The sequence below is a fragment of the Peromyscus californicus genome, unplaced genomic scaffold (assembly GCF_007827085.1).
Source record: "Peromyscus californicus insignis strain IS unplaced genomic scaffold, ASM782708v3 Scaffold_9__1_contigs__length_137607984, whole genome shotgun sequence".
Lineage (NCBI taxonomy): Eukaryota > Metazoa > Chordata > Mammalia > Rodentia > Cricetidae > Peromyscus > Peromyscus californicus.
In genome coordinates this window covers 76,495,091-76,639,269 of record NW_026294617.1, presented here as the reverse complement: position 1 = coordinate 76,639,269, position 144,179 = coordinate 76,495,091, and the positions used below count along the sequence as shown (strand labels likewise).

At 41.8% G+C, this 144,179-nt stretch overlaps 1 protein-coding gene and 3 pseudogenes across 2 annotated transcripts; all 4 read right to left on the bottom strand.

Moving 5' to 3' along the window:
- Window positions 1-56,100: 56,100 nt before the first annotated feature.
- LOC128106652 (3 beta-hydroxysteroid dehydrogenase/Delta 5-->4-isomerase type 2-like) lies at window positions 56,101-57,588 on the bottom strand (annotated as a pseudogene).
- Window positions 57,589-70,053: 12,465 nt separating this feature from the next.
- On the bottom strand, window positions 70,054-83,142 carry LOC128106137 (NADPH-dependent 3-keto-steroid reductase HSD3B3-like; annotated as a pseudogene).
- Window positions 83,143-96,925: 13,783 nt separating this feature from the next.
- On the bottom strand, window positions 96,926-98,343 carry LOC128106651 (3 beta-hydroxysteroid dehydrogenase/Delta 5-->4-isomerase type 2-like; annotated as a pseudogene).
- Window positions 98,344-106,420: 8,077 nt separating this feature from the next.
- On the bottom strand, window positions 106,421-118,830 carry LOC128106076 (NADPH-dependent 3-keto-steroid reductase HSD3B3-like). 2 transcript variants are annotated; one of them, XM_052731389.1, is made up of 3 exons: window positions 118,686-118,830; window positions 109,743-109,907; window positions 106,421-107,232 (listed from the first exon to the last, which is right to left on the bottom strand). In XM_052731389.1, exons 1-3 carry the CDS (start codon window positions 118,828-118,830, stop codon window positions 106,421-106,423), a joined length of 1,122 nt encoding a protein of 373 aa, XP_052587349.1. The 2 variants fall into 2 exon arrangements, with proteins under 2 accessions (XP_052587349.1, XP_052587350.1); XM_052731390.1 differs by lacking the exon at window positions 109,743-109,907.
- Window positions 118,831-144,179: the final 25,349 nt, after the last annotated feature.

Below are 144,179 nucleotides of genomic sequence, written 5' to 3'. Positions count from 1 at the left end.
TGAAAGAAAAAATTCACATGATCATTTCATTAGATGCTGAAAAGTCCTTGGACAAAATCCGACACCCCTTCATGATAAAAGTCTTGGAGAGATCAGGAGTACAAGGAACATACCTAAACATAATAAAGGCAATTTACAGAGAGCCAGCAGCCAACATCAAATTAAATGGAGAGAAAATCAAAGTGATTCCACTAAAATCAGGAATAAGACAAGGCTGTCCACTCTCCCCATATTTATTCAATATAGTACTTGAAGTTCTAGCTAGAGCAATAAGACAACAAAAGGAAATCAAGGGGATACAAATTGGAAAGGGAGATGTCAAGCTTTCACTATTTGCAGGTGATATGATAGTATACATAAATGACCCCAAAAATTTGACCAAGGAACTCTGACAGCTAATAAACAACTTCAGTAATGTGGCAGAATATAAGATTAATGCAAAAAAATCAGTAGACCTCCTATATACAAATGAGAAATGGGTTGAGAAAGAAATCAGAGAAACATCACCCCTTACAATAGCCACAAATAATATAAAATACCTTGTGGTAACTCTAACTAAGCAAGTTAAGGACCTGTATAACAAGAAATTTAATTCCCTGAAGAAAGAAATTGAAGAAGATGTCAGAAAATGGAAAGATTTTCCACGCTCTTGGATAGGTAGGATTAACATAGCAAAAATGGCAATCTTACCAAAAGTAATCTACAGATTCAATGCAATCCCCATCAAAATCACAACACAATTCTTCAACGACCTGGAAATAATAATACTCAACCTCATATGGAAAAATAAAAAACACAGGATAGCCAAAAGAATCCTGTACAATAAAGCAACCTCTGGATGCATCACAACCCCTGACTTCAAGCTCTACTATAGAGCTACAGTAATAAAAACAGCTTGGTACTGGCATAAAAACCTTCATGTGGACCAATGGAATCGCATTGAAGACCCTGACATTAATCTGCACAGGTATGAACACCTAATTTTTTACAAAGAAGCCAAAACTGTACAATGGAAAAAAGAAAGCATCTTCAACAAATGGTGCTGGCATAACTGGATGTCAACATGTAGAAGATTGAAAATAGATCCATATCTGTAACTGTGCACAAAACTTAAGTCCAAGTAAATCAAAGACCTCAACATAAGTCCAGTTGCTCTGAACCTGATAGAAGAGAAAGCAGGAAGTAGTCTTGAATGCATTGACACCAGAGATCACTTCCTAAATATAACACCAGTAGCACAGACACTGAGAGCAACAATTAATAAATAGGACCTCTTAAAACTGAGAAGCTTTTGTAGGGCAAAAGACATGATCAATAAGACCAAATGACAGCCTACAGAATGGGTAAAGATCTTTACCAACCCCACATCTGAGAGAGGGCTGATCTCCAAAATATATAAAGAACTCAAGAAACTAGACATCAAAATACCTGACAGTCCAATTAAAAAATGGGCTACAGAGCTTAACAGAGAATTCTCAACAGAAGAATCTCAAATGGCTGAAAGACATTTAAGGAAATGCTCAACATCCTTAGTCATCAGGGAAATGCAAATCAAAATGACTCTGAGATACCATCTTACACCTGTCAGAATGACTAAGATCAAAAATACTGAAGACAGCTTATGTTGGAGAGGATGTGGAGCAAGGGGAACATTCCTACACTGTTGGTGGGAATGAAAACTTGTACAGCCACTTTGGAAAGCAGTATGGTGGTTTCTCAGAAAATTGAGAATAAGTCTTCCTCAAGACCCAGCTATAACCACTCTTGGGCATATACCCAAGGAATGCTCAATCATACCATGAGGACACTTGCTCAACTATGTTCATAGCAGCATTATTTGTAATAGCCAGAATCTGGAAACAACCTAGATGCCCCTCAACTGAAGAACTGATAAAGAAAATGTGGTACATATATACAATAGAATACTACTCAGCAGAGAAAAACAATGACATCATGAGATTTGCAGGCAAATGGATGGAACTAAAAAATATCATTCTGAGTGAGGCAACCTAGACTCAGAAAGACAAACATGGTATGTATTCACTCATAAGTGGATACTAGATACAAAGCAAAGGATAACCAGACTGCAATCCACACCTCCAGGGAGGCTAGATAGTAGGAGGACCGTAGAAAAGACACAGGGACCACCCAGCAATAGAAAAATGGATGAGATCTACATGAGCAAACTGGGGGTGATGGGGAGTAACAGAGGGCAAGGGACAGGGGAATGAGATCTTAGGGGAGTGGGAGGTTCAAGCTAGATCAGGAACAAAGTGGGAAAACAAGCAAAGAGATACCATGATAAATGAAGGCATCATGGGAATAGGGAGAAGCAGAGTACTAGGGAGGTCCCCCGGAATCCACAAAGATGACTCCACCATAGACTTGGCAATGGTCAAGAGGGTGACTGAACTGACCTACTCTGGTGATCGGATGGCTGAATACCCTAACTGTCATCATAGAACCCTCATCCAGTGACTGAGGGAAGCAGATGCAGAGATCCACGCCAGGTTCCAGGTGGAGCCGCAGGAGTCCAATCGATGAGAGAGAGGAGGGATTATATGAGCAAGAGATATTGAGACTATGATTGGAAAAAGTACAGAGACAACTAGCCAAACTAGTGGAAACACATGAACTGTGGATCAATACCTGAGGAACCCCCATGGAACTGGAGTAGGCCCTCTGGATAAGTGAGACAGTTGTTTAGCTTGAACAGTTTAGGGGGGCCCTAGGCAGTGAGACCGGGACCTGTCCCTAGTGCATGAGATGGCTTTTTGGAACCTAGTGCCTATGGTGAGACACTTTGTGCAGCCTTGGTGCAGGGAGGAGGGGCTTGGACCTGCCTCAACTGAATGTATCAGGCTCTGCTGACTCCCCATGGGAGACCTTGCCTTGGAGGAGGTGGGAATGGGGGATGGATTTGGGGGGAAGCCTGGGGAGTGGGAGGAGGGAGGACAGGGAAATCTATGGTTGATAAGTAAAATGAATAGAAAATATTAATATTTTCTAAAAATATTAAATAGATTTAATGAAAAAATCTAAGAAAACATAATCAACAGTGGAAGGAGATGAATAAAAAGAGTTTCAATCCTGAAAGTAATAATAGAATCAATAAAGAAAACCCAAACTGAGGGAAATCTGGAAATGAAAAATCTATAAACTTGAAGAGGAAACTCAGGAGCAAGCCCCACCAACAGAATACAAGAGTTGGAAGAGAGAATCTCAGACTTTGAAAACAAGATAGATACCTTGGTCAAACAAAACATTAAATATAAAAATCTCCAGGTACAAAACATCCAGGAAATCTGTGACACTATGAAAGGACCAAAATATATGAGTAATAGGAATGGAGGAAAAAGAAGAAATCCAGGTAAAAGGTACAGAAAATATTTTCAACAAAGTTATAGGAAAAAAATGTTCCCCAACCTAAAAAAGGAGATACCTATCAAGGTACAAGAAGCATACTGAACACCAAATAGCAAAGAAATTCCTCATGGCACATAATAATCAAAATACTAAATGTGAAGAAAAAAAGAATATTTAAAAAAGAGCATTAAAAGAGTATATAAGAATTTAATATTCTTATGTAAAAGAATATAAAAGGATTAGATGTATCTTAGAATTATACCTGACTTCTCAATGGAGACTCTAAAAGCCAAAATGGCCTGGACAGATGTTCTATAGATTCTGAGACCATAGATGCCAGTTCAGACACCTATACTACCAATCTTTCCCACAATAGATGGGGATGATAAAACCAAATTTAAGCAATATCTACCTACAAACTCAGTTCTACAGAAGGTGTTAGAAGGAAAACTTCAATCTGAAGATGTTAACCACACCCAAGAAAACACAAGGAATAAATACTACCTGTCAAGTAAATCAAAAGAGGGGGAAGAAAACACACCACAGGAGCAAAATAACAAGAATCAACAAACACTGTTCATTGATGTTTCCCAACATCATCAGTGGTGTCAGTTCCCCAATAAAAAGACACAGACTAACAGAATGGATGAGACAGCAGGATCTATCATTCAGCTGCATCCAAGAAACACACCTTAATGTCAAGGTTAGACATCACCTCAGAGTAAAAAGATAGAAAAAATATTCCAGACAAATGGACCTAAAATGTAAGACAGTGTAGCCATTTTAATAGCAGACAAAATAGACTTCAAACCAAAACGGAGGAGATGGATAAGGACATTTGATACTCATCAAAGAAAAAAATCTACCAAGAGGACATTGCAATTCTTATTATCTATGCCCCAAACACAAGGGCACCCAAGCTCATAAAACAAACACTACTATAGGTTATATCACAAATTGGCCCTCACATAGTGGTAATGGTAGACTTCAGTGTGGTGGTATTTTACTTGTACTGAAATGTGATTTTAATTGTATGTTAATAAATAAAGTTGCCTGGGGGTCAGAGTTATTAGAGCCATAGCAAGTGCGTGGTGGTGGTGGCGCACGCCTTTAAGGACCTGGAGGGCAGTACATTCAGGCAGTGACGAGGCAGTCACATGTTCGGGTTTACAACCAATGAGAAGGCAGAACAGCTAGAGTATATAAAGACATACACACAGGAAGTAGGCCCCCTTTTCGGAGAGCTCTCTTGGCTGAAGAGGATCCCTGAATCAGGAAGGGTGAGGCTCTTAGCTCTGACCTCTTGGCTTTCTTCTCTGAATCGGCTCTGTGTTTCTTATTTAATAAGACCGTTGGTTACATCTACATTTGGCGCCCAATGTGACAAGAATCCATTAAAAACCGCTTAACTTGGCTTGACGGCAGGTCTGGTTTCCCGCCAGGGCGGCCGGCTCCCTAGCCCGGGCCCAGGTCGGCTTGGCCTCAGGCCAGACTAACCTTCAGCTACTTGCTTAAAGCCAGTGCTACAGACAACTCAGGCCTGCCCTGCCGAACAGGACCCCTGCCTGTAAAGCCAACGCACGTGGTTGGAGCTTAAGGTAGCCAGAGCCAAGGCTTGACTAGGCTCAAGCAGGAACACGTGGCTGGATTCAAGCTCTTAGGCAGAACTTGCGGCTACGGTTCTTGCGTGTTCTCTCTCTCTCTCTCTCTCTGTCTCTCTCTCTCTCTCTCTCTCTCTCTCTCTGTCTCTCTCTCTCTCTCTCTCTCTCTCTCTCTCTCTGGATTCATACCTCGGACACTAGGTGGCTGTTTTGAAATTCCCTCAGATTGGTACTGTTCTACGAGGACTTGGTAAGTCACTTAACATATCAGATATTTTAAAGGAAACTATTTAAAAGAGAAATTTTTTTCCACATTAAAAAAAAATGGGTTTTCTGTGTTCATTGGAAGAAAATTGGGCTTTGTTTGCAATTTTAAGCAGTCTGACAATGGAACAGCTATATGAGAAGATTAGTGTTGATCAAATTATGCATTTTATTACTATACTTATCCTCATTTTACTATTTAAAAAGATAGTCAATTTAAGTGCCAGGGTGACAGCTTTAGAAAAACTTGATAAACCTGTAAAAACTCAGACAGAAGAAACTAACAGTGAAGTTGCTTCAAGATTGGATCATAGGGTTACAGAAAGAAAGCCTGTTTTCACGCAGTCACCCTTAGTTTGTCCAGTAACTGTACAGCAGTTGCCTGATCAAATGACTACACAAAATATTTGGGCTCCAATTGAAATGTTAGATTTACGAAGGTTTAAGGAAGCAATAGTATCTTATGGCATGCATTCCCCATATGTAAAGCAAATGTTAAACTCTTGGTCAACATATAATAGGATTGTACCACAGGACTGGTGGAGAATTAACTTCACTATATGTTCAGTTACAAGATACAATCAGGAAAAGGAGTCATCCTTTATATATAACTCACATTCGATCCCATACTGGTCTGCCAGGCCCTTTAGCACAAGGCAATGATGAGATTGATAAATTATTGATAGGAAATGTGCTGGAGGCCTCAGAATTTCGTAAAAAATATCATGTCAATAGTAAAGGTTTAAAAAAGGATTTTTCCATAACCTGGCAACAAGCCAAAGAAATAGTAAAGAAATGTCCTACTTGTTCCTTCTACAATCAAACGCCATTACCAGCAGGATGTAACCCAAAGGGTACTCAAAGGAATGAAATCTGGCAGATGGACATGTTTCACTTTGCAGAATTTGGAAAACTGAAATATGTACACCACACTATCGATACTTATTCAGGATTTCAGTGGGCAACTGCTTTGAGTTCTGAAAAAGCTGATTCTGTAATCACTCATTTGCTAGAAGTTATGGCCATCATGGGTATACCTGCACAAATCTAAACTGATAATGCCCCATCATATGTCTCTGTTAAAATGAAACAGTTTTTTGCTTATTACAATATAAAGCATATTACAGGCATACCACATAATCCTACAGGTCAAGCAATTGTAGAAAGATCAAATAGAACTCTAAAGGATATGCTAAATAAACAGAAAGGGGTAACAAAAACCCCCAGAAACAGACTGCATAATGCTCTATTAACTTTGAATTTTCTTAATACCAATGAGAAAGGAACAACAGCTGCAGAGAGACATTGGATAATAGAAAAAACTACAGAATTAAATCAGCCTATATACTTTAAGGATGTGCTGACCTCAGAATGGAAACCAGGGTATGTGTTACGTTGGGGACAAGGTTTTGCTTTTGTTTCTACAGGAGAAGATAAGTTGTGGGTACCATCAAAATTGATAAAGGTTCGATTTGAACAAGAGAAACCTCTTAATTAGAGGAGGTGATAGTTCTTCAACCAGCATGAACATCCAATTAAAACTAACTTATACCAGTAACACATGTCTTTTCATTTAATCAGATAATAACTTGCCAAAAAGGAACATCCCCAAAATTAGTCTTGGGGAAAGGTTTTTGTTTTTGTCTTTTAGGAGAATGAAGGTTAAGGAATCTGAAGAACACAGGACAAATGAGGCAACTGAAGAAAAGGGACAAATCATCTATCCCAGGAAACAGAGTGAAACGGCGTATGGGTATATATTATGTAAAAAATTTTGTCTTCCTAAATGTTTGTTTCTGCTTTTCTCTAAAAATTTAACACTATTGGTCTTCTAATAGTCCCAGTTCAATTAAAATTTAAAGCTGACTTTGGAGTTGGAGAATGGCTCTCTCCTTCTTTAAACTCAAGCATGTTGTTAAAAGGAAAATGCAAACCCCCTGTATCATGCCAGAATAAAAGAGCCATCTTCTGCTATGGGACAGGAGAAAAGCCAAATTAACTAAGGGACTATTCTATTACTAATCTCAACTCTTTGATTCTATTCTGATTCTTTAAACTTTTCTTAAAGTATAAATTTTATATCAAAATTTACAAGATTAATATATATATATAGATATATATACATTTTAAACTTTGTTAAGATATGAATGGTCATATAGAGTACTAACTAATTCTAGAAAAAAGATTTCAATTAGCTGCATATATATGTCTTTGTGTTCTAGTCTCTTATCAGTTTTCTGCAGGAAATCACGGCCAGGCCTAACATCAACTGAAGTCTCCAGGAAGAAGTTGGGGCCCCACAACAACAACAATTCCACATGGACAATAATAACATCACTAAGCTGACAAACATCATCTACAGATCAGCTTTGAACTACAAGGTGCTCAGAGCAATTTTGAGATGACTAGATGAGATGATCCAGTCTCAAAGACTACTTGAATAAGGACTTGAGATAAACCCTGAACTTTGGCATTATACACAGACTGGATAATGAAGGATATAGTTACCTTTCCTAGAATTCGACAATTAACCTAAAATTTTTCTTTCAGGATAAAGATAACTTCGCCCATACCCAGCAGGAAGCAATTTTAAGAATATGACGCCCACATTCCCAAAGAGGTGGTGTGGGGTGGGTGGTTTTTTGGTCTTTTTAATGGGTTTTGGGTCTGGGATAATTTTCATTGTTTAGGGGTGTTGGTTACAAGTTGTTGTCAAGGGTTAGGAAAAAGGCTAAGCAAAGGAGATTAGATTTAAGGTTCTTGTTTAAAAAAAGAGAAAGAAAGAAAGAAGAAGAAAAAGACAATTACTAGTTTTAAATATTTTACATTGGATTGGATTGTTTTATATTGTATACAAATTATATATATTGAAATTGATATTGTTAGAAAATGCTATATGTATATTTCTAATTGTACTTATACCGTTCATTTAACAATGCAATTTTCTGATCCTTGAATGTTATTATTACCAACTATTAGGATATAAAGAAATGAAAGTTAGTAGTTAGACATTACAATAGAACTTGTAGTCATATTAGATATGTTTTAAAAATTGAGCAGATATATTTTAGATAGGTCATCTTCAAACCCTTCAGAGATCTACAGAATATGGCATTTAAAATGTTTTAATAACTTAGAAAATTTTTCTTTTTTGTTATTATTATGAGACATGTCGGCTCCTGGCAGTACCAATCTACTTCAGAGAAAATATGGGCATTGAAGAAACTGCATATGGAGTTAACTTTCATTGTGGCAAAAGTTAGCCACTAGACAACAAAGTATCCTCGAATTAACTGCTGACAAAATGGACAGACAGGACATGAAACAAAGGACTACTGATTCTTGCCAAAACAAGTGTGGTTATGGCTTTATCAAAAGGCATCTTCTGAGGCCAGGACAATATGGCACCATCCCTGAAGTGGCCTTCGCAATTCAGAAAAGGTACAGTGCCCTTTTCTTCGAAGGCAGCTGAACAGGCAGTGGGACGATGGCTTCTGATGTGCAATGGAACAGCAGCTGAAACAGTTATTCTTGAAGAGTAACTAAGCTCATACCTCTCAATAGTAGACTGGCATTTGGTAGAGGGATGTGGAGAAGAACGGGATGCTGAGATGAAGCCATATATACACAGCCAAGAAGAATGGACAGCTGAATTAAAAAACCATCAACAATTTCCAGAATTTAAAATCCTGAATCATGACATGACACTAGTGGAATTCAGGTGTTTCTGGTACATGGACTGCTCTCACCCAATGTGAGGTTGAACTGTTGACCTTGTGTACATCCTACTTCACAAATGAGTCTGTCAGATATGCTAAGCCTATAGGCTGAAGATGATGCCCCAGCATTGCGGAGAAACCTTAGGTGACTGTCTAGGCAGCTGGCTGTTTCTGTCAACTCACAAATTTTTTGGAAGTTGCTTGTATGCACTTCCTGTTTTTATTTTTGTTAGCTAATATTATTTCCTTCTTGGGTCTCTGAGGGAGTTGAAGATTAGTTAACTATAGTTGAAGATTAATTAGCTATAGTTGAAGGTTAGTTAGTTATAGTTGAAGATTAATTAGGAATGAAAGTGAATTAGATACATTTTGGACTTAACAAAATAGGATAGATAATGAAATTATTTTCTCTGAATTTGTCAAATACAAATGGACTAGACATTGTTTAGACATTTATTACTTGTATATATTGTATATAGTCATTGTACTTTTGTATATAGTTTTTCTTTTGTTAGTTATAACCTTTTTCTTTTTTTCCTTTTTATTAAAATAGAAAAGGGGAAATATGGTGGTATTTTACTTGTACTGAAATGTGATTTTAATTGTATGTTAATAAATAAAGTTGCCTGGGGGTCAGAGTTATTAGAGCCATAGCAAGTGCGTGGCGGCAGTGGCTCACGCCTTTAAGGACCTCGAGGGCAGTACATTCAGGCAGTGACGAGGCAGTCACATGTTCGGGTTTACAACCAATGAGAAGGCAGAACAGCTAGAGTATATAAAGACATACACACAGGAAGTAGGCCCCCTTTTCGGAGAGCTCTCTTGGCTGAAGAGGATCCCTGAATCAGGAAGGGTGAGGCTCTTAGCTCTTGACTTTCTTCTCTGAATCGGCTCTGTGTTTCTTATTTAATAAGACCGTTGGTTACATCTACACTTCAGTACCCCACTTTCAACAATAAACAGGTCATCCAGAAAAATACTAAATAGAAGAAATGCTTGAGCTAACTGATGTCATAAATCAAATAAACCTAGTAGATATTTACAGAACATTTCACCCAAACACAAAAGAATATACCTTCTTTTCATTATCTCATGGGACTTTTTCCGAAACTGACCACATACTTAACAAAAAAGCAAGTCTCAACAGATACAGAAAAAGTGAACTCCCATTCCCAGCTTCTCAAGCTGTGGGTTGTAGCCTGATGAAAATTGAAGTAACACCTGCATCCTATCTGACCTCCACATATTAAAACTTGATAACAGCAGAAAGCCAACAAACTCATGGAAACTGAACAACTCTCTCCTGAATGAAAAATAGGTTGAGAGAGAAATTAAAGCTGGGCAGCAGTGACTCACGCCTTTAATCACAGTACTCAGGAGGCAGAGCCAGGAGGATCTGTAGCTAGAGTTTCCTGCCTGGCCCACAGTCCCACAGCTGCTCAGACCCAACCAAGTATACACAGAGACTTATATTGCTTACATACTGTATGGCCATGGCAGGCTTCTTGCTAACTGTTCTTATAACTTAAATTAATCCATTTCTATAAATCTATACCTTGCCATGTGGCTCATGGCTTACTGGCATCTTCACATGCTGCTTGTCATGGTGGCGGCTGGCAGTGACTCCCTCTGCCTTCCTGTTCTCTCAATTCTCCTCTCTGTTAGTCCTGCCTATATTTACTGCCTGGCCACTGGCCAATCAGTGTTTTATTTATTGACCAATCAGAGCAATTTGAGATACAGACCATCCCACAGCACTTCCCCTTTTCTTTTTCTTTTTTTTTTTTTTTCAAAAAGGAAGGTTTTAACTTTTACGCATCTCCAAAGCCAGCTTGGTATATTTGGGAATTTGGGTGTAGCTTCTCTTACTACTTCCTGCTGGAGGGGGGCGCTGTATCTTATGCGGACACAAAGAAAATTTTAGGATTATGGAGTAGTCCGTGAGGGTGTATCATCTGAGCCAGTTGCCTTGAAATGGTTCTGGATATTGGATCATCTGGGCCTTGGTGTCATTGGAGACCTTTCAGAGGTTCTTGGCTGGTCAAACCTGATGTATCTTAATCTGGAACAAATCCATAGCCTCTGGCTTTCTGTGGAAACAAAAGTCTAGCCTCATTTCCAAAGCAACATATTCTTACATCCAAATTTTGAAGTCAAAGTACCTTTAAAATATACATTTTGGCATAACTCAACAGCTTTTGCAATCAAATGTTTTTCTTCAGTTATGAATATCAAAGAGAACATAATCCAGATTCTCTTTGTGGTAGCCATCTTTACGTGGCTTATTTTTTCTATTACCTTGAACCTATTGCTTTAAACTGCAGCATTCTAAGACTGAAATGGCCAGCGCTGTGGCTGCTGGCTCCGCCCACTTCAGCTTCCCAACATGGCTGTGGTATGTTTTCCGCCAGCTCTGGGAGCCCTCAGCTCTCAGAAATAGTGGGTCTATGCCTCTATCAAAGCAGCGTGTAGCCCAGAAACCTCTTTTTTTGTTTTGTACTAGCAAAGTCTAAATCTACCATGCAACTTAATGTGCCATTTGCAGAGGCCTCATTCCCGCCATACTGCAGGTTGAGCGCGCATGCCAGGAACCCACCAGTAGCTCAAACCAGCTGCTGCCGCTCACTTGAGAGAGACAATTAGGAAGCTGCTTTTAGCTCCATTTTGAATCTTTTTGTTCAGGTTTTAGGTGGAAACTCTTGCCAACATGTTGGGTGCCATTTGTAGCTAGAGTGTTCCTGCCTGGTCCACAGTCAGGACAAATCTCTGTCACCTGCCAGTCCCACAGCAGCTCAGACTGAACCAAGTAAACACAGAGATTTATATTGCTTACATACTGTATGGCCATGGCAGGCTTCTTGCTAACTGTTCTTATAGCTTAAATTAATCCATTTCTATAAATCTATACCTTGCCATGTGGCTCGTGGCATACCGGCATCTTCACATGCTGCTTGTCATGGCGGCAGCTGGCAGTGTCTCTCCCCTCAGCCTTCCACTTCCCAGAATTCTCCTCTCTCCTTGTCCCGCCTATACTTCCCACCTGGCCACTGGCCAATCAGTGTTTTATTTATACATAACGGATATCCACAGCAATAGCCAGTGTTCTAAGTACTGTTTGGATTCACTGGAGAAACTTCTTATCATTTTTATGAATCTTTATCTTCTGGCCGCTGCTCTTGTTAGAGAAGAGGCATCCAGTGTGCACACAGCAATGTTACTTGAATCTGGCTGGTATCTTCCCTTTGTGAGCTCCTGAGTATTTGCCTGACAGTCACTTCCCTGACTCTACACTAAATTCCAGCAGTGTCCTGGGATATTACTCAGATGGCTGTGCATGTTCTCTGGTAGTTTTTAATGACAACTCAAAAAACTGCTCCAGTTTCAAGTACACTGACATCTTAATGGAATTGTAGGGCTGCTAACAGAATCTTGGTACCCTGATCACCATCTTCTCTGTTTCTGAACAACAGGCTTAACCTTCTGCAGGGCACCCTTACAGGTGTGCCTAGAGCATAACTGTGGGTTCTCATTCCTGTGCTGACTCCCCCACAGGCCACATCTGCTGGAGACTGATTGTATGTATTTACCTTTTATTAAATGTGTCCTCACTGCTATTTACATAGAGCCCCAAGAGCATTGCACAGAAGCCAGGGGCCAAGCTCTGGGGACAGGGAACTGTGATCCTGTGATTCCTTCTGGAACCTGGGAAGCAACATCCTCTAGTTCTGCTTCACACGCAGCCAGAGAGAAAACTGAGTTAACTTTGTCTTTGCTTTTGCTCAGCAGAATGAAAAAAGAATTAGCACTTTTTGCAAGTAAACACAAGTCTCCTCTGGGTTTCCAAGGATCTGGTAATAATATGGGAAGAAACAGCAGATATCAGCAGGTGATGCAGTGCAGGGCTGTCCAGGAAAACTTCAATGATGTTCCTGTAGATCACAGCAACATGTGGCTACTGACACGTGAGCATGTGACCAGTGTGATGAGGAACTGAAGTTCGAACTGTATTGAATATGTTTCATTTGTGTTTTAAAAGCCATATGTGGCAAGTGACCACTGTATTGAATAGATGTATACAGGGTATGAGACAAAAGCATAAACAAACAAAAAAGCTTGCAAAGTATTAAGTCTTGTGCTAGGTGAGCATAAATACAGCTGACTTCTGATAACTGGGGATTGATATCCTGTGGTGATATTTTTTTGTGTGCTGAAATGTGGTGATATTTTATTTGTATGTTAATAAATAAGGTTTGCCTGGAGATCAGAGGAAATAGAAAGCCATGAACAGTTCCAGTCAATATAGGTAAGGGATGCTTGATAGGCAGCTTCTGAAAAGGAGTTTGTCCTTCTGAAATACAGCCACTCTTGGAGACTGCTATGTTTATGGGTCACGGTATACTTGAGACAATCAGATGTGAGGAAAGCCACCAAGTAAAGGAGTCAAGATGCCAAAGATGGCAGAGGAAAAGGAGAGATGGACCCTGAGTCTTGCCACAGTACCATGGAGGAACTGTGCTAACCCATTCTGGAGAAACTATATTGGGATACGTTGACTCAGGTCATCTCATTAGCTATAAGGAATGGGTGGGGTTATCAAAGATAGGGAGACAGATATGATGGAATTTTGCTGCCAGTGAGCATTTTTCCTCATAAAGAGTATGTAGGAAGAGTGGCCTGAGAACTTGGCCACACTTGATCAGTGAGACTTATTGTTAGGGACACAAGGACCAACATCAACTGTTATCAGCCTACCACAATAATCTGGCATTGCCTTAGTCCCCTGGGTCTTCTAACCTTGCCCATCATCATCACTCTAGTTATTAACTAATCTCCAGTGTCAGTGACTGTAGCCTGTGAGGTTTAATAAAGATCACAGACAACAGAAGTCCAGTACATGATAATCCAGTGGAGTGTCATGACCACAGAACACTGGGTCTTTCAGGAGCCTTCTAATGTCTCTGCCTTACATATCTGCAGTCACTGGAAGAATGAAGTGGTGCTCAGCAAAGTAAGCTCTGGAAGAAAGATCCTCTTCATATCAAAAGCTGATGCTACTGAAGGTGGAGGGCTTGTGCTGAGTCCTCAGTGAGCCAGTCTTAGCTGTTTGAATGTTGTCTTCACCTCTTACTGAAGTATACCATCTTTGCTAAATTAGTGAACCCTTCCATGCTTTGGTGTCCTCATCTGTAGACTGGGTTCAATAATAGCAATTACCATAAAGGGTCACTATGAAGATTAAACAGATGAAAAATGTATATAAATGATTATGAGAGTCAGGGGCCCTGAGTTGCAAATCAGTCAACATTAGCTATTGTTCTACAAAGCTGAAAACTTATGGTACCTGGATGAGGTAATTATTCTGCAGCATCAAAAAAGAACAGATAACTGAGAGCTTACCTTTCAAACACAGAAGCTTGCTTCCTTCCTTCCTTTCTTCCTTCCTTCCTTCTTCCCTCCCTCCCTCCCTCCTTCCTTCCTTGTCTTTAATCTTTTCTTTTATTGAAATACATTCTTTTTATACACACTACTTCCTGATTGTTGTTTTCCCTCCCTCTTCTCCTTCCAACTCCTCCCCACTTCCCCTCCATCCGTTTCCACTCCCTTTCTGTCTCTCATTAGGAAAGAACAGGATTCTAAGAGAGATAATAACATATAACAATAAAACACAATAAGAGAAAATGAAAACTATTACATTGGAATTGGATAGGACAAATAAGCAGAAGGAAAAGAATCCAAGAGCAGGCACAAGAATCAGAGGCCCACTCATTCACACACTCAGTAATCTCACAAAAGCTCTAAGCTGGAAGCCATAATATAAGCACAGAGGACCTGGTGCAGAACCCGCAGGCCCCTCAGTCTCTGTGAGTTCATATGAGCCCTGATCATGTTGATTCAGAGGACCTTGTTTTCTTAGTGTCCTCCATCCCTTCTGGCTCTTATGCCTCCCCTTCCATGGGGTCCCCTGAGCTCTAAGGAGAGGAATTTGATGGAGACATCCCATTTACAGTTGAGTATTCCAAGGTCTCTCACTCTCTGCATAATGCTTAATTTTATTTTTCAAAGATTTGTCTTAGATAAGTGATGTCAATAATCATGCCCATTCTTCCCATTAAACTAGGTTTTTGTTTCTACTTTTATAGTTCAAAATCACCCCTAAACCAAAGTTTGAGATGCCACTCTCATCTTGAGGTGTCAATAGCATCTAGGATACTGGGTACTATTTGTACTTACTTGGGGACTTACTTTGACATGGTTCTTGCCTCTCTGGTTACTCATTCTGAGCCTCCATCCTCATCATCTTGATTCCAAAATATCAGTGTTCCTGTATCTTTCTTCATCCCAGGCCATAGGAGATCCTTGTTTTCAGTTTCTCAGGCCCATTAGCCCAGGTTTGACATCACACCTGGTCAGAACAAGAGAGTCCTGTAACTGACTGTTCCATCATATACATTCTCAAATGCTTGGATTCTGTTCACATCATTGTTTTTTAACTGGCTACTGTGACAGATCATAAGTACTTTAGAACTATGATGATCTGTGAAGAATTTCCCAACCTACCCCAAACCAATGGCACCAATGTTATGAGACATATTTCACCTTCCCTCCTCTCATCCCTTCCTATGACTCATTTTCTTGCTGTATGTCTGCTCTGTCCTGTATGTGGAATCTTTTTGTGTGGATTGTGACTTCATTTTCCAATTTCTAAGACACCCATACTACTTCTTGTAGCAGAAAAATTAAATAAACAGATGGCTAACTTTGCTTAAAGATCCATTCTTACCTTGGAGATCCCAGCTTGAATGCTTTATTTTGATAAACACAGCGAAAGGTACTGAGATGAAATAATTGAATCACACTGGTCCTCTTCCCAGAAGCAGAATTATGAGGAGAAAAAGAGACCAGAAGGCAGACACATAGCTTCTCTTCCTGACTGTGTCTGGTTCCATGTTCGGGAAAATAACCCTAAATTTACCTGCATTTGTTTTTGTTTATTATGAAAAACAAGGCTAAGTTTGAGGTGGGTCAGGATGTCAGAGAGCAGACAAGTGAGGAAATGAGACTGAAGTGTGTGGTATTTGGGAGTGTGAGGAGTGAGTAAGTTGGTACTTGCCTTTCTTTTCCTTTTTAATTATTAAAAATCACCAAGTCAGATAGAAATCCTCACTTCCTGTTTTTTTCCCAGGGGGTAGCCACGAGACTATCCTAGTTTTTGCTTGCTGGAATTCTACAGTTTAAAATCACTTTTTTAAAACTGATACCATGTCCATAACTCCATTTGAAAACAGACTTAAAGACCACCAAAACCCTATGGGCCCCAAAGCTGCACAAAGCCCTGATGAATGAATAGGACCACATTATAAGGGTCTCCAGAGAGTAGGGCAAACGTTACCGACTGTCTTCCTGAAATATACCAGCAAGAATGTGAGCCTTCATTAACGAAGCCCAAGGTTGATTTTTCTTGCTGCCTTTTTCTCTGAAAGACAAATAATAAGAAATGAATGAGGTTGGAAGCAAATGAGAACCACATTGGGAAAGTGAGGCACAGTCAGACTTTTGACTGAGCTGGTTGCAAAGAGCTAGAGTTCTTTAATCATCTCATTGGAGATGTAGCCAAAAATATGCAATTTGAAACACACACACACACACACACACACACACACACACACACAAACACTCTCCCACACCCCATCCTCCCTCTTTTTCACTGCAGATGAATCAGGATGGTGAGATGGTGAAGACAGGATATGATGAGAACCATTCCTCCTCTCCACCTACTTTATTAAAAGCCTTGGCAATCATATTGGGGAACCCATCTATCAATTCCTACAATTAAGTAGGTGTAGCCTCACTTGGTCATGGGTTGGGCATGTGCTAAAATGGTAGCATACTGAGGATCTAACCTTTTCTGAGAGATGTGTTTCCAGAAGATGAATCTGTTTGAGAATAAAAGCACACTATTCCATCTGAAAGTGGACAAGGCCAACTATAATAGGATTCAGATAAGTCTTTATTGGAAATAAGATAGCCCCTTACTAGTGAACAAATTGATAAAACACAGAGCAGTTTTTCTTATGCCTGGCTTGGCCAGGTCAGATGTACACAAAGGCCCCTCTCCACTCCTCTGCACTGCACAGTGCTTCAGCTTAAGGGGTTAAAAGATGCTATCGCCTTTGCCAATAAAGAGAGAGAAGATACTCTGTCCTGCTTTATGGCAGTAGAGGGATGTGATGGGAAATTTTCTAATAAAGTCCCACTTAGGTGGATAGTAAATAAATACAATGTACCGCAAGAATATATTGATTCAGCTTTCAATATTTCCTTTTCTTAAAGGGAATGGTTTAGCTTCTTGATTCCTTTGTCTCCTTATTTATTACTCTCCAAGCTTCCAAATTTTCTGGGAATGCTCAGCTCAGATTCTTCTTCTTTTAGAGAGTAAGTTGCTCACAGAGAGAAACCATCTTGATCTCCTCGAGAAGGTTATTTCCCACTGTTGGAGTCCAGAGTTGCCAGGCTCACTTGAGTGAAAGGGAGTCATATCTTCCAGTCTGGCAAAAATATATTTCCAACCTCCACTTGCCAATTACCTATTTTACTTGTCAATGTGCACAGAACACAGAAGTGGGATGCTTTATTGGTCCTTCTTCAACAACCCCCTATATAGTATAAATGGCAAGATAATGAATGGAGAACTGAAAGAAAAACAACCTTAGTTCTGATCATGGCTCTCTTTCTTAGGTGTCTTCATTTAGGGGCAATATTTCTATGGTCTAGATAGGAGTCACCCAAAAGTCCATGTAGCAAAAGCTTAGTTTCTTTGACACTATTGGAAGGTGGTAGAAACTATAAAAATAAGAGATCTAATACGAGGTCTGTAGGTCATTGGAGGTGTGGCCTTGAAGGGATAGCAAGACCCTGGTCTCATGCAGGTGTGATGGTTAGTGTTATCACCAGTAGCTGGAGGTTTCTTGATCCAACCCAGGCCTATGGTCGAGACAAATCTTTCCCACCCGAGGTTCCACAGACGCTTATAAAATTATCATTCAGAGGCTTATATTAATTAGGAACTGTATGGCTTAGGCTTCAGCTTCTTGTTAGCTGACTCTTTCATCTTAAATTAGCCCATTTCTATAAATGTATACGTTGCTACATGACCGTGGCATTACTGGTCTGCTGACAACTTGTTGTTCCTTGGGCTCCCGTCTCTCAAGACTCTGCCTTTCTCTTTCTTGTCTCTCTCCTTGGATTTCCCACCTGCCTCTAATGTGCCTTGCCACAGGTCAAAAAGGCTTATTTATAAACTAATGGGAACAACATATATTCACAGTGTACATTAGGACACTCCCAGCTATCACCTTTACAGAATCCAGACCACCAGGGTGTTAGACTACCAGCCATGCCAATGTGGATTGTCTTGATTATGTTCATGTGAACTGATGTGGGAAAGCCCACCTTAACTGCAGGAAGTACCTGGGCTGTGTAAGTGGAGAAAGCACGCTGAGCAAGAACCAGCACACATCCACCCATTGCTGTCTGTCTCTTTACTGAGGATACAATGTGACCACCCCTCTCCAGGTGCTGCTGCTGTGACTTCTCTCACAATGATGGATTGTAAGCTTAAATAAGCCATTCCCTCCTGAATTTGTTCCTTTTGGAGTATTTCATTACAGGAAGGTGAAAAGAAACTAAGACATATGTTCTTGTCATGGCATGCCATCACAGGGCCCAAATAACTGGGTCAATTGATCATGGCAGGAACTCTCAAAACTATGAGAGAAAATAGTTTCTTCTTTCTAAAAGTTGGTTATCCTGGGTATTTATTACAGTACCAGAAAGTTAAATAACACAGATGTGCACATTTTGTATACTTCAATTTTCTTGAACTTAAAATTAGTTCATGAAAGCATTGACTAATAGGATACCAAATAAAGACTTACTTATTTCAATGTGTTGTCAGAGACATTTACAAATACAGAAGCCTTCAAAGGCCTGTAAAGGCCCATCCTGGAGATTCCCAGGGGTTTCATGGAATTGGCTGATCATGCTATCAGGTTCTGGGAGAGGAGTACTAGTGAGCTTTTTTATCATTAATGCTCACAGACTTGCCTATGTCTTAGAGAAGAGAATCTTTGAAAAGGGGCTGTGCAAATTTTCCAAAAGTATTTCTTTTGGAGAAAATGGGAGCGAGCTACTGAAGGTAGAACAGGGTTTCTGTTAATCAATGTCAGAGATAGGGAAGACCAGTGAAGTCTCTGAAAATCAAATTGTCTTGAGGGAAAGAGTAATCACAGCTGACAGTCTGTGTTGGAAACACAATGAATTCCAGGGAGCAACTAACTATGGTCGGATTAATGCTGAGGAACATTAACCATAAAATATTAGCATCAAAGCTAGAAGAACTAGCTTCCTATTCTGGTGGTTGACTAAGGAATAGCCAGACTATATGGAGCTCAGCTGCATGCTTTATCTGATTTCTAATAGGCATGCTCCAGCACTTACAGTTCTGTTAAAGCTCAGCTGACTAGGAAGGTTGTATCTGGTGTAGCTCAACTTAATTCCACAAGCAAAAATGCAGAAGTCTTCTTACAGCCCAGTATTAGGATAGACAACTAATTTTCTCCTTTTCTATTGGTCAAGGCCAGTCACATGGCTACATTTAAATTTAAGACATGAGAAATGTGCTCTGCTCTTTACAGTGGAAAATCTTCACCATCATATGGCAAAGCGTATGGATGTAGGGATGGCTAGAGAGCTGGGGAAGGTGATGTAGTCTGCCAGCATGGGAGAGGACATCTTAGGCACACATGGCACATTTCACAGTGAGGGCTTCTTTAGAGCACAGGCACCATGTTTTTGTGATCTGGAGAATGAGGGCAAAGCAAGGATATAGGAACTCAAAAAGTCTTACAATCTTTGCATGGAGTACTTTACTAATCCAAGGAAGACCATCATAAATAGAAGAGTAGCTATCAACTCCTGTGCGGCCCTGGGGATTATGGGGGATTCTAAATTCTCCCTCTGAAAGAACACTGAAAGCCTCCTGAAACTCTTAGACAATTATGATGTTTTGGAGGGAGAATTAAAAACTACTGAGATTCTACATTCTCTGATAATATAACACATGTGAGCAGGAAGTGACATCACAAAGTAAATAGACATATATGCATCTTGGGTTGCTGGCACAGATACCTTCATGTGAGAACTAACCGCTCAGCCAGGGGACATGGAGGACACCAGGAGAACAAGGCCTTCCCATTAACTGAGCACAGCACACATGGGGCACTCAGAGACTAAGACAGAAAGTACAGGACCTGCATGGGTCTTCACCAGGTCCTCCGTGTATATGTTACAGCTATGAGCTGAGTAGTTTTATAGGACTCCTGACTGGGAGAACAAGTGGGTCCCTAACTCATGTGCCCACTTTTTGGACTCTTCTCCTCCTGTTGGGTCACCATATCCAACTTTGGTTCCACAGTTTTCACTTCCTCTTATATTTTATTTTGTGACGTTTGGTTGTTACTTCTTAGAAGCTTGTTCTTTTCTAATGAGAAATAGAAAGGGAGTGGATCCTGAGGGAAAGGGACGTGGTAAGGGACTGGCAACTGTAATCAGGATATATTTTACGAGAAAAAAAAATCTGCTTTCAATGTTTAAAAACCCTTAAAAAATGACAGGCAGAAAGCTAACAGCTCACAAGTGACTCCGTCTAACTCTGCCACTTGCCTCTTCATTCTTTCTTTGCCTAATTTTCTAAAATTGATAGCTACAGATATCGCGGAGGGGTCATCACTCTGATTTAGAAAATGGTCAGGGTTTGGCAATGGAGGTTAGAGACATCTTCTGTTACTTCCCTCCTCCAAATTAGCTTTGGAATAAGCCCCCTCCAATGTATAAAACGAGAATTGATTCCTAGAACCATGATTTTTCTGTTTTCTGTCTCTGCTTCAGATGCAGAATCCTTTTTCCCACCAGGAAGGCATCTGCTGCCATACTGCCCTTCACAACTCCCTATATGGGGATCTCACAGATTCTTCTTCCGTGCCCCCATTCTGTGCCCAGAATGTTATAAAGAATAAGCAAATGTTCTTAATGAGAAAAGAAGGAACTATAGTTCTACAGGCTTTTAATGGACCCAAACCTTGATACTTTACTGTTTTGTTTCCATCACAGAGCAGGAGGTTACTGATGCCTATCTTGCCTGCCTTTTGTCCATGAACAGATGCAGTTTAGGGATCACTGCTCTATGGTCCTTTGTAAAGAAGAGATGGGGAAGGAATTCTGTGGTTTGTGAGTATCATTGTCCATTGGGGTGAAAAAGACATGGAGATAAAGATTGTGACACTAAAAGCTTGAGCTTTATTCTGACTGTATTTATTGTTACATGTGTGATAAAATAGTCACATGATTTAAAAGTTGAAGATACACAGGGTGACCTGGATACGTTCTTCTCAGTGTCCCGAAGAATACGCATGTTTAGCTGTATGCAGACTAGGACACAAATTCTGGATTTACTAATGATTAGCGGGTATTTGGTGTAGGAAATTCATTCTACATGGTTTTTCAAAGAGAGGAGAGTAATATGTTCCTCACATAATTAAGATTAGATGAGTTGGTATGTATGAAGTGTATGTATAAAATTGGTACTTGATAAACAATTGCCAACGTAATTACTCATTACTTTAAACAGATGCAATCAAACAAGGAGGAAAGTCCATTTTCTTTCTTCCTATGTCAGGCCCAACATTCTATCTTGAACCTTCATTTAAGCTAACAGAGACACATTAATGTAATTTCTTAAGTAAACTCACCTATTTCTAAACTGCTGTGGGAACTTTAATAAGTCACAGTGAAGATTTTTTCTCCCTCTCTCTCCTCATCTGATTGGACGATTCAGCCACAAATGTCCAGCTACTCTTACTTATACATCATAGTGTTTCTGGGTGATGAGTACAGACATACACTCCTCCTGCTTGTTTGCATTGGTGCTCTGCTAACACTGCTTCTAAGGTGCCCTGCCCTCTGTGCATCTAAGATATGCTCCTATACACCAACTATGGTCTAGAATGCACCTATGTCCTCCCAGAACTCCAGCAGTCACATGTCTGAGCTTCATCCTTCTGACCCAGGATCACCTTATGGTGGCCCCAAGGCCTCCAGTGGGATCACTCTTTCCTAGATGGTTTTTGTGTCTTACTCAATGTATTAGTTACTTTCCTCATTGTTGTGACCAAATGACAGACAATAAGCAACTTAAGGGAGAAACAGTTAGTTTAGCTCATAGTTCAAAAAATTGAGGTCCACCATGCTGTGGAAGGCGTAGCAGAAGAGGGGCTTGGACCCTGACACTGCTTAGGAAGCAGAGATGGGGAAGCCTGATTTTTATCTGGTCTTTTCCTGCTTCTCTCTATTCACCTTGGCATGTCAGGCCGTAGGGTGGGGCCACATTTGGGTAGGCCCTCACACCTCAGTCAACTATATGGAAATGTCCTCACGACACACCTAGAGTTGTGTCCCTCAGATGATTTCAAATCAAGACAAGATGAAGATAAACCATTATACTCAGCAACCTTGGGGTGTTTTCAGATGGCCATTCATACCCTATTCAAAGTGACACATTAAGGACAGTCACTGGCTGCACTGTGTCAAGCTATTGTTTCTACCTCACTTTTGATTTATAACAATAGGTCATGTTCATAACTAAGTAGATGTCATACAGAAAGTGAAAGCCATGCTCTCTCCATTCTCATATTACCCAAGTTAAAAGAACTTGGCATTCCCACAGACACATCTACACTCATGATTTTATTATTGGGAGACATACAACTTCTACTTGACATCTGGCTTTCTTCTTCACCCCTTCACTCTCTACCCCACTCGGGGGTTTTCCTACTGGCTGGGCACTGGGGAAGGACACAGGTGGAGGAAGGAAGGAAACCCCAGCCTACACCAGTTTCTTTCTGAAGTCAGAGCTTGGGTCTTTTTTCTGCAATGTTTAGATTATACACAGCTCTTCAGGGCACAAGCAAATGATGTGTCTGAGAATATGTGTACATAAATATGTGACAGACAGGTAGTACGTCTGTCAGTGTCACATATTTTCCCAGAGACAGCGTTCCATGGCTATCTATGCATTCAGCTAGTGAGTCAGCTGATTTTTGTTACACAGGGTAGTATAGCACATTATCCAGGAATCCTCAAGCAAGGAGCTTTGCTTGTTCTAAAAAATGAGGCAGGATAGAAAGATGGGAGATATTATGAGTACATGGAAGGGAACTAGTTCCTCATCCCAGAATCTGGTTGAAGGCTCTCACCAGCTTCAACTAGAATCGGGAATTCCAGCACAATTAACAATTAACTTCCTTTCTACCCAGCTGTGAACCTGCGGTCTTCTAGGCCTCTCACCAGAAACCCCATTTAAAGTAAAAGTACATGTCCTAAGTCCCCTGTGCATTCCTAATGGCTTTTGATTTTATTTTGTCAGATTGTAATCCCATCTAAGGCATCTTTGGAACCACACTATAATCGCTATTATTGAAAAGGGAAAACAAGAGAGGAGGTAAGGGTCTCTTAGAAATCTGTTGAACAGTGAAATTCCAAAAGCTTCCAAACACCATATACTTTAATCACTAGGATGCACGTATGTGCGTACATACATACACATGACACACACACAGAGACATACATATACACACAAACACACTCATACACACATACACACACACAGAGAGACATACATACACACACACACACACACACACACACACAGACATACATAAACACACACACACACACACACCCTTGGAAAAGCACACTTTAGTAAGTCTTTTTCCTCTCCTGAGCATCTCACATCCTACTAATCACTTGTCTTAAGATCTATGATAGAATGCCTGCTTCATACTGCCTTGTCCTGGAATTTTATCTAGTGAATCCAAGACTCCAGCCTAAATGGAAGTCCTTGGAAAAATTAAGAGACACCCAAGGCTGCAGGTGACTGCTCTGGACTGTCTACTGTCCTGCTATCATTGACTAAATGAATCAACAAACTGAGAAGGACAGCATTGGGCTTGGCATGCAATGGTCTGGACAGACTCCAGACAGGGCTTTATCACTCCTAGGTAACCTTGAGCACATACTCCTTAGAGACAAGGTTTTCTTATTTCAAATTATAGACAACATATCAACTGTTTTCCTCAAAGTTTTTATAAAAGTCATCATATGATGTTGTTGAAAGTGATGAAGTATAGTACCATTGTAAAGGCAACTAAAATCTCAAATATGGCTTCCTGATCCACTGTATAACTGAACTCACATTAGTATTTTTTTAGATCATTCAAATAAATTAAGAGTCATTGGATGCCCTCCCAGAAAACTTGATAGAGCTATTCAGACAATGACATGCTGCCACAAGAACTGGCAATCATGGTGTCATAAGTAGGTTATTTAGGAGAATTACATGGCTTTCTGGTGTGTGAAGCTACCGCAAGTAGGATTCAAGTAATAGTAGTGAGCTTTAGTGCTTTGATACAGCCCCTATAGGCCTGACACTATTCGGATCATTTTACACTATTAATTCACTTAACGACAGGCTACTTAAGGTACTCTTAAGTATACTTAGGTTTTTTTAATTGGTTAATTAGATTTTTCTTAAAGCCATTCTTTGACAATGCCAACCTCCCACACCCTTGTTTCTTTCCCAGATTCATGACTTCTGGTTTTGTTGTGCTACCCGTTGGTTTAATTAGGGCTGTCTGTGTGACCACTGGATTGGGAGAATACATTAGAGCCTGGTGGGATCACCAGTTGTAAACACTAAGGGAATGACTTATTTTTTCCATGAATCTGTTTGAAGTAAGCAAGTAAGTAGCGAGGGGCAGCATCCTCTGAGTCCAGCTCCATTCTTGTCTGCCTCTTGATGGGTCCAGTTCAGTCATTGGTAGATGTTGAGAGATTCTATTACAGTGTCTGAAGACACCTAGCTTTGCTCTGACATTTAACAAGATATTTTATATTGTTCCTAAGGAGTAAGGGATAGCTCCCCAATTTCAACTCTCAACATGCAACTGTTACATCGCTTTGAGTTTCAAGGAAAGGGAGAGTACAGACCTAGGGTCAGCCTTGGGAAGCAGTTCAAAGTCAACTTCTGACAATCACTCCTCCCAGTTGACCAAGAACACAGGCTCACTCTTTCTGTTGAATAAAAACCTGTACCATTATAGCAGTGTAGATTATTATCCTGTTTCCAGGGATAATAGGGCTAAAACATATCATCTTTTATAGTTATATTTTTGTTTTTAAAAATGGACCATGACACATTCAAATATGAGTAATGGCTATTGTGTATATATATATTACTGCATTATTTACTAAATTTTAGAATAGATTAATTTTATAATGACATGAGTTGTTCCTGCTTAGAGGTATATTTGAAATCTTCATAAATGAGTCAAGTCTATATTTTTGTTAGGTACTTATGGCAATTTGTTCTTATTACAAAATTTCAAAATAAAACTTTCAGAAGTTGATAGTTTGCCAGTATTCAACAATATTGACCATGGAACCTCAGAAACAAGACTAGTAATTAATGCTTTCACATCCCAGCCTCATCCTAAATTCATTTCTATATTCAAAATCTTCAAATCAGGGGTTAATGAACTATGATCTAATGGCTGAGCATTGCTTCTGCAGTATTAAAAAGTAACTAAAATGAAAGTGAAGTATAACAGAATGAATGTGTTAGAAAGTATGGCTCAGAAACCCTGAAATAGTTTTTAGTTTGTTTGTTTAACAGCTTATTTCAGAAAAGCTTTGCCAATTTGAACTTACGAGCTTTCTGACTTTTGTTCACAGAACTTGAAGTCTGACTGGCCTGTGTTTTCTTTCTAGTCTTTCACATCACACAGTTACTTAGTAGCTGTATAACTTGTGCTTTTGTATAACCCTGCAGAGGACAGTTTCTCGCTCAGAACATAGGAAATGCACCTGCCTCACGAATTTGTTGTGAATATTAAAGAGAGTTTGAAAGATCTTTAGAACATTGCTTGATTTGCAACACTCCCCCGCCCCATTACCCCTCATGTATCAGCAAGAAGGGAGCCCTGGCCTTCACCAGTTTTTAAGTAAGCCTACCTATCAGGATTTTGTGTTCCCGGAGCCTTGAGTTCCTGTCCTGCTATGTCCCCAGTCCCAGATAAGCAGCTTCATGCTGGGGCTTCTTGGGTCACACAAGGAAAAAGAGAGCAGAGATTTCTGGAATGTGAGGGCAGGATTCTGCAAGAATGTGTCCAAACCCAAGGACTTGAGGGAAACCAAACCAGAGACACCAAGCCCATGTTGTAGGGCAGGAAAAGCTGCCATTTAAACTTTGGGAGGAGTGGAAGCTGCCCAGAAAATGAGGCTAGGAGAGCCACTTGGCTGAATTGCAGAGCTAGGAATTCACATCTGAAGGACTAGTTCGTGTACAGTATGGGAGCCGAAATTTCATCTCTATATTCGTTATGCTGTTATTTCAAGGGAAATTTCTTCTCAACTTGGTAACTTTATAAAAGATCCATCAAAGCAGTACCATGTACCATGTAGGGGTTAAATCTTCATTGGCATGAATTGAAATTCATTGTCCATGGGGTAGGGATTAGCCTGGAACCTCCCTGAAAGACATATGTTAGCTTGACTTACAATCAAACAATCCATTTGTCTTAACTTCACAAGAGTGGTGCACTCATTTCTGAATGCTGGACTCTGTCTAGAGGCTCAGCATCTATATTCTCCATTAATCTCCTGTGTTTCTAACACTGCCCTGTAAAGTCATTCCCAGGTTATGACGGGTTTGTAGGTAGGGAAGAAGAAGGGTTTCTTGGTCCTATCTCCAAATCTTACTGTGGTTCCAGCCCTGTGCAAGCTGTCTCCTGACTCTGCTCTCAGTTACTCCATCTGGGAAATGGAAATAACAAACCTCCTCTTGAAAACACGAAGATACACAGGAAACAATGTTTTTAAGTGGTTTCCCAGCTAGGTAAGAGGGTGCTGCATATTTCATAGACATTCATGGGGATGAAGTCAGGCACACAAAAGTAATCTTCTTTATTTTGGAATAAAACAGGACTATAGAACTTGAGCTGGGCAATGCATTGTTCGGTGCTTGAGAGGGAGTAGCTGGTGTTCTAAGAAAATTGCTATCTATAGTTGATAGCAAGAGGCGCTAAACACTAGTGGAATCAGCAGGTTGTAAAAAAAAATTAACAGCTCACTAAACTCTAATCTTGGCTCTGGCTCAAATGACCTCACTAGGTTTCAAAGTCTAGTGGAGAGCTCTTGATATTAGATTGGGAACTATACTAACCTGGGATCCGTCTGACCTTATAAAGCTTTTTTACCCATGTGGAAGTCAGCACGAGCTCACTATTCAGGGAGGACGGCCATTGTATGCTCCTCTGATGAGCCCAGGTCTCAGCCAAGCTGGAAGCACCATGTAATATTTCACCAAAGGCTAGATGAAGGATGTGATGTGAGTATTCAGGACAGATTCATTCACATCTGTCAAGTGTATGAATGTGCTTGATCTGTGCAACTCAAGATTCAGGCAGTGCCACTTCCTTTCCCAGGCAATGAGACACAACTCCATGCCCAGTACAGAAATATTTGATGGGCACTCAAAATGGTAGAGGGGGCTGCAGTAAGAACACAGACACTAAACATTTGCTAACCACGTAAATCATGACTGTAAACACTTTACACACTTTGACTGACTTTCACACTCATCTTGGGAGGCATGCATTAGAACTTTACTCTCATCTTACAGGGAAAGTCAATACGGCCCCAAAGACTTTTGTAAGGTGCATAATGGTTTAGAATGCTGGGCGACCTCAATGTAGGCAGTTTGAATCCATACTTCTTCTACCCACTCAGCTGCACTATGGTTCAGAGGCTGATGGCTCTGATTAGGGAAGCAGACTCCTGGAAGAGTCTGCACACTGTCATTGTCCCCTCTGACCAGTTAGCATGAAAGTACTCAGATGAGTTGGGCCTGGCAGAGCAGGCAGGTATCTGACAGTTTTTAGACTTACTACCAGGGAAAGAATGGCAGGGCTTCTGCCTCCTGCTGTGCTTCTGAGGGGGGGGCCCTCAATTCAGCCACCTGCATGGGGTGTGCTCACCTCACACACTTCTCATGTCTACAAAGAGCAGGCCTGACAGTCACAGACATGCCTAGCAATCAAAGGTGCCAAACACCTGTTATATGGGAAGTAATCTGGGCTCTAGAGTAAAAAGCCAAAGACTTATTTACAGAGCACTTAATCCAAGCTTTCACTTCATGAGTACAGAAACTAAGGCAGCTTGCCAAGGGCCCAGTCTGCTTGGTAGCTGTGTGGAGAGCAGAGGCCAGGTTTCCCAATAGCACATCGCATGTGCTCCCTCTGCCCCGAATGACATACTGGAGATCTGCTTCTGACTGTTAAGTTTCCCTGGGGATCTGGGCACAGTTCCCTCACTGAGCCCAGTGGCTGTAGATGCACAGAAGGCAAGCCCTGCCATGTGAAAGAGACAGGCTCCTCAGCCTGTGTACAAAAGGGATTCTCGGAGAACCATTCATCCTGACCAACCCCCTCCCAGTCCTTGCCTGAAACTTAATTAATCATGTTTGCATCTGGGTTCAGACAAGACAATAGCGGGGATGTGTTTTTGGTTAGGAACTGAAGCTGCATTCGCAGAGGAATGTTGATTAGTTAGTGGTCCGTATCATTTTTCATGCCTTTTTAAGTTACACAAAATTTTAATATCAAAGCATTTCTCCCTGCACCCGCACGTATCTATTTCTCATAAGTGCATTCTGCTGGCATAATTTTCTTTTCCTTCCTGCAGGCTCTGTTTATGAGATGATCCATCAGGTTGTCTCAGCGTCTCCATCCAGCCCTTCAGCAGCCAGAGCCTTTCCAGGTGAGCTGTGAGCTGCAGGCTGCAGCCTCTCTCCATGTGGAAAGGGGAAGGAAAAGGGCAGCTCAGGCCAGGGTACCATCCACTGTGGATAATGGAGACAGCAACTCCCCACTGTACAGAGCACAAGCTCTCCCAATAGCAAGCCCTGGATCTCCACTGTAAACCCTTACAGGGAAGAAAATAGTCCAAACCTCCTCTAGACCTGTGGATATTAAGGTCAGCCCAAGTGGCTGAACTCAGCTTCAATTCTGCTCTAGAAAAATGCCCTAAATCTGGGGAAATTGAACACAGGAAACATGTCTTAATGTGTACAACATGCCTATATGTGTAGAACATGTCCAGTCACAGATGGTAAGTCATGGCAGATAAGCAACATTAGAAATATGTGGCAGACTTGGAAATCTGTCTGCCTGACCAACAGCCCTCAAGCTAGACTTCCCTTTCAGAGGAAGGTGATGGAAGAGCCATAGAAGACAGTTAGGTGCCCCTTCCTTCCGGTCATAGGCTGTTCAGCTCTGTTCCAAACCTGGTGCAGGTATCAATGTGTGCACCTGACGGAGAGGGGAGCAAGAACAAGACATTGCAAGATGCTCAGATGCAGGAAGGGCCTTCACTGACTCCCCAATACCAGTAGCCCAAAGGAATCGGAGGGCTTTTTACAGGAAAAAGATGTCTGGGGAAAATCAGGAAATTTGAGACCTATTCCAGTCACACCAGTTTCCAAAGATGTTCAGATCAGCTGAGGCAGTGTTTCACTTGACCTGAGACCAACACATTGGCTCTTTGCTTACTTCGCTCCTGACTTTTGGCAGAGAAGGTTTATTGAAAATAAGGTATGAAGCAGGTGATTGACCTCTAGACCCAGAGTACTCTGGAACAACCAAACAATAAATGCACATTCTTGGAAATCAATTGAGTAGTTAAACAGTTACTTATTCAGAAAATAAGGGGCTTCTCTTAGACATTGAGCTACTCAGATCTCATTCAACTTTTGGGTTGCCTCAAATCAATCTCATTCTTTTGACCTTCTGCTTCCCAGGCCTCTTACTTGTGATTGATCAAGGACCAGAGTAGATGTGAAGGTGTAACTACTCTCAGGCCAATAGAAAACTTTCAGCACCCAAAGTAGAAATGGTAAGAATCAGCAGTCTTTTGCCTGTGGACCAAATTTGGCTTATTGCCTATTTCTACATAGCTGTATCATAACAGCCTCATCTACCCGTTATATTGTTTATGGATACTCCCAGGCTATTCTAAAGAGTGGTTAAAATGAGACTGAGACTGACAAATGTTAAAATGTTTATATTTTGCATCTGTGTGAAAGAACTTTCTATAATGCCAAAGTTCATTTCCAGGTAGAGAGCCAGTGGTCAAATTGGCAGAATCCTCTACACTCTGTTCTATACCACAAGCTGACAGTTGTATTGAGAAGCTCTTTGTTTTGTTTTTAATCTTTGTGACTCCTGCCCTCTGGTGGAAAAATGTCTATTTTTAAGTGTTCTATTGCTGTGTCAGGAAGCAATGGAGAACTGTCTTGAAACTCAAGCTCTATGGGAAATTTCAGAAACCAGGGCATGGCTGCAGGCACTTGATCTTTGGAATTGATCTGAGTGCAGAATGATGACCTTCCCCAGTTACTGAGTTAAGGCCATAGTCACACTCAGGGTAGACTTGCATTGACTCTAGACAGTCACTTGGTGAACATAGAAAAAAGGAGATCATTCAGTCATTTCTTATACAATTTAAAGTTATGTATTTATTGAGGCCTAGAGAGATGGCTTAGTGGTTAAGAATACATAACTATTGTTGAGGACTTTGATTTGGTTCCTAGCACTCATGTGATGGCTTATAACCATCTGTAAGTCCAGTTCCAGGGGATTTGATGCATTCTTCTGAGCCCAGCACACACCAGATACACATATGGTACAGATATTACACATATAAGCAAAACGTTTATACACATAAAATAAAAATAAATTTAAAACATGTATATATTTTCTTATCATAGATATAGGACTTTGAAACATGAACAGATGAAACAAATTTTTAGAACATGGCAACAATATATTTTTAAAGGGCCGGAAAGAAATGAAGCAATATGCATTCAGTTTTATTATTATCTAGTTAAACCATAGGTATTTCTGTCATACTTTCACACTTTTGGTAGGTAAAGGGATGAAGGAAAAGGTTCAGAGACAAATTATGTTCCTTGCCTAAAGCCACATCATCCTTAAGTTGGGCTCCTGGGAAAGCTTGGGTTGTAGACATTCTATGTTAGCGACTTGCTGTTGAAGGAAAGAGGTTGGTACCTCTGGAAAGCTGGCCTAGAGAGCTGACTCCAGGATGCTCCTTGCTGCTAGGCTCATGACAGTGCTCCCAGGCTGACCTCAGGTACTTCTATCCTCAAGTCGTGCATTGAGCTACTCCCTTACTCCTCTCCAGGGCCCAGTTCTCCTTTACACTTGTGCTGAAATGTTGCTAATTAAGAGTCTCAGGATATACAAAATTTTCTCAGACCTAAGTGTCCCTCAGCACATCTCCTGGATGACCTTCTGCATGGATTGAACGTGGTATGTATGGTCCAGCCGAGTGAGGATGGACACTGTGTTCACACAACTGATGAAAGTCAAAGAAGAGGCCCCATCTACATGTTCTGAGTACAATTTCCAGCTCGCAGCAGGGTCTGGAATGAAGTAAAGGATCAGTGGCAATCCCCACTCTCCCAGTTCATAGCAGCTCACCACAGCAACCCTTACCAAGGCCCTGCAGGCTAAGTGACAAGCCTGTGTGCAGTGTCGGGACTTGGCATGTGGCCACTGGCATGTCCTGTAGCTAGGGGCTTCTGGGCACAGTGAGGGCACTTATGATAGGATGCTCTGAGACATGAGTATCCAGAGCAAAGGAAAAGGCCTGCTTGTTGGCACACCTGACTCTCTGTTGTCCAGTCATCCCTTACTTACTTTAAGGCCTTGGTGGACCCAGGAATCTCTTACAGTCCTTTGTATCTCACATACTTAGAATACCACCTAATCTTCAATTTTGTAAGTGAGACTATCATTAAATAAATAGGATCTAGAATATCCAGATCAGACCTCAGTGGGAATCACTCCAACAGGTACTCTGGAAAAATGATATAGACAGACCTCTGTTTCACAAAAGAAAAAAGTAACCCAGGAAGATTAACAGATAAGCCCCCAAGCACATATATTAAAAGTATCAGAGCTGGGATCCCACAGGCCTGGACTCCAGGTGTCTACATGGGGCCTAGAAGGAAGCCTTGGAGGGGAAAGCAGGTGACAGAAGAGCAACTTCTGGACTGGGCCTCCATAAGCCTGTGCAGATGGATCCCATACAAGCCACCAGTCCCAAGTTAGGGGATTCACTGAGAGGCTGACACTTAGCTAATGTTCTCCTTCTTAAGCCATGGGGCCCTAAGGAGCAACATGGCCCCTCTCATGCTCCCCTGAGTGTGCACAGAGAAGAGAGTGAATGCACCTGCTCACAGCTGTAGAGGGAGCACAATCAGATGTGATGGAAGATAATAGATATGTCCTGCATGATACAGGCAGAGTGGAGGTGATCTTGTGAACAGCAACTTGGAATTTTAACTTTGTTTGTGGCTTTGTGTGTGCATATGCTGTTGAGGTTTTTTTTAATTTGTTCAGCCACTATTCTTCACTGAGTCTTTAAATGAAATCATACAACAGAGCATCTACCCATGAAATCTTTGCCAAGACCAAGGCAGAAGGTATAAAAGAAAGGTGAAGGACAAGAGTGAAACATTTGCAAGTTGCATATTTGATATAGAGTTAGCCTATTTCTTTTTTTTTAGTATTATGAATTGTATAAATAGCATAATGTGTATTGAAGTATCCTATGTTAAACACATTGTTATCTTCAAATTAACTGAAAATTTTAATTGGCAAGATTTTTACTTTACCATATAAATAAAATATTCAGTAATTTCAGAATAATGATTACTTGTATATCTTCTTTCAAGTTAGAGTTAACTCATTTTAACAACAAATCTCTAACTCAGGAAAGCATGGCCAGTATCACTGAAAGGTGGCTCGAATGACAATGAAGCTTGCTGACATTCAGCAAATAGAATTAGGATAACATTGGCATCGTATATTTGAATACAAATGAATAAATATATGTGGCTCCAACCCCCAATCTGCGCGTACTGATGCTTTTCACCTCCTGAAAACCACTACTGTTATAACACAATCAAGGTTTAATAAGATAGTGAGATCCACTCGGACAGACACAGAAGACAGACACTTCCTTCTATGTTATCCTGAACACACAGTGAGAAACCCTTCCAATGACGTAATAAAAGCACCCACAACTCAGCAGCATTTTACAACTTAGGGTCATAGGAGTTAGCCTATTCCTTACTATCATGGTGGAGTGGTGTTCTGGGAAAGAGTAACCAAAGATAAGTCTTGACTATCACAAACAGTACTGAGTCTGTGCCACAACTCCAGACAATAATTTGAGGTAAAGACTGTGCAGTTTATTAGAATCATAAACGCTTCCTACCAACTTGGAGTGTGGGCATGCTTTAATCCCTTCTTAGTTTTCAAAGGCTTCCCTTCTCCTTTTTGCCCCTCCCCCCCATTCTCATACCTGATTGTCTCAGAATGCTGATGTCTTATAGACAGAATACGACATCTGGTCAGAAGAATGCCACCGTCATCTTGCCCCTTGACCCTGCTTCTGAACACTAATGCTTGTGGATGAGAAACTACTACTAAGGCGTGGCCTTAATATTGTTCTATGGTTACAAGGATCATAATCCCATGATTAGCATTTGCCCACACATACAACCACAGTGTCCTAAGGTGGTCTGGAGATGAGAACATCATCAGTCACATGATGCCATCTGAACACCAGACACCCTTTTATTCTTTTAGTTTTTGTGTTGAGCTGGAATTGTAAGCACAAGATTTCCCTCTCCAGCAGTTAGTTTTATTTCTGTGGATTAATTGTCCCCTGTTGTCCCTGAGGCTCCTTTCAGTTCTGTTTTCAAATCTTGAGGAGCAGCATCCTTCACATATTTTCTCCCAGGACGTTCCTGGAGTGGGTGGGCAAGCCAGAGGCCTTAGGACTTGGAGTCTCACTTTGGTGAGAGAAGGTTTTCACATCTTGCTCAGGTAGGAGGTGGTAAACCTCCATGTTGGCATAAAACCAGGACAGTTAAATTATCCCAGGAAAAAAAATATATTCATTGTCTAGAATCACTACTTTCAGACAAATAAAAAAGGTGAATTTCATCTTTGCCTGTACAGAAGCCCTACTATATGTATTGATTGAATGCCATGGTGAGTTATGTCTTGGAGTAATTCCATGTGATCAAGGCATGCACAGCACCAGAGGGGCCCAGAAACACCAGCACCAGCAGCAAAATATTGATAAAGAAGTGGGTCCAACCCCTCTTTTATGCTTTGATGGGCATAACCATAAGAGATAGGAGCAGTGCCAGCCTCTGCATAAGATAATAAAGTAAAATGTAGATTGTGAATCCCGGCTTCATCTCCAACAAGCCTTGCTTATTTTTTTGTGGTCCAGGGCAGGTCTTTCATGCTCCCTTTGCTTAGGGATTCCCTAATATGATTTTCATCATCCTTCGGGTAGGGGTAGAATTTTGCTTCCTGTGGTAAGCCTTCCTGACCCATGTTCAGTATAAATGTTCTTTTTACTTATGCTGAGGAGGCAGGTACAAAGGAATGATGTAGCTTGCTTTGGATTCCCTCATCGAATAAGAATTTCCATCCAGGTCACCTGATTGCAGGCTCTGAGCCTGTCCTCTGCTGAAGGCCAGATGTGACATGAGAGACCCCAGATGTGACATGAGAGACCCCAGATGTGGCATGAAAGACCCCAGAATGGAGTAAGGATGACAATGCCTCTGGCCTTGAAAAGCCCTTATCACTCCACAGTTCTCTGCTCTGGGAAGTGAAGAGGTGTGGCTGGGGACCTTGGGCCTGCATCATCCTCAACTAAGGAGACAGGGACATTCTCAGCCAACTCAGCTGCCAGTCACGAGAGAAAGGGTGCTGGCCACAGCCCAGAGAGGATCCCCCACAAGAAATATATCGCATGCTGACACTTTTATGACCTGGACCCACTTACAAAACACAGACCGGTGCACAGCTCTGCTTTCCACGGCCCAGCTTGACATCACATGCTCGCCCCGGGGCTGCCACTTAGAGTCAGGAAAGCCCATATATTTCCTTCCTGGGGTAGACCTAGTGGTTCTAGTCAGGTGCAGAAAGCCAATCAATCACCAGCGAAGCCTCGGTGTATCTATCAGTCAGGAGGCTTGTCATCTTCAGGCCTTGATCCACATGAAAGGCAGACGCGGGAGGGGCGGGGCACGGCGGGGCGGGGCAGCAGCCCAGGACACCTGGTGCTGGCTGGGCTCTGGGTCTGCAAATGTTCACATCTCTGAGGGGCCCCAAGCCTCCTCCCTCTCTGCATGTGCTTCCTTTTGCTTTGAAGTCCAGGGGCTGGGGGACTGGGGTTGAACTAAGCAGGTCTTACAGCCTGGGGCTTTCAGTATTCACCTCACGTCCTTCTTGTAGCTACTTTGGGAGGAATGAAAGCTATAAAGGAAGTGTGGGAATTCAGGGGGTGACTTCTTGCATGGCTGCCCTGTCTTGGATCTTTTCTCCTGACCTGGAAGTGGAAAGGAGGTGGGGACATGGGGGAGAGCCCCACAAGGCAGCAAAGGGCCTCTGCGTGGGTATTTTACTGGTCCTGTTTCTTCCAGGGAGCAGGATAGAGGGTGTCAACTCTGATGGACTTTGATCACATCCTACCTCTGCCATTTCTGCCTTTGGGGGATTTTGAGTAAATGTATTTCTCTCTGCTGCCACGCTTCGCAGGAGTAAGTGGAAATGCTAATACCAACTGCACTGTCAATGAGGCCATTAAAGGGGACAGTCATTGCTTAACCTCAAACCCTCATACCACATGCAGTAAAATCGCAAGACTATGGAAGCTGCTCTTTTATTATTGTATTTTCCTATCCAATGTAGGCTGTCCTCTAAGTGGTACATTCTAACTCTACTCTGCTCAGGCAGTGAGTGTGCTGTGACTGCTTTTCTAGTCCTGTGATAGGACATCGGTCTCAGATACCACATTCACTAGGGAGCAAAACAGAAGGTTCCTTTAATGGGCTTCTTGCCCTTTCAACTTTCTCACTCACGTGTGTGTGTGTGTGTGTGTGTGTGTGTGTCTGTTTTCTTTTGTTGTTTCTCTCTGTGTCTCTCTGTCTGTCTCTGTCTGTCTCTGTCTCTCTGTCTCTGTCTCTGTCTCTCTCTGTGCCTCTCTCTCTCTCTCTCTCTCTCTCTCTCTCTCTCTCTCTCTCTCTCTCTCTCTCTCTGTTATTGCCCTTGGGAAATCCCAAGGGAAGCTATCATTTAGCCTCTGTGGGCTTATGAATTGTAGTAGGAACAGGGATAGAGGTTGTTCAGTGGGCACTGTTGGGATCTGTGTTCAGTACTGCTGTATAGACCAAATAAGGATTCCAACAACACAAAGCTTCTAACAACCCCTGTCAGCAGAGCCCCAGGCCTGTCACAGCCAAACTGACCTTCACCCTGAGCTAAAAAACACTACATGAAGGAATCATATTAAGGAGTTCTGGTCCAGGTATCAACCAAGCACCCCTGCTGCAATGTTTTAACAAGTATCAAGCTAGTCCAGGGTCTTTAAAACAACTTTTTTATTTTCAAAAAAGATCGTGGAGGGGCTGGAGAAATATCTTAGTAATGAAGAGAACCTGTTTTTCCAGAGAACCTGGATTTGATTTCCAGCACCCATGTGGTGGCTCACATCTGTCTCTAATGCCAGTTTTAGAGGATCTAACCTCTTCTTCTGGCCTGCAAGGGTACTGGGAGTGCATGCAGCACACAGATATAAACGTAGTCAAACCCCTCTACACATAAAATAAAAATTAATTAAATTTAAAAATATTTTTAAAATTATGGAAATGGCAAACTATGCCGCAAAGCAATTGTCAAGAGATATGACAACAAAAAAGTGAATATGAAAATATACAAGTGGTTTCTCAATGCGAGGCACTATTATTGCATGAGAATAATAACCATATCTCATTAAAAGGCTCAAAGCATTACTTGCACACCCTCCCACTTGTGTATTTACGTATGTGCAGGTGTGTGTGGTCAGGAGTGTGGGGGACAGAGGTCAGCCACAGCTTTCATTCCTCCAGGGCCACTCACCTTGTTTTATAAATGAATGAATGAATCAGTTAGCACGTGGGCATGAGCACAAGTCAGAGGACAACTTTCGTGAATCTGTTCTCTCCTCCCAGGGGAACTAGGACTCAATCCGGCTGGGGTCACTAGCAATGAGCTCCGGGGACCCATCTGTCTCCACCTCTTCAGGGCTGAGATTATGAAATGTTGCCATCACCCTCAGATGTTTATATGGGTGTTAGTCCTAGAACTCCGATCCTTACGATTGCTTGTCAGCAACTGAGTGGTCTCCCCCTGTTCCCTACCTTCATTGTCTACAGAAGAGATACATAGAAAGGACAAGAGGGTTCATCAAGATCATGCAACCAGAACTCGAACCCAGATCATCTCATCACAAAATCCAAGCACCAAGTAGTGTCTTCTACTTCCTGTTCATGTGGGTCCCTAGATCAACACAGTCTCTTGGTAACCAAGCAACACCAGTCATCACCTGCCAGATACCATTGCTATGGCACAAATGCCATCTATAATCAGTCTGCATTCCTTCCTCACTCCTGGCAGCTGAATACTGAATATGGACCAAAACACCTCACCATTGGCTCACCACCTCATCGGCAGACTGAGTAAGCTGGGTGGCCGCCCTGCAGTGAGCGGCTTCCATTCATCAGCGTAGGCTGCAACAGACAGAAAGTGCTGATCCTCCTTTGAGGAAAAGCAAACTTCTTCTGCCTCTGTGAGTGAACTGAGAGTTGGCCTTTTCCTGGCCTCATACTCCAGCTGTGGCTCCCTGGGTCATCTGGTCTCCAGACTGGAGCCACACATAGGGTCACATGGATATCCAGCTTAATGACTGCACGTTTTCCTAACCTCTGTAGTTCATCTGTGGCATGAGATAAGTCTTGGTTCTAACTTACACACACACACACACACACACACACACACACACACACACACACACACACGTATGCACACACATGCACTTAATATAAATTTTTATGAAAAGCTCTGATTAATACAACTACTACACAGTGATAAGCCAACCAAGTGTCAGGGGCCCTTGTCAAACTAAACAGCCAAAAGAAGTCAAAGCTTGACCTTTTCCCATTTTCTTTATGTTCACCTATCCCCTCAGATAAGCCAGCACGTGAGGCTCAGTGCTCTCACCCCTGAAATGGTAATAATCATAATCATGCCTGCTCCTCCCGTCACACAGCAGTGCTGTGGGAATCACGGAGACAAGGGTGTGTGAGGGTGCTTTGCAAAGAACACACAAATATGACTTATTATCATTTCCATCTGGGCTCCTCTGAGACTACTTCAATGAGGGCATTATAAATGACGAATAAGACTTTATGTGGTCTTTGTGATTTAAGAGGAGAACAAGTCTCAAGTCAAAAGACTCAAACTCTGGCTATGGAATGTTGGTTTCAGGATCCCAGACACAAGGCTTTGGGTGGATGAATGAGTGTTGGGCTCAGTCCAAAGTCTCAGTCAGCTTAACTTACTACATTTCACGGTTAGAAAATGTTCTTCAATATTGATTGCTATTTAGTTGTTTATTGAGCATAATAAAGAAAATAAATTTTAGTAAATTTAGTAATTTGAATGCTAACATTTTCTAATATCAGCACTGGTAATAGGCCTTGTTCTAAGCATTTGATATATTTGTGTTATTTAATCCTTATAGCATTCCAGCAAGATGAAAACAGATATGGGCAGCATGACTTTTCCCATTTCTTTTTTTTTATTAAGGAATTTTTTTATTCATTTTACATATCAATCACAGATCCCCTTCTCCTCCCTCCTTCTGCCCCTCCCACCTTCCCCTCCAGCACCCTATATTCCCTCTTCCAACAAGGCAAGTTCTCTCTGGGGAGTCCACAGAGCCTGGTACATTCAGTTGAGGCAGATCCAAGCCCCTCCCCCTGCATCTAGGCTGTGCAAGGTGTTCCACCATAGGTAGTAGGCCCCAGAAAGCCTGCTCATGCAACAAGAATGGATCCTGATCCTACTGCCAGGGGGCCCTTTAAGCAGATCAAGCTACACAACTGTCTCACTTATGCAGAGGGCCTAGTCCAGTCTCATGGAGACTCCACAGCTGTTGATCTAAAGCTCATAAGTTTTTACTAGTTTTGGTTTGGTTGTCTTTGTGGGTTTCCCCATTATGATCTTGATGCCCCTTGTTCATAGAATCCCTCTTCTCTCTCTTCGACTGGACTCCTGGAGCTCGGCCTAGTGCTTGGCTACTGATCTCTGCATCTGCTTCCATCAGTTACTGGATGAAGGCTCTATGATGACAGTTAGGGTACTCACTGATCTGATGATTTCTGGGGTAGGCCAGCTCAGACACCCTCTCCACTATTGCTAGTACTCTAAGCTGGGGTCATCCTTGTGGATTCCTGGAAACCTCCTCAGCACCCAACCTCTTCCCATCCCCATGATGTCTCCCTCCATCATAGTATATCCCTCCTGCTTCCCTACTCCATCCCTGTTCCAGCTCGACCATCCAGTTCCCTCATGTTCTTATCCCCCATCCCCCATCCTCCATTGCCTCCCATCCCCAGTTTACTCATGGAGATGCCATTACTTACTAAAGAAAATAAGGGTCAGAGACATTAAGAAGCTTTTCTACGGTCACATTGCTAGTAAGTGGTACAGCTTGGATCTGAACTGTTCATTCTGATTCGAGAGGGAGGAACAGGAAAGGATGGAAAGAGGGTCAGAGAAGGAAGACAAGATGGCAGGACTTCTGAATGAGGGAAGGAACTAGAAAAAGACAAATCATCTTCAAATGAGACATGGCGCAGTAGAAACTGAGCAAGATTCTGGAACTCTCTTCACCTACTGTAGGCAAAGCTCTCCTCAAATCCATGGACCACAAGGCAGTCATTACCCCTGCGATAGGAATACAAACAGAATGCTGTAGAAATGCAGAGGAGAGATGAACATAAGGGTAGGAAAGGCCTTCTGGCAGAGATGATGTACAGGTGTGTCTGAGACAATCAGCAGGAGCTAGTGACAGAGCCAGGGAAGAGTGACTACAGTGTAGAAGGTGACACTGGGGACAGGAGACACTGTGGTGTTGCAAATAGGCATAGGTCACAACAGATAAACCAACAGCCCTGGGTGGGAATGGAAGTGACAGAGTTCATGACTTTCAGAATGGCTGTATTTGTAAGTTAATGATCCCTCCTGTCCAGAGTGAGGATGACGGTTTTGACAGGTGAATAAGGCAGGGGATAAGAAAAGTGGTCATACTTCATTTCTGCTTCTCTACACGGACAGTTGGAGAGCTGGTAAGGAAGCCAAGAAACAACTAGGAGGTATTTTTAGAAGCGTTTAACAACAGTTGGTTTGAGATAAGCTGAGGGTGGTGGTGCTAAGGATGTCTGTATTGGTCCCTGATTTTTTTATTCAGTGTCTGCAGAGACTGGGGTGTTATCACAGAGATGGAGAGCTCCGGAAATAAGATGCTTCTGAGTAATGGATTTTTCCATTTGTCCATTTGAGAAAAAAAATCTGTTTTATACCATGTGTCAGACTTGCATTTGTGCTGGCCTCTGCTGGTCACTACCACTTAGGAATTAAAATTGACAAGGCTGGTCTTCATCTAGAATAGGAGTGTTCCTTGTTCACTGAGTAGAGGAGAAAAGGTACTAAAGAATTACACAAGGGCCCCTGCTCCATTGCCTAGGAGTCACACATCCCTTCTCAGAGTGCCTTGGTAAAATCTGTCTTATTTGTCCTACCTAACTTCAGAAGCTGGGAAGAGCAGAGATGCAGTGCCAGTTGGGGGTGAACATTCCTGAAGCTGCAGATGTCATCAGAATATGGGGGCAATTAAATCCAGGAGAGAAAGGATGAGCTCAACCAAGGTAGAGCTCAGTGAGTCAAAAGAGAGTGGTCAAGAATTGAACCCAGGGACACACCTTCCATAGGCAAGAAGGGAAGGCAGTGGAGAGCCCAAAGACCAGACAGATATGAGAGCGATAAGAATGAGGAACCAATAGGGTCACTTGAGCCAAGGAAGCAGGTAAGTGTATACGGTGGTGAAGAATGTAGCACACAGCCTAGACGAGCTTTACCACAAAGACAGTCACTGATATTTGGCGAGCAAGAAGGGTCTAGATAAGAGTAGAAAGGGCTTATTTGTGAAGAGAAGGAGAGGGTACAAGAGAGGACAATGGGGTGAATATGATCAACGTAAATTATATATTGAGACTATGTCTTGATCAATATCTTGATTACAGTAACATATTCAGGTCATCTGCAGTTTTATCAGTATATAATCTTGTTTCAGTTATTATTTGTTTCCTGAAGTTGAGAGTGCCGATGTTCAGTCCACTTGTGTTTCATTAGTTGTACCTTCTTGGTGGACTGTTGTGTTCTAAAATATGTAGTGGAGGTGACATGGCTCAGCAGGCATAGTGGAGGCTGGGGGATGACCCAGAGGCATAGTGGAGGCTGGGGGATGACCCAGAGGCATAGTGGAGGCTGGGGAGATGGCCCAGAGGCATAGTGGAGGCTGGGGAGATGACCCAGAGGCATAGTGGAGGCTGGGGAGATGACCCAGAGGCATGGTGGAGGCTGGGGGATGACCCAGAGGCATAGTGGAGGCTGGGGGATGACCCAGAGGCATAGTGGAGGCTGGGGAGATGACCCAGAGGCGTAGTGGAGGCTGGGGAGATGGCCCAGCAGGTAAAAGCATTTGCTGCACAAGCCTGATGACCTGAGTTCAATTCCTGGAACCAACATAAAGGTAGGAGAGAACCAGTCCACAGAGTTGTCATCTGACCTCTACCTGTAGTCGCGTTTCAGATCCTTTGAAAACTTCTGGCTTAAAATCTACTTTGTAGATATAAGAGCAGCCACACTATCTTATTTTCACCCTTCCATTTGCTTTTGTTCTCTTTTTTTTTTGGTCTGTGGGCATCTTTTGCAGTGAGGTGTATTACTTGGAAACACTAATAGTTGAGTCTTATGTTTAATCCACTCATCTAGTCTTTGTCTTTTATTTTAAAGTTATTGCTCAAGGAGGTGTGCTGATCCCTGTAGTCTTGTTGGTTGTTTTTCTGGCTGCCTGGATTGTTGTTTTTCTTTTCTTCCTTCCCTATTTATATTAGGGATTTGCTGGTTTACTGTGTTGAAGATGATAGATTTGGTCTTTATCTATCCCTTGATCTTAATCTATTCCTTGTGTGACCTTTATTCTTTTCATCTGCTCTTGTGATTGAGACTGCCTTTCTTATTCTTCCATGTTTAAGATTCCATGAGGTATGTATTCTGTAACTGTCTTGGTGGTCATCAATTTCTTGACTGTGTGCTTGTCTTAGAATTTCTTCATTTCTCCAATGATTTTAAATGATGACTCTGCTGTGTCCCTTTTAGTGATGGAAATACAACATTCCATGCTTTCCTGGCATGTCATTTCTATGAGAGGTTTAGTGTTAGTCTGAATCATTTGTCTTTGTGAGTTGGCCTTTTTCACTTGTAATTTCTATTTTTTTCAGATAGCATCTCACTTTTTTCAGGCTGGTCTCAAACTAGCAGCAATCCTCCTGCCTTAGTACCCCAAGTGCTGGTATTATAGGGATACACCATATGTCTGCTTATGTTTCTTCTTCTTCTTCTTCTTCTTCTTCTTCTTCTTCTTCTTCTTCTTCTTCTTCTTCTTCTTCTCCTCCTTCTTTTCTTTTTTTTGGTACTTTTAGCAATAAACCATGATGTGTTTGGGGTTTTCTAAATGCATCTATATTTGGTACTATTTCTGATATACTTCACTGATTAGATTTTTCTATGCATTTAATTTTTATCTTAGCTCTTTCTTCTACCACATGGATTCTGAATTTTAATCTTCTGATCATACCCCAGACTTCTTAAAATTTGTACTTATAATCACCTCTTTTCTTTATTAATGCCTGAATGAAATGTTTCCTTGACATTGTCTTCCATCCCCGTTATCCTTTTTTTTCTGCTTGTTTTGATTCACTGAGTTTTTTTTCTACCATTGCTAGGTTTTCCCATAACATCAACTTCCTTGCTGACTTTCCCAGGCATGTCGATGACTTTCTAACCTATATTGCTGACTTTCTTCTCCAGATCCTGAATAGATTTTTTACATTTCAATTCTCTGCTTCAAAGTCACAGATTATTTTAACAAGTAATCTTTTAAATTCCTCATCTAGCATTTTGCCCGATTCTGTGTCTTTGAATTGGTTCTGCTACTTTGGAAGAGGTGTGCTATCTTGGATTTTTGTTTTTTGGTTTTTTGTTTTCTTTCTTCTATGTTGTGATTTTCTCAACTGATGGGTTTTCCTTAGGAGTCTCATTTGGAGTCTTCAACTAAGGGCTCAATCTCTAGTACCACAGAGGGAAGAATTAGCCACCATCCCAGCAACAGCAGAACCAAGCAGACACAGAAATGCACCATAATGGATTAGGGCTAGCCACACACCACCAGTGACAACAGAAAAGTGGCCAGACAGTGTTCAGTACAAGCTGTGAAATTCAACAGCATTCAGGATAAAAGTGGGGTGATCATTGAAATTAAAAAGTTAAGAAGTCCCACAAACAGATCATGCTACACAGCTGTCACTCATAACGTAGAGAGCCTAGGTCTGTCCCATGCAGGATCCCTAGCTGTCGGTCCAGAGTTTGTGAGCTTCTTTGAGCCCAGGTTAGTTGTTTCTGTGGGTTCCCCTGTCATGACCTTGACACCCCCTCAAGCTCATACAATCCTACTTCCCTCACTTCAACAGGATTCCCAGAGCTCAGCCCAGTGCTTGTCTATGGATCTCTGAATCTATTTCCATCAGTCACTAGATGAAGGCTCTCTGATGAAAATTGGGGTAATTACCAATTGAATTACAGGAGATGGCCAGTTCAGGCTACCTGTCCACATGTGGGACTCCTAGTGGTGGGAGCAGGGCCTGTCCCTAATGCTTTGACTGGCTTCCAGGAACCTATTCTTCATACTGGATTGCCTTGCCCAGCCTTAATACAAGGGGAGGAGCTCAGTCCCACCTCAACTAGATGGATATGCCATGCTTTGTTGACACCCATGGGAGGCCTGCCTCTTTCTGAACAGAAACAGAGGAGGGGAGGATTGTTGGTGGGGGGGGGCAAAGAGGATGTGGGGGGAGGGAATGGGAAGAGAGGAGGGAGGGGAAGCTGCTGTTGGGATGTAAAATAAATGAATAAATTTAATTAATAAAAAAGTTAAGAAGTCAAAGACAAGGGGAACAGAAAGAAGGATCCGGGTTAAATGAAAAGGGAAAACAACAGAAGACAGGAGAGGTGTTAAGAAGAGGAAAAGGAGGGATAAAAATAGTCGGCATAAGCAAAGTTACAGAAGGGGGCAACAAAGACTTAGAAACTTCTTTAAAAAATGAGTATAAGAGTCTAAAAAAGCAACAATGGACAGAAGAATGCCACCATTACCAAAGACCCTATAGGTTGGAGCATCCCTCCCTGGTAAGCTAGTAATCACTTCAGACTACCTTCATCTTTGTTACTTAGGAGCCAGGAAGTACTCACTTCCACCAGAAACTTCCCAGTCTGCACACTTTGGGGTGAATGTGGTTTTAAGCCTCATTGAGTGTTCTGGGATATGGAGGAGGCAGGTAGATCCCTGAGATCTGTAGCATTGGTTCTCAACCTTCCTAACTCTGCAACCCTTTAATACAGTTCCTCATGTTGTAGTGACTCCAACTATAAAATTATTTATGTTGCTACTTCATAAGTATAATTTTGCTACTCTTATAAATTTTAATGTAATTATCTGTTTTCTGATGCTCTTAGGCAACTGCTTTGAATGGGTTGTTAAATCTTCAAAGGGTTTGTGACACTGTGTTACTAGATGTTTGGACTCAGTGCTTTCTCATCCTGCTTAGCATTAAGTGTTCTTCTGGAAATAGGAGACTTTGGGGAGTGTCCATTCAACTTGAGCTTTATATAGTGCTCAGACCTAGGGATAGAAAACTGCATGGCAGAGATGAAGTTGAGTTCAAGCAACCCACTGACTTCTGGTTTGCAGCTCACCATCTCTGAAGTTACCCCACTCCCCATCATTGAGCATAGGGCCATTAAATCCAAGCCCATCTCTCCTTGTAGCTGAGCTTCTTAGCACATATGCATCTATCGCAGCCCCAGTCAAAGACTAACTTGTCTCTTACCAAAGCAGATTCAGTCTTTGTCTTGTGATTATTTCCTCTTCTCAGACCCCCAGGTAGCTCAGACTTAACCAATGTCTACCTGTCAAGATGGCTTCTAACCACAGCATGCTTAGACTTGGGGAATGACAGAATGGTGTAGTTGGAAGTTTTTCTGTGTCCTGCCCAGCCCACAATCACTCAGACCCAAATAAACAACAGAGGTTTGTATTAATTATGAACTGTATGGCCATTAGCTCAGGCTTACTACTGACTAGTTCTTACACTTAAACTAACCCATAATTCTTATCTATGTTTAGCCATGTGACTTGGTTCATTTTCTTTTTAGGGGTGAAAATCTGAGAGAGATCAGAGAAATAGGGAAAGCCACGGCTAACATTACCTCATCAACTCCACAGCTTCCAGAAGTGAGACTTCCTCTCTACTCATGCCTATATGCCTTGCTGTTCTGCCATCTGATTTGCTCTCTATCCAGCTATATCACTTCCTCCTTCCTGCCCAGCTCTGTCACTTCCTGTCTGTCTGTACAGACCTCCAGACCTTCAGGGTCATAATTAATATAAGCCGCCGTGTGTTTATTTGGGTCTGAGTGGCTGCAGACCAGGCAAGACACAGAAAAACTTCCAACTACAGAATGGACTTCTTTGCTATTTCTCATCATATGGGAGAAATCACTGTATCATCAACCCCTTGACTGAATGTGAGGCTTGTGAAAACTGTGGGTTCCTTCAAGTTGCAAGGTCATTCTGTTTTTACTGTGACTGCTGGGCTTACCTTGTGGATGAGGCTTCTACTAACCTAGATGCCCACTCCATCAGCTATGGTGTTGAAAATGTGCTGCTTGCTCTTTTGTCTATGTTGCCTGCTGTTTCTCTATAGATTTCTCCTGATCTATTACCCCCTCTATGATTTCTAATGCTCTACGCGGTTTATCTCCTTGAAATAGTGTATATTTATTTTGACTCTTCATATTCACAAAGCCACACACAAAGAGCCCATGATCTGTCATCTTACCACACAATTTATATCTTTTGAAGTCAGGTATTGCTCTTTTTACTGAGAATCATATTGCTCATTTGGTGACTTTTATGCTTTTTTGCCAACATTAACAATGGTTTCTTTTATTCTATCTCTGTGAAGAATGCTACTGGTATTTCTTTGGATCTGTAGACCACTTTAGGTAGTATGAGCAATTTAGAAGTATTTATTCTTTAGAGCTCATGAACATGGAATGTCTTCTGTGTATGTGTTCTCAAATTTCCCACATCTTTGTTTTTTCTTTTTTATAGTTTCACTTCTATCCTTTTTGGTTAAGTTGATTTCGAGTTTGTATTTTTTTTTTGGTAAATAGTTTTTGTAAACAGGTTTACTGACTTGATTTCTTTTTTAGGTAGCTTATTTGGGGTACTGATATTTGTATGTTAATTATGTACCCTACAACTCCACTCCTTCACAACTTGTAACTGGTTTCGGTAGACTCTTTAGGTTTTTCTGTATATGAGATCATGACATTTACACCAGAAACTGACTTCTTTGCCAATACTCTATTGGTCTTACTAATTGTTCAAAATTACTATGCTGAATAAGAGTAATGAAAGCGGATTTCAGATCGTGAAGAAACATTTGTACTTCCACATTTTTTGTAATACTGGAATCAAGACATAGGATCAATTGGCAATCAGAAGAGCAACAGACGATAATATGTGGGGGAGCAGGTGAAGTTCTGAATGAATTCTGAATGTGTGTTATTGACACATCCATTCCATCTTTCAAGTACAGATGTTAAGATACCATCAAAGACTGACCTTTAGCTAAAACCAGGGTGTACAGAAACTATCAACTGTGCACAGCTTCTTCCTCCCCTAAAAGGACAACCTGAGATTGCTCACCTACAGAGACCTCTGACAGAGATTAGCTACCTTGCCCCCTCTCCTCCAGATGAGTACAACAAACTGTCTTCTCCTCTCTCAGAGGTATGCAATCAATGAGCCAAGTTTCCAGGCTGTGGAGGGTCTCCATCAGAGCACATGGCCCACCTGATCCCATTTTTTCTGTACATGTATCTGTCCCCTTTTCATTCATGCCCTCATTTCCCAGTCTGGATAATCCTAAAGCCACACAGATTATGGCAATGATAGTGTACATAAAGGTTTTATTATGTGTCTTAGGCTGGCCTTGAACTTGTGATCCTTCTGTCTGTGCCTTATAAGTACTGGGGTTATAGGTGTGAATCACACTGTCCAACCATAGTGGCATATACTTCAGCAATAAGAAAGAATGAAACTACTTGTAACAGCACAGATAAGGCTGGAGGATGTTGTGTCAAATGAGAAAAGTCAGGCACAGAATGAGAAACATCTCCTGCTCTCACATATGGAAACTTAGGAAGTAGATCTCATAGACCCAAATACTAGAATAATTGCTCCCAGAGCCTGGGAAGGGTAGGGGTGGAGAAAAGATGGTTTATAGCTATAGGAATGGAGTTTACAAGAAATAATTTACAATGCTTTATAGAGAGATAGTCAGCAGTGGCTGATGGCAATTTATTTTTCAAAATAATTAGTTTAACAGATTTGAAATGTTTCCAAAGAAAAGAAATCATAGCTATTCAATATAAAGAATATGTGACTAATCCAGATCTTTTCACATTCTATACATGTATAGAAATATCACACTGTATCTAGAAAATATGTACATTTTTAACATATCAGAAAATCACTGGGGTATGGCCTAACTTGACCCATATAAAACTAGCTTACTTCTCCACTTAAGAGCTGAGTAAATCTCCCAGTATTCTGAGTGTTTTATTTGGTCTGTAGCTGAGTGCCAGTGAAACTTCAGTAGGTCTGCATTGATATGCTATGAAGATACTCTGTCTCAAATATCAATATAAAAATATTGGCAGTCTCTTAAGGGTCAATTCCTATTCTAAATTAATTGCACTGGAGAAAGAGAGACAGAGAGAAACAGAGAGGAGAATTTTTTAATGCTTACATCAATTCTTAGACTGATATGTTTCAAAGTAACATGCATGACAATGTTGCCCCCTCCTTACCACCCTGCCTTGGGTACTCTCTCGTGCAGACTATAGTCTATGGAATCTGGAGTTTCTTACCATCCTAACTTAGTCCTTAGTGCCCATAGAATGGCTAATGTGGATCCAAACTCTGCAAATCGCTGCTACCATTGGATGTGAAGCTTTTGGCTAATCTCAAGCTGGTCACCACACCTGCTAAGTCTTTGAACCCCACAAGAGAAATGAGCTCCAGTGTTCACACTGCACCCAGACTGCCTAAACAGAAGTTTGAGAGACACATCTGTCTGCAGAGAATGCTTTGTTAGCTCGGGTAGCTTAAGTCAGGGTGAGGCCTGTTGCTGATGACCTAGGCTGAGCATGGCTTTATGCCTGCACTGGGGCTAGGAGGTCTGTGCTGGAGTCTGTAGAGCTATAAGGTTTGTGGACTGAAGAGAAGGAGGAGGGGTCCTGGTATAAAAGAAAAAAAAAGACAATGGGGACAGAGGGAAAAGAGGAGATGGAGGAAAGGAAAGAGAAGGAAGGAGAGAGAGAGATTTTAAAACCAATAAATCAGTAAGAAGCAATGAAGGACTAGATCAATCTAAGGAAGGAAAGTCTACTATTCAAATGCCAAAATAGCCTGGCAGTCTGGAGTTGGAGTTCTCACTGTCTAAGGTCTACATTGGCTCGAAGTCCAGAGAACTAACTAACAGTGAAATGTTCATGTTTCCATCATTCTTCAAAGTAAGTCTCAGTGTCATTGTTGGTACAATAAAAATCACACTATCTCCCTCTTATGGACATTGTGTGTATTAAGGTACATGATATATGTGAAATGTGGAATATTCTACAAGTGTGCTGTGAACACTGTGTGATCTAAAATACATATCTTCAGAAATATTCTAGTTTAGCTGCTAAAGGCCAGGCTCACAACCAAAATGTCAAAACTATTCAAGTTTATGGCTGAGAAAAATTGTTTAGCAAGCCCAAGTGTTAGAATCTTAGATTTCCAACACTCACCCAGATCCCAGGTGAGCAAGGTAGCCTGTCTATAATCCCAACCCTTGGGAGAGTGCAGTGACAAGGGATCCCTAGAGAAAGCTGACTAGCTTGAACTTCAGTCAGTGAGCTCTAGGTTCAACAGAGAGACCCTGACCTGATACATAGGGACAAAGAGTGAGGGAAAGCAACAGATATCAACCTCTGACCTCCACATACACACATACATATACAGACACACACATACACGTGCAAATAGGCATATTTACACACACATATACACATGCAAAAACAAATAATATATTCTAGTTTGTGACTATGTGGTGATAGATACAGTTAACTAAACTTCAATGCTGTCTTCAGTTGTTGGGAGTTGCTATCAGAGCATAATCCTGAGAAGCCTATTGGTAAATCTTAGAACCATAGTCCAAGCCTGTAATTACAATGCATAATTCATGAAGCATTCAATAAGGTTTGATAAATTACTATTAGTGATGTCTGTACTGAGCATAGAAGAAGTTACCAGCAACATGAGTTCAGTGTATTTCCCACTTAGAATTTAGATACATCATTAAATATGTAATGCGAAAATTCTAACCCTTCTGGAATGGGCATTTTCATTTATAGTAAGTGTACCTCTGCTATTGTGGTAAACACGTAATATAGGAATTGTGTTTTTTAATAAACCAAAGATATTAATGATCACTACAATTTGCATACATATTCCTATGGGGATCTTGAAATTAGTATTCCTTAAGACTCCATTCTCCCTTTTTAAAAACTGGTGTGTATTCATTGTACATGGTACCAAATTTCACAAAGACATTTTCATACACGTGTAATGATATTCCCCACATGTCTGTTTCTCTCTCCTTCCTTCCTGCTAAGTTCCTGGTATTCTCCTTCAATCTCTATACAGTTTTGTTTCCACTTCCACGTCATACATGATTATATGTAAGCTGCTATTCACCATTTGCAAGCCTACAGGGAGACTTCTGCAGGCATGCCTCCCCCACCAACAACCCCCATTGGACCCTGCAATCTACAAGACCAACTACCTACCTCAAACTCACCCATTCCTCTGCAATTTCAGCAGCTACCAGGGACACAGAATCCTCCAGCTCTGATTGGACCAAGAGCTCTGATTGGACCAAGAGCTCTGGTTGCACCAAGAGCAGCACCCTGAGACACAGAATCTGATAGATCTGACTGGATCAAGATTGGTTCCCTGAGACACAGACACAGCAAGCACAGATTGGACCAAGAAAAGCTCTCAGACACAGAAACCTCTTGCACCTATTGAAGGAAGAGATGGGTAGACACCAGTGCAAAAAATACATACAACAATATAAAGACCAATATGGCACCACCAGAACCTAGTGGTTCTTCAACAGCAAGACCTGAGCATCACAACATAGAACAAGCAAAAGAAAGCGACCTTAAAAATAACTGTATGAGGGCTGGAGAGATGGCTCAGAGGTAAAGAACACTGGCTGCTCTTCCAGAGGTCCTGAGTTCAATTCCCAACAGCCACATGGTGGCTCACAACCATCTATAATGAGATCTGGTGCCCTCTTCTGGCGTGTAGACAGAACACTGTATGTATAATAAATAAATAAATCTTTAAAAAAAAATAACTGTATGAAGATGATAGAGGCCTTTAAAGAGGAAATGAAAAATTCTCTTAAAGAAGTTGAGGAAAAGACAAACAAAAAATGAAAGAAATCAATCAATCCCTTAAAGAAAGCCAAGAAAACCAAGAAAAAGCAATTAAACAGGTGAAAGAAGCAGTTCAAGACCTGAAAATTAAAATAGAAGCAATGAAGAAGACACAAGCTGAGGGAAGGCTGGAAATAGAAAATCTGAGTAAATGAACAGGAACTACAGATGCAAGCATAACCAACAGAATGCAAGAGATGGAAAAGAGAACCTTTGGCACTGAAGATATGATAGAGGAAATAGATTCATCAGTCAAAGAAAACACTAAAGCCAAAATAGTCATAACACAAACCATCCAGCAAATCTGGGACACCATGAAAAGACCAAACCTAAGAATAATAGGGATAGAAGAAGGAGAAGAATACCAACTCAAAGGCACAGAAAATATATTCATCAAAATCATAGAAGAAAACTTTCCCAACTTAAAGAAGGAAGTACCTATGATGATACAAGAAGCCTATAGGACACCAAACAGACTAGACCCCCCGCAAAGTCCCCTTGCCACATAATAATCAAACCACTAAACATATAGAATAAAGAAATAATATTAAGAGAAGCAAAGGAAAAAGACCAAGAGACTTATAAAGGCAGACCCATCAGAATAACACCAGATTTCTCAATGGAGACACTTAAAGCCAGAAGGTCCTGGACAGAAGTAATGTAGACACTAAGAGACCATGGATGCCAGCCCAGACTACTATGCCCAGCAAAACTTTGAATCACCATAGATAGAGTGTACAGGATATTCCAAGACAAAACCAGATTTAAACAATGCCTGTCTGTAGCTAGAGTTTTCCTGCCTGGCCCACAGTCAGGACAAATCTCTCTCACCTGCCAGTCCCACAGACGCTCAGACCCAAACAAGTAAACACAGAGACTTACATTGCTTACAAACTGTATGGCCGTGGCAGGCTTCTTGCTAACTGTTCTTACAGCTTAAATTAATCCATTTCTATAAATCTATACCTTGCCACGTGGCTCGTGGCATACCCGGCATCTTCACATGCTGCTTGTCCTGGTGGCAGCTGGCAGTGTCTCTGACTCAGCCTTCCACTTCCCAGTTTTATTCTCCTCCTTGTCCCACCTATACTTCCTCCTGCCTGACTACTGGCCAATCAGTGTTTTATTTACAAACCAATCAGAGCAACACATTTGCCATACAGAACATCCCACAGCACCTGTCCACAAATCCAGCCCTACAGAAAGCACAAGAAGGAAAACTCCAACCTAAGGAAGTTAGATGCACCCATGAAAACACAGGCAATAGATAACCCCACAGCAGTAAATCCCAAAGAAGGAAAATACACACATACTACCACCAAAAGATAACAAGAATTAACAATCCTTGGTCATTAATATCCCATTAATATCAATGGACTCAATTTATCTATAAAAAGACATATGCTAACAGAATGGATACAAAAACAGGATTCATCTTTTTGCTGCATACAAGAAACACACCTCAACTTTAAAGATAGACACTACTTCAGAGTGAAAGGCTGGGAAAAGACTTTCCAACCAAATAGACTTAAGCAAGCTGGTGTAGCCATCCTAATATCTAACAAAATAGACTTCAAACTAAAATCAATCAAAAGAGATGGGGAAGGATATTACATTCATCACAGGAAAAATCCACCAAGATGAAGTCTCAATTCTGAACATTTATGCCCCAAATACAAGGGCACCCACATATGTAAAAGAAACAATACTAAATCTTAAATTTCACATCAAACTCCATACACTAGTAGTGGGAGATGTCAAGTCTGCCAGATGGGAACTTAACAGAGAAATAAGGGATCTAACAGATGTTATGTCTCAAATGGATTTAATAGATATCTACAGAACAGTCCACCCTAATACAAAAAAATATACCTTTTTCTCAGCACCCTATGGAACTTCCTTCAAATCGTCCACATACTTGGTCACAAAGCAAATCTCATCAGATACAAAAAATTGGAATAACTTCCTGTATTTTATCAGACCACCATGACTTAAAGTTAGATATCAACAACAACAAAAATTACAGAAAGCCTACAATCTCATGGAAACTGGAAAATGCTAAACTGAATCACCAATGAGTCAAGGAAGAAATAAAGAAATTAAAGACTTCCTAGAATTCAATGAAAATGAATGTACAACATACGCAAGCATATGGGACACAATGTGAGCAGTGCTGAGGAAAATTCATAGCACTAAATGCCCACATAAATAAGCTGGAGAAGTCTCACATTAGCAACTTAACAGCACACCTGAAAGCTCTAGAAAAAAGAAAGAGGCAAACTCACCCAGGAGGAATAGATGCCAGAAGTAATCAAATTGAGGGCTGAAAACAATAAAATACAAACAAAGAGAACAATACAAAGAATTAATGAAACAAAGAGTTGGTTCTTTGAGAAAATCAACAAGATAGACAAGCCCTTATCCAGAATAACCAAAACGCAGAGAGAGAGAGAGAGAGAGAGAGAGAGAGAGAGAGAGAGAGAGAGAGAGAAAGAGAGCATCCAAATTAACAAAATCAGAAATGAAAAGGGAGACATAACACCTGACAAGGAGGAAATCCAGAGAATCATCAGGTCATACTTCACAAACCTGTACTCCACAAAACTGGAAAATCTAAAAGAAATGGACAATTTTCTGAATAGGTACCATACACCGAAATAAAATCAAGACCAGATAAACAATTTAAGTAGACCAATAACCCCTAAGGAAATAGAAGCAGTCATTAAAAGTCTCCAGGCCAAAAAAAGTCAAGGACCAGATCAGTGCAGAATTCTACCAGAATCTCAAAGAAGAGCTAATATCAATACTCCTCAAATTGTTCCACACCGTAGGAACAGAAACAACATTGCCAATCTCTTTCTATGAGGCTACAGTTAACCTGATACTCAAACCACACAAAGATGCAACAAAGAAAAAGAATTACAGACCCATCTCCCTCGTGAACATTGATGCAAAAATACTCAATGCATATTTTTTAACCACACTGTGACCCATTTAGAGGTTTTTTCCATCTGAATCTGTCTTTACTGCATATCTGTAATCTTTTCTGTCTGCATGAGCAAATGTGTTATAGAACAGGACAAAGAGGAAAGCTTGGTGTTAGATGAGACTCTTATGCTGTAAGACAGAAGAGACAATAACCAAGTTTAGAAAGTAGCATCTTTATCCCTACAAGATTGCCAACCTTATACCTGCTTTGGATTGTCACTGTCTCTGTGGACTTGACAGGGTTTTTGACTTTTGGTTCCTAGATCAGTTAAGAACCATGTCATAAGCCCCCGAAGAGAGAGAGAGAGAGAGAGAGAGAGAGAGAGAGAGAGAGAGAGAGAGAGAGAGAGAGAGAGACAGAGAGAGAGAGAGAGAGAGACAGAGACAGAGACAGAGACAGAGAGACAGAGAGAGCGCTCATGCATGCATGCTGTGGCACATATGGCTGGAGTCAGTTCTCTCCTCCCACCATGTAGGTCCCAGGACTTGAACTCAGGTGGTCAGGCTCAGTGGCAAGCGCACTTTGCTGTCTGAATCCCGCCACATGTCAAACCTGTCTCTATTCGCTTCCTCTTTTCAGGAAACTTGAGATGGACAATACAGGAAGTGACAAGAAGGGAAGAGGCTGAGGATAAAGGAGAGAAGATTGTGGGGATGGAAGGAAGCTGTGGATATGGAGGAAGAAGGAGAAACAATTAAATGTGAAGGGAAGGGCAGTGCTCCACAGCTCGGGCTCAGCGGGAGACAACTTTTGGGAGGAATCCAAATATTTTTGTCTTTATTTTGCTGTGAACTCATGTAGGAGACCAGCTCTGACCCTTCCACCCTCTGTGGAAGGGTTCTTGGAGGGAGGAGAGAGAAATGAGGAAGTACTAGATAGAAATATAGATGGAGATGGAGAGAAACACAGAGACACAGGATAGCTTCAGAAGGGCCAAGGATCAATTTCCAGCTGCCCAGAGTTTATTCATAATGGGCCTTTTATACACTAACTAGAGGGTATGGCAAAAGACCTCCCCCTTTCAAGATCAAAGCAAACATGCCAACAAGTGTAGATGCTTCCAAACACCTGGTAACCACGCCTCTAGCCAAATCATCCTATTGTGCAACCCTCCTGGGTAAAGCAAGCTCAGATTTTCCAACCTTGAGTAAGGCCTTACTAGGGAGCCTCTGTGGGCACCACAAACTCATAATTTGTGCCACTGTGTAAATGTATAGGTAGAAACTCAAGACTGGGAATAACCATACACATCCAGAGGTGTGTTCTAGAACTTTCTGTGATACAGACGCTAGAAGTTGTTGCTAAAATTCTTTCCCTTGAGGAGACATACCCAATGTCTTCCCCCTTCCCTAAGGCTCCAATAACAAACCAAGACAAGGTACTACTAAAGTTCCTCCTGCCATAGCAGTGAGTGTATTGGCCTTAATTTCAGTGCATAGGTGAGGCAGTTACTTGCAGGAGTGTGGATGCTCCATGCAGAAGGCTACACTAAAAAGTCTTTACATGGCAGTGATGATGACTTCTTATAACTGATCAGACAGAGCCCTCCTCTCTCTGGTCCTATATACACTAGCCGCTCCTCGGGACCATATGCAGTTAGAGTAGAATTGTGTATAACAGGTGGTATGGAGTATCGGGGCACTCAGGTGAGTGTCCCTCTTCTACAAGGCAATGTCAACAGTTGACTACTCCAGCTGGGATGATCCACACTTAGGCACAGTTGAGCTTCCTAAGATGGCAGTTGTTTGTCTCAGAGGAAAGGTCTGCACATCTCAAGTGGAGGTTGACAATAGCTCTGCTTCCCCATCTTCCGACTAGGATCATTTTTTAAGACAAATGTGGCATCCCAGGTGCCCCTCCAGGTTTCTCCTCATTCTGTAGAGTATCATGTTCATGGCTGGGCAAGAGGGAAGCCAGGAGCCCTAGGGATCTCTCAGGGAGCAGCAGCCTATATTCCCAGTCTCTGTTGTTCCGTTGACAAACTGGTATGACCTCCAGGATTCTGTGGGAAGATGAAGACTTTAAACCAGTTTCCCAGGTGAACTGTGTTGGCTGCTTTCCAAGGAAAGGAAGCCTAAGCCGAGGCTAGGAACTGCTTGCTACAGCAGGGGCAGAGGAAGGCTCCAGTACTTGCTCAGGGTGCAATGTAAATCATCATAGCTTTCCTGATGGGTGTTATCTGAGATGTAGTGGAACTGTCCTTGGATGTTTAGTGACATTTGTGGCCTCATTGGCCCCTGGCAGCCAAAATGTGTGCTCAGGTTCATTGCCCACATAAACTGGGTTGATTGTGGAGAGTTTTCCAGTAACATCCACGATACCACTATTTTGAGAGCTGTAAGCATTACCCCAGAAAGGAATGAGCTTCCCTCCTCATAAATGTACATGGGCCTTGAGACACAAGTATGAAAATTGCCACCATTTGTCAGGATGCACCCATTGTGGCCAGCATTGCCTTTTCACCCATCTTTATGCTGTGAGGATATGGATCAGACCATGTAGTTTCACATGGTTCTTCCTCATGGCCAGGATGATCTCCTTGTAGGTGTTGGGCCCTGAAACATGAACTGAGCTGGTGTAAATGAAGGCTGTCACACTAGCCTGGACAAAGGCTTCCAACAGGTTCTGGTACCTAACCACAGACAACACACTGCTAGTGTCAGGAAATAAACCAAAGAATCCAAATGATTCCTGTTCATTTCTACCCTGGTCCCAGCTCCCTGTGCATTCTTTCTTGTTCCTGGATCAGCAAGGCCATGGTGTGGGAACATAAGCAATAAAAATGAAAGGGGTGACAACTACTATCTGGGAACCAAGGGTTCTAGATTTTCAGCCTTTATAGATATCTCTGTGTATGTGTGTTTCTGTCTATCTGTCTCTCTGGTTTTTTTTTGGGGGGGGGGTTGTTTGTTTTCTTTGTGTGTGTGTGTGTGTGTGTGTGTGTGTGTGTGTGTGTGTGTGTGTGTGTGTAATCCTGACCAAAAATTTTGATTTGGGTAAAGAACAAAGGGTTTCTATTCCATACTTTGTCAACACAGTTTTAAAATGAGATCTTGTCATTTCATTAATAGGAAGCAATATTTAAATTAAGAAAAACATCCAGGCACATTCAAGGACAGCTGAGAATCCAGATGCTACAGTGCCACACTCAGTTGTACAGAGGCAACTGAACACTGATATGGGCATTATATCTCTGGAATTGTTCTCACCAAGTGAGATCTATAGAAATTGTCACAAGGACCATCCCTAGTGACCGAGCAAAGGTTGCTGAGCTGTGTGGAGATTTAACATTTTCTGTGTCAGAGGTATCCATTTCTTCTGCCTTGTCTGCAACACCAGAGATTCTCTCTTCCGTGTTGTGTACTCTGAGGTTTGAGTTTGACTTCCTTATCTTTTCATTTCCAGTTTTATCTCAGGTTGGGTTTGCTTAAGCCATTCCATGTCTACTTTCATGTCTTGAACTGTTTTCATCACGTCCCTCACTGTTCCTTTGTGTTTTCATAGAAGTCATTAAGGCTTTTTCCACATCCTCTGTAAGGTCCTTGAACATATTCAGAACTGCTGCTTTGAAGTCCTTGTGTTTCCATGCTGGTGTTATGGCCTCTGGGTTTGTGATGACTGAGGTGATTTTAGGTGTTGACATCTGGTCTTTGTTGTGTGGGTGCTCTGTTGTTGGTTTCTGTTGGCCTCTCTTGATCTTAGGAGAGTGTGCTGGTTGTGGGTTCCTGGGTAGACAGTGCTTCTTCAGATTAATGGGTGGCAAAGAGAAACAGAGGTGGGCTAGGTAAAAGGCCCTAGAGTTGCTCCAGAAAATAGTCAAGGGGATCCTGTCTACATCAAGTGATGGGGTCCCCAGGAAAGTAGAAGTGTGATAGAAAGTGGGCCTTTTGCAGTAGGCTGACCTAAGGCAAAGAAGAATCTGGAGAGACCAGCTTGAATGGGCTAGGGGGACCTTGAGTCTGAAGCAAGAGTTGGAGTCTCCAGTGAATGGAGCTAAGGTGGGAAAAGGGGACATGTATGCAGGTTGTTATGTATCTGAGGGTGAGAGTGAAGAGAACATAATGGAGTACAGGAAGGAGAGTGTGACTGCCCTCTCTGAGTTCCTGCCAGTTGTAGCCACTGGGGTCCCAGGTACAAAGTACTTCCTGGTTTTAGGGGCTGACAGGAAGGAATCAGGGTAAGCTGGAGTTGGGGGAGGGGAGAGGGTCCAAAAGAAAAAGAAAGCTGGTTTAGCATGATCCCCAGGTAAGAAAATAGGACTGAGGGACAGGCTACTGTAATCAGGCTGCTACAGGGCTGGGGATGAGGATGAGAGAGTGTAATGGAAAACAGGAAAGACAGTGGAAATCACCTACTGGAGTCCATTGTGGGTCCCAGGTAAACAGCTTTTCTACATATAGGCTTCAGACACAGAGGGATTGGAGGAAAGAGGAAACCTGGATGTGTGGCACAGTTCCAGGAGTGCCCAGGAATGAAAGGGGATAGGGTTGGTGGAGAGTGCCCTGCAAGCCTGTTACCTCCTTTAAAAGTGGAATCTTTAACACTTTCTGTAAATCTCTATTCCACTACAACAGCAAGAGTTCATTTATTTTCTCCTTTAATCTCCTTTGAGAATTAGATCTCTCTCTCTCTCTCTCTCTCTCTCTCTCTCTCTCTCTCTCTCTCTCTCTCTCTCTCTCTCGGTACGGTTTCCCTGTATAGCTCAGGATGTCCTGGAACTGGTTTATAGATCAGGCTAGCCTTGAACTCAGAGATGTGCCTGAGAATTACTGCCTGTGCTGAGAATTAACTCTTAAATGTTAACATGTCATTAGAGTGAGCTGAAATAAGAACCTTTCCTAATATCTGTTTCTTTCAGAGGCAGCAGAAGAAAGAGCTATGGAGTGGGGACTATCAGCCAGAGACACAGTCTCTGCACTGTGTTACAACTTCAGCTTAAGGGCTGGTAAGATGGCTAAGCAGGTAAAGGCTCCTGCCCCAAAGACTGATAATCTGAGTTCAGTTCCTGGACTAACTCCACATGTTGTCCTCTGACCTCTGCACACACCTGCTCAGATTCACAGGCAGGCACACACAAGTGCACATAGAAAGTCAGTAAGGAAGTGCATAATATAACTATAATGTTCACATGCGGATATATGGACGTTTGCAAAAGTGATTTTAGATTAGAAGCAAGAACAGCAACTTACACAGTGCATAAGGAAAACCTAAATTGAATTAAAAATGGAGCCAGAGCAGGGACACAAGTCATTTACTTTTCAGAATTCCAGGGGTAGATGAAGTTTTGCTAAATGTCTTGTTTTAGTTTATTTGATTAGAAGATCATTTCAGTGGCTGAAGCAAAAGTTAATGCTGGGGTAGTGTTGTGGGTCACTGAGGTGTGATACTTAGTGAGGGTTCCTTGCCAGAGTGTCACTGAGGGCCAGGCATCTTCTTTTCCCTGTTTCAGAAGAGCCTAACTTTAAAGTGGATGTTGCATAGCTCAAGATATGGGGTGACCAAGCCGTTATGTCCATCTCCCAGAGGAGCTGTTGGAGGTCCTTCCACTCCAGAAATGGGACATGTTCTTCTGCTATGATTCTCTGTGAGGCAGATGTATGTCTCGGGGTCAGATGCCTGACACTTCTGAAAGGGTCTTGTCGCTCATTAGTAGAGTGGGCTGGAGGGCACATTTGTCTCCTCTCTAACAGAGCTGATGCAGCTACAGTGTTTTTCCTTTATCGGGTCAGTCTTCACAGATTCAGACAAGAAGGAACAGGACAAGAGCATTCATATAGACTTAGAATGCCCAGGTAGGCTCAAAACAGACATGCTATTTAAAAAGTGAGTGCATGCTGTTACTTCCCAGATGCTCTAGGGGCAGAGCAGAGCAGTGTAGTTGTTGTTGTTGTTGTGGTGGTGGTGGTGGTGGTGCTGGTGCTGGTGGTGGTGGTGGTGGTGGTGGTGGTGGTGGTGGTGGTGGTGGTGGTGGTGTTTTGTTTTTTAACTCTTTGACTGTTTTGAGGATCCCACCACCCAGGTCCCACATAAATTCTAACAGAGGCTTTTCTTTCTTTCTTTCTTTCTTATAAATATTTAGTCTTTGTTGGAGACCGACTCCGGACAGCTGTGTCTTGAATTTTGTGTGACCTTCCTTACTTTATCAAACCTTGCAAAAACAGGTTCCTGGCCTAACCGCGGGCTGTACAACTTCCTGGAGTAGGTGCTAATCAGCCAGCTCTAGGGGCCTGGGACCAAAGCGACCTCACCCTTCCTTAGGAATTTTCCATTCTTCTCTCCTTTTGCTTCCCCTGCTCCCCCTCCCTGCCTGAAGCCCTGCTTATAAGCCTCAATACCCAGTCAATACGAGACCTTGACGCGACTCAGACTGACTCTGTCTTCCCTTATGCGCCTGGTCTCCTTTCTCTCTTGCCCCCATTGATCTTTCAGGAGGTGCCTCCTCGGGTCTCCCCAATAACCTGGCCCGCGGGACAGGTCAAGTGGCACCCAACGTGGGGCTCGAGGCACGGTGACCTGCCGGACGATGGACAACAGAAGGGGCCCCCAGAGAGGATCAGGGTAGAGACGCCCGGACTGCATCACTCATGCAACGCGGGAGAGTCTTGAGGTAAGTATGTCGTCCCATCGATCATGGGCAAAAATTTATCTAAAGAGGCTGTTTTTCTCAAGGAGATGAAAGGTAATCTTAGGGAGAGAGGAATAAGAGTTAAGAAAAAGGATTTGAGGCCAGGCGGTGGTGGTGCACGCCTTTAATCCCAGCACTCGGGAGGCAGAGCCAGGCGGATCTTTGGGAGTTTGAGGCCAGCCTGGGCTACCAAGTGAGTTCCGGGAAAGGTGCCAAAGCTACACAGAGAAACCCTGTCGCGGAAAAAAAAAAAAGAAAGAAAGAAAAAGGATTTGATAAAATTCTTCCAATATGTGGAGGAGAAATGTCCCTGGTTAGTGATTAATGGCCCAGGAATTCACCCTCTGACTTGGAACAAGGTTGGAAAAGATATTAACAAATTAATCAGAGACGGAAAAATGTCCCCGATGCCTTTTTTAGTTTTTATGGTGTGATTAGAGATGTTCTAAAGAAAGCAGAGGGAGATGGGCGTGTTTCACATTTACTAGCCCTTGCAGAGGATTTTCTCTCAAACTCCCCCTGCCTGACACCCAAGGGTCCAGAGGTTTATTGACATCTACCGGTATGAGGGCTCTCTGTCTTGTCTGTGTCTCTCTGTCTTGTTACTTTTGTTTTATACTTTGCAGGCTCGATTTGTACTTTGCAGGCTCACTGGGACAGTGAACCTGGCGGCAAAGGGAGACGTCCCAGAGCCCTAAGGCCACCTCAGAGGTGACCATTTGGTTTAGGAGCATCTTTGGGTATCTTCCCACATGGTGGGAGGAAGTGCCACTTTGTATTTTGTCCCGGGAATTTGTCAGAGCCATTTTATGGGTTTTTTTGTATGTTTTGTTGTGATCGTTGTTACTTTACTCTCTCCTTCTCTTCCAAGAAAAAAAAAAAAGGTGCATGTCTGACTGACAGGGATGTGGAAGCCCCTGATGTCTGTTTGATTAAGGACAGAGATCCTCGAGTCTGGATTGTTTTTGATGTGATTGAGCCTGGAGGGTTACCCCCCACCAGAGCACATCAGGTTGTCATTGTTCTTGGAGCTTTGTTGGTTGTTTTGTTGGGGCAAAGTTTTTTCGTATGCCCTTGGTCTTGTATGTAATGTATTAACTGTTCTCATTGTTGACTTGACTGTGACGGACACTATGGGACAGTTCACTTCTTCTCCACTAGACCTTTGCCTAGCCCACTAGAAGGATGTGTGAGCCACAATAGAGGGAACTGGGTTCCCCACCCCCACTCCCCGATTGAACTGAGATAAACAGGTAGCTCCTGCCAGGTGGAGCTTGCATACCGCAAGAGGGACTTGCTGGCTGTGAATGAGGCCGTTGTCTCAGTGCTGATGTTCCGGTTCTTGGATTGTCTGTGTAAATGTTAAATGTTTCTGTCTACTAACCTCCCTTATTTTCCTAAAGAAAGAGAAGGAAAGAGAGGCATAACAAAGGCCACCTCCGTCCCTCCCTAGCTCTCTTGCTATCAGGACTGCAGCCAGCAGGCTGCTCTCACGAGGGTGGGGGTGCGTGCTCTCCGTACAGGCGGGCAAAGACAGGAGTTCTGGACAGGGCAATGGGGACTGCCTGCAATTGACAAAAAACTGTGTGAACACTAAAGAGAGAATCTGACTTTAGTCAGAGGAGTTAACAAAAACTTTTTTTCAGGAACACTGGCAGCCAAGGACATGCTCTATGCCCACTGCTCCCCTTCCCTTCCTTTACTGTGATAACTTCAAGGTCTCTTCTGCTGGCCAGCAGCTTCTCTTGTTAACCCTTCTCTGTCCTGATATTGCTTAGAAAGAAATGTTAAATTACCAGTTCAAGATACTGGGAAAATTATGCTTTTGTTTCCACAGGAAAAATAAAAATTAACATGGGTTTTGGTCATTTGAGTTCAATGGGTTACAAATACTTGCCATCATTTAAGAGAATTGGTTTCAAATTATTGTTGGCTGAGATAAAAAAATGTTTTAAAAAAATATGTAAAATGCAAGTTATTAGAATACGTAAAAGCAAGGTATAAAGATCTGAGGATAAAAAGGCTTAAATAATGATTAAAAAAAATAACTTGAGATATATTAAAAAAAATGAAACATGTTTCAGATTTCTTTGTCTTGCTATTCTGCTGTTACATTGAGACTCCAAAGGGTCATAGTTGTAAAAATGTTTGTCTACTCTACAGGTATGAATGAAAAATGTGGCCACATGTATGTTTGGTTTTGAATGTCTGAGTTTGCATATCCTTTATGTTAAGGAACTGGTTTACAAGTTAATACTAGTCATCTGGCTATTCAGATACTAGTTTAAAGCATAAACTTTTCTATTTTAATAAAAAAAAATCAAAACTGAAAGGTATATTTAGCTAATATATCTATAAGAGAACAAATTGGCCTGATTATTGTTACCAAACTTAGAGATGTTTTCAAGATTGGGCCTAGATTTGTTTGGCTCAGGTACATTTAATAGATAATGGTCCTCAAACCTGTCAACCACCTTATGCAGTTACAAATGGCTATGACTACTGACCTAGAGGCCATAGAAAGATCCATTTCTGCTCTGGAGAAATCTTTAACCTCACTCTCTGAGGTTATGTTACAAAACATAAGAGGTCTAGATTTACTATTTTTAAAGGAGGGGGGATTAAGTGCAGCCTTGAAGGAAGAATGCTGCTTTTATGCCGACCATACTGGTATTGTCAGGGAATCAATGGAAAAATTAAGGGAAAGGCTAGCCCAAAGAAAAAGGGAGTTTAAAAATCAGCACGGGTGGTTTAAAGATTGGCTGCAAGGGTCCCCCTGGCTCTCTGCCTTGCTACCTACCATTCTAGCCCCCTTAATTGTTTTTCTCCTTCTCATTACCTTTGGTCCCTAGGCCAGATTCTGAGGAGGCCGGCCAGGAGCCCCATCAAGGACTCAGATTCAGTGTCCTTAAGGCCCTAACGTCCCCACGGTCTTGCTAGAGGGTACCCAATGACGGGAATAGTACAGGGCTCACGCCGGAGACAACAGTGTACAGAGGTCGTCGAGACCGGCTCAACATGGCACGCTGCTGAGCGTGGGAAGCTCCCTGTATAGCCTAAGACAGGGACTCTCTCAGACCCTAGCCACCCCGATCCATTTTTGAGAAAAGAGGGGGAACTGTTGGAGACCGACTCCGGACAGCTGTGTCTTGAATTTTGTGTGACCTTCCTTACTTTATCAAACCTTGCAAAAACAGGTTCCTGGCCTAACCGCGGGCTGCACAACTTCCTGGAGTAGGTGCTAATCAGCCAGCTGCAGGGGCCTGGGACCAAAGCGACCTCACCCTTTCTTAGGAATTTTCCATTCTTCTCTCCTTTTGCTTCCCCTGCTCCCCCTCCCTGCCTGAAGCCCTGCTTATAAGCCTCAATACCCAGTCAATAAACGAGACCTTGACGCGACTCAGACTGACTCTGTCTTCCCTTATGCGCCTGGTCTCCTTTCTCTCTCGCCCCCATTGATCTTTCAGGAGGTGCCTCCTCGGGTCTCCCCAATAACCTGGCACGCGGGACGGGTCAAGTCTTAGCTTGGCTCATTTCCAGCCAGCTTTTCTTAACTTCAATTATCCCATCTATCTTTTTCCTCTGGGCTTTTACCTTTCTGTATTTCTGTGTACCTTTCATGACTTTTACTCCATGACTTATTGTGAAGCTGGGTGGCTGGCCTGTGAATGTTCTACTCCTTCTTTTCTTGTTCCTTCTATCTTCTTCCAGATTTCTTCTTCTCTTTATTCTCTCTGCCTACCCAGTCTATCCTTTCTCTTGCATTGCTATTGCCTGTTCAGCTCTTTATTAGACAAATCAGGTGTTTTATTTATTTTATTTATTTATTTATTTATTTATTTATTTATTTATTTATTTATTTTGGTTTTTCGAGACAGGGTTTCTCTGTGTAGCTTTGCGCCTTTTCCTGGAACTCACTTGGTAGCCCAGGCTGGCCTCGAACTCACAGAGACCCGCCTGGCTCCGCCTCCCGAGTGTTTTCGCAGGCAAAGTAACAAAGTTTCATGGAGTTAAACAAACACAACATGAAAGATTGCAACAAATCTTTCCATCATTAAATCAAATGTTCCACAGCATAAACAAATGGAACACATGTTAAAAGATTATTTCCCAACAGAGCAGGCTTTGGCTAAAGCTCACACTTGAACACCCACAAAGCCCCTGATTCTGTATGTCATATCCTTTCTCGGGGAATTACTAACAGACTTGTAGAACATAAATTTCAAATTCCTCAGTCACATTCCTTGCACACCCAAGGGAGAGAGTGCCAGTGCTGTGTTCACCCCAGGTGTGGAATCCTAAACCCACAGGAGGAGAGAGCTTCTGCATGGAGTCTGGAGTCTGGTGCCTGTGCTGTTTTAGGTGTGGGGAAAAGAGACTCCCACGTGACAGCAATCCTAAATGCATATGTATCTTATCCAACACTCTTTACAAAATGGGTTCAAATGCACAGGGTCCACTTTCCTATTCAAGGGGTTCTTAGAAGCAAGCACTCTTCATAATTTAAAAACTGGAAAAGGAAAGTGAGAAGAATGAAGCATTCCTAAAAACAGTTTCCCAAGAACTTTCTAACCACAAACCTGGTAGCACAGCTTCCTTCCAAACAAGGTCAGGGTGGAACCCATTGCCCATTCTCTTGACCAATATCCTTCATAGGCAGTTGGTACCATAATATTTGGAAAGAGGGAAATCTCCAACCCGCCCCAATAAACTGCTGGGAATCCTTATATATCAACCCAAATCCTCTCTCTACTGGTAGGTTTGTAAAAAAACTGGTACTTGGAGTCTGGTATCTAGGGTCCACATTTCTGTGCTTTAGAAAGAGAAAAGTGGCCTGCATGGCGTTATGGAAAAGCATGGTGTGTGGAAGAAGCTTCAAGTTTCAGAAATTGATGAACCATCAAATTGAGTGATAGAGGGATCAGAGAAGGGTGTAATGGATGACTATCCAGGCAGTAAGACCTGAATGGGGGAGGAGGCAAGGGATGCTGATAACTGCAGCAAAGCTAGGCTGCCAGAGAGAAGAGAAAGCATGCAGGGTTTGGAGTTCCAGCAGAAGGGACTGAATGCTTGGATTCTGGCTTCACTTCTGTTGCTGTGACAAATTCCCTGGCCAGAAGCCAATAAGGGGGAAAGAGTTTGGTGTACTATCACAGGTTAGGGTCTGTCATTCCGGGGAAGTCAAGGCAGGGACTTGTCACATCACATACACATTCAAGAGCAGAAAGGTGCAAATGCATCCATGCTGCCTGCTTGCTGGTTCTGGTCCCCTTAGTTTTCTTCACTCTCACACCTTTTCACGTTGATTAAGAAAAGCCATGCAAGCAGCCAACCTAGTCTACATAATTCCTTATAAAGACTGCCTTCCCAGGTGATTCTAGGTCCTGTCAAGACGATGATTAAAACTAACCAGCAGAGGGCACTGTGTGACATCAGATTGTATCTGGTGTAAATGTGCCCATGGGTCTGCAGTGAGGACAATTAATCCTCCCTAGTGTCTCTTCCCAAGCTTGCCTCACTAGACCTGAGTTCAATTTGCTGCAGTCACATGCATCAGGCCTCCACTTTGCTGCAGTCACATGCATCAGGCCTCCACTTTGCTGCAGTCACATGCATCAGGCCTCCACTTTGCTGCAACCACATGCATCAGGCCTCCACTTTGCTGCAGTCACATGCATCAGGCCTCCACTTTGCTGCAGTCACATGCATCAGGCCTCCACTTTGCTGCAGTCACATGCATCAGGCCTCCACTTTGCTGCAACCACATGCATCAGGCCTCCACTTTGCTGTTAGAATATTGGGGTGTCTCCTCATCTTTTCTCATCCATCTGCCCAGGATGTTTTCCAGGAAGCAGAAGTTAAATACTTACTGGTTTCCATAGCGTATTGAGCGGGGCCTGGGGCCTGCCTGCTGACTGCCATTATTCATTGCTACAGCTGACGGTATGTACTTCCCTCATCCAGCAGGAATACCGCCTCACTTAGCACCTGACCTTCTCAGGACACTGTGCACCTTGTACCTAGATTCCTTACCAAATGTTACATTTTTCTCTCTCTACTAGACTGTAAGTCTGGATCAGGGATGGAAAATAGGGGTCAGGACCTGGGTTCACCATCAAATACATTTTTTTAGATTTCATACTTCTGTTCCATCAGATTGCATCTCTTTAAAATTAAAGCTCATATCAAACTTTCTGAGGTTCATATTTCGATGAAGTCTGTACATAGGACTCACACCAAGGGGAAACAATTGAGTCACTGTAACCTCCCACCATCTGGTTTAGAAACAGGATTCACACTCAGTTGAGGAGCAGGGGCCACTCCCCCTCTTCCTTGAGCTGTGTGGTGTCACTCTGCAGCCCAAAGCTCACACTCCAGTATTTGGAGATCAAGGAACAAGCATTGTCTCTGGATATTCTCCTGCAGGTGGCCTTTTAAACAGACCATCTACTGAACAATCTGCTGGGTCCCCAGAGGCCGCCATTGCCTAGTGTCCATTTCTGTCTGGCAACCAGGACACCCACTGTCTCTCAGCACACCCTGCTAAGTGGTGTCCAGCCTCCTTACTAACTGGCCCTCCTCCTCCCCCACCTGCACACTCCTCCTTTGCACCATCTCTCGGGCTGTCCTCCCTGCATGGACCCTCCTGACACTCTTTAGAGTCCCGCCATGTTTCTGAAGCTTTCCTGGACACCTTCTGTCCAACTCCATTCCCTTCCATCATTTGTACGTCACACTTAAACCTGTGGGTGAGCACATCTCTGAGCTTCCCTTATTCCTTGGCCACAGACTGCAGAATTCAATGGAAAAGAGGAGGAGGCTCACAGGCTGGGGCAGCTGCCAATCTTTCTGTGCCTTTACTGCCTCCTTGTGGTAGATTGCATGTAGTAAATGGCTCCAGTGCATAGGAACTGTAACTGCTACCAGCAACTCTGTACCCAGACTGAGTACATAAGGGGGTGGGGTCTTTGTTATCCAAAGGATTCTAAGGCCTTATGCTTGGCAGGCTAGATGCACAAACCAGGTCACTCTCCTTTCTTTCCACTCACCCTGGTTAGACCTTGGGATTCTGCTTTCCCCTGAGGAAATGGACCAGTGAATTCAATGAGGGATTTAAGTTGGCAGAAATCAAGATTGAAGATCCTTTCTCCTACCCCACCATAGCCTTTCCTTCTGAGCTAATGGAATTGTGGAAGGTATTCAGATTGCCCAGGGCTCATGGACACTCACTCTGGACAAACTGCCTGAGGTGTATGAGCTGCAGTCCTCAGCTGCCCACAACCTGGGGGCCAGGTGAGAGCTCTTACTTGTGTCCTTGTGGGTGGAGCCTGAGCATCTCCTCTCCCTCTTATAGAGTGAATGCTGAAGCTACATCCTTAGTGAGTGTCCTCTCAAAGAACTGATGGATGAGGAGTCAAAACAGAAACATGTAGCCTATTGTGGCTAGAAATTGTCCTTGGAATTTACTTTTATTCTCAGAAACAGGTGATTCTTCCTTATTTACCACAGAACACTGTCCAGTGAGCCGAACTGGGGCTCTCTCGGCCTGGCAGGGGTAAAAGAAGCAGAACTGGATGACAAAGGCAGAGCGTCCACTTCCAGATGACTCCTTGCTAATGTGAAACCAAGTGGGGCTTCCTGAGCTATAAATGGCCTGCTTGAAAATGGTGCTTGTTTCTGTCTCCTGATACTGCAGTAACCAGAAAAACACTCTTAGGTTTGGTTTGCTGTATAGAACTTCACAATGGTTTTGTCTCTTGATTCTAGTTCAGAAGCTCAGTCCCAATCAATGTCATCCTATGAACATTAATCAATGTGGGGTGAGAAAGAAGTTTTGATGCTGGATGAGACTTTCATGTTGTCTGTGATACCAAAAGGCAGGTGAATTACTACCCAGTTGTGACAAGAGACAGTTTTCTTTTCTCTATACTGTGTCCCCACACCTCCCTCAGGTTTATGTTGTCTGGTTGAGCAGACAGGGCTGTAGCTGAAGTTTTCCTGTTTCCTGGCCTGCAGGCAGTCAGTGCAAATCTCTCCCACTAGCACCCCCAAGTAAACACACAGGGACTTATATTACTTATAAACTGTATGGCCATGGCAGCCTTCTTGCTATCTGTTCTTTTATCTTAAATTAACCCATTTTCATAAATCTATACCTTGCCACTTAGCTTGTGACTTACCGGTGTCTTACATCATGCTTCTCCTCACGGTGGCTGGCCACATCTGCTCGCCTCAGCCTTCCACCTGCCAGAATTCTCCTCCTCCTTGTCCCACCAACACTATCCTTCCTGCCTGGCTACTGGCCAATCAGCGTTTCATTTATCAATCAATCATAGCAACATGTATTTACAGCATACAGGACATCCCACAGCACAGGGCCTCGTTCAACTGTGGGTTCTATAGTCAGCTACTGACTCTTATCTTTTAAGGCCTCAAACCTGTCCTGACTGGCTCAGGGAAGCTGAGGGATGAGAGGGAGGGAGGGGAAGGAAAGATGCTAAGGCTATAGAAGGATGTGGGCTAAAGAGATTGGGAAACTGAGGAAAAGAGAGGGAGAGGCAGCTACATTTATAGGTAGGGATAGCAGACTTTCAAATCATAGACTCAGGAGGAGGTACATTTGGAGGAATTCATTACAAGGAGACTCTCAGATCATCTCTGATGCCCACAGCTATTTGTCACAAAACTCACAGCCTCCTGGGTACCTCTCAAGGCTTGTCCTGGTTCTAGAGAACCCCATGTATAGTTGATAAGAAGGGTAAGAAGGAGGATGACTAAGGGAGGCAAGACTCTGCCCTGGAGGAACAGACTATGTTCCAAGGCTGTGCTGTACCCACTGACAACCAGTGTGAGCTCCACCATTCAGTGGGAGGAAGTGGGTTTGAATTTCCAAGACAATGAGCAAGATACTGTCTGTGACCTGGTGATGCTGAACTGAGGCACTCCAGGTCAGTCATCTAGTCCATGCTAGGGCCCACCTCTGTGAGAGTGACATTCTGTTTCTGTTCTCACTATGGCCTTAATTGGGTATAGAAAGGAAAGCTGAAATCAAGATTGACCACACCAACTTTATTGTTCTTTTCTTTGAGCTTCATGAAGCAATGGGAATTTCCTAGACAAGAAATGCTTTGGGACTGTGAGAGGGGAAGTGGAAACACTGATGAAATTCTAAGTTACAAGAGAGAGGCTCTGCGCAGTTCACCACCAGAAACTGAGCCTTTGGTCAGAGCAGCTGAGGCACAGCCTGTGTGTCTCTGGGCAAGTGCTCAGGGCAAAATTTTGGGACTGGGCCAGTGACTGGCAAGGCTTTGGTGACCTGAAGACAAGTTGGCCATTGTGTCAAAGGGAAGTGTAGGAGTTGGGTTGTGTCTTAGACCCTTTCTGGAGGACCTGACAACTTCAGGGCCATGTCCCTGCCATGGTCACATCACTGAGTCTTTGTGTTTAGTGTCCCCTTGTGCTGCTCCACTAGTGACCCGGTCAACTGCGAAGTTTTCTGTCTGGCATCCTTCCAGCTGACAGGTGGCTCATAGCCCAGATCTCGCTGAGCTTTCTTGTAGGAGAAGGTGAACACACTATTTGACAGTGTGACCAAGCAGCAGTTTAAATGAGGGGGGTAATTATAGATTGGATGCAGCAGGAAGCTCACAGTTTCCAACAGGAAGGCAAGCCAGTAGAGCATGGGCAGAGGAAGGCTCCAACTGGAATCAAGGTGGAAGCCCCAGTCCTTGCTCAGGGCATAATGTAAATCATCATAGCTTTGGTGAGGGGTTTCATCTGAGATGTAGTAGAACTGACCTTGGATATTTGGTGACTTCTTGGGGTCTCGTAGGCCCCTGGCTGCCAGAATGTGTGCCCAGGCTGCATTACTCACAAACACTGGGTTGACCACAGAGAATCTGGCAAAACTGTCAAGAATGCCATTGTTCTTGAGTGCTCTATTCACTGCATATGAGGTGTATTGGCTCCCTTCCCCATAGATGAGTGGGAGTCTTAAGGCACAAGTACGCAAAGTGCCACCATCTTTCAGGCTGCTCCCATTGGCTGCCAGCACTGCCTTCTCTGCCATCTTTTTGCTGTATGGGTAGGGATGAGACCATCTACTTTCATGATGGTCTTCCTCGCAGCCATTCTGGATGACCTCCTTGTAGGAGTTTGGTCCAGCCACAGACACTGAGCTGCTGTAGATGAAGACTGGGACACTGGCTTCCACACAAGCATCCAACAGGAGCTGAGTACCTGAGCATGGGAAGTTCACCATTACTGGTAGGAAAGAAGCTCAAGGGTCCACTGTGGAGTCAGAGTCAACCCCACCTCAACCCCAATGGAAGGGCTACTACAGATCTAAACACATTCTTACCTGATCCTGACTCAAATTGCCAATCTATAGCCACAGAATAAACCCCAAATTAAAAGAGGCGACATTTAGATTCTGAAAAACAGGGATTTCTAGGTTTCTGAGTCTATAGAGCTCTCTCTTTCCTTTTCTCTGTCTCTCCCCATCTCTCTATCTCTGTCTTTCTCTTTCTCTCTCTGTTTGAATATAATTATTTTTCTTTACAGTGTTGGGATTACACCTAGGCTCTTCCACATGGTAGATAAGGCCCCTCCCTCTGAACCTCTGTCCCAGTTAGCTTTCTGTTGCTGTGATAACCACATGACCAAAGGAATGTGGGGAGGGAACAGTTTCTATGGCTTCTATGTTCCCATTGCAGTGTGTCCCTGGAGAAAGTCACCCAGGAACAAAGGCAGAGACCATGGCGGAATGCTTTGCTTCCCGTGTGCTCAGCTTGTTTACCTGTGTAACTCAGGACCACCTGCCTAGGGGTGACACACCCCACAGTGAGCCGGGCCCTCCCATATCTATCACTGATCCAGGAAATAACCCACAGATATAACCCCTGGCCTGTCTGATGGGAGCCATTTCTTAGCTGAGGTTCCCTGTTTTCAGGTGACCACTATGAATCAAGCTGACTAAAATGAAAACCAGCATTTTTGTTCTGTAAAGGACTTCCCTAGATTTTTATTCTGGGAAATTATTCCTTTATGTTTTCTAGAAACTGACATCAAGAAATTCACATTATTTTGAGGACTTTCCTCAGTGTTTGAGTCTTTTCCTTTTGAGTAGGTTTGATCCCTGAAACAACTACAACTACAAAAATTAAAAGAGGCTCCTTCCCCAAATAAAAGCAAAGAGTTACATCTTTTTATATATTTCATTTTATTAAAGGAGGGCTGTTTTTTAATTCAAAAATTCAAGAAACCATATTCTCAGAAGTAGTTCAGAATTACAGCATGCCCACTCGGATATACTATAGAAGCATTATGTATTTTTATTTTATGTTATCTTATTTTCAGGATGGAGTCTTATTCCTATGTAGTCCAGACTGGGCTCTAAGGTATGATCTTCCTGACTCAGATTCCTGAGTGCTAGGATTACAGATGGGTACCACTCCATCTGGGCATGTAGTATAAACTCATAATTAGACATTAAAGGCTAGTATTTTTATCTCATTTAGTTAAGACTAATACAGAACTGAGAATCTGAGTATTTAAGCACCAATGTGCAGGGCAGGGTATGAGGAAAGTAGCTAGGTAGAACTAATAGGTTACTATTGGCCATTCCCAAATAATTAGTTGATTTGGAAAAGGAGCCCAAGTCACTAAATTTGGAGGTCACATGGAGGATACATGCCAGACAGGACCTTGAAAAACAGTGGTACTAAGAAGACTGACTTTTGGTGGTGGTTCTGAGTGATCATGTTATGTGGAAATGTCCTTTATTAAAGTATATTGCAAGTCTACTTTCCAAGGCACTAACCCTTTAGGGATGGGAATCTGAAAAAGAAACTCTGTGCCCTGGCTAGGACCAGTCTTCAAGAGTGGACTAACACTAATCTAAAGAGATGACCTTGTAGAAATTTGAAAACTTTTGCTGTTAAGAAAACAAGTGCTGGATCATTTTTCCTGGCAGACCCCTGTGGAGAGGCTTTGATGGCTCTCTACTGAGGAAAGGTCAGGGTCTGGTCCAGAGAGGCAGTGTGTGGGAGCCCAGCTAAAGGAGGGACAAGAAATATTAGATAGAAGGATAGAGGGGATGGAAACAGATAGAAACACAGGATAGCCTAGGTTAGGCCTGGATCATTATCCACCGTCCCTTCCTGTCTCTTCTAAGGAGCTATTTATAGGAGTACCAAGGAGTGGAGCAAAAGACCTCCTCCTAGCTCAGCCAAGTACAGACCCTTTCCAATCACCTGGTCACCACACACGGGGTCGAACAATCCTCTAATGCAGTTCTGCTGGGTAAAGCAAGCTCGGATCTCACTAGGAAACCTTGATGAGCTTCCACAACTCCCCCTTCTTTATATAATAATATGCCTCCCAGGTCCCTCAGATAGAAAGTGTCTGTCCTGGGTCATTCTTGATTAATTTTACATTCACACTCAGGAAGCTATCAAGAAGTAAGTTGCCCATCTTTGGCTATGAGCCCTGGCAGAAGGGGGTACAGAGCCTAACTTAACTCTGGCCCAGGTCCCTACTAACATCTTGCAAACATCCACAGAGATCTCCATAGCTGCCACACCTCCCAGTAAAGGAGTAGAGGATAAAAAATGGAATATCCCTTTTGGAATAGGTCTAAGTTGATTACAGCAGTCTTAGCTGCACTAAGCCTCTTTCTAAATCAATTCTCTTTCCTAACAGATGTTCACTAAAATTTTCAAGAGACTATTTTGATTCCCACAAAAAAACAGTCATTTCAAAACACTTTAAAGTATCCACTCAAGTAAACAAAATCCATGCCAATTATAAAGACACAAACTAACTCGATTGTGGGAGGCCTACCCCTTTCTAAACAAAAACAGAAGGAGTAGAAACTTCTAGGAAGAAGACAGAAAAGCTCCTCTAACTATGATACCCTTTTGCTTAAGTTTTCCAGGGGCCACTGAGACCATAAAGTTATATTTTGAGCTATCATTAAAAGTATTCAAATATATCTGAAGGCAAAAGAGTAATAAATACAATTCTAGTAGGAACATCACTACACATTTTTTACAAACTTACATTCAAAATTTACACTTTTTACATTCAACATTTATACTTTTTACATTCAATATTGACACTTCACATTCAATATTTACATTTTTACATGCTTAATTCAAAAGGGAACTCTATAGAACTATTTTACAAACTTACCTAGAAGAATCTCTTAACAGATCTCACTTATATTCAAAAATCAAACTCTATTAGCAAATATCTAGAAGAGATTTCTTCACAAAACTATTAACAAGACAGGAAGTACACAAATCATTTCTGAAGTTCAGAGTTAATAGTCAGCTTTGATATCATTCTGAAAGTTTTCCTGACAGTTTGAAGTCAGAGAATAATTCATCAGTGGCTGTAAGACTGACTGAGGGTAAAATTCCCTCTTCTTAATTTTTTAAAACTGCTTTTTAAGATTATCATGAGCCTTTCAATGATGCCAATGTTTCTCTCTTGCATTTCAAGCACAACACAAGATTCTTATTTTTTTATTTGCCCACAAGTTTTTTCTTTTTTCAGACCCAAAGCAATTTCCCAGTATATGGACCTCTTTCCCTAGTTTTCCAAGGTTTTCAAAGTGACTTGTTGACAAACAGTATTTATTAACTTTTAATTGCCCCATCACAGGCAACTGTTCATCTATTTTTAATTCTTGAGAGGCAAGCTAACAAAGCTTGTGGAAAAAATAGCATTTTGAGCTGGAAAAACACTGAAAAAAACCAGAGTTTTGGGGCAGTGCAGTACCAGTATCTCTTTTACAGACTTCATTTCCCAAACTGCCTTTCTCTATATTGTCACACTGTTACAAACCACTTTATGGACTACATCTCCCAAGCTGCCATTTTATATATATTCATCCTGTTACAAATGAACTTTGTTTCCCATGCTACCTTTCTGGTCCTCCACAGTCCGGTTTCCATTTACAGGGTTTGTGTTCATACTGAAAGCCAAGATCAGGGGAACTTTTTGACACAGGAGGTTTCTGTTCTCCCTGAGCTGCTGGCATTGACAGGTGTACTTCCTTCACCTAACATTGTCTCCAGAGTGGTCCACACCTGTCGACAGGTGCACACTCAGGCATTTCAGTAACCTTTTGCCCACACCCCACCTCACTTTACTGGATCGGTGAAAAAGTAAAGAGAGTACTTGAAAATAGAGCCTTTTTAGCAAGATTTTCCCCCCAATAGAGAAAGAAACAAAAGAGCTTTTTCAGAGATGTTCTTTTCACAGCCTTGGGTACTGCATAGCTCCACCTACTGTTGGGGCTGGTAGTCAAGCAGGCCACTCTCCTGTTCCCACTGGCCTTGTTTTTATGCAAATTTTGCCTTAGCTCTTCCCATGCTGCCTTTATAGCTGCTGAGAACTTAGACCCTGCTTTTTGATGCCAGCAGCTTTTTACCCTGGGTTCTGCTCTGCCTTTGCTGTGGCTCCATCCTTCAGTGGGGAAGCTGACCCACTCAGATCTCTGCCTGTACTCTCCCAAGAATCTACTGCTAGGCTCTAGCCACTGGGGATTTTGGCGAGGGTCTAAAGTGTCTGCTGTTTTTCTAATTTCGACTGGAAGGGGAGATCGGACTGTCAGAAAGGATTTGCCCTATTCCAAGAGGTTTTTTGTTTTTTTCTAGAGCAATTACAGGTGATTTTCCCATACTGATAGATGTAATTTCCAGGTGATTTAATTTTTACCATTACAGAAAGAGAAAAAAAAAATCTGAGAAGGAAAGACCTGAAGAGCTTCCAGTTTTTCAGAGAAAGATTAATAAGTTTTTCCCAAGAAAGCTTTCAGTTTTTGAGAGAAAGATTACTAAATTTTCCCCAAGACTTCTGTCCCTAAACTTGGCTTCATGGTCAAGGAAACTAATCCTGATGGTATCATACAGTAACAATGTCAGTGGAGTCAAGAGTTTTATTTTACCTGCATCTGTCTCAGGGAAAATTTTTTCCTCTGCCACTCAGGACATAAATCTAAGCTGTTCACAGGCCAAATCTTCCACAGGAATCTTTCCTGCCCATTTTTCTCATCTTGGATAGATTTTTCTCTGATTTTCCCCCAGGAGTTTGCATTCATAGTCCCATAGTTGGAAAAATCAAGGAGACAGTTCCTCTATCTTGTTGCTTATCTTATCCTAAGTTTTTTTCTACACAATATTCCTACATTCTACCTTATATTTTTTCCTTAATTTTTATAGATGGAAATTAAGAGAGAAAGAATAAGAAAGAAATCTAGATAGAGAGAAATATACACTGCAGCCTCACTCACTTTTAACTTTGGCATTAAGCCACCTTATTTTCACTCTCAAGAATAAAATACAGTCACCTTTATTTTTAATTCCTTATCGGGCATGCCCCTTTACACCCAAGACACCCCCTCTCTCCTTTTGCCAAGTCCCCTATCCCTGTTCCTGGCACCATTTGTGGGAGCCCAGCTGGGAGACTGGCTCCCACATTTTATGACAGGTTACTCTTGAGGAGAGAGGGATACGAGATATTAGATAGAAGGATAGAGGTGATGGAAACAGGTAGAAACACAGGATAATCTCGGGTGGGCCTGAATCACTATCCATCGCCCCCTCCTGTCCCTTCTAAAGGGCTAGGTATAGAAATCCCAAAGGGTGGAGCAAAAGACCTCCCCCTAGCTCAGCCAAGTGCAGACCCTTTTCAATCACCTGGTAACCATGCACATGGTCAAGCAATTGTCTAATGCAGTCCTGCTGGGTGAAGCAAGCTCAGATCTCACTAGGAAAACTTTGTGGGTATTCACGGCAGTGGGTGGGTGGACATCAAACATTTGAAGATGGAGTCCACTCTCTTTGTAAAGGAGGAGTCAAACTTCCTGGATGTTGAAGAGTCCTGGGTGTGGCTTTGTTTTTTCTCTCCTCTGACTACCTGTGGGGCCTCTGTTCCCTCCTCTCTCAGCACAATCTCTTCTTCTAAACATCAAGGACAACCGCCCTGAGTTCTGCTAGCTGGGCTGACAAGCAGAGGCATCTGACAGACCCAGAGCACAGCAGGTGTTCCATGGCTGGCACTTCCCTTCCTGTCCTCATGCTATTTGACCATTCTGATTTTCCACTCTCTCCATATCCTCCTGAGGCACTGTACCTTTCAGGTTGATATCCAGGACGGTCTGTCTGGGAATGGCACCCAAGATGTCAAGGCTGGCAGCGGTGTGGATGACAACAGAGACACCCTGGCAGGCTCTCCTCAGGCACTGGGCATCCAGAATGTCTCCCTTTAGCACTGTGACCTTGGCTTTTGTCTGCAGCTCTGAGGAACACAAAGCAGGTCACTGGGAAGCTTTCTGCACAGGATGGATGTTTCCTGACACAGTATCAGTGACCTAGGCCTTTAAGGGCACTCAGAGTGAGGGAATCCTGGCAAGGAGGGCTTTCTACTGAAGGAATAATAATTGCTTAACAGTCAGAATGTATCATCTGTGGGGAAGGAGGAAGCATCTGTGTCCACCCCTCCCTTTGTAGAAAATGAATCTGAGCAGTGAGATTTGATTTGTGTTTTGCACATAAAAACAGAGTTATGGGAATTCATACAGTGATTAAAGGAACCAGAGAGGTGGTGGATGTCAAATGTAAAAAGGCAGAAGTAGGATTTAATTGATAAAGAATGGGGAATCACTTGTGGATTCAGACTGAAGGAGGAACAGAGGCAGAGTTCTGCCTTCGGAAGCTGTAACAGTGCTCTCAGGTTGCAAATGGAGAGGCATGAAGACATAAGAGTAACCTGGGCAAGTAACAAGTTAATCAGATTGTGTCCTCCAGAGTTCCAGTGAGAAGTACCCAGAAGAGGGAGACACGAAGATGGAAAATTCAGCCACGCCCCGACAGGTCTTGATACTTTCTGAGTCTGTGCTGAGCACAAATGAAGAGTGAGCTCAATTACAAAGAGGAAACGGAAGCCCCAGTGAGAGAACTCAGAATGGGCTCCTATGATGGGTTTAGGTGAGCATTTCTTACTGGATAGATACATTGTAAATGAGGAGGCCACCCCCAAGGGACCATACTACATCCAGGGGAAATGGATAGCTTCAGGTTCAATTTATAGGATGATACTAGCTAGCAATCACAATGTCACCCAAATTAGTTCACAAAATTGATGGTATGGCACAGTATCTATACCCCACACTGGCTTGAGATTCATAATCTACACATGGCTTTCTCAGTTTGCTATCTCCTTTCCCAGCTGTCTCATGAAGTTAGGATTCTAGTGTCCTTGGTATAGGTTGGGGAAATTGCAGAAAGCTCCAGGGACATGTCTAAGGACACACATCTTTCTAGTGAAGGCTCTATTGTCCCTCTGCCTCCATCCAATCCATTCTCACTTCTCTATGCACTCTAAGATCAAGACTCATTCAGAATCAACTCTTTTGAGACAATCAGGTCAACTAAATTTGCAATGAATGCCAAAGAATACTTTGATAGAGGTAGAAGTAGAAATCCAGAGCTGGAGAAATCCTTCTTGGGACATAATACAATCTCTGCTGAATGTGCTACTGTAGCCCCTCCTCTCCTTTCACAGGGAACCCCAGGAAGGCCTTGACGTAGAGGATGAAGGGTAAAAGCCTTCCGGGAAGGCGGCAGGTACCAGGATGGGAGTCTCTTTCTGTGTGATTTCTCCTCCACTCTTCTTAGTGGCTGACTTTAGACAGACAGGGTCAGAAGATTTGCTGTGACAGAGCAGGAGGAGCCCAGATACAGGACCAAGTAGACTCACACATCAGTTCTTTGGGGGGTCCTGAGATACCAGGAGGTGACATCTTGAGTGCTTTCTGGTAGAGCCACATCTCTCACCTTGTCCAAGACACCATGGACTTGGCAGTTGTTCTTCACTGCCACATCATAGAGCTGATGCTGTGCTGTGAGCTGCAGTAGGAGATCCAGAGAGAAGCTACCACACTCCAGCCTTTAAAAGGACAGAGGCTCCCACCAGACCTCCTGGACCCCTACCCTACTTTGTCTTATTTTAGCTGTGGGACCTTGAGGAAGTCAGTTAACATTGTTGCACCCAAAGTCCAATGTCCCCAAAGACCATCAAGAGACCAATCTGAATACAAAAGCAAAGAGTCTTTTAAATTCACGAGTTCAAACCCAGGTCCCTTTTACAACCATCACAGCAGTAGAGTGACAGTGACCTTAAGTATTATCAAGATAAGAATTTTATAGTGGTTAGGGTTGGGGGTCTAGGGGAATTCCAGCTCTGTAGAGTCACAAGCTCAGGATTGGTGCCTACTTCAGGTTGGAGATGCTTGGTTTGAACAGATTGGAGCAATGCAGCTGCAAGGAAATTGCCATCTTCTCTAACAGTTTATGCCATGCGTCTATATCATTTGCAGACCCACTTTCTCTGACTATTAGACATTCCATTTCTTATCTGCAGGAAACTTGCTCCCTCTGACCTCTATGGTATATAATCTGTCATATCCTTTAGGTTATGGTAGGAAATGTCTGGAACTCGTTTTTTATGTGGCTTTTAATTGTCTTGGTCAAAGGGCAGCACATCATCTGATGAGTTTCCTAGGGTCTGCTGCCCCCAGCCTAATCTTCTGGTGGGTTTCCCAGGGCTTGCTGCCCCCTATCTGACCCTTCTCTGAGATGGCTGCCCTCTGTCATCCTCTCAAACATCTGTGTTGTCTCCTTGTCTATAGAGTCAGAAGACAAGATTCCCTTTGTTTTGGGATCTCATGGGGGTGGAGAAATAAGGAGTTTCCACCATTAAGATGTCTCTGACACATTAGGACACCAGAAGGAATCTCTCCTTTTACTGAGAGAAGGGCAATTCAGTTGAGAAAAGTGCCTCCATTTGATGCCCTCCTGTAGGGCATTTTCATCATTAGTGATTCATGTGGGAGGGCACAGCCCATTGTGGGTGGTGCCATCCCTATGTTCTATAAGAAAGCAGGCTGAGCAAGCCATGAGAGCAAACCAGTGAACCACACCCTTTCAATGCCCTTGCATCAGTTCCTGGTTCCAGGTTCTTGCCCTGTTTAAGTCCCTGTCCTGATTTCCTTTGGAAGATGAAGAGTGATATGGAAGCATAAGCCAAACAAATATTTTCCTCCCCAACTTGTTTTTACTCATGGTGCATCCTCACATCAATAGTAATCATTACTAAGATTCTTTATGTTATTTATTTCTTTTTTGCTTGTTTGGAGACAAGGTGTCTAGGTTATTTGTAAGGCAGTTAAAATAGTAAAACATGAGGCAGAAATTTAAGGTTTATGTATTTTAGCATTTTGTTGTATGTAACAAAGGGAAACAACTGAGTATGGAAGGGAAGTGTGACATGTTTTATAAGGATTTATGAGGATATATATAAAATAGGAAAATATGTCCAAAGAAGGCAGAGGTAGTTTTTTGAGTTTTTGTTTTTCTTTTTTCTTTTTTTGGTTTGTTTGTTTCTCTAAATATAACAATGGACCCAAATTACAAAAGAGAGATAAGACCCAGAATGAAGGAAACAGTTGGACTAGTAGTGAATGGATGGAGAAAGGTGCAAAAGGATTTCAGAAAGGCACAGGACTTCTTGTAGGAGGCACAGAGGTCCTCATGCCCACAGATGAGCACTAGCGGATCCTGGAATGTTAGCACACAGACTTGTTCCTCCAAGGGAAGGAATGCATAACCAGCTGTCTGTCCAGAAGGCTGGGAGCAGACGAGCTTTCTAGTCTAGTCAACTTTGCACTGTCTGTGTGCTTGAAAATCACACTCGATCCTCCCCAGACCCATATCCTAGGTTGATTTTCCCGATCTATAGAACCCATCTTAAGGAAGGCATCCCTTGTACTAAATGAAAGAGTTTCCATGTGATCGTGTCTGATACTTATTTAGCTTACTTTGTTCCTTAAGGTTTATGTATGTATGCTTTATTGTGCACGTGTGTTTGAGTTAATTGTCACCAGGAAGATATTTGCAAAATTGTACTGTGCTTAAATATACCAAAATTAAACCATTCAGTGTCAGACTCCAGAAACTGAAACCAACACAAGCTATTTAGATGTATTGAACTGCCTTCTTTCCTCCCAGGGACTGTTACCTATTAGCATTGGTGTTCAAAGAGCCCCCTGAAACTTCTGGGACAGATGCACATGATATCAAATAGACAATGAACAGGTATCAAGGAATATTAGCACCTGAATAGCCTTTCATTCTCCATGATCATATTGGGGAGTTTTCCCTATAAACAAAATGCATCGGGTTCAATAATCAATAAAGAGAAGAGCAAAACCAATAGGGGTTTCTTGCATCTGATCTTAATAGAGAACTGTGTTGTCTATTAAGTCATTTTGTTATAAATAATATTAAAGTTCTTTTAAGCTATTCTACTTAATTAAAAAAACAGTTGATGGAGTCGGGCATGGTTAAACATCTGTAACAAAAATTAACTTAAAACTTGTAACTCTAAATTGGAGCTGTTCTGGGAAACAACACATGATTCTCTACCATCTTAACTAAATGAAGTGTAGTCAGGAGGCTGGCAGCCATCTTTGCTAGGGTTGGAGAAGAGGGGGGTCATGTGACCTCATTACCATCTTAATAAAAGGTGACCACATGGAGTGGGCCTACCAAGGAGGCAACAACAGTTGTCCAAGATATTTTGGATTAGGATGTATTTTTGTTTGATAATTTCTGTCCTGTCTTGAGAATAAGGTTCATCAAAGATAGATGTAAAACAATGCTAATTTAATGAGGTATTAAAGCAAGGAGGTTAGATATACATTCTTAAATATGTCTATGTTGGCCTGAACAGAACTTAGATCAAGAGAGAGCCTTTGTCAGACTGCTTACATTTTTCTCTTAGTGGCATATCTTGGCAGAGCCCACTGAAATGTACCCACATCACACTTTGTGTTTGTTTGAAGACTCTCTGAATGGGCAGGGTTTGGATAGAGATACGGAATGGGCCTTCTCAGACCATGCAGGGACAAGTTGGAAGTTCCAACTGAACAAGACCCTTGCAACTATTGCTTGTTAAAACTCTGAAGGCTATTACTTTTAACACAATACTGGCCCAGTATCATAAGATGCTAATCATTCCTACAAAACAGATAAAATTTATTTTGACAATGGATTCCAAGTAAGTGTAGCCCAAGAACTACTCTTTCCAAACCTCTTTGTTGCTCAAGTGTGTCTTAAAGTGTTTGGACACTGAGTTGTGGTGGTTTGAATGAGAATGGCTCCCATAGGTTCATATAAGTGAATACTTGGTCCCCAGTTGGTGGAAAGGTTAGTGGGTGTTGCCTTTTTGGAGGAAGTACATCCCTGGGCATGGCCTTTGAGGATTCAAAAGACTTGCATCATTGTTAGTTAGTTCTCTGTCTTGGCCTCTGGGTCAAGACATGAGCTCTCAGCTATTTCTACAGTGCCATGCTGCCTGCTGCCTGCCCTGATATCAGATAAGAGATTTTATACAGACCCTATTTGACAAAGCCAAGGGATGGGTGGGTGGGATCCAGGCAAAAGGGTTAAATGAACTTGGAGAGTATGGAGAAAGAGATGTGTTCATAATGGCCTCACACTGGGAGCAAGATTCCTTTACAAGCTACATCCACTGAAGGATGTGAGACTGGAGCAGCTGGGAAATGATATAAACCCAGTGCTTGCACTTGGCCTGGAGTGGGGGAGAGATAGCAGAAAAACATAAAGTACCTCTCCAGTAAAGTCTGTAGACATTTCCTTTGAGGATGAAGGACAGAGAGGAGGAATGATGGGAAAGACATTGGAGGAATCCCCATGACACATATGAAGTCCACCTGATCCTCAGTCTGTATCTGTCCTATGTATATGCTCTCTAGTCCCCTTCTCATTCTCTCTCTCTCTCTCTCTCTCTCTCTCTCTCTCTCTCTCTCTCTCTCTCTCTCTCTCTCTCTCCCTGTCTACCTCCTTCATCAATTTACCTCTACATTGTAATCACTTCCTGCTATGAACTTCACTCTCCCCTAGTCTTAAATAAAAAGAAACTACAAAGCTGATTGGGAATGTTCAAAGGAGGCACTTTGAACTGCTCAGGTCTCTAGTTCAATAATCTTTTGCCAGTGTTGCACAATATTGCCATGTCCAGAACCTTTAAGAAACAAAGACTTCCAGCAAGGAGAAAACTGATCTACAATGTCTAAATAGGAGAGCAGCATGAAGACCCAGGGCCTGCCCATGTTCTCTAGTTCTGGGTCATCCAGAATCCACTTTTTCCAACTATGCAGTGCCTTTTAGGCTGTCTCAACTGTGATTGTTCCTGCTGAGGCTCTTCACAGATCCACCTGTTTCTTGCTTGGTGACAAAAAATCCCTTCCCATACCCAATCCATGTTCACCATCCTCCAGGTCACTTACTGGATAATTCCTCCCTGTGTTTTGGAGTGAAGGACCTGAACAAGGCCCTGATCTCCTGCAGCTCTTTCTCAAGTGGATGATTCTCTGGCCCAGAAACCCTCCTGCTCCTGTCACCAGACAGCTCCAAACAGCCATGGTCAACACAGGAAGCAGATCTCAGTGGCCTCAGGTGTGGTATAATGTCACCCTGGGGAGGGATAGAAAGAGAGTTGTAATGGTTACAGAGTCATGGAGTTCCTACTATGATGACATAGTAGAAAAAGATGTCTTCAAGATGGTTCTTGAACATTTTTCTCATAACATCGCTTCCATGATTCCAAAATGTCTGCGTCTTCTTCAACAAACAAGCAAAAGTTCAGTTCTGCAACAGACACCAGATGTGCAACTTCTAAGTCAGGTCAGCTCTGACACTGAGACCCTGTCAGACCTCACATGTCAGGCTGTGCCCCAAGGTTGTCCCTGTCACATGAGATGCCACTTCCAAGCCCCAGACTGTCTTACCTGTGCTTCTGAGAAAGCGTGCACACCCTGGGGTCCTACAACCCCTCACTGCATATGACTAATTCCTGTAGCTCCTCTTGGACTTCATGGACCAACGCTTACATCCATTAGCTTCTGCAGCACAAATCTTAAAGAATCTTATAAATCATAACAAACCCAGAGCCAGGTATTGGGGTGAATGCTGAATGATCAGAGAAGCAAAATAAGCCACAGCTAACCTCACCTCGCCAACTTCTCAGTTGATCCTGTTTTCTCAAACTAGAAGCCTCTGAGTCCTCATCTGAATGGATCTCAGCTGAACTTCTGCTAAAAGCTAAAGGCTTAAAAGATTAAAAAGAGGTCTAGTTCTTGGTCCTCATCCCTTATATACCTTTCTGCTTCCTGCCATCACTTTCTGGGATTAAAGGCATGTGTCACCATGCCTGGCTGTTTCCAGTGTGGCTTTGAACTTGCAGAAATCCAGATAGGTCTCTGCCTCAGAAATGCTACAATTAAAAGCGTGTGTGCCACCATTCTCTTGACTCTATGTCTGTCTAGTGACTGTTCTGTTATCTGACCCCAGAAAAGTTTATTAGGGTGCACAATATATTGGGGGACACAATATAACCACAAACTTTCTATTAAGGATATTACAAAGGATACGGAGGAAGAAGAGCACAGGCTGAGGAATGAGTAAGGGGAATAAGGCTTCTACATTCTTGTTTGATGTACTAACTCCAAGAATGTCTAACTGTTCAGCTACCCAGAATCTTAGGAGGCTGGGCCTTCCTGCATCAATTGATAATCAAGACAATGCCCCACATGTCAATCTCATGTTGGCAATTCTTCAGTTGAGGTTTCTTTTTTTCAGATGACTCTAGGTTACGTTGTGTACAAGCAAGGGTAATTAAACATGGCCAAAAGAGTATTTCCTCAATGTGTTAGCTGTAATACTCCTGATTTCTTTCTCAGTCTATTTGTCATTTATATACAAGAGGGTTCTTGATTTATGTGAGTTAATTTGGTATCCTGCTACTTTGTTGAAGTTATCTGTAGGAGTTATCTGGTGGAATTTTTATGATCACTTAAGACTATCCTATTATCTGCAAATAAAGATATTTTGACTTCTTCCTTTTCAAGATGTATTTCCTCCATCTTCATCAGTTGTGTTATTGCTCTAGCTAACACTTCGAGTACTGTATTGAATAGGTATGGAGAGAGTGGACAACCTTGTCTTGTTCCTGGTGTTAGTGGAAATGCTTTGAGTTTCTCTTCATTTAAGTTGATGTTGGCTATCTGTTTACTGTATATTGCCTTTATTCTGTTGAGTTATATATGTTCTTTTTATTTCTGACCTCTCTAGGACTTTTAGTGTCCCAACTTTGATGCTCAGTGGCTACTAAGGAGTTTCAGATCCACTATCGCCTGGGAAACACCTAGAATTCAATGCAGGAATGCCAGGAAGACCTATTGACATTTAGCTCTCCAGTCAAGGAGGCCACTGATAACAGGCAAAGGGCTGGTCCCAAGCTCTCATCTCCACAGTCCTTAGAGAGGTCTCCTGACCCTCCTAGAAGGTGTTGGGAGGACTAGGAAACTCACACCAGCAAATATTCCAGTGCAGGACTGTGGTAGAGGAAGCTAAGGAGCACAAATTTTGGGGAGGCACAGAAGGCACACAGGGTTACAGCTGTCAAATAGCTCTCCCACCATCCTTAAAGCCTCAAACTGCACTTCTCAGGTGAGGAAATTTGCTGAAATCTGAGGGAAAAATTGAGTGGCAGCCCAGGAATTTGGATCAAACTTGGGCAATGCTTCTGCTTGTGAAACAAGAGATTCCCCAGGAGGATAACCTGAAGCAAGAAGTAGTTGAGAAACTACATTACAGGGAGTGGGATGAGCTGCCAGAAGGAACAGTCCTGGAAGAACCTTGATATAGATGCTGGGATTTCAGTGGATGGTAAAGGATGGTTTTCTCCCCAACTATTCCTTTAAAAAAAAGTTATTTGTTTCTTTATTTTATATCCCAGCCACAGTTTCCCCCTACCCAATCCACTCCTCTTCTGTTTCTGTTTAGGAAAGGGCATCTATCCCATGAATATCAGCAGAGCATGAAATCTGGAGTTTCCCTAAGACTCAGACCCTCCCCATATATTAAGGCTGAGCAATGAGGAGTAGAGTCCCCAAAGGCAGTAAAAGAGTCAGCTTCCCTCTTTCTGTCCTTCCCTCCATATTCCCCTCTCTCCCCTTGTGTCTTATACAGCACAGTGATTAATTTTTCCACCCTAGACTCCCGGTGGCCTTCTGCTTCTTGATTCTCATCATGATTATCACTCACATTAGGCAGTACCTTCAATTCACATTTACATTTATGTTTAAAGCATTCTGCCTCTTCCTTCATCTCCCCTTCTTGTGCCGGCTATTTGATAAAATCTGTGTCTCCTGTACCTTGTTTTTTGTTTTATTCACTCAGAATTTCCTACCTGGTCAGTTACTGTTGACACTGAGGTGAAACGTGTCCCCTCAGCACAGAAACCAGGTGAATGGCACTCATTGTATTTATAAGGACAGTAAAATTAGCTATGGATAACACGTGGAGGAGGTAAAGGGAGAAGATTGTAGAGTGGGTGAGTAAGGAGTTGAGAAGATTGCCTTAGCAGAAGACGCATCTGTCATTTCTTCTGTTGGTAAATTGATACCTACTGTTTACACATATTGAGTCAAGCCTGAGAGTATGAATCCCCCAGATTCAGGCTCAAGCATTTATCTCAAAGGCCCTTTAAGAGCCTTTTCTCAGACAAATGCCCCCATCTCTCACCCCTGTGATGAGGAGAAAGGAGAACAGAAAACAGTTTAAAGCTATTCAAGACATGGAGCCCTCGAGAACAGCTAGAAGAACCATTGCCAATAGAGGTTATTGCTTGTCTCATGGTATAAAGATACTTAATGTGGGAATACCATAAGTTGAACTTACGTTTTGTTTCCTGGGGTTGGAAATCGGGATTGCAGCAGGCACAGCAGAGAGCTTCCTTCTTCATCTGGAAGCATGAAGCACAGTGTGCACTAGGAGTAGCAGCTGTTCAAAGTCCACCTCAGAGACACCTCCTGCAACAAGGCCATATATTCTAATGCTTTCCTAACATTTCTATCCAAGGGGACTAAGGATTCAAGCATGTGAGTCTACGAGGTCATTCTCATCCAAAGGCCACCAATGTTGCCAAGCTCCAGCAAGACTGTTTCAGCAGGGCCTCCCTGATCATTTATATCAGTGTTTTAAGAGCCTTATTTGAGATTACATTTGCTTTCTCTCCCACTTGGGCTACTCTAGTCATTTCTGATGGGTAGTGTAAGCCCCTGGTTTGATCATGTTTCTTTGTCTATATGCCACTTCTCCCTATCTGCTATTTTTATTTGTAATTTTACTTTTGCTAGCTGTATATTCAATAAAAACCAATCATTCACTACTAAAAGGATATGTATAATAGACCTATTTTCTTTTTTTTTAATTTATTTTAATTTATTTTGCAATACAATTCAGTTCTACATATCAACCACGGATTCCCTTGTTCTTCCCCCTCCCGTCCCCCTCACCTTCCCCCCAATCCCCCCCCAATTCCCATCTCCTCCAGGGCAAAGCCTTCCCCACAGACTGAGGTCAACCTGGTAGACTCAGTCCAGGTAGGTCTAGTCCCCTCCTCCCAGGCCGAGCCAAACAATCCTGCATAGGCCCCAGGTTTCAAACAGCCATCTCATGCAATGAGCACAAGATCTGGTCCCACTGCCTGGATGCCTCCCAAACAGATCAAGCCAATCAACTGTCTCACCCATTCGGAGGGCCTGATCCAGTGGGGATCCCTCAGCCATTGGTTCATAGTTCATGTGTTTCCATTCATTTGGCTATTTGTCCCTGTGCTTTATTCAACCTTGGTCTCAACAATTCTCGCTCATATAAACCCTCCTCATTCTCGCTAATTGGACTCCCAGAGATCCACCCGGGGCCTAGTCATGGATCTCTGCATCCAGATCCCTCAGTAGTTGGATGAGGTTTCTAGCACAACAATTAGGGGTTTGGCCATCCCATCACCAGAGTAGGTCAGTTCGGGCTGTCTCTCGACCATTGCCAGCAGTCTGTTGTGTGGGTATCTTTGTGGATTTCTGTGGGCCTCTCTAGCACTTTGCTTCTTCCTATTCTCATGTGGTCTTCATTTACCATGGTCTCCTATTCCTTGTTCTCCCTCTCTGTTGTTGATCCAGCTGGGATCTCCCGCTCCCCCAAGCTCTCTTTCCCTCAACCCTCGCCTTTCATTACCCCCACTCATGTCCAGGCTGTTCATGTAGATCTCATTCCATTTCTCTGTCATTGGGCGATCCCTGTGTCTTTCTTGGGGTCCTGTTTTCCAGGTAGCCTCCCTGGTGATGTGAGTAGCAGACAAGTCATCCTTGTTTCATGTCTAGTATCCTGCTATGAGTGAGTACATACCATGTTTGTCTTTCTGAGTCTGGGTTACCTCACTCAGGATGATTTTTTCTAGATCCATCCATTTGTCTGCAAACCTCATGATGTCATTGTTTTTCTCTGCTGAGTAGTATTCCATTGTGTATATGTACCACATTTTGTTTATCCATTCTTCAGTTGAAGGGCATCTGGGTTGTTTCCATGTTCTGGCTATTACAAACAATGCTGATATGAACATAGCTGAACAAGTGCTCTTATGGTGTGGTTGAGCATTTCTTGGGTATATGCCCAAGAGTGGTATAGCTGGATCTTGGGGGAGATGGATTCCCAATTTTCTAAGAAAGCGCCATATTGATTTCCAAAGTGGTTGTACAAGCTTGCATTCCCACCAGCAGTGGAGGAGAGTTCCCCTAGCTCCACATCCTCTCCAGCATAAGGTGTCTTCAGTGTTTTTGATCTTAGCCATTCTGACAGGCGTAAGGTGGTATCTCAGAGTTGTTTTGATTTGCATTTCCCTGATGATTAGGGATGTTGAGCAATTTCTTAAATGTCTTTCGGCCATTTGAGTTTCCTCTGTTGAGAATTCTCTGTTTAGTTCTATAGCCCATTTCTTAATTGGACTGTTGGGCATTTTGATGTCTAATTTCTTGAATTCCTTATATATTCTGGATATCAGTCCTCTGTCAGATGTGGGGTTGGTGAAGATCTTTTCCCATTCTGTAGGCTGTCGCTTTGCCTTGTTGACTGTATCCTTTGCCCTACAAAAGCTTCTCAGTTTCAAGAGGTCCCATTGATTGATTGTTTCTCTCAGAGTCTGTGCTACTGGTGTTCTATTTAGGAAGTAGTCTCCTATGCCAATGCGTTCAAGACTACTTCCTACTTTCTCTTCTAGCAGGTTCAGAGTAGCTGGATTTATGTTGAGGTCCTTGATCCACTTGGACTTAAGTTTTGTGCACGGTGATAGATATGGATCTATTTGCAGCCTTCTACATGTTGATATCCAGTTTTGCCAGCACCATTTGTTGAAGATGCTTTCTTTTTTCCATTGTGCACTTTTGGCTTCTTTGTCAAAAATTATATGTTCATAGGTGTGCGGATTAATGTCAGGGTCTTCAATTCGATTCCATTGGTCCACATGTCGGTTTTTATGCCAGTACCAAGCTGTTTTTATTACTGTAGCTCTATAGTAGAGCTTGAAGTCAGGGATCGTGATGCCTCCAGAAGTTGTGCTATTGTACAGGATTCCTTTGGCTATCCTGGGTTTTTTGTTTTTCCATATGAAGTTGAGTATTATTCTTTCCAAGTCTGTGAAGAATTGTGTTGGTATTTTGATGGGGATTGCATTGAATCTGTAGATTGCTTTTGGTAAGATTGCCATTTTTACTATGTTAGTCCTGCCTATCCATGAGCATGGGAGATCTTTCCATTTTCTGACATCTTCTTCAATTTCTTTTTTCAGGGACTTAAAGTTCTTGTCATATGACCTATTTTCTTTATGACACATAATTAATGTAGTTTTCAAAATCAAGTGGGTGCTGTTTTGAAGGTGTTATTGTAATCAAAAGGAAAAGGTGAAAATGGGAGTTAAAAATAAGAGTGTATCTGGCCATTGCCACTGTGTTGCTGAATTGGAAACTTGACAAGTGAGCTGGTGATGTGATGGGATGAGTAGAGCCTCACCCCCATTGAAACCTGGCCTCTCATTCTCAGTGGGTAGAAAAACAGTGGGAGCCAATGCCTTTTGTATTTAATACTTCAATAAAGGGTTAACATGTAAAGGTTTTTAGCTGTTTTTTGTTTGTTTGTTTGTTTTTAGTTTTTTTTCTGCTCTTTCCTGATATCAGACAGAGTTCACTGTTCATGTTTATTTTGGAGTTCCTTTGTCTTAGCTGGTACTAACTCAGTGTGACCTCTTGTAATTCTTAGACTTTTGTAAGAGAAAATCAATGTGTGAAAAAACATTTAATGAAATCTAAGCAACAATGAGATTTGCTTACCTAATTGCAATAGAGAAAACTCTTACAGTTTAACAATTTTCTGGGCCGATAATCTTAATTTCTTATGTTATGTCACACAAACAATTTAGATTCAACTCTTTTCAAAACTATTTTATTGATTCTTTGAAATTTGATAGCAAATATTTTGATCGTATTTACTTCAAATCCCTCCCCTTAACTTTGCCCAGATTCATCCCCACTCAACAGGTAAATGGATGGAACTAGAAAAAAATCATCCTGAGTGAGGTAACACAGACCCCAAAAGACTAATATGGCATGTATTTGTTTATACATTAGCCGCTAAGTCTTTGATAAGCAGTCTATGATCTATATAACCACAGAGTTTAGAAATAGATAAAGAACTAGGTGTGAGAGAGAAAGAATCCCCTGAAAAGGGGAAATAGAATAGATAGTAATGGATGAATGGGGAGGGATGGGAAAGGGAGAATAAAATGGGGAGGGGAGGAAATAGGAGGCAAGGGAGGGAATACTGGGAGGAATAGCTAAAACTAAGTGCCATTTGAAAGTTTATATGGAAACCTAATACAGTAGAAACTTCTTAAAATACAACTTCTATAAAATAATTCTAAATTGGAATCACCAATAACAGGGGAGGCAAAGCCCCAACTATACATCTGTCACCACCAAATGAAACCACCAGTGCTGGAGTGGATTACATCTTATCTAATTTGGTTGTTGGCCAAAGGGACCCCATCATAACCCCTAATTAACCCAGACTATTGCCAAGGCTGTTGGTTGCTCTCCACAAACTGATGGTAAGGTCTTACTGTTGAAGACAACACCCACATAACTCACTGAACATGGAGAAGTTGAGCTGGTGCCTATGTAGAGCCTTCATCCCTTCTGAATAGTAGTGTTAATACTGGAAAGTACTCTGTACACTGCCTGAGGAAAAAGTTAAACACCAACACACCTACAAAACCTGCTGTAGGCACGTTTCTGTCCTGCACACTGCTCCCAAGTGGTTACTCAGAGGCTTAATATTAATTACAAATGCTGGGCCAATAGCTCAGGCTTATTGAAAGCTAACTCTTACTTCTAAATTAACCCATATTTCTTGTCTGTGCTTTGCCACTTGGTAACTTTTCTCAGTAAAGCATGTTCATCTTCTTCTTCTGTATCTGTTCAAGACTCCAGTCTCTACCCTTCCTCTTCAGAGCATTGTTTCTGTCTCAGGCTGTCTCACCCAATCTCTTTCTGCCCAATTATCTGCCAATCAGCTTTTTATTAACAATGAGAACAATTCACATTTACAATGTACAAAGATTGTTCCACATCATTTCCCCCTTTTCATCTAATTAAAATGGAATGATTTAAATTTAACATAGTAAAATTATATACAACTAAAACCATTATCAAGTAAGAATTACAGTTACAAAATTCAGTCCATTTGTATTTTGCAAAGTTAGAGAAAATACTCTATTATGTATCTTATCATTGTGAGTCTAAAGTTTTATACCTAATTTACCTTTCATCAAAAGTAAGGAGAAGCCGGGCGGTGGTGGCGCACGCCTTTAATCCCAGCACTCGGGAGGCAGAGCCAGGCGGATCTCTGTGAGTTCGAGGCCAGCCTGGTCTCCAAAGCGAGTTCCAGGAAAGGCGCAAAGCTACACAGAGAAACCCTGTCTCGAAAAACCAAAAAAAAAAAAGTAAGGAGAACTGTAAGTTTAACTATTTAGTCTTTAACTCTATCAAAGACCCTAGAAGTATGAAATGTTACCTAACAACAGGAATGTCTGACTGCCTGAACAGTCACCCAAATTTCTTCTGTAACATTGGGGCTCCAACTTTGGCCTTTGGGCCTGGTATATCTAACAGACATTTCTGAGAAGCAGGTAAGTTTGAAGGAGTGTTCTACCTATTTTGGCAATTTTTGGCTGTCATTTTCTTTTCTGTATTGCTTTTGTGTTTTGTAACGGTATACCTTCAATAATTGAGGCAAGTGCTGGCATGTCTTTCTGTACACTGTTAAATGTGTTGTTCTGATTGATGGATAAATAAAAAGCTGATTGGCCAGTAGCCAGGCAGGAAATATAGTGTAGGCTGGATAAGCAGAGAGGGGAATTCTGGGAGGTGGAAGGCTGAGTCAGGAGATGCTGCCAGCTGCCACCACCATGAGAAGTAAGATGTAAAGTACCAGTAAGCCACAAGCCATATGGCAACTTAAAGATTAATAGAAATGGGTTAATTTAAGAAGTAAGATCTAGCTAGCAAGAAGCTTGCCAAGGCCATACAGTTTATAATTAATATAATAAGTCTCTGTGTATTTACCTGGGTCTGAGCGGGACTGGAGAAAACTCCAGCTACATGCAAGGGCAGTTTATGCCCAAATGAGTAGATTTTTCCATAAAGAAAAACTCTATACAGAGCTCTTTGATGTCCATCATCTTCTTTGGATGTAAATTGGGGCTGTCTTGAGCAGATGTGTCTCATTGTCATGAAAAGCCTTAGGTAATTAAACATATTCAATGCCATATTCTGTATGTCTTTGAAGTATTTGAAGACAATCTATCTAAATAAAACTGTGTATGACCTTGAAAACATACCTCATATGACTATAAGTTTGACTATTATAGATTACTAACTACTAACCTGTATTTCTTAATTATACATTATATTTTTAAATGAGCTGTATAAGCACAATACTCTAAACAAGAGCAGAAATATACATACAGCATAACAAAATTAACTTTAAATTTGTATCAATATACCAAAATCCATACCAATGTAAAATATTTAAGACTACTAGTTGCTTTTTAGTTTAAAAATAGATTTAATAATCTATCTTTTTATCCTATCATTTCTATACAGAGAGATATCATTGTATTTAACTCTTTTGTTTTTCTTTTTTAAAACTATGACCAATAACAACCAGTATCCAACCTCCTTTAAATTATAATGAACATCCATAACACATTTATGCAAATATGAGTCATTCTGTAGACTACTTCCTATTGTTTGGTGGTGCTGATATTTGTGAAGGAACCTTGAGAAAATTGGAATAATAATGAAGTCATGGCTGGAGTGTTCTGTGAGGCTGGACCAACTCAGCCAGCAGCCTTGAAGTTGTTCTGGATGCTGGGTCATCTGGGCCATCCATTTTTATTGGTGTCTGGTTCCATTCCCTTATTCTGAAAATACATGAATTTTTAAAGGTAAAATGTATTACAAGTATGGTTATGTGGTGTGCTTAAGTCAGTTAAAGATGTTTTTTGCTTTATGTTTGAGGGGGTAAAATACATGTTACCTATATTCTAGTTCATTTATTTATTTATTTATTCATTTAATACCTGTAGCCAGGATTTCAGAGAGTCTTCACCAATCAAACCTGACTTCCTTAAACCAGAAACAATCCATAGTTTCTCATCTCCTGTGGAAATAAAAGCATAACTTCTTCCCCAAAGTAACATATCTTTTGAGTTAAATTTTGAAGTAAAGACATTTTTAAAATCTATAGGTTGGTTTAATCTAGCACCTTTCATTATCAAATGTTTTTTAACAGTTGTAGTTTCTTTATCAACAATCAGAAAATCTAAAGACAACACAATAACATACAGAATCCAGTCTGTCTATTTTCCATCTTTACATGGCTTATTTTTATATTACTTTAGTCCCTTTTTAAATGCTTTATTTTATTATTGTAAGACTATATATATATATATAATACAGTCATATATAGATATAAAATATGACTCTCTATACCTTCTCTTTTCTCTCTCAAGCCTACATATATTTTTAAATACACTGTAACCCATTTAGAAGTTTTTTCCATCTGAATCTGTCTTCACTGCATATCTATAATCTTTTCTGTCTGCATGAGCAAAACCCCAAACTCCACTCTGGGCTGGCAGAGCTAGCCCTGGCAGCTCAAGCCCATGGGCAGTGTCTGAGAGATGCCTCCCTGTACCATGGCATGTGTGAGAGATTGAGAGAACCTGCCTTGTGGTTTAATTCACGGTATACTGGCATCTGCCAGGAGTCACCATTTGCATGAGAGACATGAGAATAGGAAGTCAAAGTTTGGCTCCATTTTTGTGTGTGTAAAAAAATTTTAAGCTTTCTCTCAGGTCTTTTGTGGAAATTCCGGTCCCACATTGGAACACCATTTGTTGGTGAACTTGTCTATCCTGCCCTCCAGTTTCCAAATAACCAACACAGAGACTCAATATTAATTATAAATGCTCAGTCAATATCTCAGACTTGTTACTAACTAACTCTTAGATGTAAATTAACACATATTTCTTATGTATGTTTCTCCATGTGGCTTGGTAACTTTTCTCAGTATAGCATACCCATCTTGCTGCTCTCAGCATCTGCTCTTGACTCTAGATTCTGTCCTTCCTCTTCCTATCAATTACTCTATGTCAGGCTGTCTCACCCAAACTCTTTCTGCCCAACTGTCGGGTAATCAGCTCGTTATTAACAATAAGAGCAATAAATATCTACAGTGTACAAAGATTGTTCCACAGCACCCTGCAGTCAACAATGATGACCAGCCTGCAAAGATACCCTGTGGTGATAGTGGCACAAAAGGTATGGGAGCAACCAATAACTCTCTGGTTGCAATTAAGGCCTATTCTGTGAGACAGAACTCATGCATGACACCACTCAAGTGGTCAAGAACCTGAGGCTAGATAGGCCAGAGACCTAGGGGAAACCAAATATTATTTTTCTATTAATGAAATGTAGCAATAAAATGACTCCTAATGACATCTGCTATGCTCATAAATCAGCACCTTGCTCATCTATCATCAGAGAAGCTTTTTCCTGCAGCAGATGGGAACAAATACAGACATCCACAGCTGGACATACTGCAGAGAGTGAGAGATCTTGGAACACTCAATCCTAAATGATTGTTTTCAACAAGTCCCTCCCTTTAGGACTCAGAGAACTCTGCAGAATAGGAGGCAGAAAGATTTTAAGAGCCAGAGAGGATGGAAGATATCAGAGAAACAAGGCCTTCTAGACACAACAGGATTTACACACCTATGAAGTCATAGAAACTATGCAGCAGTCACATTGCCTGCACAGATTTAAGCCAGATGGAGTTTTGGCACTTAGATGGAAGCAGACAGAAACCCTCTTCCCTAAACCGGAGGCTATCTCCACTTGATAGTGGATCACAAAGGAAAAACTGTTTTTCAGAGTCTCACTGATTATACAAAGCACACTGACAGGCAACCCTCATGCCCACCAGAGGTTGGCCAACACAAACTGAAACTCAATGGTACTTTTGGAGGTTTTTTTTTTAACTTTACAGATCCTTTGCTTACATACTATGATTTCCAATTTTGTTTTTAATCAGTGGTCTGTCTGTGCAAGTGTGCTATTGAACAGGACAAAGAAGTCTTGGTGCTAGGTGAGACTGTTGTGCTGTCTGTGGTATTTAAAGATGAGGAGACAATATCCAAGATTAGAAGGTGGCATCTTTATCCCTTCAAGATTGCCAAACACATACCTGCTTGGATTGTCACCGTCTCTGTGGGCTTGACATGGTTTTTGGCTTTTGGTTCCTAGATCAGTTAAGAACCATGTCATAAGCTCCCAAAACTTATTTCTTTTTTCTTTTACAGGGTGTGTGTGTGTGTGTGTGTGTGTGTGTGTGTGTGTGTGTGTGTGTATGTGTGTGTGTGTGTGTGTGTGTGTGTGTGTGTGTGTGTGTGTGCATATGCGTGCACTCTTGCATGCATGCTGTGGCACATATGGCTGGAGTCAGTTCTCTCCTCCCACCATGTAGGTCCCAGGACTTGAACTCAGGTGGTCAGGCTCAGTGGCAAGCGCACTTTGCTGTCTGAATCCCGCCACATGTCAAACCTGTCTCCGTTAGCTTCCTCTTTTCAGGAAACTTGAAATGGACAATACAGGAAGTGGCAAGAGGGAAGAGGCTGAGGATAAAGGAGAGAAGATTGTGGGGATGGAAGGAAGCTGTGGATATGGAGGAAGAAGGAGAAACAATTAAATGTGAAGGGAAGGGCAGTGCTCCACAGCTCGGGCTCAGCGGGAGACAACTTTTGGGAGGAATCCAAATATTTTTGTCTTTATTTTGCTGCAAATTTATAATTTGTCTCACTGTGTAAATGGAAAAGTGGAAACTCAAGACTGGGAATAACCATACACACCCAGGTGTGATCTAGAACTTTCTGTGATATAGACACTGGAAGTTGTTGCCAAAATTATTTCCCTTGAGGAGACATGAACAGTGTCTTACCAGTTCTCTAGGGCTCCTATGACAAACGAAGACAAGGTACTACTAAAGTTCCTCCTGCCATAGCAGTGAGTGTATTGGCCTTAATTTCAGTGCATAGGTGAGGCAGTTACTTGCAGGAGTGTGGATGCTCCATGCAGAAGGCTACACTAAAAAGTCTTTACATGGCAGGGATGATGGCTTTTCTCATAGCTGACCAGACAGAGCCCTCCTCTCTCTGGTCCTATATACGCCAGCCCCTCCTTAAGACCCATTTGGAGTTAGAGTAGAATTGTGTATAACAGGTGGTATGGAGTATCGGGGCACTCAGGTGAGTGTCCCTCTTCTACAAGGCGATGTCAACAGTCGACTACTCCAGCTGGGATGATCCACACTTAAGCACAGTTGTGCTTCCTAAGATGGCAGGTGTTTGGCTCAGAGGAAAGGTCTGCACATCTCAAGTGGAGGTTGACAATAGCTCTGCTTCCCCATCTTCCGACTAGGATCATTTTTTAAGGCAAATGTGGCATCCCAGGTGCCCCTCCAGGTTTCTCCTGATTCTGTAGAGTATCATGTTCATGGCTGGGCAGGAGGGAAGCCAGGAGCCCTGGGGATCTCTCAGGGAGCAGCAGCCTATATTCCCAGTCTCTGTTGTTCCGTTGACAAACTGGTATGGCCTCCAGAATTCTGTGGGAAGAGGAAGGCTTCAAACCAGTTTCCCAGGTGAACTGTGTTGGCTGCTTTCCAAAGAAAAGAAGCCTAAGCCGAGACTAGGAACTGCTACAGCAGGGGCAGAGGAAGGCTCCAGTACTTGCTCAGGGTGCAATGTAAATCATCATAGCTTTCCTGACGGGTGTTATCTGAGATGTAGTGGATCTGTCCTTGGATGCTTAGTGACATCTGTTGTCTCTTTGGACCCTGGCAGCCAAAATGTGAGCTCAGGTTTCATTGCCCACATAAATGGGTGGATTGTGGAGAATTTCGCAGTATCATCCACAATACTGTTATTTTTGAGGGCTGTACCCATTACCCCAGAAAGGAATGAGCTTCCTTCCCTATAAATATACCTGGGCCTTAAGGCACAAATATGAAAAGTGCCACCATTTGTCAGGATGCACCCATTGTAGCCATCACTGCCTTTTCACCCATAGTTGTGCTGTGAGGATATGGATCAGACCATGTAGTTACACGTGGCTCTCCCTCATGGCCCCTAAGGATGATCTTGTAGGTGTTGGGCCCTGAAACATGAACAGAGCTGGTGTAAATGAAGGCTGTCACACTAGCCTGGGCAAAGGCTTCCAACAGGTTCTGGTACCTAATCACAGACAACACACTGTTAGTGTCAGGAAATAATCCAAAGAATCTAAATGATTCCTGTTCATTTCCACCCTGAAACCAGCTCCAAAGTGATTTTTTTCCTGTTCATGTTTCAGCATGGCCATGGTGTGGGAACAATAAAAATGACAGGGGTGACATCTACTATCTGGGAGCCAAGGGTTCTAGACTTTCAGCCTTTACAGAGATCTGTGTGTGTGTGTGTGTGTGTGTGTGTGTGTGTGTGTGTGTGTGTGTGTGTGTGTGTAATTCTGACAAAGAACTCTATTTGAGTAAAGAATAAATGGTTTCTATTCCACTCTTTTTCTACACAGTTTTAAAATGACATCTTGTCATTTCATTAATGAGAAGCAATATTTAAATTAAGAAAAACATCCAGGCACATTCAAGGACAGCTGAGAATCCAGATGCTACAGTGCCACACTCAGTTGTACAGAGGCAACTGAACACTGACATGGACATTATATCTCTGGAATTGTTCTCACCAAGTGAGATCTATAGAAATTGTCACAAGGACCATCCCTAGTGACCGAGCAAAGGTTGCTGAGCTGTGCAGAGATTTAACATTTTCTGTGTCAGAGGTATCCATTTCTTCTGCCTTGTCTGCAACACCAGAGATTCTCTCTTCCGTGTTGTGTACTCTGAGGTTTGAGTTTGACTTCCTTATCTTTTCATTTCCAGTTTTATCTCAAGTTGGGTTTGCTTAAGCCATTCCACATCTACTTTCATGTCTTGAACTGTTTTCATCACGTCCCTCACTGTTCCTTTGTGTTTTCATAGAAGTCATTAAGACTTTTTCCACATCCTCTGTAAGGTCCTTGAACATATTCAAAATTTCTGCTTTGAAGTCCTTGTGTTTCCATGCTGGTGTCTTGGCTTCTGGGTTTGTGATGACTGAGGTGATTTTAGGTGTTAACATCCGGTCTTTGTTGTGTGGGTGCTCTGTTGTTTGGTTTCTGTTGCCCTCTCTAGGTCTTAGGAGAGTGTGGTGGCTGTGGTTCCCAGGCAGACAGTGCTTCTGAAGGTTGGTGGGTGGCAAAGAGGATTAGAGATTGGCTAGGTAAAAGGCCGAAAAGTTACTCCAGGAAATAACCAATGGGTTCCTGTCTACATCAAGAGATAGTGTCCTCAGGAAGTTGGAGGTATGGTAGTAAGTGGGCCTTATGCAAGTAGGATGACCTAAGGCAAAGAATAATCTGGAGAGACTGTCTTGAATGGGCTAGGGGACCCTGGGTCTGAACCAAGAGTTGGAGTCTCCAGTGAGTGGAGCTGAGGTGGGAAAAGGCAACATGTATCAGGTTTTTATGTATCTGACGGTGAGAGTGGGGAGATCATAATGGAGGATAGAAGGATGGTGTGACTCCCCTATCTGAGTCCCTGCCAGATGCAGCCACTGGGGTCCCAGGTACAAAGTGCTTCTTGGTATTGTGGGCTGACAAGAAGGAATCAGGATAACCTGGAAGTGAGAGAATGGAGAGGAGAGGGTCCACAGGAAGAGGAAAGCTGGTTCTACTGCAAGGTTTAGCATGCTCCCCAGATACTGAAGTAGGACTGATGGACAGGTTCCTGCAAGCATGCTGCTACAGGGCTGGGAGTGAGGATGAGAGAGTGTAATGGTGGACAGGAAGGACAGTGGAAATCTCCCACTGGAGTCCAGTGTGGGCTCCAGGTAGAGAGCTTTTCTACATATAGGGTTCAGACATAGAGGAATCGGGGGAAGGAGGAATCCTGGATCTGCTGTAAGGTTCAAGGAGTCCCCATGGAATGGAGGGAGTAGGGTGGAAGGAGAGGGCCCTGCAAGACTGTTACCTCCTTGGAAAGTGGTGTTGTTTATTCTTTTTGTAAATCTCTAAGCTAAAACAACAGCAATAGTTCATGTATTTTCCCTTTTATCTCCTTTGAGAATAAGTGCTCACTCTATCCATCCATCTGTCTATCAATCCATCTCTCTCTTTCTCTCTCTCTGTATCTCTCTCAACAGGGTTTCTCTGTATAGCCTTGGATGTCCTGGAATTCACTTTTTAGATCAGGCTAGCCTAGAACTCAGAGATGTGCCTGAGAATTAATTGCCTGTACTGAGAATTAATTCTTTTTTTTTTTTTTTTTTTGGTTTTTCAGGACAGGGTTTCTCTGTAGTTTTGCGCCTTTCCTGGAACTCACTTTGTAGACCAGGCTGGCCTCGAACTCACAGAGATTCGCCTGCCTCTGCCTCCCGAGTGCTGGGATTAAAGGCGTGCGCCACCACCGCCCGGCGAGAATTAATTCTTAAATGTTAACATGTCAGCTAGAGTGAGCTGAAATAAGAACCTTCCCTAATATTTTTTTTTCTTTCAGAGGCAGCAGAAGAATGAACTATGGAGTGGGGACTATCAGCCAGAGACACAGTCTCTGCATTGTGTTTCCAACTTCAGCTTAAGTGCTGGTAAGATGGCTAAGCAGGTAAAGGCTCCTGCCCCAAAGACTGATAATCTGAGTTCAGTTCCTGGACTAACTTCACATGTTGTCCTTTGACCTCTGCACGCACCTGCTGAGATTCACAGGCAGGCACACACAAGTGCACATAGAAAGTCAGTAAGGAAGTACATAATATAACGATGATGTTCACATACTTATACATGCACATTTGCAAAAGCGTTTTTAGATTAGAAACAAGAACAGCAACTTGTACTAGGCATGAAGAAAACCTAAATTGAATTAAAAACGGAGCCATAGCAGGGACACAAGTCATTTCCTTTTCAGAATTCCAGGGGTAGATGAAGTTTTGCTGAATGCTTTGTTTTAGTTTATTTGATTAGAGGAATGTTTCAGTGGCTGAAGCAAGAGTTAATGCTGGGATAGTGTTGTGGGTCATTGAGGTGTGAAGGTTAGTGAAGGTTCCTTCCCAGAGGGTCACTGAGGGCCAGGCATCTTCTTTTCCATGTTTCAGAAGGGCCAGACACTAAACTAGATGTGGCATAACTCAACATATGGGGTGACCAAACCCTTATGTCCATCTCCCAGAGGAGCTGTTGGAGGTCCTTCCACTTCAGAAATGGGATATGTTCTTCTGCTATGATTCTCCGTGAACTGGATGAATATCTTGGGGTCAGATGCCTGACACTTCTTATAGGGTTTTGTCGCTCATTAGCAGAGTGGATTGGAGGGCACATTTGTCTCCTCTCTAACAGAACCTATGTAGCTACAGTGTTTTTCCTTCATCGGGTCAGTCTTCACAGATTCAGACAAGAAGGAACAGGACAAGAGCATTCATATAGACTTAGAATGCCCAGGTAGGCTCAGAACAGACATGCTGTTTAAAAAGTGAGTGCATACTGTTACTTCCCAGAGGCTCTAGGGGCAGAGCAGAACAAAGCAGTGTAGTTGTTGTTGTGGTGGTGGTGGTGGTGGTGGTGTTTTTTTATTTTACTCTTTGTTTGGAGGGGCCCATCACCCAGCTCCCACATAAATTCTAACAGAGGCTTTTTTTCTTTTTCTTTCTTTCTTTCTCTCTTTCTTTCTCTCTCTCTTTCTCTCTTTCTTTCTTTCTTTCTTTCTTTCTTTCTTTCTTTCTTTCTTTCTTTCTTTCTCTCTTTCTTATAAATACCTAGTCTTAGCTTAGCTTGTTTCCAGCCAGCTTTTCTTAACTTCAATTATCCCATCTATCTTTTTCCTCTGGGCTTTTACCTTTCTGTATTTCTGTGTACCTTTCATGACTTTTTACTCCATGGCTTATTGTGAAGCTGGTGTCTGGCCTGTGAATGTTCTACTCCTTCTTTTCTCGTTCCTTCTATCTTCTTCCAGATTTCTTCTTCTCTTTATTCTCTCTGCCTACCCAGTCTATCCTTTCTCTTGCATTGCTATTGGCCATTCAGCTCTTTATTAGACAAATCAGGTTTTAGACAGGCAAAGTAACACAGCTCCTCGGACTTAAATGAAAGCAACATAAAGCATTGCAACATATTGTTCCATCATTAAATCAAATGTTCCACAGCATAAACAAATGTAACACATCTTAAAATAATATTTCACAACAGAGCAGGTATGGTGATATTTTATTTGTACTGAAATGTGATTTTATTTGTATGTTGATAAATAAAGTTGTGTTTCAATATTATTTCCTTCTTGGGTCTCTGAGGGAGTTGAAGATTAGTTAGTTATAGTTGAAGATTAGATAGTTATATTTAAGTTTAGATAGTTATAGTTTCCTTGTTAAAAATTTCATAAAAGAAACTCACTAAAGAGGTGTAAGTGTATAAATCTGAAAGACGTTATAAGATAGTTCTGTTAGTAATATAAGTTAGGATAGAAATAATCAGGTACATTTTGGACTTACCAAAATAGGATAGATAATGGAATTATTTTCTCTGAATTTGTCAAATGCAAATCGACTAGACATTGTTTAGGTGTTTATTGCTTATATATACGGTATATAGTTATTGTACTTTTGTATGCAGTGTTTCTTATATTAGTTATAACTTTTTTCCTTTTTTCTTTTTATTAAAATAGAAAAGGGGAAATATGGTGATATTTTATTTGTACTGAAATGTGATTTTATTTGTGTGTTAATAAATAAAGTTGCCTGGGGGTCAGAGCTAATAGCAAACCATAGCAGAAGCCAGGCGGTGGTGGCACAGGCCTTTAATCCCAGCACTTGGGAGGCAGAGCCAGGTGGATATCTGTGTATTCAAGGATACAGCCAGCATGGAGACACACGCCTTTAATCTCAATACCAACCATAGAAGACCTGGAGGTGTTATAGACAGACAGTGACAAGGAGGTCATGTGGTTGGGTTTACAACCAATGAGAAGGCAGAACAGAAAGTCAATAAAAGGACAGACACACAGGAAGTAGGTCTCTTGCTGAGGGGAAGGACAGCAGCGGCAGCGAAGGGTAAGAAAGGGTTTTTAGCTCTTAGCTACTGCTCTGACCTCTTGGGCTCTCAACTTGGCATTTGGCTCTGTGTTTCTATTTTACTAAGACGGATACATCTACAAGCAGGCTTTGGCTAATGCTCATACTTGAACACCCACAAAGTTCCTGATTCTGTTTGTCATATCCTTTCTCAGGGAATTACTAACAGATTTGTGGAACACAAATTCAGAATCCTAACTCAGATTCCTTGCACATGCAAGGGAGAGAGCGCCAGTGCTGTGTTCAGCCCCAGGTGTGGAATACTGAACCCACAGGAGGAGAGAGCTTCTGCATGGAGTCTGGAGTCTGATGCCTGTGTTGTTTTAGGTGTGGGGAGAAGAGACTCCCACGTGACCGCAATCCTAAATGCATATGTATCTTACCTAACCCTCTTTACAAAATAGGTTCAAATACACAGGGTCCACTTTCCTATTCAAGGGGTTCTTAGAAGCAAACAATCTTCATAATTTAAAAACTGGAAAAGGGAAATAAGAAGAATGAAGCATTCCTAACAACAGTTTACCAAGAACGTTCCAATCACAAACCCAGTAGCACAGTCTCCTTACAAACAAGGTCAGGCTGGAGCCCATTGCCCACTCTCTTGATCAATATCCTTCACAGGCAGTTGGTACCATCATGCTTACAAAGAGGGAAATCTCCTCCCTGCCCCCCATAAACTGCTGGGTATCCTGATATATCAACCCAAATCCTCTCTCTATTACCTAGGCTTTTAAAAAACTGGTCCCTAGAGTCTCGTATCTGAGGCCCACATCTCTGTGCTTTAGAAAGAGAAAACTCTCCTGTCACAGCCATATGGAAAAGCATGGAGTGTGCAGGAAGCTTAAAGTTTCAGAAATTGACAAACTATTAAAGTGAGTGATAGAGGGATCAGAGAAGGGTGTAATGGATGACTATCCAGGCAGTAAGACCTGAATGGGGGAGGAGGCAAGGGATGCTGATAACTGCAGCAAAGCTAGGCTGCCAGAGAGAAGAGAAAGCATGCAGGGTTTGGAGTTCCAGAATAAGGGACTGAAAGCTTGGATTCTGGCTTCACTTCTGTCGCTGTGACAAATTCCCTGGCCAGAAGCTGAATAAGGGGGAAAGAGATTGGAATACTATCACAGGTTAGGGTCTGTCATTCTGGGGAAGTCAAGGCAGGGACTTAAGAGACTGGTCACATCACATACACAGCCAGGAGCAGAAAGGTGCAAATGCATCCATGCTGCCTGCTTGCTGCTTCTAGTCCCCGTAGTTTTCTCTCACACCTTCTCATGTTGATTGAAAACAGCCTTGCAAGCAGCCAACCTAGTGTACATAATTCCTTGTAGAGACTGCCTTCCCAGGTGATTCTAGGTCCTGTCAAGACGATGATTAAAACTAACCAGCAGAGGGCACTGTGTGACATTAGATTGTATCTGGTGCAAATGTGCCCATGAGTCTGCAGTGAGGACAATTAATCCTCCCTAGTGTCTCTTCCCAAGCTTGCCTCACTAGACCTGAATTCCATTTGCTGCAGTCACATGCATCAGGCCTCCACTTTGCTGCTGCTACACTCTTGGAATGTTCCATCATCTTTTCTCATCCATCTGCCCCAGGGTGCTTTCCAGGAAGCTGAAGTTAAATACTTACTGCTTTCCATAGCATATTGAGTGGGGCCGGGGGCCTGTCCCCTGACTGCCATTATTCATTGCTAAAACTGACAGTATATACTTCCCTCATCCAGCAGGAATACTGCCTCACTTAGCACCTGACCTTCTCAGGACACTGTGCACCTTGTACCTAGAGTCACATTTTTCTCTCTACTAGACAGTAAGTCTAGATCAGGGTTGGAGCTCTGGGACAGGGCCCCAAGTTCACCATCAAATACATTTTCTTAGATTTCATACTTCTTTTCCATCAGATTGCATCTCTTTAAAATTAAAGCTCATATCCAGACTGAGTAGGAAAGGGGGGGACGGGTTGTTATCCAGACGATTCTAAGACCTTATGCTTGTCAGGCTAGATGCACAAACCAGGTCACTCTCCTTCATTTCCACTCACCCTGGTTAGACCTTGGGATTCTGCTTTCCCCTGAGGAAATGGACCAGTGAATTCAATGAGGAATTTAAGTTGGCAGAAATCAAGATTGAAGATCCTTTCTCCTACCCCACCATAGCCTTTCCTTCTGAGCTAATGGAACAGGCTTGTAGAAGGTGTTCAGTTTACCCAGGGCTCATGGACACTCACTGTGGACAAGCTGCCTGGGGTGTATGAGCTGCAGTCCTCAGCTGCCCACAACCTGGGGGCCAGGTGAGAGCTCTTACTTGTGTCCTTGTGGGTGGAGCCTGAGCATCTCCTCTCCCTCTTATAGAGTGAATGCTGAAGCTACATCCTTAGTGAGTGTCCTCTCAAAGAACTGATGGATGAGGAGTCAAAACAGAAACATGTAACCTATTGTGGCTAGAAATTGTCCTTGGAATTTACTTTTATTCTCAGAAACAGGTGACTCTTCCTTATTTACCATAGAACACTGTCCAGTGAGCCGAACTGGGGCTCTCTCGTTCTGGCAGGGGTAAAGGAAGCAGAACTGGCTGACAAAGTCAGAGCGTCCACTTCCAGATGACCCCTTGCTAATGTGAAACCAAGTGGGGCTTCCTAGGCTATAAATGGCCTGCTTGAAAATGGTGCTTGTTTCTGTCTCCTGATATTGTAGTAACCAGGAAAACACTCTTAGGTTTGGTTTGCTGTAGAGAACTTCAGCATGGTTTTATCTCCTGATCCTCGTACAGGAGCTCAGTCCCAATCAATGTCATCTTATGAACATTAATCAATGTGGGGTGAGAAAGAAGTTTTGATGCTGGATGAGACTTTCATGTTGTCTGTGATACCAAAAGGCAGGTGAATTACTACCCAGTTGTGACAAGAGACAGTTTTCTTTCCTCTATACTGTGTCCCCACAGCTCCCTCAGGTTTATGATGTCTGGTTGAGCAGACAGGGACTCTTTCAACTGTGGGGTCTGTAGTAAGCTACTGACCCTGTTATCTTGTAAGGCTTCAAACCTGTCCTGACTGGCTTCCTCTGCCTAGGGAAGCTGAGGGATGAGAGGGGAAGGAAAGATGCTAAGGCTATAGAAGGACCTGGTCATAAGAGATTGGGAAACTGAGGATGAGAGGAGAGGCAGCTACATTTAGAGGTAGGGATAGCAGACTTTCACATCATAGATTCAGGAGGAGGTACATTTGGGGGAATTCATTACAAGGAGACTCTCAGATCATCTCTGATGTCCAGGACCATTTGTCACAGAACTCACAGCCTCCTGGGTACCTAACAATGTTTGTCCTGGTTATAGAGAGCTCAATGTATATTTGGTAAGAAGGGTAAGAAGGAGGGAGACCAAGGGAGGCAAGACTCTTCCCTGGAGGAACAGACTATGTTTCAAGGCTGTGCTGTACCCACTGACAACCAGTGTGAGCTCCACCATTCAGTGGGAGGAAGTGGGTTTGAATATCCTAAGACCATGAGCAAGATGTTGTCTGTGACCTGATGATGCTGAACTGAGGCACTCCAGGTCAATCATCTAGTCCATGCTTGGGCCCACCTCCATGGGAGTGACATTCTGTTTCTGTTCTGACTATGGCCTTAATTGGATATAGAAAGGAAAGCTGGAATCAAGATTCACCAAACCAACCTTCTCTGGATTAGGCATGAAACCTTTTTATTGTTCTTTCTTTGAGCTTCATGAAGCAATGGGAATTTTCTCAGACAAGCAATGCTTTGGGACTGTGAGAGGGGAAGTGGAAACACTGATGAAATTCTAAGTTACAAGAGGCTCTGGGCAGTTCAGCCCCAGAAACTGAGCCTTTATTCATAGCAGCTGAGGCACAGCCTGTGTGTCTCTGGGCAAGTGCTCAAGGCAAAATTTTGGGACTGGGTCAGTGACTGGCAAGGCTTTGGTGACCAGAAGACAAGTTGGCCAGTGTGTCAAAGGGAAGTGTAGGAGTTGGGTTGTATCTTAGATCCTTTTTGGAGTATCTGACAACTTCAGAGCCATGTCTCTGCCATGGTCACATCACTGAGTCTTTGTGTTTAGTGTTCCCTTGTGCTGCTCCACTAGTGACCCGATCCACTGCGAAGTTTTCTGTCTGGCATCCTTCCAGCTGACAGGTGGCTCATAGCCCAGATCTCGCTGAGCTTTCTTGTGGGAGAAGGTGAACACACTATTTACCACTGTGACCATAAAGCGGTTAAAAGGAGGCTGGTAGTTGTAGATGGGACGCAGCAGGAAGCTCACAGTTTCCAACAGGAAGGCAAGCCAGTAGACCATGGGCAGAGGAAGGCTCCAACTGGAACCAAGGCGGAGGCCCCAGTCCTTGCTCAGGACATAATATAAATCATCATAGCTTTGGTGAGGGGTGTCATCTGAGATGTAGTAGAACTGACCTTGGATATTTGGTGACTTCTTGGGGTCTCGTAGGCCCCTGGCTGCCAGAATGTGTGCCCAGGCTGCATTAGTCACAAACACTGGGCTGATCACAGAGAATTTGCCCAAACTGTCAAGTATGCCATTGTTCTTGAGTGCTCTATTCACTGCATATGAAACGTGTTGACTCCCTTCCCCATAGATGAATGGGAGTCTTAAGGCACAAGTACGCAAAGTGCCACCATCTTTCAGGCTGCTCCCATTGGCTGCCAGCACTGCCTTCTCTGCCATCTTTTTGCTGTATGGGTAGGGATGAGACCATGTGCTTTCATGATGGTCTTCCTCGCAGCCATTCTGGATGATCTCCTTGTAGGAGTTTGGTCCAGCCACAGACACTGAGCTGCTGTAGATGAAGACCGGGACACTGGCTTCCACACAAGCATCCAACAGGAGCTGAGTACCTGAGCATGGGAAGTTCACCATTACTGGTAGGAAAGAAGCTCAAGGGTCCACTGTGGAGTCAGAGTCAACCCCACCTCAACCCCAATGGAAGGGCTACTACAGATCTAAACACATTCTTACCTGATCCTGACTCAAACTGCCATTCTATAGCCACAGAATAACCCCCAAATTAAAAGAGGCGACATTTAGATTCTGAAAAACAGGGATTTCTAGGTTTCTGAGTTTATAGAGCTCTCTCTTTCCTTTTCTCTGTCTCTCCCCATCTCTCTATCTCTGTCTTTCTCTTTCTCTCTCTGTTTGAATATAATTATTTTTCTTTTCAGTGTTGGGATTACACCTAGGCTCTTCCACATGGTAGACTAGGCCCATCCCACTGAACCTCTGTCCCAGTTAGCTTTCTGTTGCTGTGATAACCACATGACCAAAGGAACGTGGGGAGGTGTAGCTAGGGTTTTCCTGCCTGGCCCACAGTCAGGATAAATCTCTGTCACCGGCCAGTCCCACAACCGCTCAAACCCGACCAAGTAAACACAGAGACTTATATTGGTTTCAAACTGTATGGCCGTGGCAGGCTTCTTGCTAACTGTTCTTACAGCTTAAATTAATCCATTTTTATTAATCTATACCTTGTCACGTGGCTTGTGGCTTACCGGTACTTTACATCTTCCTTGTCCTGATGGCGGCTGGCAATGTCTCTCTCATTCAGTCTTCCACTTCCCAGCTTTATTCTCCTCCTTGTCCCGCCTATACTTCCTGCCTGGCCACTGACCAATCAGTGATTTATTTATTGACCAATCAGCAACACATTTGACATACAGACCATCCCACAGCAGGGAGGGAACAGTTTCTATGGCTTCTATGTTCCCATCGCAGTGTCTCAATAAGGAAAGTCACCCAGGAACAAAGGCAGGGACCATGGAGGAATGTTCTTTACTGCTTTGCTTCCCATGTGCTCAGCTTGTTTACCTGTATAACTCAGGACCCCCTGCCTAGGGGTAACACACCCCACATTGAGCCGGGCCCTCCCATATCCATCACTGATCCAGAAAATAACCCACAGATATAACCCCTGGCCAATCTGATGGGAGCATTTCTTAGCTGAGGTTCCCTCTTTTCAGGTTACTACTGTGAATCAGAAAAACAGCATTTTTATTCTGGAAAGTACTTCCCTTGATTTTTATTCTGGGAAATTATTCCTTTATGCTGTCTAGAAACTGACATCAATAAATTCCCATTAAATTGAGGATGTTGCTCAGTTATTGAGCCTTTGCACTGTGTGCAAGGTTTGATCCCTGAGACAATAAAAAAATTCAAAAAGGCTTCTTCCCCAAATAAAAGTGAAGAGTCACTTATTTTCATGTATTTCTTTTCATTAAGATACCATAGTCTCAGAACTAGTTCAGAATTTACAGCATGCCTGCTCAGGTATAGTACAAAGGCAATATGTCTTTATCTTATTTTATTTTATCTTATTTTTCAGATAGACTTTTATTCCTATGCAGTCCAGACTGGGCTCCAAGGTATAATAATCCTGACTCAGCCACCTGAGTGCTGGTATTACAAATGGGCACCACTATGTCTAGGCACGCAGTATACACTTATAACTAGGCATTAAAGGCTGATATTTTTTCTCCTTTAGTTAAGACTAACACGGAACTGAGAATCTGAGTATTTACACACCAATGTGCAGGGCAGGGTGTGAGAGAAGTAACCAGGTAGAAGTAATAGAGATACTTTTGAGTTGGGAATGGCCATCACCAAATAATTAGTTGATTTGGTAAAGGAGCCCAAGTCACTAAATTTGGAGGTCATGTGGAGGATACATGCCAGACAGGACCTTGGAAAACCATGATACTAAGAAGACTCACTTTTTGTGCATGTTCAGTGTGATCATATTATATAGTAAAGTCCTTTACTAAAGTATATTGCAAATCTACTTTCCGAGGACTAAGCATTTAGGTATGAGGATCTAAGGAGGAGTCTATCTGCCTTGGCTAGGATGAGTCTTCAAGAGTGGACTAACACTAATATAAAGAGATGGCCTTGTAAAAATTGGAAAACTGTTGTTAAGAAAACAAGTGCTGGATCATTCTTCCTGGTAGACCCCTGTGGAGTGGCTTTGATGGCTCTCTACAGAGGAAAGGTCAGGGTCTGGTCCAGAGAGGCAGTGGATGGATGAACATCAAGCATTTGGAGATGAAGTCCACTCACTATGGCATGGAGGAGCAGGAGAACTTTCCTGGCTTTTGGAGTGTCCTGGGTGTGGCTTTGTCTTTTCTCTCCTTATGACTACCTGTGGGGCCTCTGTTCCCTCCTCTCTCAGCACAATCTCTTCTTCTAAACATCAAGGACAACCGCCCTGAGTTCTGCTAGCTGGGCTGACAAGCAGAGGCATCTGATAGACCCAGAGCACAGCAGGTGTTCCATGGCTGGCACTTCCCTTCCTGTCCTCATGCTATTTGACCATTCTGATTTTCCACTCTCTCCATATCCTCCAGAGGCATTGTACCTTTCAGGTTGATATCCAGGACGGTCTGTCTGGGAATGGCACCAAAGATGTCAAGGGAGGCAGCGGTGTGGATGACAACAGAGACACCCTGGCAGGCTCTCCTCAGGCACTGGGCATCCAGAATGTCTCCCTTCAGCACTGTGACCTTGGATTTTGTCTGCAGCTCTGAGGAACACAAAGCAGGTCATTGGGAAGCTTTCTGCACAGGATGGATGTTTCCTGACACAGTATCAGTGACCTAGGTCTTCAAGGGCAGTCAGAGTGAGAAGATCCTGGGAATGAGGCCTTTGTACTGAAGGAACAATAAATGCTCAATAATCAGAATGTATCATTTGTAGGGAAGGAGGAAGCATCTGTGTCCACCCCTCCCTTTGTAGAAAATGAATCTGAGCAGTGAGATATGATTTGTGCTTTGCACATAAAAACAGAGTTATGGGAATTCATACAGTGATTAAAGCAACCAGAGATGGGATGGTCGTCCAATGTAAAGAGGGAGAACTAGGATTTAATTGATAGAGCATTATGGGGGACCAGGCCCCCACTTTTATGACCAGGGTAGTCTTGAGCATGGAAAAGTGGGAAATATTTAGATAGAAAGGGATACCTAGATGAAGAGAAGAAAGACAGAAACACAGGCTAGCCTCGGAAAGACCTGGGTCAAAACTCACCAGCCCAGAACATTATTCAAAAGGGATGTTTTTAACAATGACAATGGGTGAGATGAAAGACCTCCCCTTTGCTAGATACAGCCAAGTGAAGACCCTTCCAAACATTCTGTACTCAGTCCCATGGTCCAATCATCATCTTATGCAGATCTGCTGGGGAAAGCTACTAGGAAACCTCGGTGGGCTCTAACAGAGAATGGGGAATCACTTGTGGATTTTCGCTGAAGGAGAAAAAGAGGCAGAGTCTTGCCCTGGGAAGTTGTAACAGAACTCTCAGTTTGCAAATTGACAGGCATGAAGACATAAGAATAACCTGGGCAAGCAACAGGTTAATCAGATTGTGTCCTCCAGAGTTCCAGTGAGGAGGACCCAGAAGAAGGAGACACGAAGATGGAAAACTGAGCTTTGCCCCTGATAGGTCTTGATACGTTCTGAGTCTGGGCTGAGCACAAATGAAGAGTGAGCTCAATTACAAAGAGGCAACTGGAGCCCCAGGGAGAGAACTCAGAATGGGCTCCTGTGATGGGTTTAGCTGAGCATTTCTTATTGGACAGATACATTGTAAATGAGGAAACCCCCAAGGGACCATACTACATCCAGGGGCAATGGATAGCTTCAGGTTCCTCTCAAATTTATAGAATAATACTAGCTAGCAATCACAATGTCACCCAAATTAGTTCACAAAATTGATGGTGTGGCAAATGCAGCCTGTATCAATACCCCACACTGGCTCAAACTTCATAATTTACACATGACTTTCTCAGTTTGCTATCTCCTTTCCCAGCTATGTCATGAACTTAGGATTCTAGTGTCCTTGGTATAGTTTGGGGAAAGTGCAGAAAGCTCCAGGGACATGTCTAAGGACACACATCTTTCCAGTGAAGGCTCTATTGTCCCTCTGCCTCCATCCAATCCATTCTCACTTCTCTATGCACTCTAAGATCAAGACTCATTCAGAATCAACTCTTTTGAGACATCATGTCAACTAAATTTGCAATGAATGCCAAAGAATACTTTGATAGAGGCAGAAGTAGAAATCCAGAGCTGGAGAAATCCTTCTTGGGACAGATTACAACCTCCCCTGAATGTGTCTACTGTAGTCCACCTCTCCCCTGTCAGGGAACTCCAGGAAGGCCTTGACGTAGAGGATGAAGGGTAAAAGCCTTCTGGGAAGGCAGCAGGTACCAGGATGGGAGTCTCTTTCTGTGTGATTTCTCCTCCACTCTTCTTAGTAGCTGACTTTAGACAGACAGGGTCAGAAAACTTGCTGTGACAGAGCAGGAGGAGCCCAGATACAGGACCAAGTAGACTCACACATCTGTTCTTTGGGGGGTCCTGAGATACCAGGAGGTGACATCTTTGTGCTTTGTGGTAGAGCCACATCTCTCACCTTGTCCAAGACACCATGGACTTGGCAGTTGTTCTTCACTGCCACATCATAGAGCTGATGCTGTGCTGTGAGCTGCAGTAGGAGATCCAGAGAGAAGCTACCACACTCCAGCCTTTGAAAGGACAGAGGCTACCACCAGACCTCCTGGACCCCTACTCTTCTCTGTCTTATATTAGTTGCAGGATCTTCGGGAAGTCAGTTAACATCTATGTTGTCTCTTTGTCTATAGAATCAGAAGACAAAGTTCCCTTTGTTTTGAGATCTCATGGGGATGGGAAAATAAGTAGTTTCCACCATCGAGATGTCTCTGATTTATAGGACACCAGAAGGATTCTCTACTCTGAGAGGAGGGAGTCTCAGCTGAGAAATTACCTCAGTATGATCAGGTGGCAGGCAAGCCCGTTGGGCATTTTCTTTTTTTCTTTTTTTTTAAACAAAAGCCACACACCTTTACATAGATAAACAAATGCAGCATAAATCAATGAAAAACATTTTCACACAGTTAAACAAATATTGTATTCCATAACAAGAAACAGATGTGAGTTCCTCTTTTGAAAGCCTCTGCAAAATGTGCTAGGAAACCATCTGCTGGTACCTGATGGTCAGAAACTTCCTTCTCCTTACAATCTTGTGTGTCACTCAGCCTGTACAGCACCTGACAAAGAAAACGATGCTGCTTCTGCACTAAAATGTGAGGATTGGTATATGTAAATGGATTTATATAATGCTCATCGTGTGTGTGTGTGTGTGTGTGTGTGTGTGTGTGTGTGTGTGTGTGTGTGTGAATAGATAAATTATACATTTCACTTTCCTAAAAAATTACCTATTTCAGCTCCTCACATTTCTTTGAGGTAGATAATCCCAGACAAAATTTTAAAAAAAGATAGTGAAGCTTGCTGCACATGTCTTAGGAACACTGGCTCAGTTACAGAGACGGTGTTGGAAGTACAGAGTATTCTTTAACTTCCTCAAGATGGGTTTATTATCATCAAGTTCACAATGGTGATGTCTTATGAAACAATCAGGATATTTTCTTTTTTACCCTCTTGACATGTAACTTAAAACACAGAAAAGAGATGGGAGTTCCAGACGTAACAATTTATACATTACAGAATGAAGTAACATAAGAACTTAATAATTTTTAATTACATACAATGCACATCCTACCAAAATCATATAAACCAATCATTATATTAGGTATATATCCATACAGAATGACATATAATACATCAGCATATAATAATATGTGAACTAATATAATAGTGGATATATTCATGGCTATCCCAATGTATTTCTAAAACGAATATTACAGTTATGATGGGACAGTTTCTGTGGCAACAGAGTGGGCTTTTTAAATTAAAGCTGGCAAAAATGTTTACTAACATTTGATAACAGAGTTTATTAAATAGGATTCCTCCAAATATGAACATGTTCATTTATTGCATAAATATTTAGGGATCACACTTGCTGAAAATTCTACAGCTTTCCCTCTCTTGCATAGAGCTTTTTCTTTGCAGTCTTAGTATTACCCCATTAGCTGAGTTGTTAGTTTTTGTTCACCCTCTCTAGTCTGTCCTCTTAATGAAATACCACATGCTATATATTAATTGTGCATCTGCTTTAAATCATTAATTGACTCCCATTGTTATGTATTTGGTAAATACTTGGCCAGTGACCAAATGTTTTTCCTGTAGTGTGTGTACACATCCATCCCCAAAGTTGCTATGACCTTCCTTTGCACATGCACTCTGGGTTCATCCTAGTACCTTTCATTCTCCTCAAATATATGGCTAGATTTTCTAGAGACTTATTCGTCTCTACCATTAGTAACAGTGAGTATAGTTATTATAAAAGTAGGAATCCCAATTTAATTTTTTCTAAACTATTAGTACTCAAAGCATTATGACTGGCATCTTGGTGCTCAGATTCTTGGGCAACACTTGAGTCTCTGTTTAGCCATGTGATGGTAAACAGCTACTAAAGTCTCAGTTTTACTGTTTGTAAAATATGAGTATTAATTTACCTTATAACAGAATTATATGGTAACTCATGACTTCTAATAGTGTCCAGTCTAATACAGGAGACAGACAGATGGAGCAACTCGGATTTATTGTAGATGCTGTACAGCACCTTCAGATAGATCCGACTTTGGTGTTGGATAGATTTCTCTCAGATTGTATACAACCTGTGTCTGTTTCATCCGTTCATTTGTCATTTGAGAAAAAAAATGGAATGACATATATTCTTTGTAATGAGAATGTAGCTCATAGTGACAAGGCCTTCCTTGGCCTGTCTGTTTAAGCAGAACTCCTCACCCCTCCTTTCCAGTCTGTTGACTCTGTTGTCTTTACACCCCTCCTTGTTCTTCTCTCTACCTAACACAAAGGCATCTGGCATCCTTCGCATTTAGGGCATTTGTTTCTTTTATATCTTTAAATGGTAGAATGCAAGCTTCACTTGAACAGGTACTCATGAATACCAACCTCCTGTAAGGTCCTGTTGCGTATTTTCATCATTAGTGATGAATGTGGGTGGCACCATCTCAAGAAAGCAGGCTAAGAAGCCATGAGAGCAAATCAGTAAACACCTCCTTTCATGGCCCCTGTATCAGCTCCTGCCTGCAGGTTCCTGCCCTGTGTAAGTCCCTGTCCTCATTTCCTTTGGATGATGAAGAGTGATATGGAAGCTCAAGCCAAATAAACACTTTCCTCCCCAAGTTGTTTTTGGTCATGGTGCGTCCTCACATTAATAGTAATCATTACCAAGATTCTTTAGCTTATTTATTTCTTTGTTTGCTGGTTTGGAGACAGGGTGACTAGGTTATTTGTAAGGAAGTTAAAGTAGTAAAACATGAAGCAGAAATTTACGGTTTATTTTGGCATTTTGTGTATTAACAAAGGATTTCTGAGGATAAATATAAAATAGGAAAATGTGTTGAGAAGAAGGCAGAAGTAGTGTTTTTGTTTTTGTTTTTGTTTGGTTTGGTTGTTTGGTTTTGTTTGCTTAGTTGTTTCCCTAAAGATAATGATAGTCCCAAATTAGGAAAGAGAGATAAGACCCAGAATGAAGGAAACAATTGGAAGGGTGTGAATGGATGGAGAAAACTGCAAAATGATTTCAGAAAGGCACAGGACTTCTTGTAGGAGGCACAGAGGTCCTCATGCCCACAGATGAGCACTAGGGGAACCTGGAATGTTAGCATACAGAGTTGTTCCTTCAAGGAAAGGGATGCATAACCAGTTGTCTGTTCAGAACACTGGAAGCATATATGCATTCTAGCCTGGCCACCTTTATACAACCTGTGTGTCTGGAAATCACACTGGACTCTACCCTAGACTTTTCTCAATCCATAGAACCTATCTTTATGGAAGGCATCACGTGTACTTGTCATGTCTGATAGTTATTTAGCATAATTTGTTTCTTAAGGTTTATATGTGCTTTATTGTGCACATGGTATTGAGTTAATTATCACCAGGAAAGTTTTTGCTGAATTCTGCTGTGCTTAAATACAGCAAGATTAAACCATTCAGTGTCAGAATCCAGAAACTGGAACCAACACCAGCTACTTAGTGGTATTGAACTACCTTCTTGCCTCCCAGGAACTGTTACCTATTAGCATTGGTGCTCAAAGAGACCCCTGAAACTTCAGGGAAGATGCACATGAGATCAAATAGACAATGAACAGATATCAAGGAATATTAGCACCTGCATAACCTTTGATTCTCCATGTTCATATTGGGGAGTTTTCCCAATAAACAAAAAGCATAGGGTTCAATAATCAATACAGGGAAGAGCAAAACCAACATAGGTTTCTTTCATCTGATCTTAATAGAGAACTGTGGCCCCTCCCCCACCTCTTTGGTACAGGTAGGCCATCTATATTCTGACATCTCCTGCGTCTTTATTTTTTTTTTTTTGGTGATTTTTTTTGTGTTGTTTTGTAATTTTTACTAAGTACTTCAACATTTCATATATTTTACAAACTAAAAATGCAATGCTTTTCATGTACTACTCACTTTGGGATTTCAGAAGCTCCTGGAATTCCAAAGGATCTACATGTTAGACCTGTATTTTTAAATATGCATTTATATATGTCCCAAGGTTATATAAGATCTCCAGAAATCTGATATGTTTGAATGCATGTTTTGTTATCAGTGTTTTTCCTTTTATTTTCCCCTGAGCTAAGGACAGAACCCAGGGCCTTGTGCTTGCTAGGCAATCGCTCTACCACTGAGCTAAATCCCCAACCCCTGTTATCAGTGTTTTCATAGTATAACATTGCTACATGCTTAAAAATTTAAAAAAAAATAGTTTTTTTTCTTCCTTAAGGGATAAAATGGAATTGTATTAAAAATTTTGTTTTAGCTCTTAACTATAATGCAAATGGAATTTGTTTGGTTCTTATTAGGTTTGTGTGTGTGTGTGTGTGTGTGTGTGTGTGTGTGTGTGTGTGTGTGTCTTCCTTTAAAATTGCTCTCCTTCATTTTAAAAAAAAACAGCCAAGGGATTTGGGTATGGCTAAAAATCTGTTGAGTTTACTATGTTCCCTGTGTCTTGGTGCAATCTCAGCTGTTACTGTTGCAACCATCTGCCTGGGCTCTGAATTTGCCTCTGGGATTTCTGGCCACTGAATCTAGTGTAATAACAGAGATTTGTATGTCATTGCATTATAAATAATATTAAAGTTCTTTTATGCTATTCTACTTTATTAAAAAAAAAGCTGAGGGAGTCTAGCATGGTTAAAAATCTGTAACAAAAATTAACTTAAAACTTGGAACTCTAAACTGGAGCTGCTCTGGGAAACAACACATGGTTCTCCACCATCTAAACTAAACGAAGGACAGTTAGGAGGCTGGCAGCCATCTCTGCTAGGGCTGGAGAACAGGGGGGTCATGTGACTTCATTGCCATCTTAACAAAAGGTGACCACATGGAGTGGGCCTACCAAGGAGGCAACAACAGGTGTCCAAGATATTTTAGATTAGGATGTATTTTTGTATAATTCCTGTCCTATCCTGAAAATAAGGTTTAAGGAAAATAGGATGTGAAACAATGCTAATTTAATGAGGTATTAAAGCAAGGAGGTTAGATATACATTCCTAACTCTGTCTCTGTTGGCCTGAACAGGTTGAACTCTAGGTAAAGAGAGAGCCTTTGCCAGACTGCTTACATTTTTCTCTTAGTGGCATATCTTGGCAGGGCCCACTGATATACACCCACATCACCCTTTTTGTTTGTTTTAAGATGCTCTGAATGGGCAGGGTTTGGAGAGAGAGACAGGAATGGGGCTTCCAGACCATGCAGGGATGAGATGGAAGTCCCAGCTGAAAAGAAGACCCTTGCAACTGTTGCTTGTCAAAACTCTGAACACTATTACATTTAACACAACAATACTGACCCAGTATCTTTGTGTGCTAATCCTTTCTGTAATAGATAAAATTTAATTTGACAATGGATTCCAGATAAGTGTAGCCCAAGAACTACTATTTCTAAACTTATTTGTTGCTCAAGTATGTCTTAAAGTGTTTGGACACTGAGTTGTGGTGGTTTGAAAGAGAATGACTCCCATAGGTTCATGTATTTGAATACTTGGTCCCCATTGGTGGAAAGGTTAGGAAGTATTGCCTTTGAGGAGGAAGTGTGTCCCTGGGCATGGTCTTTGAGGATTCAAAAGACTTGCATCATTCCCAGTTAGTTCTCTGCCTTGGCTTGTGGGTCAAGACATGAGCTCTCAGCTATTGCTACAGTGCCATGCTGCCTGCTGCCTGCCCTGCTCCCTGCCGTGACAGTCATCAGCTCTAACTCTCTGAAAACTCTAAGTCCCCAACTATCTCTTTCTTCTATAAGTTGTTTTGGTCATGGTGTCTTATCCCAGTAATAGAAAAGTGACTAAGACAGGCCTCAATCACCTTCCTTCTTCATAGGACCGCATCACACCAGCTGCAGGTATTGGTTCACCTTGGGAAGGAAGGACAATCAAAATCAAACTATACAGTGTCTGATAAGAGGTTTTATACAGACCCTATCTGACAAAGCCAAGGGATGGGTGGGTGTGATCCAAGCAAAGGGGTTGAATAAACTCTGGAGAGTATGGAGGAAGAGATGCATTCATAATGGCCTCACAGTAGGAGCAAGGGTCCTTCACAAGCTACATCCACAGAGGATGTGAGAATGGAGCAGCAGGGAAATGCACTATCAACCCAGTGCTTAAACTTGGCCTGGGGTGGGGGAGAGATAGCATAAAAACATAAGGTACCTCTCCAGCATCTGTAAACATCCTTTGAGGATGAAGGACAGAGAGGAGGAATGATGGGAAAGACATTGAAGGAAACCCCATGACACATATGAAATCTACCTGGCCCTCAGTCTGCTTCTATCCTGTGTATATGCTCTCTAGTCCCCCTCTCCCTCTCCCTCTCTCTCCCTCCCTACCAACTTCATCAATTTACCTTTACATTATAGTCACTTCCTGCTATGAACTTCACTCTCCCCTAGTCTTAAATAAAAAGAAACTACAAAGTCGAAAGGGAATGTTCAAAGGAGGCAGGTTCACACTGCTCAGGTCTCTAGTTTAATAATCTTTTGCCAGTGTTGCACAATATTGCCATGTGGAGACAGTTTAAAACAAGAAAGCTTCTAGCAGTGAGAAAACTGATCTGCAATGTCTAAATAGGAGAGCAGCCTGAAGACCAAGGGCCTGCCCATGGCCATGTTCTCTAGTTCTGGGTCAGGCCAGAATCTACTTTTTCCAACTATTCAGTGCCTTTTATGCTGTCTCAACTGTGATTACTCCTGCTGAGGCTCTTCAAAGATCCACCTGTTTCTTACTTGGTGACAAGGAAGCCCTCCCCATGCCCAGTCCGTGTTCACCAGCCTCCAGGTCACTTACTGGATAATTCCTCCCTGTGTTTTGGAGTGAAGGACCTGAACAAGGCCCTGATCTCCTGCAGGTTTTTCTCATAAGCCAACATGCGGATGATCCTCTGGCCCAGAAACCCTCCTGCTCCTGTCACCAGGCAGCTCCACACAGGCATGGTCAACACAGAAAGCAGATCGCAGTGGCCTCAGGTGTGATGTAACGTCACCCTGAGGAGGGATAGAAAGAGAGGTGCAATGGGTACAGAGTCATGGGGTTCCTACTATGATGACATAGTAGAAAAAGATGTTCTAAAGATGGTTCTTTAACATTTCTCTCATAACATCGCTTCCATGATTCTAAAATATCTGGGTTTTCTTCAAAAAACAAGCAACAGTTCAGTTCTGCAGCAGACACCAGCTGTGCAACCTCTAAGTCCGGTCAGCTCTGACACTGAGACCCTGTCAGACCTCACATGACAGGCTGTGCCCCAAGGTTGTCCCTCTCACATGAGATGCCACTTCCAAGCCCCAGACTGTCTTACCTGTGCTTCTGAGAAAGCGTGCACACCCTGGGGTCCTACAACCCCTCACTGCATGTGGTTAGTTCCTGCAGCTCCTCTCGGAGTTCAGGGACTAAAGCTTTTATCCATTAGCTTCCTATGAAGGATACCCAAAGGGTATGGAGGAAGCAGAGCACAGGCTGAGGAATGAGAAAGGGGAACAAGGCTTCTACATTCTTGTTTGATATAGTAACCTCCAAAAATGTCTATCTATTCAGCTACCCAGGATCTTAGGAGGCTGGGACTTCTTGCATCAGTTGATAATCAAGACAATGCCCCTCAGGTCAATCTGATGTAGGCAATTCTTAAGTTGAGGTTTCTTCTTTTCAGATGACTCTAGGTTATGTTGTGTACAACCAAAGCTAATCAAACATGGCCAAAAGAGTATTTGCTCCATGTACTAGCTCTAATACTCCTTGTAATTATTTTTATAAACTTCTCTTTTCCCCAACTTCTTTGAGCAGCTTACAGTTAACTGCAGAGCATGCATATGTTCATCTGAAAGACATGACATTATTTATCGGAATAAGCAGCCTCTGATCATTTGTTTGCTGGTTAGTTTGTTTAGATAGACAGCTGTAGGTGAGCAAATTGCCTTATGGTAGAAACTCTCTAAGGCTTGTCCAATCTACAGCCCAAAGGCGCATGTAGCCAAGGATATCTATAAATGCAGCCCAACACAAAGTTGAGAATTTACTTGGAACATTATGGAAAGTTCATTCCATTTTTTACTCCATTTTGGAGTGACTGTGAACTTTGTTGGTGATCAAGTCTGGTTGCAATTTCCAAAGTTTGGACATATCTGCATGGAAAGGACTCACAGCTTTTCTATTGGTTAAGGTCCATACAGAGCCCAGTGTAGGTCCCACATGGGGCTATTTTTGCACAGTCTTTCTCTATAAACACAACATCATTTACTCTAGACACAGAGAACATATATGTTGTATTTGTTCACACTTTGAATGCCTACTACATATTATCTGAAAGTTGTGTAGACATGCATTGGTATACACTTAGGTTCTAGAATTAGATAGGTGGATATTCTCCAATTAGAGACATGGTCCCTTCTATAATACAGTTAAGTACAAGAGAGGCAATAATTATACAAGAAGCCCGTTGAAGGATGATTGTGAACTTTTAATCTTCATTCTACCAACCTTCACCTTCCCTACTAAAGCTTCCCTTGAGACTCTGTCTGTACCTTGGTTTGACAGTATCTTGTATGACATAGTATGCTCCAAGTTGACATGTACTCTTTCCATCTAATATGTAGGTACAGGAGACATAGCTTGCTTGTATGCAGTCTGTGTGAACATTTCAGTTTCCATAATTCTTTTTTAACATCTTTGTTTCTTCTGTTGAAAATAGATTTTTTTTCTCACAAAATATATCCTGATTATGGTTTCATCCTTTTACTCCTCCTGGCTTCTCCCACCTCCTCTACCCCCTGGATCCACCCCATTTCTGTCTCTTATTAGAAAGTAACCAGGCTTCTATAAGGTAATAATGATATAAAATAAAATATAATAAGATAAACCACAAACTAACACATCAAAATTGAATAAACAAACAAGAAATGAAAAGAGCCCAAGAGAAGGCACAAGAAACAGAAACTCATTAGTTTGCACATTCAGCAATCCCATAAAAAAAAACTCAGCTGGAAGCTATAATATATTTGTAAAGGACCTGATTTTATCAAACAAGTCTTTCACTTGTTTGGTTATCCCAAGATACAATAAATTATCTGAGGTTATTGTGAAGGGTATTGTTTCCCTGAATTCTTTCTCAGTGTATTTGCCATTTGTATGAAGGAGGGCTCTTGATTTATGTGAGTTAATTTGGTATCCTGCTACTTTGCTGAAGGTGTTTGTCAGCTGTAGGTGTTATCTGGTGGATTTTTATGATCATTTAAGACTATCCTATTATCTGCAAATAAAGATATTTTGACTTCTTCCTTTTCAAGATGTATTTCCTTCATCTTCATCAGTTGTGTTATTGCTCTAGTCAAGACTTCAAGTACTGTATTGAATAGTTATGGAAAGAGTGGACAACTTTGTCTTGTTCCTGATGTTAGTGGAAAAGCTTTGAGTTTCTCTTCATTTAAGTTGATGTTGGCTATCTGTTTCCTGTATAATGCCCTTATTGAGTTATGTATGTTCTTTTTATTCCTGATCTCTCCAGAACTTTTATCATGAAGGGCTGTTGGGTACTGTGAAAGGTGTTGTCTACATCTAATGGGATGATCCTGTGGTGTTTGACTTTCAGTTTGTTTATATGGTGGGTTACATTTATCAACTTAACTATGTTCATCCATCCCTGCATTTCTAGGCTGAAGCCTACTTGATCATGGTGGATGATCTTTTTGATGTGCTCCTGGATTCAGTTTGTAAGTATTTTATTCATAAGGGAAACTGTTCTGTAGCTATTTCTTTGTGGTTATTTATGTTGGTATTGGTAGCTATAGCCTTGAAAAACAAATTGGGCACTGTTCCTTCTGTTTCTATTTTGTAGAATAATTTGAGGAGTATAGGTTCATTGGTGTGTGGATTAATGTCAAGGTCTTCAATTCGATTCCATTGGTCCACGTGTTGGTTTTTATGCCAGTACTAAGCTGTTTTTTATTACTGTAGCTCTATAGTAGAGCTTGAAGTCAGGGATCATGATGCCTCCAGAGGTTGTTTTATTGTACAGGATTCTTTTGGCTATTCTGGGTTTTTTGTTTTCCCATATGAAATTGATTTTGTTCTTTCCAGGTCTGTGAAGAATTGTGTTGGTATTTTGATGGGGATTGCATTGAATCTGTGGATTTCTTTTGATAAGATTGCCATTTTTATTATGTTAATCCTACCTATCCATGAGCATGGGAGATCTTTCCATTTTCTGACATCTTCTTCAATTTCTTTCTTCAGGGACTTTAAGTTCCTGTCATACAGGTCCTTTACTTGTTTAGTTAGAATTACCCCAAGGTATTTTATATCATTTGTGGCTATTGTAAAGGGTGATGTATCTCTGATTTCTTTCTCAGCTAGTTTGTCGTTTGTATATAGGAGAGCTACTGATTTTTTTTGAATTGATCTTGTATCCTGCTATGTTGCTGAAGGCGTTTATAAGCTGAATGAGTTCCTTGGTCGAATATTTGGGTTCACTTATGTATACTATCATATCATCTGCAAATAGTGAAAGTTTCACTTCTTCCTTTACAATTTGTATTCCCTTAATCTCCTTATGTTGTCTTATTGCTCTGGCTAGAACTTCAAGTACTATATTGAATAAGTATGAGGAGAGCAGACAGCCTTGACTTGTTTCTGATTTTAGTGGAATTGCTTTGAGTTTCTCTTCATTTACTTTGATGTTTGCTGTAAATTGCCTTTATTATGTTTAGGTATGTTCCCTGTATTCCTGATCTCTCTAAGACCTTTATCATGAAGAGGTATCAGATTTTGTCAAAGGCCTTTTCAGCATCTAGTGAGATGATCACATGGTTTTTTCTTTCGGTTTGTTTATATGGTTTATTACATTGATGGACTTTTGTGTGTTGAACCACCGTTGCATCCCTGGGATGAAGCCTACTTGATCATGGTGGATAATTGTTTTGATGTGTTCTTGGAGTCTGTTTGCCAGTATTTTATTGAGTATTTTTGCATCAATGTTCATGAGGGAGATTGGTCTGTAATTCTCTTTCTTTGTTGCATCTTTGTGTGGTTTGGGTATCAGGGTAACTGTAGCCTCATAAAAAGAGTTTGGTAATGTTCCTTCTGTTTCTATTGTGTGAAACAATTTGAAGAGTATTGGTATTAGCTCTTCTTTGAAGATCTGGTAGAATTCTGCACTGAAACCATCTGGTCCTGGGCTTTTTTTGGTTGGGAGACTTTTAATGACTGCTTCTATTTCCTTAGGGGTTATTGGTCTATTTAAATAGTTTATCTGGTCTTGATTTAACTTAGGTATGTGGTACCTATCCAGAAAATTATCCATTTCTTTTAGATTTTCCAGTTTTGTGGAGTACAGGATTTTGAAGTATGACCTGATGGTTCTCTGGATTTCCTCAGTGTTAGTTGTTATGTCTTCCTTTTCATTTCTGATTTTGCTAATTTGGATGCGCTCTCTCTGCCTTTTGGTTAATTTGGATAAGGGCTTGTCTATCTTGTTGATTTTCTCAAAGAACCAACTCTTTGTTTCATTGATTCTTTGTATTGTTCTCTTTGTTTCTATTTATGGTTTTCAGCTCTCAATTTGATAATTTCCTGGTGACTATTCCTCATGGGTGACTTTGCTTCTTCTTGTTATAGGGCTTTCAGGTGTGCTGTTAAGTCACTAGTGTGAGATTTCTCCAACTTCTTTATATGGGCTTTTAGTGCTATGAATTTTCTCTTAACACTGCTTTCATAGCCTCCCATAAGTTTGGGTATGTGTTATATTCATTTTCATTGATCTCTAGGAAGTCTTTAATTTCTTTCTTATTTCTTCCTTGACCCATTGGTGATTCAGTTGAGCATTATTCAGTTTCCATGAAATTGTAGGCTTTCTGTAATTTTTGTTGTTATTGAAATCTAACCTTATACCATGGTGGTCTGATAGAACACATTAGGTTATTCCAATTGTTTTGTATCTGTTGAGTTTTGCTTTGTGGCTGAGTATATGGTCCATTTTAGAAAAGGTTCCATGGGGTGCTGAGAAGAAGGTATATTCATTTTGTTAGGATGGAATGTTCTGTAGATATCAATTAAGTTCATTTGAGTCATAACATCAGTTAAGTTCCTTATATCTCTATTAGGGTTCGATTTGGGAGATCTGTCCAGTGGTGAGAGTGGGGTGTTGAAGTCTCCCACTATTAATGTGTGTGGTTTTATATGTGATTTAAGCTTTAGTAATGTTTCTTTTACATATGTGGGTGCCCTTGTGTTTTGGGCATAAATGTTCAGAATTGAAACTTCACCTTGGTGGATCTTTCCTGTGATGATGAGTATGTAATGTCTTTCTTGATCTCTTTTGATTGCTTTTAGTTTGAAAAAGATTTCAGTGGAGGGTCCTCCCACAGGGAATGTTGAATAGCCCAACTCTGTGCCAATATTTTGTACAACAGCCATTGGAAGTGATATGCAAAAAATTTCCTAAATCTGTAATTTATCATTATATGGATGATATTTTACTAGCTGACTCAAATGCAAATACTTTAGAAAGAATGTTTGAAGAAATAAAGAAAATTTTGCCTTGCTAAGGATTACAAATTGCTCCTGAAAAGATCCAAAGAGGAGATTCAATTAATAATTTAGGATATAAAATAGAGCTACAAAAAGTTAGACCCCAAAAGGTGCAAATTAGGAGAGATAGACTACAGACTCTTAATGACTTTCAAAGATTATTTGGAGATATTTCTCATCTATGAACTATTGTTGGAGTAAAAAATGATGAACTCGCCGGGCGGTGGTGGCGCACGCCTTTAATCCCAGCACTCGGGAGGCAGAGCCAGGCGGATCTCTGTGAGTTCGAGGCCAGCCTGGGCTACCAAGTGAGTTCCAGGACAGGCGCAAAGCTACACAGAGAAACCCTGTCTCGAAAAAACAAAAAAAACAAAAAAAAAATGATGAACTGCATAATTTGTTCAAAACCTTAGAAGGTGACAAGGACTTAAATAGTCCAAGGGAATTATCACCTGAGGCTGAGAAAGAATTGGCCTTGGTAGAAAAGAAAGTACATGAAGGGCACGTGGATCGTATTGATCCAAAGCTGCATTGCATTTTGGTTATTTTACCTTCGAGGCATTCTCCTACAGGAATATTAATGCAGAGGGAAGATATTATATTGGAATGGATATTTTTACCAAATAGACCAAATAAAAAATTAAAAACTTATGTGGAAAATTCTCTGACTTGATTTGAAAAGGAAAATTGAGACTTCGTCAATTAGCAGGACTAGACCCAGCAGAAATTGTCATACCTTTAACTAAGGAGAACATTGAAAAATTATGGACAGAAAGTGAACCTTGGCAAAGAGCTTGCAGTAATTTTTTGGGAGAAATTAACAGCAAATATCCCAAAAGCAATAGAATTGATCTTATAAAGAAAGCTGATTGGATCTTGCCTCAAATTGTACGGGAAAAACCAGTATCTGGAGTTTGTACATTTTATACAGATGCCAACAAACAAGGAAAGGCAGGTTACAAATCAGAAAATTTAAGTAAAGTGGTTCAAAGTCCTTATAATTCAGTTCAAAAATCAGAATTGTATGCTATTCTGTTGGTATTAATGGATTTTTCAGAACCTCTCAACATAGTAACTGACTCTCAGTATGCTGAAAGAGTAGTATTACATATTGAGACTGCAGAATTTATCCCTGATGCTTCAGAATTAACTTCGCTATTTATTCAATTACAAGATACAATCAAGAAAAGGAGTCATCCTTTATATATAACTCACATTCAATCCCATACTGGTCTGCCAGGCCCTCTAGCACAAGGCAATGATGAGATTGATAAATTATTGATAGGAAATGTGCTGGAGGCCTCAGAATTTCATAAAAAACATCATGTCAATAGTAAAGGTTTAAAAAAGGATTTTTCCATAACCTGGCAACAAGCCAAAGAAATAGTAAAGAAATGTCATACTTGTTCCTTCTACAATCAAACACTATTACCAGCAGGATGTAACCCAAAGGGTACTCAAAGGAATAAAATCTGGCAGATGGACGTGTTTCACTTTGCAGAATTTGGAAAACTGAAATATGTACACCATACCATCGATACTTATTCAGGATTTCAATGGGCAACTACTTTGAGTTCTGAAAAAGCTGATTCTGTAATCACTCATTTGCTAGAAGTTATGGCCATCATGGGTATATATACCTGCACAAATCAAAACTGACAATGCTCCATCATATGTCTCTGTTAAAATGAAACAGTTTTTTGCTTATTACAATATAAAGCACATTACAGGCATACCACATAATCCTACAGGTCAATCTGTTATAGAAAGATCAAACAGAACTCTAAAGGATATGCTAAATAAACAGAAAGGGGTAACAAAACCCCCCAGAAATAGACTGCATAATGCTCTATTAAATTTGAATTTTCTTAATGCCAATGAGAAAGGAACAACAGCTGCAGAAAGACATTGGATAATAGAAAAAACTACAGAATTAAATCAGCCTATATACTTTAAAGATGTGCTGACCTCAGAATGGAAACCAGGGTATGTGTTACGTTGGGGACGAGGTTTTGCTTTTGTTTCTACAGGAGAAGATAAGCTGTGGGTACCATCAAAATTGATAAAGGTTTGATTTGAACAAGAGAAACCTCTTAATTAGAGGAGGTGATAGTTCATCAACCAGCATGAACATCCAATTTAAACTAACTTATACCAGTAACACGTGCCTTTTCATTTAATCAGATAATAACTTGCCAAAAAGGAACATCCCCAAAATTAGTCTTGGGGAAAGGTTTTTGTTTTTGTCTTTTAGGAGAATGAAGGTTAAGGAATCTGAAGAATACTGGACAAATGAGACAACTGAAGAAAAGGGACAAATCATCTATCCCAGGAAGCAGTATATATTATCTAAAAAATTTTATGTCTTCCTAAATGTTTGTTTCTGCTTTTCTCTAAAGATTTAACACTATTGGTCTTCTAATAGTCCCAGTTCAATTAAAATTTAAAGCTGACTTTGGAGTTGGAGAATGGCTCTCTCCTTCTTTAAACTCAAGTATGTTGTTAAAAGGAAAATGCAAACTCCCTGTATCATGCCAGAATAAAAGAGCCATCTTCTGCTATGGGACAGGAGAAAAGCCTAATTAATTAAGGGACTATTCTATTACTAATCTCAACTCTTTGATTCTATTCTGATTCTTTAAACTTTTCTTAAAGTATAAATTTTATATCAAAATTTGCAAGATTAATATGTAAAGATATATAGATATATGTACATTTTAAACTTTGTTAAGATATGAATGGTCATATAGAGTACTAATTAATTCTAGAAAAAAGGCTTCAATTAGCTGCTTATATATGTCTTTGTGTTCGAGTCTCTTATCAGTTTTCTGCAGGAAATCATGGGCAGGCCGAACATCAACTGAAGTCTCCAGGAAGAAGATGGGACCCCACAAAAACGACAATTCCACGTGGACAATAATAATATCACTAAGCTGACAAACATCATCTACAAATCAGCTTTGAACTACAAGGTTCTCAGAGCAATTTTGAGATGACTAGATGAGATGATCCAGTCTCAAAGACTACTTGAATAAGGACTTGAGACAAACCCTGAACTTTGGCATTATACACAGACTGGATAATGAAGGATATAGTTACCTTTCCTAGAATTCGACAATTAACCTAAAATTTTTCTTTCAGGATAAAGATAACTTCACCCATACCCAGCAGGAAGCAATTTTAAGAATACGACGCCCACATTCCCAAAGAGGTGGTGTGGGGCAGGTGGTTTTTTGGTCTTTTTAATGGGTTTTGGGTCTGGGATAATTTTCATTGTTTAGAGGGGTTGGTTACAAGTTGTTGTCAAGGGTTAGGAAAAAGGCTAAGCAAAGGAGATTAGATTTAAGGTTCTTGTTTAAAAAAAGAGAAAGAAAGAAAAGAAAAGAAGAAAAAGACAATTACTAGTTTTAAATACTTTACATTGGATTGGATTGTTTTACATTGTTATACAAATTATATATATTGAAATTGATATTGTTAGAAAATGCTATATGTATATTTCTAATTGTACTTAGTTCATTTAACAATGCAATTTTCTGATCCTTGAATGTTATTATTACCAACTATTAGGATATAAAGAAATGAAAGTTAGTAGTTAGACATTACAATAGAACTTGTAGTCATATTAGATATGTTTTAAAAATTGAGCAGATATATTTTAGACAGACAGTTCATCTTCAAACCCTTCAGAGATCTACAGAATATGGCATTTAAAAGGTTTTAATAACTTAGAAAATTTTTCTTTTTTGAGACATGTTGGCTCCTGGTAGTACCAATCTACTTCAGAGAAAATATGGTCATTGAAGAAACTGCATATGGAGTTAACTTTCATTGTGGCAAAAGTTAGCCACTGGACAACAAAGTGTCCTTGAATCAACTGCTGAAAAAATGGACAGACAGGACATGAAACAAAGGACTACTGATTCTTGCCAAAACAAGTGTGGTTATGGCTTTATCAAAAGGCATCTTCTGAGGCCAGGACAATATGGCACCATCCCTGAAGTGGCCTTCACAATTCAGAAAAGGTACAGTGCCCTTTTCTTCGAAGGCAGCTGAACAGGCAGTGGGCCGATGGCTTCTGATGTGCTATGGAACAGCAGCTGAAACAGTTATTCTTGAAGAGTAACTAAGCTCACACCTCTCAATAGTAGACTGGCATTTGATAGAGGGATGTGGAAAAGAGCAGGGTGCTGAGATGAAGCCATGTATACACAGCCAAGAAGAATGGACAACTGAATTAAAAAACCATCAACAATTTCCAGAATTTAAAATCCTGAATCATGACATGACACTAGTGGAACTCAGGTGTTTCTGGTACATGGACTGCTCTCACCCAATGTGAGGTTGAACTGTTGACCTTGTGTACATCCTGCTTCACAAATGAGTCTGTCAGATACACTAAGCCTATAGGCTAAGGATGATGCCCCAGCACTGCGGAGAAACCTCAGGTGACTGTCCAGGCAGCTGGCTGTTTCTGTCAACTCACAAATTTTTTGGAAATTGCTTGCATTCACTTTCTGTTTTTATTTTTGTTAGCTAATATTATTTCCTTCTTGGGTCTCTGAGTGAGTTGAAGCTTAGTTAGTTATAGCTGAAGGTTAGTTAGTTATAGTTGAAGATTAATTAGGATAGAAAGTGAATTAGATACATTTTGGACTTACCAAAATAGGATAGATAATGAAATTATTTTCTCTGAATTTGTCAAATACAAATGGACTAGACATTGTTTAGGTATTTATTACCTATATATTGTATATAGTTATTGTGCTTTTGTATATAGTTTTTCTTTGTTAGTTATAACTTTTTTCTTTATTTCTTTTTATTAAAATAGAAAAGGGGAAATATGGTGGTATTTTATTTGTACTGAAATGTGATTTTAATTGTATGTTAATAAATAAAGTTGCCCGGGGATCAGAGCTATTAGAGCCCTAGCAAGAGCGTGGCGGTGGTGGCGCACGCCTTTAATCCCAGCACTTGGTTGACAGAGCTAGGTAGATCTCTGTGTGTTCAAGGATACAACCAGCATTGGAGACACACGCCTTTAATCTCAATCCCAACTATAGAAGACCTGGAAGTCTCTACAGACAGGCAATGACAAGGCAGTCATGTGTTTGGGTTTACAACCAATGACAAGGCAGAACAGAAAGACTATAAAGACAAACACACAGGAAGTAGCCCCCTTTTGGAGATCTCTCTTGGCTGAAGAGGATCCCTGAAGCAGGAAGGGTAAGGCTCTTAGCTCTGACCTCTTGACTTTCTTCTCTGAATCGGCTCTGTGTTTCTTATTTAATAAGACAGCTGGTTACATCTACAGTCTATTTTGTTGGATATTAGGATGACTACACCACTTGCTTCTTAAAACCATTTGATTGGAAAGTCTTTTCCCAGCCTTTTATTCTGAGGTAGTGTCTATCTTTGAAATTGAGGTGTGTTTGTTGTATGCAGCAGAAAGATGGGTCCTGCTTTCCTATCCATTCTGTTAGCCTGTGTCTTTTTATAGGTGGATTAAGTCCATTGATATTAAAGGATAACAGTGACCTGTGATTGTTAATTCCTGTGATCTTTTTGTGGTTGTGTGTATGTACTTCTCTTCTTTGGGGTTTACTGCTGTGGGGTTATCTATTGACTATGTTTTTGAGGGTGTATCTGACTTCCTTAGGTTGGAATTTTCCTTCTAGTGCTTTCTGTAGGGCTGGGTTTGTGGATAGGTATTATTTAAATTTGGTTTTGTCTTGGAATGTCTTGTTCACTCTGTACAGGATGATTGAAAGTTTTGCTGGGTATATTAGTCTAGGCTGGCACCCATGGTCTCTTAGTGTCTGCATTACATCTGTTCAGGTCCTTTTGACTTTTGAAGTCTCCATTGAGAAATTGTTTGTTATTCTGATGGCTTTGCCTTTATAAGTCACTTGGCCTTTTTCCTTTGCTGCTTTTAATATTCTTTCTTTATTTTGTAAGTTTAGTTGTTTAATTATTATGTGGCAAGGGGACTTTGGGTGGGTTCTAGTCTATTTGGTGTTCTATAGGCTTCTTGTATCTTCATAGGTATTTCCTTCTTTAAGTTGGGAAAGTTTTCTTCTATGATCTTGTTGAATATATTTTCTGTGCCTTTGAGTTGGTATTCTTCTACTTCTTCTATCCCTATTATTCTTAGGTTTGGTCTTTTCATTGTGTCCCAGATTTCTTGGACATTTTGTGTTATGACTTTTTTGGCTTTGGTATTTTCTTTGACTGATGAATCCATTTCCTCTATAGTATCCTCTACACCAGAGATCCCCTCTTCCCTCTCTTGTATTCTGTTGGTTATGCTTGCATCTGTGTTTCCTGTTCATTTACTTAGATTTCTATTTCTAGCATTCCCTCTGTTTGTGTCTTCTTCATTGTTTCTATTTCCCTTTTCAGGTCTTGAACTATTTCCTCACCTGTTTAATTGCTTTTTCATGGTTTTCTTTAAGGGATTTATTGCTTTCTTCCAATTTATTTGTCTTTTCCTCTATTTCTTCCAATTTTCATTTACCTTTTTCTTAATTTCTTTATTGATTTCTTCCACTTTTTTGTTTATCTTTTCCTCCATTTTATTTTTCACTTTTTCTTGAAAGGCCTCTAGGATCTTCATGATGCTATTCTTAAGGTTGCTTTCTTCTGCTTCTACTACCTTGTGACATTCAGGTCTTGCTGTGGAGGAGGGCTAGGTTCTGGTGATACTGTATTGCTCTTTATGTTGTTTTATGTACTTCTGCCTTGTTGTCTGATCATCTCCTCCACTAATGGGCCAAAAAGTGCCTGTGTCTATATGAGTTGCTGTTGGTCCACTCTGTAATTGTTGTGTTTGTGTCTCAGGGGGCCCTTCTGGGTCTAATCTTAGCTCTTTGTCTAATTGGAGCAGGCAGATTCTGTGTCTCAGGGAGCTGCTCTAGGGTCAACCCAAGCTAGTTGATTCTGTGAGTCACAGTCGCTTTCTTGGTCTTCTCAGAACTCTTCGTCTAGTCAGAGCTGACTGATTCTATGTTTCAGGAAGCCTCTCTTGGTCCACAGAGTGGTGGCAGATTCTACTTCTCAGAAAGCCACTCTTGGTCTAATGAGGGCTGTCAGATTCACTGTCTGCTGAGGTTACTCTTGGTCCAATGACAGTCCTTTGTCTAATGAGAGCTCTCTCTCTAGGCCCAGTGGGAGTTCTCTAGGTCTGAATAGCACTGGGGTTGGTTTCCAAGCCTCAGGAAGCGACTGGGGTCTCAGGCAGATGGGAATGGAGGCAGGGAGTGTAGATTACAGGGTCTGCTGCTGAGGGGTCTTGGTGAACAGGGAGCCTTCCCACAGGAGCCCTGCCTGCTGGCTGGCAACTGGGGCTGAGTTGGGTGGGGGTTCTCAAGTCTATTTTGTCAGCTATTAATATGGCTACACCAGCTTACATCTATTTTCTTGCAATATCTTTTACCATCCTTTTATCCTTAAGTGATGTCTATCCTTGATGTTGAGGTGTGATTCTTGGATCCGCAGAACAATGGATCCTGTTTTACATCCATTCTGTTAGTCTGTCTCTTGATTGTGAGATATCAATCAATAGTATTTGTTGATTCTGGTAATTTTGGAGGGTGGTGGTGGTGGTGGTGGTGGTGGTGGTTGTGGAGTGTGTGTGATTCCCTTCTTTTGATTTGTTAGTCCTGGATTATTTATTCCTTGTGTTTTCCTAGGTGTAGTTAAACTGTTTGGCTTGGAGTTTTTCTTCTTACACATTTTGCAGGGCTAACTTTGCAGCAGATATTGGTTAAATATGACTTTTTCATGGAATATCTTGTTTTCTTCATCTATGGTGATTGAAAGTTTTGCTAGGTATGATAGTATGGGCTGGCATCTATGGTCTTAGAGTCTGAAGTTCATCTCTATGGGCTCATCTGGCTTTTAGAGTCCATTGAGAAGTCAGATGTCATTCTGATAGGTATGCCTTTATGGGTAGCATGCTGCAGAGCTGAGGATGAAACTGGGAGAATGAATCTGGAGGAGTGGATGGAAAGTGAAACCTGAAGCTTACCTACCTGCGTTGATGTCATAGTGATTTGCTGGCAGGGCCTGGCTTGGCTAGCTAGATCCCAGGAAATACCAATTGTGTTGGGGACTGAGATAAAGCAATGAGTTGGGGGAACAAAGTTTGGGGGGGGTAGATCTGTGTGATGGACTGGAGATGGGGGCAAAGAAGAGAAGGAGGCTGCAAGGTAGTCTACTACAGAGATGAGTGTGAAACTTGGGGGTTTCTACTTGGAGGAGAAGATGGAGGGGTAAGGGTCTTCAGTTAGCCTTCCTGCATGCCTAGCTGGAGAGACCTCAGGTTCCCAGGGAGTTCTCATGTAGTTGGGTGCTGGGATAAAGTGATGAGTAGGGAAGGACTTTGGAGGAAGATCTACAATTAGCCTACCTGCTTCCCTGGCATAAGTCCCTTTTTAACACTTACTTTTGTGTGTATCAATGCCAAGGAATTTTCTCCTTCTTTAGAGATTTGTGTATAAAATATTGTACTTCGCTGGAGATTAAGCCAAATAACTTTGGACTTTTATCAGGTATATTTGTGTGTGTGTGTGTGTGTGTGTGTGTGTGTGTGTGTGTTGAAGGACAAACACTTTGGAAAATGCAATTTACCTGAGCATATGTTTAAACATAGAAGCCCAGGAAGAAATGTCACAAATATCTTATTCTTCTTTCAACACAGACCTTCCCCAAAGTAACAAGTACTAATCCTAGATTATCCCCTTTTCCAACTAAAGCTTTCTTGAATCTTTATCAATAGGTTTTGGTTACGGTCCCTCGAATGGTAGTGTATCACAAAATGTTGTCTGTTCTACATTGTTCTTTCCCTCTAATCTGTAGCCAGCACTGCTTAGAGCATGTTCCTTACCGGTAGTTTACGTAAATGTTCTTAACTCTGGTCAGAAGGACATTTTTCAGTTGGTACTTCCTCCTGCCACTGGTAGTTGGGGGTATTTACAAGGACCCAGTATTGTTCCTTTCTGACTAGCAACGGTAGGAACACTTCAGTGGGTAGGAGCATTTGCTGCTCTACAAGAGGACCCAAGTTTGATTCCTAGCATCCACATCAGGTGGTTCACAACCCCTTGTAACTCCAGTTCCTGGTGACCCATTACCAACCTCTGATCTTTGCCTTCACTTGTACTCACGTGTTCACATTCCCACACACAGGAATGCATTATACCTACATACATAACTAGATGATTTTAAAAAGAATGGCTTGAGAAACACTTTTACTTCTAACTTTTCTCACTTCTCTTGCCTTGGCCTGTTCTTTACCTACTTTACTTTTTAATATCCTTACATTTTTTCCTGACTTGTTGGAATGAGTCCTGTGACTTTCCCTCTGTCTCTCCTTATTGTCTTCTTAATTAATTTCATGTTATGACCCATACAGGAAGATGAAAGAGTAAAATCCAAATTCTGCATCGTTCATCTGGTTTTTTGCAGCATTGAAGATGCATGGAGTGCCCCTGACCATAAATATATATCATGTGCTGGTCAATGTTTTGGTCATCATGAGACTTTTCAGGAGGACATAGCAGCAGTCTCACCTGGGACAGGCCATTAGCACACATAGGGACAGTTGGGTAGTCCCTATTCTCCAGAAAAATGAAACAATTTTTGCTCAGCATACTTCCTATTTTCTCTTCATGATCCTTCCTCATGTGGATAGGCTCCTTGGAGACCAAGAATCCTAAGATCATTGATATCCCTACACAGTTTTATTCTTGGAAGGCAGATCTGAGCCTGCAGATGACATTTAAACAGACTGAATTCTTAGCTCCATCTAGCATTCAGTCTGCCTTTCTCTCCTTTTTGTTTAGTTTGTGACCATAGGCCACAGGATGGTGCCACCTGTATAGCGAATCTTTTCTGGTTTGTTAATCCTTCCTGGAAATGACTTCCAGACACAACAAAAGGTGTACTTACTACTGCCCTAGGTCTTTCTTCCTTTCTTTCTCTTAATTTTTTTTAAACTGTATAGATGTTTTGACTGAATGTATGTCTTCATATACATTGTGTACAGGGACCACAGAGGCCAGCAGTGCATGTCAAATCCCCTAGAACTAGTGTTGTTAATATACACAGTGAGACTCTATTGGAGAAGACTAGTTTTTCATTTTCAAATGGGTACTGATTGCAGATAGCTTCCTGGTTAGAAGTGCCAACCATCCTGATCTCAGTGTGGAGACCTTGTCTGACTGGAACTGTGCAGATACTGTGTGTGCTGCTACAGTCTGTGAGTACATATGTGCAACAGTCCTGTTGTGTCTGGAGAACACTGTTTCCTTGGGGTCAACCATCACCTCTGGCACTTACACTCTTTCTGCCTCCTCTTCTTCATAGGTCCCTGAGTACCAATGTGAGGGTTTGATGAGGACATTGCATTTGGGACTGAGTACTCCAATGTCTCTCACTCTTTGAACACTGTCTAATTGTGGGTCTCTGTGTAAACTCCTTTTTACTGCATAAGAAACTTCTCTGATAAAAGTTGAGTAAAGCACTGGTCTATGGGTCAGAATGTCAATAGGCAGTCATTTTATTGCTACTTTTCCTTAGCAGAACAACAGTATTTGATTTTCCCCTAAACTCATGGCCTATCCAGCCTCATGTTCTTGGTCACCTTAGCAGTGGCAGGAGTGGGTTCCATCTCATGTAATGAGCCTTAAATCCAACAAGAGGGTGGTTGGTGACTCACAGAACATTGGTTCTACTATTGCTCCAGCATATCTCACAGGCACGTTACACTGTACATCACAGGGTTTGTAGCTGGGTTGATGATTGCTTTTCTCCTGAGTGGCATTCACAGGTTCTTCTAGAACCATGAGTGCTAGTCATCAGGGTGAAGCCAGTAAATAGGCACAAGCTCAGCCTTCCTTTAGTTCAACGAGATATATAAGTGTTGTCTTCAGCAATAGGGCCTTACAGTCAGTTTGTGGAGAGCAACAAATAGTCGTGGCAATAGCCTGAAATGGTTGGGGTTTCCACGGGGTCCTGTTGGTCAATGGCTCACCTAGATATAACCCATTCCTGGAGCTGGAGATTTCATTTGGTATCGTAAGATGTCTGGTTGGTCATTGTCTCCCCCATTACTAGGTGACACCATCTGTATATCTTACATATACGTATATATCTCAGAAAGGTTTTTCAGTAGCAGGATTCTATATAACTCCTGAGGAAGAATGTTAAACAGCTAATCAGAGATTAGTAGCTGTAGAGCCCATTGACAAGGGACCATTCCTCAGAGCTGGCATTGAACTCCACCTCTATGTCCCTGGTAACACTAAAAAGGTTAGCTCTGCCACTCCTTAGGTCTCCTGATCAAAATAATGAAATACCTCTGCCCCTGGATGGAGACATATCATTCTGATATGCATCAAAGATTTGAACTTTGAATTCTTTCTTAGTCTTGCTGGGCCTGTTAGTGGCCAAAAATCCACTCCCCAAGGAAAACAGATTCTCCTGAAGGTGGGTAAAGGAGATGGGAGAAACAATTAGCCCCTTAATGATACAATATTCTTCTCTTTCCAAGAAACTCATCTCCCATGTAGCTGCTTTTAGTGCTTCTATTGCATAGTGTAACAGAGCCTGCCCACTTTTCTGAGTGACTCAGAAAAATGTGACTTTTCCTTTTCCTTCGATCCCTTCTTCTTTCAGATACTGGCTGTGGTGGTTTGAAAGAAAATAGCCCCCAAAGAGAGTGGCACTATTGGCAGGTGTGGCTTTGTTGGAGTACATGTGTTCTTGTTGGAGGAAGGGTGTCACTGTGCAGGTGAGCTTTGAGGTCTCATAAATGTTCATCTACACCCAGTGAGACAGACCACTTCCTGTTGTGAGTCAAGATACAAGAACTTTCAGCTCCTTCTCTAGCACCATGTCTATCTGAGTGCTGCCTTGCTTCCCACCATGAAGACAATGGACCAAACCTCTGAAATGTAAGTGAGATACCACAATGAAATATTTCTTTTATAAGAGTTGCCATGGATATGGTGTTTCTTCACAGCTATAGAAACCTTAACTAAGACGCTGGTCAAAGCCTGGCCATGCTTTCCCTAATGCTCTCTGGGCTTTCTCACTCTTTTTATGAAGCCCTCACAATGTACCATACATCTTTTTGCTGCCTTCTATCGCTGAACATGCCAGTTTACTTCAAACAGCATAACTTTCATTCTGTCTGTTCTCCATCTCCCTCCTGCTGGCAGATGCGGGCATTTATAACTTGCCTGCCACGGTATTTTTCTTTTAGACTCTAATAACATCATTCTCAAGTTTCCTATATTTACTACATTAGGACCCCATAGAGGGAACCCAAACTTTCTCTTCTACCAAAGTTCTCATCACTCATATAGGAAGGGAAGTTGTTTACATTTTAGTAGTTTGTGGAACTCTTTAAAGTTGAAAAAATAGGCGTATATTTTTATGCAGTACATAATCAATATCCTTTATTGACAACTTTCTCTCATATATTTTAAATTAAAAATTAACTGACTGTTTTGTATATTCTGTAAAATCCACACCAAGTTATGGTGATATTTTATTTGTGCTGAAATGTGATTTTATTTGTATGTTAATAAATAAAGTTGCCTGGAGATCAAAGGTCATAGCCATTAAGCAAAAGTCTGGTAGTGGTAGCACATGCCCTTAATCTGACCACATGGCAGGCAGAATCTGTGTTGGTCAAGGACACAGCCAAGCAAGGTGACCTGAATTTCTAATCCCAGTACCAACCATAGAGACCTGGAGGTCTGTATAGACAGGCAGTGATGAGGAAGTCATGTAGTTGGGTTTAGAGTCAATGAGAAGGCAGAGCAGAAAGGCAATAAAAAGACAGGTCACACAGGAAAAGGTCTCTCTCAGGGGAAGTGACGGCAGTGAGTGGTAAGATAAAGGGAGTCGTGGCACTTGATCTGATCTCTTAGGCTTTAACTCTGTACATGGCTCTGTGTTTCTTATTTACTAAGACCGTGTAGAATTTCATCTACATTCCAAGTGGACCCAACTAATCTAATGGCACGCATAAGATGCATACAGAGAGACAACCAGCTTTGCACTTAGCCGCTAAATTAAGTGCATGATGGTAAATTTTAAAAGAAAAAAAGAACCTAAATAGAGTAAGATTAGGAAAATGATGGTTTACATTTTAAAAATATTGTTAGTTATTATAATCCTTAGCCCTATCTCTAACCTTTTTTCCCTGAAAATATCTAATACATAAGTTCAAGCCTTCATCAGAATCTCAATTAATTTTATTTTTTAAGAGTAATATGTCATGGGTGGAGAGATGGTTCAGTGGTTAAGAGCACTGATTACTCTTGCAGAAGACCCAGGTTCAGTTCCCAGAGCCGATATGGGAGCTCTTCACTATCTGTAACTCCAGTTCCAAGGAATCTGAACCCCTTTTCTGACCTCTCTGCAGGCACCAGGCAAGCATGTGGTATACATACATGTATGTGGGCAAAACACTCACACACACTAAATAAATTTTAGAAAAGTCTTTTCAAAAGAGTGATGCTATGTCACTGTTTAGTTATGTTTCTACTGCTGTGATCAAACACCATGACCAAAGCTATTTATAGAAGGAGGGGTTCATTTGGGCTTATGATTCCAGAAGGTTGAGTCCATCACCATCATGATGGGGAAGTGTTGCAGCAAATACAAGGACCAGCTGAGAGCTCACACCTAGAGCTTCAAACAGGAACTGGAGTGAATACACTGAAAATAACACATAGCTTTTGAAAGTTCAAAGCCCCCCGGCCCCCATGACATAGTTAACATCTCTAAACCTACACAAACTGTATCATTACCTGGGAGCCAAGTATTCAGATGCCTAAGAATGTGAGCATTGAGATGAAGGTGGGGCTCTAATTCAAACTACCATATTCTGCATTCTACGCTCTGACCTCCCCAAAGTCCTATGGCTATATCATAATGAAAAAAATGCATTTAGTACCACTTCAAAAGTCCCCATAGTCTCTCACAGTCTTGGTGCTCTTTTAAAACCCCAAAGTCCAAAGTCTCTTGTCAGACTCATGGCAATGTCCTACCTGCAAACTCCTATAAAAGCAAATTATATATTTCTCATATACAATGGCAAAAAATATACATTATCATTGCAATAGGTAGGAATAGGGGCGTAGTGAGGAAATCAAGACTGATACCCAGCAGTACAAACTCCAAATCTTATATGTAGCTCCATGTCTGATGTTAAAAGACTTAGAGGGCTCCAAACCTCCAATTAGTCTATGGATTATTTTTTTCTATGGCTGTGATAAAACACAATGATTAAGGCACCATTTAGGAAGAAGGGATTGATTTGGGATATTGTTCCTAAAAGATAAGAGCCTATCGCCATCATCGTGGAGGCAGGCAGGAACAACAGCTGAGAGCTCATGTCTTTGACTGCAATCAGGAAGCAGAGAGAGCAAATGGGGAATGGTGTGAGTTTTCCTGAGAACACGAAATCAAACCTGGGTGTTCACAAACAAGCCTAAACTGAAGAGACAGCAGGTGTTGCTCAAGGGAGGGGAGCCCTTTTGGAGCACAAACAATTTCATCTTGAGTCTATGTCAGATATAGGACTCCAGGACTCCATGTGTGCCCTGCGATGATTCAGTTTAGCTTTGCTCTGGTCATGCCCCACTCCTCTTTCGCAAAGAGAATGTTTTCTCTGTGCCTTTGTGTATTGAAGTATGTAAAATATTTTTTAACAGATGTTTACAGTTAAGAGGTTGCTTTGGCTTTGGACTTTGGAACATCATTGCTAGTGTTGACACTTTGTGGACTTTGGACATAGGAACACATGGATTTTGAGCCACAAGTAGTTGTCTATCAGTCCACAGTAGCAGGTTTGAACAGGAAATGTACCATTTGAACAGGTGTGGTTTAACATGAAATATACCCTGTAGATGCATATGTTTGAATCATTGGTCTACAGTTGGTTGTGCTGTTTGCAAAAGCTGTGGGAAATCTAGGAAGCCTTGATGGAGGGAAGTTGGGAAGTTCCTGCAGAGAATCCAGACACAAATGGTACAGATTAAAAGAGATCAGTTACATATTCTCAATGATTTTCAAAAATTATTGGATAATATTAACTGGTTGCAGCCTGCCATTGAGTTATCTACTTAAGAATTAAGTAATTTGTTTCAAATTTTGCAAGATGTCTCAGATTTAGGTAGTCCAAGACAATTAACAGCTGAGGCTGAAAGGAAATTAGCCCAAGTAGAACAAAACTTACAAAATGCCTATGTGGATTGATTAGATCTTACAACTGAATGTATTTCCATAACTGTTCCTTCCAATCATTCCCCTACTTGACTCATTATGCACAGTGAGAATAATATTTTGGAATGGATTGTCCTAGCTCACAAAGTAAAAACTTAAAGGCATATGTAGAAAAGGTTTCTTCGTCAATTGTCAAGAATGTATGCAGCTAAGGTTTGGGTACCTATGCCAATGATGAAATTGTACAATTATGGGTGATTGCTACTGCTGCAACAGCCAGAGTGGCCCTCCTAAAAAATTGAAACTGCTGAGTTCATTAGAGACTAGCATAAGCATTCTACAGAACTTTGAACTGAACAAAATAAAACACATAATGAGATAGTTAATGAATTATTTGATTTGAAGCAAACTGTTATATTGTTGGGAGATCAGTTAAAAATATCGAAGGAGCAGGTAAAAATAAAATGTGATTAGAATGTTACATCCTATTGTATTGCACATTTAAGGTCAATGATAGCAAGTATGATTGGGAAAAGGTTAAGATGCTTTTGAAGGGTCACCCTAATTCTTCTTAAATAATTCATAATTACAGCAAGAAATTAAGGAAACTTGCACCAAAAAAAAGTTACATGATATGAAAAAATGGATGTTATGGAAAACCTTGCAGATATGATACCCTCATTCAACCCTGTGAATGACTACAAAAGATTACTTGTTTTGGCAAGTGTTACTCTTGTGCTAGCAATAGTAACCGTATTGGTTTTAAAATGTGTTTTGGCTTACTTACATAAGATTGTAAAACAGAATAAAGACTGTATATGCTGCAAAGCTATATAACCTCCAATATAATTAATGGTTTCATATAAAAAAGGAGATATGTCAATGGAGTTCCTGCAGATTTCAACAGCTGGTTTGATTCCAGAGTATTAGCACCTAGCTTTGTTCTGTCTATGCACTCATGTATGTACCATGAAGTATGTGTGGAGATCAGAGGATAACTTCTGAGAGTTTGTCCTTTCTTTCTACCATGTGGGGCCCAGGACAGATTCAGGTGACCAGGCCTGGCAACAGGCACCTTTACCCACTGAACCATTACTCTGGACCAAATACGTATAATCTTATTATATATATTAATAAATGTAGCCTGGGTGGTTGTTTTGGCAAACAGTGGTAGAGATTCCTTAGGATCAGTTTGTTAATTGCCTCTTTTCTTTATTGGACATGAAGTACAAACCATAAGCTCCATATATTCTTAGGGAAATGGAAAAAGAGAACACACATTGTAGGTTTCCTATGTGTTCCCTATGGGCTACTAGAGGCTTCCTTTCACATATGTTCTCCAAACGGGGAGGTCATAAGTAAGGTCCGTGCAGCTGCTTTGTTTGAGTTTCACTAAGGCAGGCAAGAAGAGGCCTGGGAGACAGCTCTGGGAGGCTTTCCTTGCCTCCTGTCTTTCTCTCACAGTTTGCTTTCCTCCCCTCCTCTCTGACTCCTCTCCCTACTCAGCTCACCAACTAGAACAGATTCTCCACATCACTCCTCTTCTCCTCAGCTTTCCTTCTGGATGCTTCCATTCCCTTTTCCCTTGTGGTAGAAGGTGCACAGGCTGCCAAGCTCTGGGTGGACAGTCTAGTGCCTGGCGCTGTGGTGTTCTCCTCACAGCCCTCAGGTACTTAGAGGTTTTAGTTCACTGCAGACAGCCTGTGCTTTCAAGGTCAGATCTTCTGACTCAAAGCACATTTCAAAGTGCTTCCCTTTGCAGGGGCCCTTGTGGGATGCAGGCAGGGTTTGCTCACTCTGCCTACATCCAGTGCCCTGCTTAGGGCAAGAAATTGCTTATCTTGGACACTAGTGAGGGGTGGCAATGCATTCCCTGTGTATACAAAGATGACTATGTTACCAATATACCACAACACTCAGGGTAACTTTCCCTTCACAGTATGGACTGGGAAAGAGCTTCAAACGCACCACCACCTGGAAGACACCAGATATACCCAGGATTTCCTAGGTGGAAGGACACATAGTGTCTGGGACTGGAGACCATGAGATCATTGCAGGTAGTTCGATGCTGTGCACTCCATAGCACAGGACATGTTATTTGAACAACAAAAGAGGGCACAGATCTGCACAAGGATCCATAATGTCCGGAACAAATTGCTAGCTGTGACTGAGCTATCTCCTGGTCCAAATCATTACCTCATTCATAGCCCCAGAGGAGAGTTCTCTCCATAAATCTATGGTGGAGCCAGGTTCGAGGCACAGGGATCCAATCCTGTCTAAGGGTGAAGGTGAAGGTTGATTTTGTTCCCTGCCAGCCATCAATCCAAACCCTCTACAGTGAGGATTTCACAAGCCATCAATCTGACTTTTGGTATTTGACCTGAGGGAGGGTAGCATGAAGCAGAGCCAGAAACAAGTCCTTAGTCAGTTCCAAGGTATCCTTCATATGTTATCCATTGGTTAACATTTTAAATGAGTGAAGACTTGGGGTTTTAAGCATGTCATTATTAACCTCTAGGAACCTGAGAGGGAAGGGGCAGTGATCAGATCCTCTTAGATTGCTGTCTTCTGAGGAAGCCATGAGGAGGTTTGGATATTTTTTTTCTTTTTTTCCCTTTGCTGAGGACAGAGGGAGAAAGGAAGAGCCAGTTTTCCCCAAGGGAAGAAGAGTTCTGCTGGGAAGTGAGGAGGGCAGAGAACTCTATCAGCAGACTGTGGTCTTCATCAAGCCTCTGACATTTCTAGTTGTCTGTGTCCCAACTGTGATGCTCAGTGGCTGCTAAGGAGTTTCAGATCCACCATCACCTGGGAAACACCTAGAATTCACTTCAGGAATGCCAGGAAGACCTATTGACATCAACCAACATTCAGTCAAGTAGGCAACTGATACCAGGGAAAGGGCTGGTCCCAGGCTCTCGTCTATACAGTCCTTAGAGAGGTCTCCTGACCCTCCTAGAAGGTGTTGGGAGGACTAGGAAACCATGTCATTCCACTGCTGCTGTGCCTCACACCAGCAAATATTCCAGTGTAGGACTGTGGTACAGGAAGGTGAGGTGCACAAATTTGGGAGAGACGGAGCATGCACACCGGGTTACAGCTGTCAAATAGCTCTCCCACCATCTGTAAAGCCTAAAAGTGCACTTTTCAGGTGAGGAAATTTGCTGAACTCTGAGGGAAACATTGAGTGGCAGCCCAGGATTTGGATGGCACTTGGGCAATGCTTCTGCTTGTGAAACAAGAGAAGCCTGTCTTCTGTGTCCATCCTCTCCACTTTGCAGAAACTCTCACTGACAGCTCCTTTTACAGCTGCAAGAGAAAGCCCCCCTTTGTCTGTCCTGATCATCCTGAACGGGCCTGATCCCACAGGCTGGGGTTCATGGGGACGCTGGGGCTGAGGCTGCTGCTGGTGAGGGGTTGAAACTTGCCATCTGGGCCATCTCCTCATCCTTCATGTGCTCTCATCCAGGTACTTTTGTCTTGTTTCACCTTAGACAGGTACAGTGTAAAATGTCTTGTGCAAGATCAAATTTTTAAAAAGGAGTTACTTATTTTAATTTACACATAGAGTGTTTTACCTGCATATATGTCTGTATACCACACGTGTGCCTGGTGCCTTTGGAGGCCAGAAGAAGAGGGCATTGGATTTCCTAGAGCTGGAATTACAGATGGTTGTGTGAGTGAAAAGTCCCTAATGGAAGCTGTGTCTGGTTGGAACAAAGAACTCCTGGAGGAGTCTGTGTCTGCAGAGACTGATGGACCTGTTGGAATCTCAGTCCTGTGGAGAGACTGGAAATTTGTAGGTTCAGGGGTTAAATACTTGATCTTGGGCTAGTCTTAGCTTTTTAGGACAGCCATTCCTTGCCACTCTGTATCTGAAGGAACACCTAGTGATAATAAATAAGCTATTAACTTAGAAGTAACATCTCAGGATAATAAGTAAAAATCTATTTAAATCTATAACTAAGAATGTCATCCAATAGCATCTTATGTCTATAGAATAACACCCTACTTCTCCTTGTACCTGCCTTTCTGGTGTACCCTGTGGTGGTATTGTGTTCCCCAAAATATTGTGTACCATAATAAACTTATCTGGGGTCAGAGAACAGACAGCCACTAGATACAGAGGCTAGAAAATGGTGGCACTCACGCCTTTAATCCTAGCATTCCAGAGACAGAAATCCCTCTGGATCTCTGTGAGTTCAAGGCCACATTAGAAACAGCCAGGCATGGTGACTCACGCCTTTAATCCCAGAAAGCAACCTTTAATCCCAGGGAGTGGTGGTAGAAAGCAGAAAGGTTTATAAGGCATGAGGACCAGAAACTAGAAGGACTGGGCTGGTTAGGAGGCATTTTGACTGGTTAAGCATTTGGCCTGGTTAAGCATTTTGGCTGGTTAAGCATTCAGGCTTCTAGGAACAGTTCAGCTGAGAGCCATTGGGATGAGGACACAGAAGCTTCCAGTCTGAGGAAACAGGACCAGCTGAGGAATTGGCAAGGTGAGATAGCTTGTTCTGGTACTCT

Bases quoted from the DNA above. Each gene is read 5' to 3' on its own strand.
- LOC128106076 (XM_052731389.1), bottom strand. From the start codon at position 118,830: ATGCCTGTGTGGAGCTGCCTGGTGACAGGAGCAGGAGGGTTTCTGGGC. The intron at 109,908-118,685 runs GTAAGTGACCTG...TGTGTTCCTCAG, and splicing joins ACACAGGGAGGAATTATCCA to AGCTGCAGACAAAATCCAAG. The intron at 107,233-109,742 runs GTACAATGCCTC...TCCCATGCTCAG, and splicing joins CCTGGATATCAACCTGAAAG to GTACTCAGCTCCTGTTGGAT.